This window comes from Rhipicephalus sanguineus, unplaced genomic scaffold, assembly GCF_013339695.2.
Source record: "Rhipicephalus sanguineus isolate Rsan-2018 unplaced genomic scaffold, BIME_Rsan_1.4 Seq873, whole genome shotgun sequence".
Classification (NCBI taxonomy): Eukaryota; Metazoa; Arthropoda; class Arachnida; order Ixodida; family Ixodidae; genus Rhipicephalus; species Rhipicephalus sanguineus.
The window spans coordinates 1-120,001 of NW_023616185.1; the positions used below are offsets into that span (position 1 = coordinate 1).

General features: G+C 45.4%; 2 protein-coding genes across 2 annotated transcripts; both read right to left on the minus strand.

Moving 5' to 3' along the window:
* Positions 1–28,056: 28,056 nt before the first annotated feature.
* LOC119378563 (KICSTOR complex protein SZT2) lies at positions 28,057–79,500 on the minus strand. The gene is made up of 12 exons (XM_037647650.2): positions 78,705–79,500; positions 78,112–78,247; positions 70,244–70,543; positions 68,106–68,283; positions 63,251–63,386; positions 56,630–56,935; positions 50,192–50,392; positions 44,428–44,648; positions 43,645–43,776; positions 42,281–42,391; positions 32,290–32,497; positions 28,057–28,199 (listed from the first exon to the last, which is right to left on the minus strand). Exons 1-12 carry the CDS (start codon positions 79,498–79,500, stop codon positions 28,057–28,059), a joined length of 2,868 nt encoding a protein of 955 aa, XP_037503578.2.
* Positions 79,501–82,513: 3,013 nt separating this feature from the next.
* LOC119378562 (uncharacterized) lies at positions 82,514–85,199 on the minus strand. The gene is made up of 3 exons (XM_037647649.1): positions 85,002–85,199; positions 84,132–84,258; positions 82,514–82,823 (listed from the first exon to the last, which is right to left on the minus strand). The coding sequence occupies exons 1-3, from the start codon at positions 85,194–85,196 to the stop codon at positions 82,570–82,572; spliced, it is 576 nt and encodes a 191-aa protein (XP_037503577.1). The 5' UTR covers positions 85,197–85,199; the 3' UTR covers positions 82,514–82,569.
* Between the last annotated feature and the right edge of the window lie 34,802 nt (positions 85,200–120,001).

A 120,001-nucleotide genomic window follows, 5' to 3' on the forward strand; every position in this document is an offset into this window, starting at 1 on the left:
ATTGTCTACTCGTACTAACCACCTACATTGCCACCACAGACGTGCCAGTTAGCAGCTACATGCTCTACAAAGTTAGGCAGCAAAACAACTACAAATGCCCAAGTGCAGCAAATGTACGGCATTGAGAGCATCACTTTTTCAGTGAACCATTTTCTAGAAGCGCAATGCTGCTTGCTCATATTAACAATCATCGCTGATGGTTTTCGCATGATTTGTTTTTTTCTCTGCCTTATGTCAAAAGTGAAGGAATATGAGGATTAGATGGCCTAGTTCATGGATGACACAATAACAATGAATTGACAATGACAAGGCTAGCAGCATAACAAAAAGAATGGACATTACAAATCAACTTTGGAGCTTATAACTGCTGTTGCAGTAAAACAAGACAGGAGATGCTGTCTTAAAAACATGTAAAGTGATAGACAAATGAAATGCGAACGACAAATTACAAGGTAGATAGTTTTCATGAGTGATAATTCGACAAAATTGCTGACATGGTTTAGACCTCCAATTAAGCATGCAAGCCAAAATCGTGCTGACATTAAGCATACTGTAAATTCCTTTCAGGAAAGTGTCCCTAAGCTCTCACCTTGAAGTGGTTCTCTGGTTTTGGGTCAGTGTATTTCGGTGTTGGCAGGAAAGTGTGCAGGTCCTGGCGCAAGTACTCCATCAGTGCCTGTAGATAGGGAAGCAGCTGGGCCTGAACTGTGCAATACAGTTGCGTCGTTGGCTTCCTTTGAGGCTTCTGGATGAACTGCACAGTGCACAGTGCGGGAGGGAATGCTGTAAAACTTTGTGAATTTAAGCTATAAGGGAAGTTGGACTGGAAATTTGTTCAAATAAAAAGCAGTGCCAACAAAGAGAGCTACATCTGAACAAGAATGGCTCGAACATGACAAAGAATTTGGACTTCGTTGCATTATAACATGTATTATATATTATATATATAATTGTTGGGGTTTATGTCCCAAAACCACGATACGATTATGAGAGACACCGTAGCAGAGGGCTCCGGAAATTTTGACTACCTGTGGTTCTTTAACGTGCACCTAAATATAAGTACATGGGCCTCCAGCATTTTCACCTCCACCGAAAATGCGGACGCCACGAACGGGATTCGATCCCGCGGCCTGCCGGTCGGCGCACATCATAACAATGTGCTGGCACTGAATTTGAGTGCAAAATTCAACAAGGAAAACTTGCTCTTCATTTTCTCCGCTAATGTTCAATTAATCTTTTCTTGGGAAAATGAATTTTAATTTAGTCTTGACAGAGAAATCCGTCATTCACCCGCCTGGCCGATATAGGTTTCTCAAAAGAAAATTACAGCGGGTGGAGAAAAACCCCTCGCGGACTGTGGACGAAAACCGCGGACTCGCGACCCTACAGTGTGGTTGCTCGACCATCTGAGGCAATCTTGGGGCTGGCAGACTGCAGGGTGAAGGTGAAATAATCAACAACTTGAAGCACAGTGACATTCACTATGGTAAGTCCGTATCAAGGAAGTCCACAAGATAGAGGATGGTTTGTGAACAATAAAACCGTCCTCCAGCAAGCTGTGAGCTTTCGTCTTTCAGCAATCTGCTTTTCTTTCGTAGTTGCATGCTGTAGCCAATGAATGACATTTCTTCTCCTTCACAAACCTTTCTTCACCTTGCAGGCTTACACATAACTGATTTGCAAAGCCAAGTCTTGCATAAGCACCTCACAGACTAATTCAACTCAGTGTTGCTGTGAGTTAAACAGTAAGCAGGGAAAAATAGCCTTACAGGAAATATAGGCTGCAATCCAAGTACCAGCCACAAAGTATGGCTGTTTTTGCACAAGGAAATAACGAGGGAAGGGGTCCAGGGGAGCGCGAAATACTTCTAGACAAATGGAATACTTCTAGACTACATAGACTGCAATGCCTAAAGCTTTGCTCTTCGTTTGTAGAAGATATGACAAGGATCTTTCGTTGTCTAATTTTCTTCCTCAGCTTGGTCTCACTATTCTTGCAACACGTCACCGTATTGAATGCCTAAGATTCCTTTACACATTACTCTATCTTGTCTCGCTTCTCTAGAGAACTATTTGACTGTCTCCAAACATTCATCAACAAGGAGTCACCACGCCCCAAATATCTCAACCATTCTCACCTGCTTTTTCCCATCAACAATGGAACCCTGGAATTTGTTACCAGGCAACAGATGTTAACTACCATTGAAAGAATTCATGCAAGCTTGCTTATAAATATCTGCATGTTTGTTCATCCCACTCGTGCAATTGCCTCATTGAGGCTGCAGTATATGAATGAGATTTAAAAATAAAATAAAAACCAAAATGCAACACCAGCCTGTCCCCGTGTATTTGCAAAACGTGCAGACGAGAAAGGAATTGATATTTTTACTGGGGATACAAGAGCACTTGCAACCCTCACATACCTGGACATCGTCAAGGGTGAGATTGCATGCGGGGTTTCGTGCCAAGGTGGTCGTGAGGACTTCCAAGACCGCATCGTCCAGACGATTCTGCATGACCGAAACTAGCTCCTCCTTGATGGCAAAGCCTACACAGAATATAAGCTCGGGTAAGCGATCCATTCCCACTGGCAGTTAAAACTTGCGACAACACTCGACTGTCTCTTGTCCACTGACTTTCACTTTTTCCGCATGGCATGGCTCTCAGACCTCCTGGCATTCAGCTTTCCCTCCATTGCACACGTGTAAAATAGGGGCTACAGCACAGCTGTGTAACAACAACTTGGTTAAATAATTGGTTTAACACAGTGTATGCAGCTAGCAGGGGTGCAAAAGCCGAAACAAGATTTGGAGCAATTTTTGGAGCAGCAAAATGTTGCTTTTGGAGCACAAAAATCCAAACTTAAAGCCTGCTATTTCTATAAAAGCAGTGTCTTGAGCCACCCTACGGTGCGAACAATGACTAAGTCCACATTAGCATTTGCAGAGCCTGTCAAATAATTCGACAGGCACTGCAAATGCTAATGTGGACCTGCAAACCTGGCAACCTCGAAACTCGAGATTCGTAAAGAAGGAGCAAGTGGGGGTGGAGAAAAAGAAAACTGGCGTACGCTTTTGTCTATTTGTTTCCCAAGGCCACAGAAACACCATACAGAGCAGCTCCAAATGATTGCCAATAATTTTTTAGACGTCAGCAATCAAACTAGTACTTGTAATTACACGGCACGTGCACGAATAAGTAATTAAGGAACAAAATGTGCTGTGTCCCTGACAGCTAGTACTAATAGCCCCTTCTAAATCTCAGTACGCTTTTCTGCAGGACACCAGTGTGCTGCGGCAAAAGTGGCTTAAAAAGCGTTCTGGACGCAATAAAGCAAGCATCAAGAAATTTGAGAACCACTGTTCTTTTTTACTGCAATAGCAATTATATGGACACTCTCGACGAGTTTTTCCAAAAGATAACAGTCCAAAAAGTCCAAATAGATAACATCGCCCCACGCATGGTATGTTCAACCGCGGGTAAAAGTGCACGAGTGCGGGTGGACGAACGCAGCTGAAGCAGAGATCAAACAAGCCCCCATCTCCGTCGCACGGAGGGCGCATGTGATAACACCACTCTGCTCGGGAGGCCTGCAATCGAAGCAGAGAGGAAACGACCCGCCCGTCTTGAACGAGCATGAAAAGACACGAGGGGGGGGGGGGAGTTGCTCGAGCAGCAACTTTAAACTTTGATTCTAAGGGTGCGGTTGCGATCACTGGGCGCGCGCTATCTCGGCAGCCATCAGTGGGCGGCTCATATACCCTTCCACGTGCTGTGCTCTCAATGCGAAGACTGTGCTGAAAGAGCATCGTTCCTTGGAGCGGCCGTATTCTCTTAGACCAACGTTTTGTAGAGTTACGCGAGATCGGATACAAAAGAGTTTGCTGCCAGCCTCAGTTCGTATAACATTACAATTAGTTGCTACAACATTCATTGCTTCATCCTTGCGGTGAAACTGTGACTTTTTTCTTTTCTTTCGCTGGGGGTTTAGGGTTAGGGTCCGCACATCTGTATTGAATGATGATGCCCACACTGCAAATGACCAACGCGGACTCCATTTCTTGCTAAAATTTGTCCAATTGAGAAAATTTTGGAGCTGGTCGGGCATTTTGGCACAGCGTGGCGCAAAAATAAGGAATATTATCAAATTGGCGCAATTGGTGCAGCTGTTGCACCTCTGGGCTAGAGCAGCTCTCTGACTTTTGCACTCCAGCGTGCACTGAACACAGAGCCAAATGATCTGAGACAGAGTGGTATTTGTTTTCTTTATACTCATGACAATGCACAGTGAGATGTAATTAAAACAAATTACTGCATATAATGATGTAAATATAACATTTGTACGGCAATGACACATGTACCAGCCAGTTTTGCTGTGTCTATGACAAAACAAAAAAAAATCAGGAGCAATAAGGTATACTAAAGCAAAGCAAATGTTTGTTTGCTTGAAGCTGTTTGCTCATTCCAGTTGCCAGTAGGAAAAGTGTCAAACAGTAAAGCCTTGAGCAAGAGCAACTTTAAACAGCAGTTTCCCATAGGTAATTTTAGGTTTCCCATTGGTAATAGGCATGGTTTGGAGTGGAGTGGGTACAAAGAACACTCGCACGGCAAACGTGCACGTACGCTACAGCAAGCGGCCCCACACCGCAGTGACGGCGTGAGCCGAGTAAGCGACGCGCTGCACGCAACTGGCCAGGGATGATCGGCTCCACGCGGTCGTACCGCGTTTCAATGAAACTGTGTCAGTTTTCGCTTAGTGGCAGATCGCGATGCAGACGCGTACACATGTATTGCGGAGAGCCGATACTGTCCACTCTGTCGCCATGTCAGCCGCTGTGTATCGCGGACCCTGCAACCGTTTCGAAATGCTCCTTGGCATCTCCACGCGCTATCGGACAGTCGTGCAAGAGAGCCAGAATCTTTCAGCACTTTAGCAAAAAGAAAGAAAAGTTGTTGTGGTGGGTACTTGAGGCAATATCTGCTCTGTGTTGGCGGCGATGGCGTACGTCAGGAGATGCAAATTTGTACTTGCCGGTTAATGCACACTACCGTTAGTACGTAGTTATGCAGCGTTCCCGTCAGGTAGGTATTAATGACATTCAGGTTCTTAGGGTACAATTTATCAATTTAAATCAATTTATTGTTTCACTTTAGAGTTCCTTTAAAATCATGAGGCCGCGCGCTTCCCAGTTGCAAATCGTGCTGTGCCTGACTGTACATCCTTGGGCAACACACAAGAATGTACAGGCAAGGGTGGATCTTTGGCCTTGTTGGTGCTACATATGTATAACGTTAAGCACAGTACTGAATTGACCAGGACGGGACAGGGAGTGACACACACACAAGCGCTAACTTTCAACAATTGTTGAAAGCGCTTGTGTGGGTCACTCCCTGTCCCGTCCCCGTCAATTCAGTACTGCGCTTAACATTATACAAAGAATGTACAGGGAACACTTAAATCGCAACACAAGAGGCTACAGTGGCTAAAAACACACACCATCGTAGTAGCATTTAAAGAGAGCAAATTTTGGGGGGAATGTGAGATTCGAATTCATACATCGCGCGTCACCACTGCTGAGAACAAATTCAGTATTCGCTTTAATATGTCGCACCGCTGATGCAAGACAGACCTCTGACAGCTATCGCTGTAAAAAGCTGCTCAATGCAATAGCAGCGCCAATCAACCAAACACTGCACACTCACCTGGTTGCACAATTCCATGTACGTTCATGACGACGCACTGCTGGCTTGTTGCGGCTGCCCGAGGCATGCGACGTCACGCTGACCGTATCATGAGACTGGTCCCGGTCAGAGTGGCCAGAGCTCAACCGGGGTCTGAAGTCCTGTTTGTTGGTAATTCGATGGAAATACCAGGCAGACATTATTTACAAAAGCAATCAAAGACAGACCAGGTGGACAACAAGCAGAACCTCATATGAAATGTGCACATGCTTGTGCTTGATTCGAAAAAAGTTGGGCTAGTGGCTGTTCATTCCACATGAGGCGTATATTGCAAGCATTGTGTCCTGTGCATTTCTTAATGTCATCCAATGCCTTTCTAGTGGTAGTTAGATATGCCTCAAGTCTACATTACAAAAGTAATTTAGAAGCATAAAAACATTAACTCTTCAAGGTCCAGTAATTCTACCTGTAATCACGTTATTTCAATTAAATTCCAATATTTTATGAGCCAGAACTATATGATATGATCGTGAACATGCCACGGTGGTGTACTCCGGATTAATTACGACCACCTGGGATTCTCTAACATGTACAGGATCATCCACTGTTAAAGAGAACCTGCAAGCAGATGGCCAATGCTTCACGATGTATCCCTCAGAGCAAGAGCCAAGCACTCGTGTGTTCCCTCTTAGAATGGTCGACCCTGTACATAGATCACAGTACATACATTTCTGCATTTCACCCCTATCAATACATGGCTGCCATGTCTGGGATCAAACCTGCTGCTTTGAGTTCAGATACACAACACCACAGCCGCTAAGCCATCCCAGAAGGTTGTAATCACTTGGTGAAACAGTTTACAAAAATGCACCAGCAAAAATTTCTAGAACGGTATAAGCTACTTGCAACATGACCTGCACAATGTCCTTTAATTCAGCAGTGTCACGGAAAAAAGCATAGAGAGTGAATAGGCATGCAGCAGTATGGCAGGCAATCTGTAACTAATAAATCGAAGATTCATTCTTACAAATTCCTCTTCTTGATCACAAGCAGCTTTCTTCTGAACCAAGCTGACCAGAGAGGAACTCCTTGAACCTGCAGGATTTAGAACACGATAATATATTTTTTTTAATGAGGAGGTGGACAGGATCAGATCAGTTTTGGTAAAAACACAGTACAGTACAGTAGAATCTCGTTGATACAATCCCATTTCATACGATTTCCCGGTGCCAGCGTTCACGATATGCTTATCAAGCGAAACTGCACAACGTTATAGTGAATTTGGATTGCACGTTTTCCCGGATAGCGCGTTTCATCCCACGTTTATTGATCGAAAACGTATTAGTGCGGTGCTACTGTAATGCAATGTGACAATAGGAACTGCAAAATTTCTTTCCAGGCAGTGTGCTGTAACTTACCTAGTTGATATTCACCCACTTTAATGCCGAACCATGAGAGTGAAATAACTAGAAGAATAAGGATGGGTTGGGGCTCATTCGGCAAGCATTATCAAATCATGAATGGTAATCTACCACTATCCCTCAAGAGGAAGGTATATAACAGCTGCATCTTACCGGTACTTACCTACGGAACAGAAACCTGGAGACTTACAAAGAGGGTTCAACTTAAATTGAGGACGACGCAGCGAGCGATGGAAAGGAAAATGATAGGTGTAACCTTAAGAGACAGGAAGAGAGCAGAGTGGGTCAGGGAACAAACGGGGGTTAATGACATCATAGTTGAAATCAAGAAGAAGAAATGGATATGGGCCGGGCACGTAGCACGTCGGCAGGATAACCGGTGGTCATTAAGGGTAACTGACTGGATTCCAAGAGATGGCAAACGCGTGAGGGGGAGACAGAAAATTAGGTGGGTAGATGAGATTAAGAAGTTTGCAGGTATTACGTGGCAGCAGAAAGCACAGGACCGGGTTGATTGGCGGAACATGGGAGAGGCCTTTGCCCTGCAGTGGGCGTAGACAGGATGATGATGATGATGATGATGAATTCCTTCCCATTTATGTCATAATTACTATAATACAGTTAAAACGTACAAATGATGTCCCCTACAACTTCCTCACCTTCATTATGTGTTGGTTTCATTAGGCTATGTCTAAAAAAGAAACAAGCCCTTGATCAATCTCTGTCTCCCGGCGGCTGCAGCATTTTGTAATGCAACAAGGACGCTTCATGGTTATACTGCCAGAACCAAGCTTTAAATGTGGTGCAAAATTTTCTTCTGATTGGCTTTTAACTATTGTTCTAATGGTGAAAACAGTTTGGCTGGTTAGGGCTGTGTTTCTACTGTACGTAGGTCAGTTCTCCGTCTGACTATGTTACACATTTTGTCAGGTGAGTTGCACAAATCGAGCACACTACAGGGGCACACTACACAAAAGACGTAGACTTACCCGAAAATGACACGTCATCTTCGGCACGGCCATGTCGTCCATGACAGGGCATTTCGTGAAGCCTGTAAAAAGACACAAAGAAACACGAACTTAAATTCATAGCTTGCTCATCCCATGCGTACAGAAAAAAGTAAGAAAGATGAAACGCCATAAAAGCCTTGGGCATCACAAAGACTTACCAGTGAGCAATTAGGACTGTTTAATAACAAATGCAAACGGAAATTGTTTACAAAGAGGGAATGAAGGAGCAACAACTTCAATACAAAATTCGTTTCGTTGAATAGCGAATTACCCTTTTCATCATAGCGACTACATCCTGCTTTCACTCACATAATACCAAGCCTTGTGTAAGTCCCACACACATTGTACTTGGTGATTAAGTTTTGCAGCACTCAATTAGATGGCACTCGCTCATGTTTTACTAGTGATGGTATCATCTCGATTATCATCTCTGTGGAATTGCAATGCTGCCATGCCAACTTTGGGGCTGCAACCGAACACAGGATGAACTCCACAGCACTTTGTCCAGCCTTTTGCGAAATACAATATCACCAACTTGCCCAAAGAATTAATTCTCCGCTAAGCATATAATGAGGCATCGGGCAGTGATACACTGACCAGTGATGTCCAAGTGAGAATCGAAATGAGACAAAAATGGCAGTAATGGGCACGTGCATACTTGTGCCTCAAAAACATAAGACACTACATCAACCTAGGCAATGCAGAAGTGTTCGACAAGGTTAATTAAATTATGTACATTCTGTGACAACTTGAGAGATGGTACACAGCAATATAAATAGGAGGCTGCCTTAGATTCATGCCTGTGCTGTTGCTATGAAAAGAGGAATACTTAAAGGCACTGTGAAAAAGTTTATGTGACGAAATTGCGACAGCAAGTACCGTAAAAACTGGAATATAAGTCGAACTTTTTTAAAAAAAAGAGCCCTAAAAAGTTGACCCCCGTCTTATATACCGGTCATTGGCAGAAAAACTTCGCAAGACTGGCCACTAGGGGCAACCGAAGTCAACTGCCTCCATCGCCATCGCAATCATCGGCATCGTTTTGTTTACCACCAGCCTTGTGCCATGGGCGATTTCATTTTGCGTTTTTGTCGTTGTCTTGTGAATCTATTTGGGCTCCGAGGGGCTTTCTTTTTTGTTCTCGACCGGTGGCCGATGACAGTTCACCGTAGCATTCAAGAAAACAGTGATCGAGTTTGCGTAGGAATGAAGAAATCTGGTCTGAAGTGTGTGAAAGGTGTGTTGGGATGCTAGCGCACGTGAATGAGAGCAGGAGCCGTGAGTCACAAACAATAACTGAAAGTTTATCTTTGCACGGGTGTTCTTGCTCTTCCAGTCTCACGGGATACTGTTTCTTTCTTGCTTCTTAGGATGCTGGCAGCCCTGGTTACAGCGGCACCGCACGTATGGCTATGATCAGGGGGCAGATCGAGTGCACCACAGAAGCATTCGCTGCTGGCGGATGCTGAAGGATCACATCACGACACGCAGCGATCAGAAGAAAAACTGTTTTGGTGCCAGACCGCAGCGTATCTAGATGTGGAAACGTAGGGTGCACTGCTTAAACGGGAGCCGCACTCGCGTCATGATTGCTACCGGTGACCTCAAAGTGCATCCAAATTAATGCTGTCAAGAAGGTTGTGACGTTTTACGAAGATGATGCTTGAGCCCATCGTTAGCGGGATTTCGCAGTCGCCGCTGATCTCTACAGAGTCCAAACCGATAACATAGCTTACGCATCGTCTGTTTCACGTGCGAGTAAAAGTACTGCGGAAGCTACAGAGCCAAAGTGCCTGCTGCATGCGCGCGCGCCAAGAAGTAGTACTATATTTTCTAATTCGAAAAGTTACCTAGCTCGAATAAATAAAGATTTCTTCATTATACAAATAGAACGAGTACGGGAAGCCGTTTGTGAAAAAAAGTTATTGTAAACTTCAATTTGTTTCTGTCTTTTTTATTTCTTGGACACCAACACGTTTTCCTCACGCCTGCTGTCTCAGTAAACATGGCGTCCGCGACGCCGACTGAACCGTGTGTGACCACAAACTCGCCGTCTCGTTCTCAGAAGAAGCTGTACACTAAATGTGACAGAAAGTGGCTATCAAAACAGACCAAGCAAGTTATCTGCAACGTCTACGCTGGAGTGAGGCGCCGTCAGCCCGACTTGTCTGCAAATGCAATGTGCCGGACTGTCGCTGAGTTCACCGCAGTGAGCGAGCGAACAGTTAAGCGTATCAAGGCTGAAGCTCTGCGGGCCCCACGTGCCTCCCCGAAGCGCACGCAATTGAATTCCTCGGGCCAAACTGAGAAGCGCATCACCGGCAAGACGCGGAGGCAGCGCTATGACACGTTTGCGTTGGCAGCACTGCGGCGCAAAGTGCACTGCTACTTCATGCGCAATGAAACTGAGTTGAACCTTTCTACCATCGTTAAAAAAAGAAGAAGAATCCTTTCTATTATGTGGCCAGACAACTTTGCTCACGTGGCCAGACAAAGCACTGGACGCACGGGGAAAAAACTGGATTTCCGGGAGATTTTCTTATGACCCGTACAACCGGGAGAAACGTGGAAAATCCGGGAGTCTCCCGGGTAATCCGGGAGACTTGGCAGGTATGTATTTGGCTATTCCATGTAATCTTTTTTCGATTTTCAGTAGTTAGAAGTGGGGGGTTCGACCTATATTTCAGTTTTTACGGTGTGCTTCTGATGTTGATACGAAAACATACTTTGAAGCTTCGTGCAACGAACAAGTGGCCAACAGTTTTTTTTTCCATGCTGTCAAGATTTCATCGTAAATGATGGCGTCTAGAATGTCATGCTTCTATACGCGTCAATGAGAGCTGCAGAAACCAAACTATTCCTTACCGCAGGTAGAAGACGGAGCCCGAGTTCTCCTGGTAGACAAACATGTTCTTGCGGTTGTTCACCGAAAAGCCAGTCAGGACAGCTCTCAGGGCCTGCAAACCTGGCAGATACAGAAAGAAAATTTACTAAATACGGTAGTCCCTCTGGTAAACGGAAATCTCTTAAACAGAATGCTGCTTAAATGGAACAACTGTCTCTGATATGATTGGTTTCGTACTTGAATTCCGCATCCCTGTTCATCTCTTGGTAAACGAAACTCCTGTTAAATGAAACATATTTTCCTGGTCCCTTCAGGTTCTGTTTAACGAGAGTCTACTCTACAATGTTCACAGAAGAACAAACAAACAATTGCGCGCATGTGAAACACCTTTGGCTGTAACGTATATGATGTGAAGTTCATTAAAGTAGTTAATTAAATGCTGCAAAACTAAATGAGATGCATATCAGATTTATTACAATCATAGGTCGGCAAACTCACTCATGAGTCGACTCATTCAGACTCACTCAGGCTCAGATCGAGCCGTGAGTCTGAGACTGAGTGAGTCCGGATGAACAACATGTTGTTCAGTTTGAGTCCGAGTGAGTCCAGTTGAGAAAAATTTTGCTGAGTCTGAGTTCGAGTGAGTCCGGTGGAGGAAAATATTGGTGAGTCTGAGTTCGAGTGAGCCCTTAGCGCAAAATATATTATTAAGTGAGTCTGATGAGCTCCACCTTTTATTGCCGACCTATGGTCCTATCTACTCGCTTATCAGCATTACTTTCAGCCTTATATCGGCTTACGTTTATACTCAAATCTATTCACACATACCTCAACGCACCAGCGTTCATGCTGATGGTCTAATGGTTTGCGCATCAAGTCATTATGTTGAGAGACCAAGGTTCAACCCTACCATCAGACACTTAATTCTTTTGCTTATTTTATTTTCTTCTTCTTCAGGGGTCAACATAAATTTGGAGACCCCACTGTCACATACCTGGTAATGATATCAATGAAAGAAGGAAATTTCGAGGGCTCTTTCTTTGTTTGACACAACCTTGATGAAAACCAGCCGATAATGAAGCCAAGGAATGAAGCCTTCCTTGGCTCCATTATCGGCTGGTTTCCATCAAGGTCATAATTATACTGTGGTTTTGGCACGTAAAACCACAGGATTTTTTTGCTTTGCCCAGTGAAACCACAGCCTTAGGTTGCAAGTGCACGGAAGCGGCTTGCCAGAGTGTAAGTTGCACGCGTTCAAGTGCACGTCGCACGCATTCATCACGAAACCAATGTAGTGCAGTAAAAAAAATGGCGTGTAAAAGAACTGCGCCACGTGGGCACCAGTGCCAAGAAAAACAATGCACCAACATGCTAACCCAAGTTCACTGAATATCAACGGAGCAGAAAGGTCGTATACACAAGTCCAGATAGGCCCTGCCCAAACACTGAAACGCGGAAGCCGATCGGTCGCCTTCGCAACTAAATAAATAATCCTACTCCAAAGGGAGAACGATGACGTCGGTCTAAAGTGCATAATCATTGGTGCAGGCTTGTACGTATCTGCCTTTGAGGAGGAAATGTCGCAAACTTATAAAGTTGCATCCGACTACAGCGCAATAATCTGGCCCCCATGGCGGTCTCCAGCTATTAATGATACGCCTGCAACAAAATGCAACGCACCTCGAGAGATGCCACTGCGTCCGGTTCCCGTTCCCGTGTTGAGCCGCGGGTGGAGACTGAAGTGAGTGGACCACACTATGCTGCAGTCAAAGGCACCTGGCTTGAACTTGAGAGTTGCCTCCAGGTAGTCACCGTGGCCCTCTCCTGAACCGTCGTTGTCTTTGGGAAAAAAGAAAAGAGCAAGCAAGATCAGGTGGACCCTGTTGCTGAATTTAAAGTTTATCTGGAAATTAAAGTTTATCTGAGAGCGTAAAACTTGACTACACGAAAATAATAAGCAGAAGAGAGACCCAAGAGCCATACTGATAGATGGAAACAAGTTATGAAACGAGCAGAAAAATATAAATTCAGGTTAGACAAAGAAAAGAACGAGCTAAGAGCAGCAAAAGGATAAATAAATGAATAGGCATGGGTGAATATTCGAGCATTTCGAATATTCTAATGAATATTACAGTATTCGAAGTCGATTCGACACGATATTATATTATTCAAAATTTCGAAGTATTTGAAATGAACAAATAGATGTACACTTGACCGCATGTAACCCCCCTGTAAAGGCGGTCTCACCGCAGTGGGGGGTGCTATACCGTGAAACCCCATATTCAGAAAAAATTCACGCTGCCGTGTGGTCACACTGCAAGGTAAAATATACATCTTACCATCACCTCAATTAACTGTTTTAGAAGTTTAAAAGAGTGTTATACGGGCTGACATGCGTTAAGTGTAGTAAATTTAGAGTGTAAGGTATTTCACCGCTTATAAGGCATCCTACTGTCATTCAAAGCTTGCTACTATTCAAAGCTGCTTCCACTTCACTTTGAACCAAAAAAGTGACAGTCACGCATGCCTAGTTTCAATTCTTAAATGATTTCAAATTATTCAATCGACTAAATCACCCTTTGCTTCGAATTCGCTTCAAACCTTAAACTTACTATTTGCCCAGCCTATAAATGAACAACAGAGGAAAAATATTGACTAAATATTTTGTTCCCTTTTATATTCCTCACTATAGTCTTGATTCCATAAATAACATTTTGAGACTTTTGTTTTCTAATACTGGCTCAAGTAAATGGCTGTATTCATGTGATGCAGCGTCAATCTTTAAAACAAAAATTTTTATAATCACTACACTGTCCACTACGGTGACAAAAAAAAAGAAAAAGAAAAGAAAAAATATTAGAGCTGTGCGAATAGCAAAATTTTGGGTGCGAAGCGAATTCGAATAATAAAGATTGAGTGCGAATCGAATCGAATAATTTCGAATAATTTTCGAATATTTCTAAACATTTTTCGAATAATTCGAAGTGAAATACAGAAAGAGTAGCAGAGAATCCTAAGTATGTTATGAGATAGCAACATGAAAGTGTTTCTTTTCGCTAGGTGATGAAGCGCTGGTGGGGTCATATTTAATATGTCTTTTTCTATCAGAAGGAGAGGTAGAGGCTGAATTATATTTATGTACATGATTTGGTGCAACCAAAGTGTTGCCGACAACACTTTACACGTGATAGGCAGAGATGCCATTTCCTCAGCCTCTCTTCTCTTTCAACTTCTGTGGAAGGCCAACTGATGTGGCAGACAAGGGTGTGCCCCCTTCAAGTCCGGAGTTCCGAATTTGCCTCGTAGACGTCAATATATGAGAACATCTGAAATTTTGGATGCTAAAAGCTTCGGCGTCCGATTTTTTGGACTTCCTGCCCAAATTTCAGGTCCAAAACAGCATTAATTGAGCCCCCAACTCTGCCACATCTTTCATCTCCATATTGGAACCAGCGTTTTCTTGAGTTAATACATTTGGTCGATTCCACGAAATATCGAAAAAGGGTGTATATTTGATGTTTCCGATTTTCCTGATAATTTTGTATGTGTTGTCACGTATCTCGGGAGCGCTTGCAATGTCGGAATGGAGTTGGGAGAGAGAGAGAAGAGAGACTCGGGAGAGACCGTGGTGGCACTGCAAACAAAACTTATCGCACACACCACGGCAAACAGAACTGTAACATGCACTCAAAATTTACAATAAAAATCAACAAGTGCAAACATGCTGAGTTAGTGCGCAATCACTAACACTACAAAAATTTGAGCTATGTCTAGCTCCTTCAACTCGAGCGCCTAGCCACTATGGCATCTCAGTCACTCGCGATACAATGGAGCGTTCTTACGGTTCGCGGTGTCCGCTGACTCGGTTGATGGTCCAAAGTCGACGTTCGGCCCCGTCGTCGCAGCTCCTGTCGACGTCTCGGGCCGTCGCCGTCGATCAGACGCCTCGCTGATCGTCCTCCTCGCCGATGCTTCCTTCCTTTCGGAGAACAACGGTCTCTCCAGTTAGGCATAACTGCCGGCCTCTTTCAGTGCCACTGGCTCGAACTGTCGACGTGGCTCCGTGATTGTCGGTGGGTCGCCGTCGTCTTGCGAGCTTGGTAGTGCCGCAGGTGCCATGAGAACTGCGTGATGAGGCTGCCGCAAGCCCGGGACGCCTCGCTCGGTAGACCCCGAGGTCGACGGCCACCCTCCCGGGGCATGCACAACGCTGCCTCCAGAACTCAGCCCGCTGTTCCGTCGCGGACGCGGACGCTGGCCTGCACCACCTTGCTCCTCGACGACTACACCGAACAATGCTGTTTCCTCTGGGGTTTCGCACCTCAGTTCGGGTCGCGTGGCACGCGCCTTATGCCGGCCAATGGCTTGCGTCGACGTGGCGGGGTGCACACAATCGGGTACTTTTCCATTCCCCGCACACCATCGACGCCTTGCGCTGTCCGGCACGCGCCCCGTGCCCTTTACTCATGACATTGGGCCCCCTTTTAAGAGTTTTTTCGTAAAAAACTGCTCTTGTCCTCTTTAGGGTTCCGGCCCTCTGCTCTTCCGTTGGTCTTGTAACTTATGACTTGTTCCCACCTGTCTTGCGTTCACATTTGCTTTCACTGACACAGCACCAAACACTGCACTCGACCGTTCACAATGTCCACGAGTTCATCGTTCGTAGAAATCTAGACCGCAGTCTCTACACTCGCCGAAATAACTACGCACCATTGTCTTAAAAAACTTCAAAAACTACGCACCATACGCAACACTCACCCTTCTAAAATATTCACAAATTCAATTGCTCCCCAGCTTTATCCCAAATAGCCGTACATAATATTCTCAAAACCTATTCACTGCACAGAATTTATATTTCACAGAGCCCTTTTAACACCATAGCAGCCACCAGATTACTTCCCCACGCTTAAACCTGTGCTTTTCACATTTCGTGTCTTCTTCAGTTTTTCCGCCGTCTGTTCGCGCGCCCATTGTCTCGCACGCTCGCTACAGCTGACGCCTCTGTTTCCGCCCACCAGAGCCTCTTCCGAACAGCTTTTCTTTGCTGCGTCCTACATTTATGCCCGACACTGGTTCTTGCACCACTCTCTCTGCGTGCAGATCACAAAACCCCTTTTCGCGTCTCACACCGTTTTTCTCTTTCGCCTCCCGCGCTACTGCTCACAGCTTGGGGAACACTTCTTGCGTCCTGATCATTGCAACCATTTTCCACTACTCTTGGAGCTGTCAGCGTCCCCTTCACTTTTACGCTTTTACAACCTTGCATTTGAGACGCTCCACTCATCCCACTCCTCTCGGGTGTTTTGTATCGTGATTGCGACACACTTTTACTTTGAATATGCATGCTCATCAACGAAGAGCTATACTCTGCTTCCTGCTGTCTGGAGGCGTCGCGTTCTGCACCTCCATGCCCTTTCAACAACAATGGCATGCAATTCGAACCTGTTGCTTTACTATCCCTATATGCAACATCTGAGCTCTTTATCTTCTGTTCATTCCTTAAAATACTGATCTCTCTTGCACAACTAGCGGGCTCACTGCCTCTTTCCTCAGTGGAGACAAAACTCTCAAAATCAGGCACACTGACTTCTCCCATTGAAACCTCTATGGGCCTTCTCTCATCCTGTCCAGTGCACACTGTGCCTTGTCTGGCTTGAGCCAATCGCAGTTGAAGCTCAAGTTTCTGCTTCTCTCGAGCATATGCTTCTAACACTGCGGCGTGTTTTGCCTCGCGGCGCGTTCCGCCTCGAACTCTCGTTGACGGCGTTCCCTCTCTTCTTCAATAAACTTTAGAGCTTGCTCCTTATTGAGCTTTCTCTCCGAATGACTCTTGATACCTTCCCCCATCCATCCTTGCAACCCCCAACGTACGTGACTGGGCCCAAACGCTGGAAAAATCCTGGCAGGCTCGCCACTTATTATGTCACGTATCTCGGGAGCGCTTGCAATGTCGGAATGGAGTTGGGAGGAGAAAGAGAGAAAGTCGGGACTCGGGAGAGACCGTGGTGGCACTGCAACAAAACTTTATCGCACACACCACGGCAAACAGAACTGTACATGCACTAAAATTTACAATAAAAATCAACAAGTGCAAACATGCTGAGTTAGTGCGCAATCACTAACACTACAAAACATTTGAGCTATGTCTAGCTCCTTCAACTCGAGCGCCTAGCCACTATGGCATCTCAGTCACTCGCGATACCAATGGAGCGTTCTTACGGTTCGCGGTGTCCGCTGACTCGGTTGATGGTCCAAAGTCGACGTTCGGCCCCGTCGTCGCAGCTCCTGTCGACGTCTCCGGGCCGTCGCCGTCGATCAGACGCCTCGCTGATCGTCCTCCTCGCCGATGCTTCCTTCCTTTCGGAGAACACCGGTCTCTCCCAGTTAGGCATAACTGCCGGCCTCTCTTCAGTGCCACTGGCTCGAACTGTCGACGTGGCTCCGTGATTGTCGGTGGGTCGCCGTCGTCTTGCCGAGCTGTGGTAGTGCCGCAGGTGCAGAGAACTGCGTGATGAGGCTGCCGCAAGCCGGGACGCCTCGCTCGGTAGACCCCGAGGTCGACGGCCACCCTCCCGGGGCATGCACAACGCTGCCTCCAGAACTCAGCCCTGCTGTTCCCATCGCGGACGCGACGCTGGCCTGCACCACCTTGCTCCTCGACGACTCCACCGAACAATGCCTGCTTGTTCTCTGGGGTTTCGCACCTCAGTTCGGGTCGCGTGGCACGCGCCTTATGCCGGCCAATGGCTTGCGTCGACGTGGCGGGGGTGCACACCATCGGGTACTTTTCCATTCCCCGCACACCTCGACGCCTTGCGCTGTCCGGCACGGCACGCGCCCCGTGCCCTTACTCATGACAGTTGTGCCGTATGATTGCACAGCACGAAATCGCAGTTTGTTTTCAAATAAAAATTTTTTTCAACACAGCAAAATTCGACAAGTGTCGCCGGTTGACGACGACCATTTTACGAAAAATGCGTTTTCGTAACTTCGGAACCATTGGCAGCACTCAAGCTATATATTACAAATATCTTTCTTTTTGGCGGAAGTAGAAGTAAAGAGGAAATAGCTCTTATCATTTCATGGAATTCTGAGTAAATTATGTATTTTTAAAAATTCACGAAAAACGCTGCATTTTTGAAAATCAGTCAAATTTGGGACGCTATGGCTACTTCTGTGAACATCTTAGCTTGTTCTATTGCAGTATGAATAGGCCTTTATGTGAATAATGAACCTCTGCATTTGTATTTCTCTAATAATTTTCAAAGTAGTAAATTTCATGCTCGAAAACACCAAAAAGAGAAAAGTGCTCCTCATTCAAAAATCTATAATAAAAAAAACCCAATCTCAATTTTGTTCAAAGTCCCCAAAATGTTCTCAAAGGACTGCAGAATGATATTATGAAAAAACATGTTGCATCATTTTTATTAGAAAAAAAGCAGAAAATGTCAAACATTGTGTTTCCAGAGCGTGGTGGCCACTGCGTAAAGGACATCTCTAGTAACAAGAAAATACAGTAACACGTCTTTTTTCTGCTGAGCTTCGCTAAACGCAGTAATGATCTATTGTTGGAAAGTGGGAACTGTTTGTAAAGAAAAAAAAGATCGTTCCAATTAAATGCATTTGCGACACCACTTACATTCCTCGTCGACGGGCAGCACGGACATTTTCATTCCTCTGAATAATTTTTTTTTTAGTAAATGCGCTTATATAAAAAGTAACGAAGCTAAACGCGAAATATGTAGCTGAGTCGATCATGCATTGTAAGAATGTGAGAAATCGCAAATGGCGGCAGTGGTGAACGGGAGTACCGCAGTGCAACCTAAGCACAGCAGCCACACATTGTTTGCCAGGCTTGTCGCTATGCACGAGAAAAAAAGCAGGGGTGTCGATTGCGTTGGTTACACGATACATTTTTCACCGCTCGTCGCTCTCCGCCCGGTCTCTGGATCGCACCGTGCGCATCGTGGCGGATCGAGTGGCCCGCGCTACAAGCACTCGTGTAACGGAGTAGCATGCGTTAGGCGGACAGGTGCAAAGGGCGGCGCGATGGACGCTCGCCTGAGCAGACGACAGCACGAGTACGGCTGTGCCAGTCAGCCAAACACCACCTGAGATAGAAGTTAAGCATCCAAATTGTGCTTCACTTGATGCGATCACTATCCTACGCTCTGAAGGTGGCTATGGGTAGGGGTTATAGCCATGGCCGAGATTTTGTACGGACTGCTCATGGTGCACAAAAGAAATTCCGCTGCAGCAGAATTTTCGTTACGTAGAAGATATCGGAGCGAGACTCTTTTGCGGAGGGTCATGAAGCGGGATGCGCGCTCAATTCAAGAGGGAACCAGTATCTGCCAGCACTCCTTCAAGAGAAAGAAGGATGTGTGCAAAAACAAAGCAGATGCAATGCAAACAAACGTGTTTTGTCCGTGGCCAGAACAGCTGCCACCAATCTTCACGTAATCGATTCTTTTTAAACTCTGCATTGATCACATAGGTTTGACAACGTACACATTTGGGCCAACAAAACCACACCTCTTGGCGACCGCTCTCCAGAAATTCATTTCCATTCATGAAGAGACCTTGGCTTTTATACCAATCTCTCAATTCTGGCACAGCACATCATCAGAGACGCATGGAGGAATGGTTCTTAGCACTCAAGATATGAGTTATACTCAACTGAAATAGATGAAAAGAAAAGGAGGCTACAACTGAAAGTGCATACTGTGGACTGAGGATGTCTAACACTGGCGTGAAGTCGCAAACCACGCGAATGCATTTAATTAACGGTCTTTTTCTTACGAAACAGTTCCCAATTTCCGACCTAGATCATTACTGTTGTTTAGGAAGCTCAGAAAAGAAAAAGCGTGTTACTGTATTTTCTTGTTACTAGAGATGTCCTTTGCGCAGTAGCCACCACGCTCTGGAAACACAATGTTTGACATTTTCTGCTTTTGTTCTAATAAAAATGATGCAACATGTTTTTCATAATAATTCTGCAGTCCTTTGAGAACATTTTGGGGACTTTGAACAAAATTGAGATTGGGTTTTTTTTATTATAGATTTTTGAATGGAGGAGCACTTTTCTCTTTTTGGTGTTTCGAGCATGAAAATTTACTACTTTGAAAATTATTAGAGAAATACAATGCAGAGGTTCATTATTCACATAAAGGCTATTCATACTGCAAATATGACAAGCTAAGATGTTCACAGAAGTACCATAGCGTCCCAAATTTGACTGATTTTCAAAAACGCAGCATTTTTCCGTGAATTTTAAAAATACATAATTTACTCAGAATTCCATGAAATGATAAAGCTATTTCCTCTTTACTTCTACTTCCGCCAAAATGAAAGATATTTGTAATATATAGCTTCAGTGCTGCCAGCAGATTGCGAATTTACGAAAACGCACTCTTCGTAAAATGGTCGTCGTCAACCAGCTACACTTGTCGAATTTTCCTGTGTTGAAAAAATTTTTTATTTGAAAACGAACTGCGATTTCGTGCTGTGCAGTCATATGTGCACAACATACAAAATTATCAGGAAAATCGGAAACATCAAATATACACCCTTTTTCGATCTTTCGTGGATCGACCATTTGCGACCGTAGCGCTGCTTGAAAGGCAGCTTCGCCGCAATACGGGGGTGTGATGAGGAAGCATACTGAAAATCTAGGGACCACTTTCAAACGGACGTTGACTGTCTCTTGCCTAAGTTCGACCGTAACGGAGCTTGAAAGGCAGCTTTGCCGCAATACAGGGGTGTGATGAGGTGAAGCATATTGAAAATCTAGGGACCACTTCAATCGGACTTTGTCTCTTGGCTAGTTCGACCGTAACGGAGCTTGAAAGGCAGCTTTGCCGCAATACGAGAGTGTAATGAGGTGAAGCATATTTGAAACTGAAGGGGTCACTTTCAACTGGACGTTGACTGCATTTGTCTTGGGAAGTTCGAATAGTTCGAATAGTAAAATTTCAGTGCGAATCGAATCGATAGCAAACACTATTCGAAAAATATTCGAAATTTCGAATATTCGCACACCCCTAAAAAATATACATTCCAGCCTCTAATACTCTACAAAAAACGTAAAATTAAACTGTGGGAGGTGGCATGAAGATGTGGTGTGGTGGTGGATGTTGCAGCAGGCGGGGTTAGCCTGGCCTGCATGGCCGGCAATTGTTCCGCCTGAGCATCTCCTGAATTGTAGGGGTATGTCACCAAGTGCCGAACCAACCCCTAAATTCAGGAGATGCTCAGGCGGAATTCAGGGCCGGCATGAAGACTTTATCACATTGCAAGGGTGTTTCATAACTTGTAATTTACGTGCTACATGCATGCGGCTATGCACAGTAAGCATAAGTTTTAAACAATGAGCTTCACAACGCCATTAAATTGGAATTTATGAGGGTCAGAGAGTTGCAGTCACCATGTGCAAAAGGGCTACCGAGTTAGCCATTAACACGAGCACCACTTACTCAAATCAAATGAAGGTTACATTCCTCTTCAAGCACTAAGCCACACGTACCATATTTTCTCGCGTATAACCCGCCCCTGCATATATTCGCACCTCCAACTTTAACTCTACAAAAGTAGAAAAATATGCATATACCCGCAACCCCCACTTTTTAAGCACATTTTTTCGTTTTTTTGGCGCGGGTTATATGCGAGATAAACGTATCTGAAAAAGTTGCCTATTTAATTATTCTTGCAGCCACGTTCATCCAAGGTATGGTAGGTACGTACCATACACTGATGCTATGCTGCTGTTTGGCTCATCTCAGAGTCTCGGGTTCCAGATATCCTCAGACGTTCGGGCACGAGCACCGGTGCACATGCGTGTGTTGTTGAGATGCTGAAGCAGCAGGATCTGCGAGAAACAAACGTGTGGTCGCACATTCTCGGGTGGCTTATGCGAACGCAAAGCGTTGGCCAGCCCTGCACTGAAATCCGTTCCTAATAAAGCTTCTTGACAATTCAAAGTCAACAAATAGCACGTGCTTGTGTGCCTCGTATGATGGTTCAGATGATATAGGAGACACACAAATCACTCAAACCTCATCATAACAAAGTCGCATCTGACATGAAAATACGTTTGTTATATCCAAAAATTGTTATAAACGGATATTTTAACATTGTATTATGACAAGACTATTTTCATTTACTTCGTTATAACCGATCATCTTAATCCGTGTTCGTTACATCGAGGTTTGAGTGTACACCTAACCAACAGGACACACCAGTCACATATCACAGTTTTATTCCTTATACCGTTTGTTCACACAACGTGAGAAAAAAACTTAGCCATTTTGGAGCATGCATTGCAGTTCACATAAGAAAAGCTGCACATGTATGGACGACGCCAGCAACACTGAAATATGCATCACAACTCTAAACATCAGTTCGCATGCTTGAACTCACCAAGCCAGAACTGTCGACTGAACAGCCGGGAGTATGGGAACAGGAATGACCTGATGCTTCCACTATCACCGCGTGATCACTCCAATGCATCATATCATATCAATTTTTCTGCTCTATCACAGGTCACTAAGGCCAATCTGTTTCTACGGGACAGTACAATTTTAGAACATACAGCCATTTCTAAAAACTCGACAGAAAAGGCAAAACGTTATTTGACTGTTCCTGATGTCCTGATGCACTGTTCCTGATGCCAAGCAAGACTGAAGAGTGATTCAAAGTTCACAAACTGCACTGTTCCAGCAACATGCGTGATACCCAATTTAACGTGAACTGTGGTTGTCTCTCACCTGGTTGACAATCTTGCAGGTGTCCTGAATCAGTGCCACATGCTCTCAAAGACGACCAAGCCCTGCCTGAGTTCTGTACCTCACCCTGCTCCCTGTAAAGGAAGGAGAACAAAGTCACCTTAACACTGTAAATTGATATTAAGGCAAACGCCTTTAATTGGGGTTGGAATATTCGAAATTTCGAATATTTTTCGAATAGTGTTGCTATTCGATTCGATCCGCACTGGAATTTTACTATTCGAACTATTCAACTTCCCAAAACACAAATACAGTCAACGTCCGATTGAAGTGACCCCTTCAGATTTTCAATATGCTTCACCTCATTACACTCTCGTATTGCGGCAAAGCTGCCTTTCAAGCTCTGTTACGGTCGAACTTTGCCAAGAGACAGTCAATGTCCGATCGGAAGTGGTCCCGATTTCAATATGCTTCACCTCATCGCACCCCTATTGCGGCAAAGCTGCCTTTCAAGCTCTGCTACGTCGCAATGTATACTCAAGAAAAACGCTGTTCCAACATGGGATGAAAGATGTGGCAGAGGTGCGGCTCAATTAATGCTGTTTTGGATCTGAAATTTGGACAGGAAGTCCGAAAAATCGGAAGCCGAAACTTTTTAGCATCCAAAATTTCAGATGCTCTTATATATTGACGTCTACGAGGCAGATTTGGAGCTCCGGACTTGAAGGGAGCACACCCTTGTCCGCCACATCAGTTGGGTTTCCACAGAAGTTGAAAGAGGCTGAGGAAATGGCATCTTTGCCTATCACATGTGAAGTGTTGTCGGCAACACTTTGGTTGCACCAAATCACATACATAAATACAATTCGGCCTCTACATTGCCTCATTCTTGATAAGACAACTATGAAACACCACCCCACCAGTGCTTCGTCAACCTAGCGAAAAGAAACACTTTCATGTTGCTATCTTAAAAGAATATGCTTAGTAATCCTCTCTAACTTTTTTTTCTGCAAGTTCGCTTCAAAGTATTCAAAAAGTATTAGAAAAATATTCGAGAAATATTCGAAAAATATTCAATTCGATTCGCACTCACACTTCAATATTCGAATTCGCTTCGCACCCAAAATTTTGCTATTCGCACAGCTCTACCTTTAATGTCTCACACTCGTGGCATCCGTCCGTCCGTGCCCTGGAACGGTGCCAGCTGTGGCCTCTCCCCCTCACACTCTCTCAGCAATCACGTGATGGCACAGCGGCGCATAGCAACAGTTGCGCCGCCACAGCTGTGGCCTCTCCCCTTACTCTCTCTCAGCAATCACGTGATGGCGCGCGTGCCAACACTCCTTCGTCAGACGTCCCGTTGCAGCAAACGAGTTAGTCGGGTGGCCCCAAGCGGCCCAGTGATGATTCCACGGCAAGCGGTTCGGAGAAGCGCCCCAAGAACGTGGATTCCCCCGATACCATGGCATAGTCAGGCAAACAGCCACAGGCTTTCGCCAAACACACTTTAGAATTTACGAAGCGTCCTTCAATTTTTTCTGGTTAATTTACACATTCACAACCACAACTCACCTCACGAATTTTTCCTACGTCAATTATGGATGGGCATGCTGAATCTCTGCTACTGTTAACACTGTTAGACACAACCAAATGAAAATTAGGCCACGGTAAGCATAGAAAACGTTACAGGAGTACTGACACGATTTTTAGGCACCCCAAAAGGGACATTTTTCGTTTCCATGGTGTGCGTTATCAGTGCTCTCCACACACCGGAGCCAGGCAACATGTATAAAATATTTTACTTTGATTTTAAAGTTTTCATCGCCCAGAATCTGCAAGGCAGCCCCACAGCAACGGATATTATCACGATGAGTCAACACTGTTCACTGGGTTTGCGAAGTCAGCATCCTGCATGCAGTCTAAATCACAGAAATCGCTGTCAGAGTCTCTGGACGACAATTCACTCGTCGTTGTTTATGTGAGCCATAGCCGAGTGACGGCGAACTGACAGCTGTTGCTACAGTCAAACCTCGTTAATACGTACCCGCTTTAAGCGTACTAACGGTTAAAACATAGTTGTGACGAATCCCCACCGAGTCTCATAGAGCCTAATGCATTCACTGACCGCTTAAGCCATAGTGCTTCGCCCTACGCCTACCGGTTAGTGCGTACCCTGCGTACCGCGATAACATTTTGTGCCATAAAATTTTACTGCGCCACTGAACTTCCCGACGGCACAATGTGCCGCCAAAGGTTTTCCGTCATTTCAAGAAGTGCGTAGATCGGTCGATCACTGATTCCGACTTCTGCGCGATTGCGGCGACGCCTTTGCGGGTAAGCATCGAGAAAGAACGAAAGTGAGGCGGCGGCCACCGACGAATGCGCCAGCATGACTTATAGCCGACAACCTTATCCCAATAAGTACAGTAGAACCCCGCTGATACGTTTTTGAAGGGACCGTAGGAAATAAACGTAAGAGACGGGAAACGTAAGAGCCGAAAAACAGGAAAAACGACAAAATTTTAGTGGTACAGAATTTTATTTCAATGCTTACGAGCAGCACGAAAATTGGCGCGCTCAGCCGCGATCTAGTCGATGGATAGAAGCGCGGAGCTGGGGACGGCCTCATCCACAAAATGTAATCAACGTATGTGATTTTTTTAACACCAACAGCTATAGGCATGAAAGAACTAAGCACACGCAATCACGACCAGCGCGGCGAGTCCGACCGCGAACCGCGCGCACGACCATGCGAGCTCCAACCAGCTCAAACTCCTCCCGTCCTCCGACAAATAACGATGATGATGAGTCTACACCAATGCGATGGCAGTAAATGCCAATCTCAAAGGCCTTGCTATCGCAAGCAATTACGTCATAGACGCCATGTTTGTGCAATGCAAATCTCAAAGGCTATGCTTTTGTCAATAGTAAATGCCAATCTCGAAGGCGTTGCTTTTTCGAGCAATTACGTCACAGACGCCATCTTTGCAGTACGAATCTCGAAGGCCATGCTTTTGTTTGCATCAATTGAAAGATCCTGTTGCTTGCGCCTCTCATGCGGCTAATACTACGGTCAAACCAGGCCAAGCTGCGTGAAAATGCACCATGGCCGCTCTCTTCGGTAGTCACTCGGTCCGCTCCGAGCGCACTTCGCGACGTATCATACGGGAACGGTCCGACAGTTACGACGTAACAGCGGGGTTCCCAATACATTGTATCCTATGGGAGCTATGCCGGGACCGGCGGAAAACGACGTAACAGCCGGGAAAACGCAGCAGTGAGGAACGTAACAGCGGGGTTCTACTGTATCTTCAGATATCTGCTCGGGCACGCGTGCGGCGCAGCACTGCTTTAAGCCTACTGCACGCTTTTAATAGGCGACAACCTGAACGCGCTGGGCCGCCGATCTCTGCCACCTCGTTGTGCGGGGCTGTGTTCAAGTGCGCGCCGCTTTGTAGAAACGAAAGCAGCTCGCTGTTGCGGAGTTGAGCGTTGCTAGCCGTGGGCGACGAGAAACCTCTTTGCATAGACGCTATGACGCTAAACGCACGCGTACGGTTCAGCAAGCGTAGCGCTGTTGTAACCATACTGCACGCTTTTATTGGGCGACCACCCAAACGAGCTTCCATCTGCTGCCAGGACCGCTAAAGCGTCGCGGAGTGCGTATCGCTTGCAGGAAGTTCGTCATCGCCGCGTTAACCAAGCATGCTCATCTGTGCTCATCGCCGCATCTGTGCACGGTCTGGAGCGAAGTGGGTACGAAGAACACTCCCACGACAAATGCGCGCGTGCGGTACAGGAAGCGGCCCGGCAGTGACGGCGTGAGCCGAGAAGGCGACACGCTGCACGCAACTAACCAGGAGACGATCGGCTCCACGCAGCCGTACAGCGTTTCACTGGAACTGTGTCAGTTTTCATTCAGTAGCAGATCGCGGTACAGACGCACACACATATATCGCGGAAAACCGACACTGTCCGTTCTGTCGCTACGTCGGTCACTGTGTATACCGGACCTGTAATAGTTTCAAAATGCTCCTTGGCGTCGCCACCACGTGCTATCGCACTATCAGATGGTCGTGCGAGAGTACCAGAATCTTTTCTCCAGTTTGGCAAAAAGAAAGAAAAGGCTTTGCAGCGGGTACTTTAGGCAATATTTGCTATGGCACTGTATTTATTTCTTTGCTGGCGGCGATGGCACACCGCGAGGAGATGCAAATTTTTACTTGGTGGTTAATGTGTACTGCCGTTTAGTGCGTAGTTATGCGGCGTTCTCGGCAGGTACGCATTAAGGTACGAGGTTCCACTGTAGTATGTCACAAGTTGTAGTCTTCCCGTGACGTCAGACTTGTGTTGACACGTCACTGCAAAGCCGCCCATCGATACCAAAACCAAAATTGCTGTTTCAAGGTAGCAGTATTAAAAAGATATTCTATGCATTCCCAAGCACTACGACAATCTTTTTAGGGTTCTCAACACCAGCGTTTTTATTTAGAGCAACAACCCGAAAAAATTTAAAATTCCTGTCAGAACTCCTTTAATTGTTGTCTTTAACTGTAGTGTACCAATTGTGATGCAAATGGAAATTAATTGCAGTGCACGGAAAATTACCCTTTCTGTCAGTGTGTAAGACTCGACGATATACTTGACGATCCACAACCACGTTCACTGCACACCCTTTATTCTCAGCGCCACATATCCAACATGTCCGCCCCCCCCCCCCCCCGTCTCGTACCGCATCTCCCTCCTCCCGTATTCCCGCGCGCCCCCTCTCTGTTCACCCGACACTCGCGCCATCTTGTTCCTCCGCCGTCAACCACACACAGCCTCGAGACCCGCACCCAACACACGCCGCACTCCTCACTCCTTTATCTCTCACAAGTGGGATGTCACAATTACTAGACTACAGTTAAGGACAACAATTAACATCCTCTATGCTTTCGCTGGCCTAATTTTCTGTTTGATTTATTTGGCCGTATCTAGCATATTATGAGCCCCTTGGAAAAAGGTCCCCTTCTTTGGTCCACCTTGTGTGACTCAAGTTTCCCGACCGTTCAGCTTCCCTGCATGACACTATATGGGAGTCTGTGACGTCATTGCGCAACTACGAATGACGGTGTTAGTGTTACAGCAGATAAACCAAATGCAATAGAAACTTTCTTTTGTTTTTGTTGCTGGACAGCAGCTTACACGAACTGATTATGATGGTACGCTTAGTGAAATGTCGTGTGGGCGCTTTCATTATAACTTCGTTATAACGGCTGAACTTTTCATTCCTCCTCGTGTGTCTTTTAAATACGCCTACACACTAATAATGACTACGTACTGCAGCATAGCAAGCTAATGCCCTACGAGGTCAACAAGGCGTGCAAGCAGTCTCACCGAACGTGGAAAAAGATGTCGACGTGGTCGAGAAACGGGCAGAGGATCATCCAGAAGGGAGGCAAGTGGGAACGCTGGGTCTCCAGCGCATTCATCCAGTCACGGTCGCTGTCCGATTCGCTGCTGTCACCGTCATAGCCTGCGTATGTCGGCCAATAAGAAACACGCAATGCCATTATAAATTAAAATGCAAGCAAGGTGAAAACACCTATATTTTTTACAGCAAAGCTGTGTGTGGCTAGGTTCTGGTGAATCACGTCCGAGGAAAAAAGACGCATAGAACAACAATTTTTGCAGCACCAGTTAACTCGACTAATCCAGCACTTTCGCATCGAAAAAATGGACATAGATGTGTGATTTCGCTGACATGGCAGAAGGACGTGAACAATTTTGCCTCAAAGGCAAGACCACTTGCGTAAGGAATGAACGTCATGCCATTTTTGTACTTTCAAAACAGCGCGGTTTCTTATGTGCTACAGAATTTCATTTTGAGACCAGCACTAGCCAAGGTTGATGAGATAATATGCGTCATGCACAAGAGAAACACTGGGATTTTGAGTGTGTCTCTTATTCACTAAATATAGTCAACAATCATAATATTAAATTCACTATACACCATTGTTTACAGTAGCAGGCCCACCATAATCGCAGCTTTGCTGGCATCATCTTCACAGCAGTGGAAGGGCCCTTAATTTAAAAAAAATTTTTTTCACTTTGCGGGAATGCTCAACTCTCATTTTCCCGCATGGCTCAAATTTCTTCGCATGGCTCCCCTGTCTCCTGGAATCCGGCTTCCGCTGTGGTGCTTGCCATGCTTGGATAAGCATAATTCCACAGCAGTATAAGGATGGATGCTATGAGCATCCTGTGTGACACCCACCAAGCACTACTTTTAATCTTGCCTAATGCCTTGCCCACCTGAATCAAATATATATTTTTCTGGAAGAAAAAAAAAGAACAATAAATTCATAGCTTAACTTCCTGTATTTTACAGTATAGAACCTTTGGTTTTCATACTATCTAGTTTTTCTCCTTTCCCCCTAGCTTTCCACCACCAATAACCACCTTTTATTGCAATAGCAATTAATATGCAAATAGCAATTAATATGCAATAGCAATTCATTTTCACCGTCACCGTGAGGTTCCATATAAAGTCCAAATCGATAACAATATCCTGCACATTGTATGTTCCATCTGCAAGTTAAGCAAGCCAAGGTAGCCGACGATCGCAGCCCAAGCAGAGAGGAGCTGCTCGCAGTTACCAGTCTTACCACTATCAGCTCTTTCAAATTACATGGATGTTCTGTGTTAAAACTGCATCCATGACTTTACTGAGACACTGCATAGTGGCAACTGAAATCCATTATACAGTTGAACCCCTTTATAAGAGACACTGATATAAGAGACACGTGGGGTATAAGAGACACCAGTGTGCTACATGAAAGTAAGGGTTGATAGGAAATGCATAATTTAGTACCCTGCTTATAAGAGACACTTCATATAACAGGCAAAAATTTCTCCCCCATGCGTGCCTCTTATAAAGGGGTTCAACTGTATTTAAGCTTGTTATATCAAGGTTTAACTGTATTGTATATAATCTGCATGAGTTCCCTTGCCGATAGTGATAACTTGCGTGAAGCACTCCTCACTGCAATCCTTGTTTAAACCTTGAGGGCAACAAAATCAAGCAAACGGCTTAAATAGAAAACCAGAATGGCACAGATTACACATGACCACAAAGGCACACTGCAAAGGATTAAGCAGTTATCCTCAGATCCCACGTTTCAATCCTAGGGTTTGTTCTGCATCACATTCAGAAAGCAAGCCAAAAAAAAAGTCACAGTTTCGCCGCAACGGCGAAGCAATGAATGCGAGAGCAACAAATTGGTATGTAACGCGAAGAATGGAAAGCAGCTCGAAATTACCGGCGCGTCACTCAAGCGCAAAGGACACACAGAAAGAACACACACAGGACAAGCGCAAACTATAAAGTGTCACAGCTCAACGCTTAACACGTTCACTGCAGCGTGGGTCACCGGTGGGTCACGGCCTGTGCTACTCCTATGCAGCCGCGATGTCACGAGTATGCCTCTGCTTGCGGATGCGATAACTTCACTTGTATGCAGAGGTACGATTCTTGTTGCAAGAGGTTATAAATGGCCAGAAGAATACTTTTCTGGTGTTAGATGGTGTGACCCACCGGTGACCCGCGATGCACTCAATGAAAACGTCTTCATGCTGCATGAGGTGTGACCCACCGCTGACCCACCCTCAAGAACTCTCCGTCATGGGCTGCCGTCTCAGGAGGCTTGAGAATGAAACCAGTGCATATATTTTTATTGCAATCAACGTGGGACGGCGATGTTGTTTTTAAGGAGCAGAGTGGCTGCCTATTTCTCTATTGTATTGCTCGCCACCAGTTTGCCGTGGTTTTTCAAGTATGTTTCACCCGAATAAGTGTGCACATGTTCTTCCTGCTGCACCCAAACATTTTAGCGCGACTCGTAGATCATCATGTCTTTTACGGACGCAAAAGCAAGCACAACACAGAGGAAACAAACGTGTGTTTGCGTTTTCTGGTGCCAGACACTTTATATTTCAGCTTAGCTTTACTTTCAAACAAGCACGCCAAACGTCAGCCGCAAAGGTAGCAGCGCCATCTCTTTGGAGCGAGTGAAACAGGCACAGGCGTGTGACCCACCGTTGGGTCACGGCACACCTGGAAGATATGCCGAGTGGCCCACGGGTGGGTCCCTCCACATCTAAAACGAGACCTCAAAGCATGCCACAGCGAACGTGTTAAAGCGCGCTGCTCAAACATAAAGAAGGACGCACGAAACAAACGCACAGGTATACACAGGACAAGCGCAAACTAACAACTGTCACAGATGTTACTTTCTGTTTGAACAGCATGCTCCTTTTGCAAATGCGGCCGCTGCAGTGAGCGAAGTGACCTTCGTACGCTATGTATTCAGTGCAGACATCGCGGTGAAAGCACAAGACATACAAACCACCCCCCTCGCGAGATGAGAGCACATGCAGGCGACCACGCCTGTAGGGCAAAGTGCACCTGGCAAGGCAGGAGGCGCACACACATCGCAACGAGCGGGCCTACGACCTAGGTCAAAGCGCGCCCCTCGCGACCTCTGCGCCATCTCACTGGTAAGCAAATAAACACACATGGTGTATATAAATAGCTCGCCATTAGTATGCTGAGGGACGTATGGTTTATGGCCGAGCTGTCTAACATCGCGCGCTGCGGAGCGAAGGGTCGCCAGTTTGAATCCGCGCTTCAGGAATTATTTTCTTTGTGGCTTTTATACACACACACACACACACACACCACACACACACACACACACACACACACACACACACATATATATATGAGTGTGTGTGTGTTCTGTCACCACCACTACCCCTGCCTGATGTAAATGGGGGGTGGGAACTTAGTCAAGCGGCTAGTCACTTTTTTTCTCACCCCCTCCATCAACACTGTATTGGTGGGAATAAATTATTATTATTATTATTATTATTATTATTATTATTATTATATTATATACATACATATACATATACAGGACATGACGGCAATGGCAAAAAACAGCTGAGAGTGTCCATATAATTGCTACAGCAATAAAAATCCATGGTGCACTTCTATCTAACAGCCTTTCATGCTGCACCTGAATTTGTAGTCTAGCTCTTTTTTCTGGTGGTGCGGGCACCGATTGACACTAGTGTTCTCTTCAAAGCACTTGTGGCGAGCACATACTTCAGGTTTTCCAAATATTCAGAGAAGATCTTGTAAAAAAATAAAACTAGTATGAAATCAATGGTTCTGTTTCAAGTTAAGAGTTTATTGAATACATATGATATCGGAGCATAAGTTTATTTAAGATAAGGGCCAATTAACTGTCAGGATATGTAATGAAAATTGACTGAATGAGTTCATTGAAAGAGCAGACGGTTTTCTTAAGAGTAGCTGGGATCATTGTGGCACCTGGCAGAGCAAATCCCAACCCTGAGCTTCTTTCTACGTAGCCTCCGAGATCTGTTTTGGCAGTGCAATGAAACGCAATGTTAACCCAAGGAACACACCAGGACACAAGAACGTCGACATGCAAATGCCTCTACCGGAAACCTAACTTAAAGATTAGGGTCACCTCAAATTTTCTCTTTTTTGGACCGATAAGAGACTGAATGCAGTCATCAACCGCCAAGATTCGTACCGTCCTCGGTGTTGCTGATCTGTCCGCCAACCTCACTGAGTGCATTGGGCGTGGAGCGCGTCGATTCTAGCAGGTGTTGTGGCGGTCGGAATGCCATGCCATGGCCCAGGGACGAGGCTAGGCTGTCGGTGCGATCCCGGAAACCTCCATCTTGTTGCTCCGAGGAGCCACTCTCGTCCACGAGCTCTACAGGAGCTTCAGCTGGTTCCTGTCGAGATGCGAGTGAAGAAGATCAACACACCACAAGTACTTAAAGGGGCCATGACACCCAATTTTCAATCATATTCCGTGTTGCGTGGCTTAATACTAGCGAATTTACAAGCAAGCTGGCGAAATTTTAGTGCATTTGGACAAGCACTTAACTCATAAATGAATATTTTTATAAAGATGCGAGTGGCCTGAGAGTCGGGCAACACGGGCGCACTCACGAGCCATGACGTAACAAGCTGCTTGCTGCATTCCGGCGAATGATCTTGTGCCGTGGTCAGCTGCGCATGCAATCATGCAATTTCAGCTTTTTTCAGCCTGGTATTGAAATTGAACGATTTGCAGCGGCTGAAATTTTAGTAGAGGATGACGGCTTCACTCCATGCAGCACATGATGTCACATACGCCAAGGCAAAATGGTAGTCGCCGGCGGTGGGCAGGTTTTATAGCCGGCGACTTCTAGGGCTTATTTTGCACTGAAATCTTTTTGTACGGTGCATTTTCATATATGTATAAGTACAATAGACCCTCCACTTCTATTTTTTGCTGAAAACTGCAAATTATTGGATGACCATGTCATGACTCCATTAAAGGGAGAAAAAGTGAAACACTAAATTAGCCTACAGTGGAAAATTATTCTTTGAGAACTTTATTGTCACTAATCTAGCGATCAAAAGCTTACTAGAAGAGAAAATGAAGGTCAAAGTTTCGTTCTTGACTTTTCCACAACAACCTTGGCTAGCCAGCCAAGTGAAATACTAATAGACCAGGCAGCAGGTACTGACCTCCGCACAACTAGTATTAATTAGTTTTATTTAAGGGAAGAAATATTGCTAAGCAGCCTCCTAATACCTTCTAGTGAGGCTTCCTCACTAATGCCTTCTCATTACAATAGGAAAAATGGGCAGAGCCAACTGTGACACATTTGGTGCAAATAATTATATGACCTAGCTTCTGTATGAGTGATAAGTGAATACATGCAAACATATATATACAGTCGAACCCCGCTACAACGAACGCCACTTTAACGAAATTTCCGGTACAACGAAAATTTCTCAGTACCCGTCAACAGTCCATAGGAGTCAATGCATAAGTATGCTCGCCACAACGAACACTTTTTCTGCTGCCGTTCCGCTTCAACGAAATTTGACAATGCGATTCCGGGCTCAAAAATATAATTTGCCGTGCAATAAACACAATCTCGAACATTTTGGTGCATTTTAGAACATAGAAATACGTCTACAAAGTCTAAATTGCGTGTTGGCACCACCAGAAACCGCCGCTGTTGTCTGAGCAACATTGGTTGATAGCGACGGCAATCAGACTGCCCTGTTTTTGCAACTGGCCTGAGTTACTTCTTAAGTTGCAGACAATCCGAAGCCAAAGCTCAGTTGTCCACGCTGGGGCGCAATCATGGAACGATTCCTTTTTCGATGTCTTTCCAATGCTTTTCGTGCTTTTAGTGCTTCGCCAGTGGCCAGAGCGACGGTACATCTGCGTTATCAACGCGAGCAGCCCTGGGGTGCAATCGCAGAACGACGCCTTATCCAATGCCAATGCTTTTCGTGTTTGGCCAGTGCGACCGGTGGTCGGAGCAACAATTCGTCCGTGTTATCAACGGGATCAGCCAGCCGCGAGTGGTGGATGATAAGAATAGCATAGAATAAGGCGCAAGTCATCGCTCCGCGATAGCACGCCTGCATCTCAGCATTGTCGGCGAATAGCCAGTATTAGCGTATTACTGCAACTGTGCAGTTCGTGTTGCGCGCCCATGCTTCTGTTTAGTTCATTCATGGAAGCCGTTGTTTCAGCACGCTTTTTAACCTGGCGTCGCTATGCATGTATGAGAATCGCATCATAACGCAGCTGGGGAAACAAAGGAAGCAGCGAGCACTTTTGAATTTTGGAAATAAAAGTTTCTCCGTTCTACTAGCTCAGGTCAGCTAATTTTTTTTCGATTTCGCTACAACAAATGTTCACTTCAACGAAATCTTTTCTGAGCACCATCAATTTCGTTGTATCGGGGTTTGACTGTATGTATGTACGTAGTATATAGTACTGACATATACAGTACTTTCTTGCGTGTAGCCCGCCCCTGTATGTAAAGCACATCGCCTGCTACAATCCCTAGAAAAAATTTTCGAATTCTTGCATATTGCCTCAATGAAAATGTTGGAAGTTAGCGCCCACATTGGGTGCGTTCGTCTCGTGTCCCTGTTCATTCAGCACTATTTTCGTTGACGTTTACCAACAAGCCGAAATTTCAACTGTGCTACATATTGCCGTGCGGCCAACCTCTTTGCATTTCTTTAGTGTGGGTTATAAGCGAGAAAATATGGTATGTATATCTGTGTACACATGTATATTATGCGCTCTTAGCTGACCTGCGATTTTGTTGTACCATATGTTTATTATATCGTATTGGACTGGTCAGTAGCCCCATTGCCTATCAGTCTAATATTTTAGATAAATTTTTGTGTTCTTGAAAATAAAACTTTCGTAGAATTTCGTAGAATGATCTGATTGATTCGTTCATTCGTTCAGTCATTGTTTCATTGATTGGTCGATTGATACAAAGCATCTCCTGTGTGACTGCAGCATCAATGACAGGAGGCTTGCCCTTCAGACGGTGTTAGTGCACTTAGATTACAGGCCTTTACAAAAGAAAGTACATTGAAACCGTAGCTTTGCATGTTTGTGATGTTGAATCTACTCGGGACAGCTCATCTTGGCAGTGGAGTGAAGGCTACGGAGGGGGGCTTTCGCAGATTCGTGTTACTCTGCAAGTAGTACGGCAGCTTGCGGCTGATTTCGGTTCAGGGATTTCGGCTCGCACCACTAAGCGTTCAGAAAAACATATATACACGAAAAATGCGAATGGGAGAAAGACATTTCCACTGTTCAGTGTACATTTCATGTCGTACTACGAGTATTTTTTCTTGGAGAACTAAAGAGCGAGTTTGCGGCTGCACACTGACTGACACACGTTATGGATGCCATGTTTACTTTGGAAATAGGCGTGCAGAAAATTGGCGCTCTCTAAGAAATGGAAGAAAAGGAAGACATTCGTGTAAAGTGAATAATAATTTCATTTTACCCGCTTCCCGTTAATGTTGAGTCTCATAATAAATAAATCAGTATTTATTTCAGCAAGGCAAATGAGAAAATATCAATAAACTTAGGTACTACTCTTGCGCGTTAGCAGGAATGCGTTTCGGTTCTGTAGCTTCAAAGTACTGCCAAGAAAAGTTGACTCCAAGTGTACAAAAAATTGCTGCGCTTCTTGAGATGCGCAGCCTGTGTGATGCTTGTGATACCTGGGCAATGAATACTTTTTTATGCGTGTGTCACTGGAATTCTCTCCCTATCCCTCCTCTTCTTTCAGTACCCGATCATTCCCATTGCAGTGTAGCCATATACTCCCCCAGTGCAGTGTAGCCAACCAGGCACAGCCTTGTTGACCCCTGCTGTCCTTTATGAACCACCCCCTCTCTTTCTCCACAACAATGACATTCAATTGAGAGAAGCAAGTAAGTACCTGGTTCTCTGCTGCCTTTTGCTCCTGGCGATGGTCTCCGATGACAGAGCAGCACTGTGATCGGACGTGGCGCGGCGGCTTTGGAGTTCCGGCTCAGCTGAAGCTTCCGCCTCAGGTCAGCAACTCCAGAGGACACGATGCCCCTGGAATCCGAACTTCTGGCTTTGGCTCCTCCGATGTCAACAGCGAGTCCGCGGCAGGACGACGCTCGTCCAGGCGACGCTCGGCACTCTTGTCGAGCACTTTTTCCAGTTTGCCGTCGCCTGATGAGGAATGATGTCTGTGGCACTACTCCATCCAGACTCGTCTTCATCTGAAACTGCATTTGTTTTTTATTTTTAAGGACAAATTACATTGCGTTACAAGGACAAAAAAAGAATAAAAACGCCAACGTGAAACAATGCCCCGGCTTCAAAAATATTAGTGGTTTGCCAGGAACAAGTGCATTGAATTTCACCTAATGATGCTCACAAAGCAAAGACAAAAATGGAAAACCACGAAGGTACCCGAACAGAAAATTACATTCCGAGGCTTTTAAAGGGGCACTGACACGAAAATTTCCAGTTGTCGTTTTTTGCGTCAAATGAAAGGTCAAGCCCTCAGAGCCTAGAAAAGGTAGTGCTAAGCGCGAGTGCGCGTGAAAAAGTAATTACAGTAGCTTTTAAAAGCTAGTTTCGGTCCTACTACCCTGACGTCACAACACGGTATGAGCTTCTCGTTACGTGCTCGCACAATAAATGGTGACGTTTCCACGGCTGCTCCGCACCGTGGCTACGTTGCCGACGCACAAGCGTCCTTTTTGAATGTTTTCGTGAGGCACAAGCGGCCATCTTGGAAGTTTGATACCTAACGTCATCACAACTAGCCAGACTGCTGCGTGAAGTCACCAGAATTGGTACTGTAGCCTGACGTCAAGCTAGTGTTGATGTTGGTATGTTGATGGAAAAATTACTTTAAGGGGAGACATGAGTATTGAAGAAGTTTTTTTATTACTTAGGTTAACTGAATGAAATTTAGTACACTTATTCAGTTTTTTCTGCAGATTCCAAATCATCAAGTAGATTTTTATTATCTGCATTGGAACAAAAGATATACAATTTCTGAGAGCATATTTCTTACGGTACTTTTTGGCAACTGCTTTGTCAAACACACAAACAAAGTATGTGGCAAGACTGCCAGAGCGCTCGTCTAGCCGATGACGCTAATTTTATCGTTTTCATCGAACTTCGAATGCAAAATAAATGCATGCAAATATGAGTGAAAAATTTTTGCTTCATACACTTTATGATCATTGAGAATTATCATTTGGTAAACAACCTTATAAGAAATAAATAGCATCATCGCTAGATCAGCTTTCTGGCAATCTTGCCACATTCTTTGCTTTTGTGTTTGACGAAAAGAAGTTGCCAAAAATTCCCGTAAGAAATGTGCTAGAAAACGTTGTATAAATAGCATATCTTTTGTTCTAATGTAGCTAATAAAAATCTACTCACAGATTTGGAATCTGCAGAAAAAACTGAATAAGTGTATTAAATTTCATTCTGTTCACCCAACTATTAAAACACACTTTTCAAGACCCACGTCTCCCCTTAATATCAAAATAAAATATCTTCTCAGCATTTGCAGAGCTTCACACTGGCTCATAGCGGTGTCTGCATACAGCAGATTTGTATGGCAGAGTAAGCTTGCCTTCGAAAAAAGGTGTCAGTACCCCTTCAAGATGTTGTGAAAGAAGATAACACACCAGCGAAAAAAATAGGGCAAAACATCTTCGCACCTAATCTGAAGCAATGATAACATCCGTGTTACGTCACAAATTATTCTATATTCTCATGTAACTGGGCTCCCCTCTCAGAAAATCTCCCCAAGAAGCACATAACTATTTCACTTACATTTGGTAGCAACTGCATTTTTTTTGTTATATGAAATGACTATCTTGCAATGTTCAGGTGTTGCCAGAATTCATGATGCCACAGCAAGCCGGTATTATCCTTTAAGTTAGCACTTCCATAGCACCAAGCATCCTTTCACTACAACACTAACTCTCTGTCATCTTAGAACGTGTTCGATTAAAGACATTATTTAGCATTTCTTTTTAGTGTTCTTTTAATGAACATGTGGCAACTCACACAAACCGAATGTGCACTCGTATCTCTAACGTTTACACAGAAGGTCATTGTGATTACTGCTGTAAAACACCTCATAAAATGACAAAAAAATTCTTATATAGTCTTACAGCCAATCAAGAAATCTTCCTTCATTACAAAACATCAACGCGGCAGGTTACACTTAGCAAGCACTAAAAACTGCTGCTGTTTTGCATTTGGAATAATGAAGCAACATAGTTTTACAGAGCATAACTTCAATTCTGAATCTTTACAAACATTTTAAGTTTGTGAAGAAAGCCTTTATGTAGATGTGGAAACTTGCAAAAATCATTATCAGTACATGTAGCCAGCTAAAACAGCAATGTCATCAAAAATAATTACATTAATAGATTTAAGAGCTTGCACCTTCTGTTCTAAACTGTGCCCATCTTGTTTATCTGAGCCATACAGGTGATGTCGACAAGAGTAATGAGCAATTGGCATGCAGAGTTAATTAGCCATGCCGTGAACAGAAACTTACTACACAACCTTGCATTTATCAACGGACAAATCTGTACGACAACCATTACGCCATTTACCAGCAATGCATAATTAAGGGTGTTCATTGATTATATTCTAAGCCATGCTCCTGGAACTTACCAAAAAGCTATTAGAGAGTATGAGAATTGGGAACCCAAGACGCTGGGTCCCCAAGCTGCGTTGGGCAGCCTGCTCTTGCGTTCGGAGGATCTGCAGAGTTTGAGAATTGGGCCAGACGCAGGCAGCATGGGGTCAAGCGCACGGAGCGCCACATGTGGCAGAATTAAAATTATGCGAGACGCGGGCCATACTGCGTCGTGTCCCACGCCGCGTCTGCGTCGTCTGGCTGGCGACCCACGCTATTTTTCGATTTTTCGGTCTTCGGTCAACGCGAGCACACGAGCCCAAGAGTGGCTTGGGTTCTGCACATGTGCCCTGGTGGCTCGCAAATTTCTTGGGTCCCCAAGCTCCTTGGGGCCCCAGTTCTCAAACTCTCTATTGATAGCCACCTCCAGAGAACAGTGCGCTAACCCACAACTTCACTGTAAGGTTCATATAAATACAAAAGCCCAGGTAAGTAAAATATTAAGTGGCAAATGATGTTTCTAAATATTAAGAAATAGCAACAACAAATGTTCCAAAGTCCAGATAATATGAAGTTCTCCAATAATCCTAAAGCTCCGTAAGCTATAGCAATTTGATAATACTAAATGCTGCACCAAGGGAAGCAAACTAGTACGAAGAGTTGATCAAACATTTAATGATATGATAACTAAAGAGCTCACAAGTCCCCTCTCCCCAAAATAAAAGAATGTTCACTGTATTAAGTGCATTGTAGAGTTCACAACCACTTTTTCAACCAACATACTCAACTGAGATCTCATCAGACAAAATTTCAATGGCAACTAATGACAATCACGATAACAACCATGCACCATCGTCTGCTGATCAGCATCACCGACACAAAAGCAGGCCATCACAATGCATACAGGAAAGGGTGCAACAATCAAGCAGCTTGTAAGGCGTCTCAGAGCGTACAACATGAATGACAAGCATTTCAGCGCAAGAGGCAAACCAAAACCAAATCAAGCGTTAGCGTACACACAGTTGTGAGCATCACAATTCCCCGAAGAACAGAGGTCCAAGTATGACAAGAATGAAGCACCGTTGTCGCCCCGCGAACCACTGTTTCTTATGAACAACTTCACAATTCACAGGTCAAAGCAGATGCAAGGAATAACAAAAACCGCAGCCATTCTCTGATATCGCTTTGCAAGAACATGAAAAGTGAACATCATAGTGAAACACACAGTGCGAAAATACGACGGGGACACAGGAAGGAAACACACACAGCACTGAACTTACAACAGTTTCTTAGATCAATTTCCCTAACATATACAGAAAAACAGCCGCATCAATGCGCATGTCAAAACAGATACATTTCCTATCATCTTGGAAAATCAGAACGAAGAAATGGTAACTCTTTATTCAATAACATGGTTGACGGCAAACTGACACATTCATCACCCAACCTTCGAACCTTTGATGTGGTAAGCAAACATAGAAAGAAGCATGTGCGTGAGATTATTGAAGCTGAGATGATTCAAAGTTTGGGTGAATGTGTCAGTTTGCCATCAATCATGTTATAGAATAAAGAGTTAACATTTCTTCGTTCTGATTTTCCAAGATGATAGGAAGTGTATCTGTTCTGACATGCGCATTGATGCGGCTGTTTTTCTGTATATGTTAGGAAAATTTATCTAATAAACTTTTGTAAGTTCAGCGCTATGTGTGTTTCCTTCCTGTGTCCCCATCATATTTCGCGCAGGGTTTTTCACTCTGCTACACCAACATGCCTAAGTTCGCTCTATAGTGAACATCAGTCAGCACTCAAGACTTTTTCAGCAGTCTCGAGAAGCACACACCCGCACCACTGAAAACAACTGCTCACAGGTCCACAACTGTGCGCATTCACGTCTGTCACGGGCCACGTGCATAAACCACAGCCACCAAAAAAAAACCCACCAAAGAATTTCCACAAACCAACGAGCCATTCGGCCAGTGCGTCTTAGCACCTTTCGGTCAACCCCTCTCAGACAATGGATGTGTGTGCCAGACAAACACGTCATGGACTGTAGCAACCGCTCTCTAGTCAACGTCTTGCACATGAAGCCCCACAACTTGCCTTCTTGGCAGAGTGACCAGTTGCACATATTAAAATCAGAATTGGTTTTTGCAAATTTTGCCAAACCGATCGAAATACCCTTCAGCTGCATGCTGCAGTTTTTTTGGGCTTTGCTAGTGCCTACATGGTTTCAGTTTCTAAAAATCACATTTGCGTAAATTCTGAATGACTGAATTTCGAGGCATTTCATGTTGATGTGTTCCTTTAGGCACACAACTATATGTCAGGAACTGAATAATAATGACGCAAAAGTCACGTGCACAACTGCTTAAAGGAATACTGAACAAAATTTTTTCCACCGAGATTTTCAGCCAAATTGAAAGATAGGGTGCTGAAATCGGTAGACACAACCTCCATTTCAGGCAGGAGCTAGCGGACAATAATGAGTTTAATGCATTTCCCCCAAACTGCTGTGTCTAGCAGCTGTTCCGTGTACTAAAGGAGGTGACGTTTAACGTCCCCGGAAACTGGCGTGCCAGCAATGCCAGACTTAGCCAGCCCCTCCGAACCGGCTACGCTGGCGAAGGCTACGCTGGCGAAGGCTACGTGGGCGAAGGCTACGCTGGCGTAGCGTTCTAGGAACTATGGTTCCTAGAACTGCTATGACCGGCACCGGCAGCGAACAACGCTCCGGGTGGGGTAAAGCTCCTAAAGGGTGGAGCACGCTTCAGTGCCTTTGTGGAAGGGGGAAGCGGATGTAGAGGAGAGGTGGAGAAGGGGAAGTAGATGGACAGGAGAACGTGCACCCTGCATCTGCTGCGGTGACAAGCGACATCATGGCCGTCGATGCACAGCCCCGCGCGCACTGACAATCATCGAAAAATACAGCCAACTTCTGAAAAATGTGTGAAATAAACTCTGTTTATTGGAACAGTCGCGTCTTCTGAGTAGAATTGTGATGTTTTCTTCATTTTTTCCGATTTTTGTTCAGTATCCCTTTAACTGAACATTGCATTGAAAAAGATGACATGTTCTGTGGTTTTTATTTGATGTTCATGATAAATTCAGCTATTCAAAATTTTAATGGGAAAAGCAATGTAGAGGTCCACTGCCAACTCCTTTATTTAAGGTACAGTTTTCAAATGCTTCTCTGAAAGAAGTACCCACCTGCATGTTCATAAGGAACACATTGTGTTCGTTTTGACATCAAATGAATTTGCTGTCAAGACGGATTACCTGTCATGATTTGGCAATGTCTGCCGAATGCACTCAGGCCCCTTGTTATCCTTTTTTTAACTTCCTTTTCATGAGTAGGCTCTGCTGTCAATAATTAGCCTAGGTACACATACTCCATGTGGTCTAGATTAATTTGGTCACCCTGCCTCCCGAGCAACATGATGCCACGAGCATACCCCAAGAACCACAAGCATGCCAAAATGCCTACGCTACTGACACGACATGCGGGACGGAGATCTTCTCGGGCAGCCCACTCACTTTGGCGTCTGGGCCAATGGACTTCTGGCGGGAGCCCCTCATTTCGGCAGCATCAGCACCTGCCTTTTCATGAGGCAACGCTGTCGTCATTTCCAGTGCCTTGCTTCTCAGCTGCACGACATTGTTGCACCAACCTTTCAAGCTTCAACTTCGGTTCAGCTGCGTCTTGCCTGCCGCGACACTTTCCGCACTTTCCCGATACTTACCAGCCTTTTCAATTTGATACAAAACGAAAAATTCGGGCAATACAATTGAACCGCCTTCTGTGAACCAGAACAATAGTTGAGCACAATCATAACTGGCTACAGTGAAGAGCCATCCCAAGTGGAAACACCTCTGTTACATCCAATGTGCGTTATAAGCACATATTCGGCAATCAGTGATATAGGAGATAAACACTTTAGATCTAAAACCTCCCATAAGTTATCATAAGCATGTTTACTAAACTGAGGTTCATCTGTATGATAGCCACATAAACATAATGCAACTTTTCAAATAATGTGAGGGGAGACCTCTGACAAAACGAAATAGGTTTAAAATAGCACCAAAGTTATAATGCCAACTGACAAGTACTACAGGCAAAAATCATGCACAACTTGAATTTTTTCATGCATGTTAGACTTTCATTTCTTCATAGAGTCCCTTGGTATACATGTATCCTTATTCTCACTAAGATAAATAGTTAGCGTTTCACGTATGCAAGCATATCACTGTAGTACCTAATTTTCACACAGTTTTACACATAACTGCATCCAATCAGGCACGCTAGACTGCATCAAGAGCACAAGTATGCCAAAAAGCAAAAGAAAAGGTTGAAAATAGATGACCACGTATTTTTTCATGTCCCTGCAACATTTGCACTCCCATCACTATGAAACTCACCATGAGACTTCATCACTTTGCACCTCATTACATGAAACCTCATTACTTTATACCTCATCACTATGACACCTCATTACATTAAACCTCATCAACATAACACCTCATCACTATGACACCTCATCACATGAAACCTCATCACTTTACACCTCAACACTACGACACCTCATCACTATGAAACCCCGCCACATGAAATCTCATCAGTCTGACACCTAATCACCATGACACCTGATCACTATGATAACTAGCGGAGTACACAAAGATGACGTTACGCAGAGAAAATGTCTTGTTTAACCATTTCTTATCAATATCAGAGTTGGAGATGGCGACACTTTTGCTGCAGTTTCAGTACAAGGTTCGCAAATGGTCCATAGCTGTGTATGCAATTCTTGCTACATGAGCACCTTTAGGTGTAATTAAGAGTCGCGTTTCTTCAGGCAAAGGCAGCAAAGCTCGTTAACCATTAAGAAAGGTGTGTGACTCACCCCAAGGGGAGGTACGAGCGACCCAAAGGGCCTCCGCACCACCTTGGAATCTTTGTCGTCCAAGACAATGCAGTAGTGATCTTTATCCACTTGCTCTAGCTGGTAGCCTGGCAGTGTGAGGTGCTTGAATTCCTGCATAGGGGAGCACAGAAAAAGAGACAAGTGGCAGAGTAGTACGACAGGGGCAAGTCAGTCAACCTGTCTTCCAACCAGAAAACAAAAATTTGAAAAAAGAATTTTAATGAACAGCTCTTCCCCTATTGAGAAAATGAGGACAAGCGAAGCATGGTGTGTGAGTGCCTGACCTACCATTTTTCCTTCTTTCTTTCTCACTGCGCAATGCTCCCTCCTAACTTTTCCTTCCTCCATGTCGGGAATGGGACCTTCTCCCACGTGCTCAGCAGCGCAACACTTTTGTTGCTACAGGCAACAACAATGAAATGCAACAATGTAATGTGGCGACGTGAAATGACAAGTGGCCTTGATAAAAGACCAGACAGCCATATCAGAAATGGCTGATCGCCAAGAAACCCACGATTGAGAGAGCATCAATTATTGGAAAACGGAGCATACAAATACGCATGTGAGTGGCGCACTTTTGAGAGCCGCATTTGTGTACACCCGCATTTCTGTACACTCGCCGGCGCTAGGTTTTTTTTTGATAACTATGCCACAGCCACCGAAATCTCTAACTCATAAAATCTGCACTTAATAGAAAGGAATAAAGAAAACAAAGCAAGTCAATACACATTTATGTTGCATGACATGAACACTACTACTTACCTGCAGGAACTTGCCGAAACTCTGCTCCGGCCCAAAGACAAACTGCAGCGGCACCTTCTGCACCTGACACCCGGGGCACCGGTAGTGGCGTGCAAACGCGTGGTGGTGCGTGCCTCCGCGGTGCTCCGGACGTGCTCCGCGACCATGTGCAACGCCTCCGCTGTCAGCGGGAAGCTGTTGAGGGCTGCCGAGGCCATCTCGTCCTTCAGCATCCACTTCAGCTGTGCACCACAAAGAAGTGGCCAGGGAAAGCATTGGTGAAAGTTGACAGGAGTGAGAGGGCACCATATTATCTGGGAAGAATAGTTTCGTCTGTGAGCTGGCACGGTGTAAAGTCCTGATATAAAGCCATGACGTAGTGTTCAGGTATAAAGTGATGAGGTTTCATGTGATGAGGTGTCATAGTGATGAGGTGTTATGCTGATGAGGTTTAATGTAATGAGGTGTCATAGTGATGAGGTATAAAGTAATGAGGTTTCATGTGATGAGGTGTTGAGGTGATGAGGTTTCATCACCTAAAGTTAAGCGTGATGAGAAATGTGGTTTTTCGTACCGTGCATTCGGCAGCCCTGAGGAGACATAGGTGCAAGCGCAAGGCGTAACCTGCATTTTGCCCAACTGTAATTCTGTAAAACTGACAATATAACCCCATAGTCGGTTATATGTGGCCACAAGTTGACCGTGCCATGGTGAGTGCCTCTTCAGGTGTACAACTCGTGCGCAACACTGAAAAATGCAATCCAAGCAACATATATTCTTTGAGCAGGACATGTGCTGCCCTCTCTCTGGAAAAAATAATGAACAGTAGTGAGATGCTTGTTTTCTACATGGCACCCCTAGCTTTTGCAGAAAGCAAAGTAAGGAGCGCATGGTAAGGAGCACATCCACAAACAGGCGAATATTTGGGCACGGAAACGAACTTAACATGAACTGTGCCAAACATCCCAACATAAATCTTGCGAAGATGCGAACAGTCCTGAAAGACCGTGAAATTGCACTGCAGCCCACTCAGTGTGAAGAGAAATTATATCTACAAGGAGTATCATGCTGCCTTGTGTGCAGCATCATGCTTCAAGGTCTTTCACACTGGAAAGAGCTTCTGAGGGGCATAACACCACGTAAACACGGCAATTACTTGCATGTCACTGCTATGTAAAACAAATATTTTTGTGTTTGAGTACAAAATTTCTAAAGAATTCCTCGAGGAGCGGTTGCCCGTGAGCAAACACTTTCCCAATTAAGGGGAGACGCGGGTCTTGGAACGGTCAAAAATGGTCAAAAAATCGATTTTTCGCAAAGCTTATTTTCGAGGCGTTTGTACTTCTGAGCACCTACTCTCAAATTGCTAACGCTAAATTCGGTCGGGAAACGCGATAAAATCGGCTTTCAAAGCACCCCGGCAGCACTAAAATGTCCCCAAAAGGACGAAATTTGTTCGAACTTCCCGCGCGCGCCATGAGCGTTGCAGCGGGCCGAGCGCCGCCATCTTGGGCTAGATTTGAAGCTGTTTTCTTTGTGCACATTTTGCGCCATCTCAAAATGGCGTCGCTCAAGCAGAACGGCCGCCGTCGCGGGTTTTCTGAAGGTCGTTTCCAGGCCACTGATTGGCTCTCACGCGGCGCGCTTTTCAAGCGCGCCTTTCCGAGTCTCCCATTGGCTGGCGCGACCGACACGTCATTTTTTTTTCTTTGTGTTTGGTTCTCCGCCGTGGCTGTCCGTTTGTGTGCGCCTGCTTTTGCGATCGTGCGTGTTTCTCGACGGACCGTGTCTCTACTTTGTGCCGGTAGTTTTTCCACGCGATCGAGATGCCTGGAGACTCTCGTCTGAAACCATCGACGCAACGAGCTTTTGGAAGCCGTAAAAAACGGGCTTGGAACAAGAAGGCGCCGGCTACAAGTGCACCGTCGGCAGCGGAGTTGGAGTCGCGGCCGGACCCTTTGGACCTGCCGGGAACTTCAACTGACGACACCGTGGGACCAAGTTCGACTAGCGAAACACTTCGGGTTGATGCCGCGTACTACTCAACGGCGGAGCAGGCGCAGCGAGTTGAGAGATCGGCGCAAACGAAGACCGTTCTGTCTGGAAAGTCGGCTACCCAGCGCAAGTTCGACCTTCTTGGAGTAAGCGCGGAGTGCCAGACCGGTGACGCCGGGACCGATTTTTTGCTCGTCGATATGAAAGTTTTGAATAACTTTTTTGCACAAGCGAAGTGCGACAAATGCGACGCAAAAAGTCTCAGCGTGAGGAAGGCAACGGACAAGGAGTACGGCCTTGCGGTAAAGCTTATTTTTTCTTGCAGCAGTTGTGATTTCGAGAAGAAGCAATTTTCTTCTCCGAGAGTGAGCGGAACTGCCACCATCACTCCCTTCGAAGTCAACATGAGGGCCATGAAGGGGATACAGATGATAGGCAAAGGTGTTACTGCCCTTTCGGACTTTTGTGCGTGTATGAACCTTTCGCACCGAGGCTTGCACCACAAGACGTTTCAGGGACACCTAAAAAGTTTAGTGAAAGCCTGCGAAAACACAGCGACTGAAAGTGAAGCTGCTAGTGTGGCAGTAATAAAAGAGCTGTATACAGACTTCCTGAACCCCATAGGGAACATCGATGTGTTCGACGGCTCATGGATGACGCGAGGTCGGAGCTCACACATAGGTGTGGGCTGCATCATTGAGCTCTACACTGGCCTTGTAATTGACCATGTTGTTTACTCAAACTTTTGTCTCGGCTGTGCCCTGGGACCACAGCCGCAAGACGAAGGGTACACCGACTGGCTGGCAACCCACGAGTGCCAACGAAACATCGAATGCAACTCTGGCCGCATGGAAGTAGAGGCTGCGCTGACCATGTTTCAGAGGTCCTGGGCCAAGCATGGTCTGCGCTACACGACTGTGCTCTCTGATGGAGACAGCCGCACTTTTCATGCCTTGTCCGAAGCCGAGGTGTACGGCTTTATCCAAATAGACAAAAAGGACTGCATCAACCATGTCCACAAGCGAATGGGTGCAGCTTTACGGAACCTTGTGGACAAAAAGAAGGCTCAGGGTGAGTCTCTTGGGGGTAGAGGAAAGCTCACACAAGAGAAGATCAAGAAGATCGCGAATTACTACGGATATGCCCTGAGGAGCAATATCAATGACGTGCCAGCTATGAAGAGGGCAGTCGAAGCTACACTGCTGCACATGACATCGACAGATGATGCACCAAAGCACTCAAAGTGCCCCGAGGGTGCTAGCTCTTGGTGCAAGTACAATAGAGCCTTGGCCAATGGGGAGAGTCCACCTTCACACAAGAATGCCCTGCCGGCTTGTGTTGGGGCTGCTCTGGAGCCAGTCTTTGCGAGGCTCAGTGATGAGAGCCTGCTGGCACGGTGCTGTGAAGGGAAGACCCAGAACGCGAGTGAGAGTCTTCATTCGGTCATCTGGACCCAAACTTCAAAGAATGGGAACGCTTCGCTGGAAAGTGTGAAGCGAGCTGCCGCTGAGGCTGTTGCCATCTACAACCAAGGAAGAAGGGCAACCAACGAGTCCATTGCTGCAAGTTTGGGCTATATTGCTGGGGATTGCCTTGTTCGACGAAGCCTAGAAAAAGACTCTCTGCGTTTACGCAAGGCAAATGCAACTCATCTGAAGAGCACCAACACAAAAAAGACTCTTGCAAGGAGACACAAAACGGGTGCAACTGAAGATTACAGTCCTGGACTACTTTGAAGGTATTCTCTCAAGCATAGCAACCTATTACCCAGGGTAACATGCTGCCTAACATCTAGAAGGTTCTTCCTAAAGACTGAAAAGACATGAGCAGCCAGTCGCTTGAGCCTCATACCCCATGGCTTTTCCAGAACCCCCCAGCCGCTTGTCATGGTGGGGTTTTGATCATGCTTTGCACATTGGAAAATTTTTTTAGATATGATTCCTTGGGTGGAACAAGACACTTTCTGTTTTGTTTTGAAGGGAAACAGATGGGGAACATGTGAATAAAATTTATGGTTAAAGGTTCCTTTTAGAAATTTATACAGTGCGTGTCAATCTTCAAACGCGATTTTCTCAGCTTCACATTTTTTGCCAACTTGACCAGCCTTACGGATCTTTTCATTATGTTTTTGTAAGGTAATTTTGATAAATTTTATACCGTTGAATTCGTAAGAAATAGGACTGTGGAGCTATGCTATTTTTTTGTGGCTAAGATGAACATATGAAATTTTGTGAACAATAATGTGAGCTAATTGCATTTCAAGATTACACAATGTCAATACAATTGAAAGTTCTTATATGATGATATATCTCAGTGACAATATAAATAGCATAGCTCCACATGGCAGGTCTTTGGCTACAGCTGCATCTTAAACAGAACCTAAAAATACTGAGGGAAAGTGTCTTAATGACCCGTAAGAAATTACCTAATTAGATTTCACTTATGCTCTCACAATTTGATAACTAATTGAAGTACATGAAAACTAATTATATTTTTGAAAACAGGAGGAAGAAATACATATACACACCCAATTTCATTACAATATCTCCAATAATAAAACTTTTCGTTTCGAGACCAGTGTCTCCCCTTAAGGGTTGCCCTCAATCAAATAGTGCCTCACCTTTTCAATGCACCTACTGATGACTTCATTCTGAAATTCAGGCAAGTGGTGAAGTGGATCCCTCGGAACCTCTAGCTGATAGCTGAAGAAAGAAGAAGATAAGAGCAGTGTTATTTTGCGGTCAGTATTTGCCAACACCCTTCTAACCATAATGCAGGTAGTCTACTTGCATTTGAAAGCATTTTTTATGGTTTTACCAACCAGATGGCAGTGACAAGATACCAAGGGCCTGATTAAATAATACTTGTTGCTTGGCTAGTTGGTACATTCCAGTGGGCTCGACTTGTTTTGCATAAGTGCCAAGGTAGGTTTACCATTCGCTATGACAAACCGATCACTAAGAAACTTGTTTTTGAGTAGGTCTAAGGAAACATTACGCAATGGGCTCTCTCAAGGCTGAACCCAAGGATACCATGAAAACCACTGCAGTCCAAAGAGAGTTGAGGTAGACGGAAGCAATAAACCAACAATAAACTTGGTCACACAGACAAGTCAGTTGATCAGAGGATGAGAGCATTAACCAGGCAGCATACACTACAATGCACTAGCTGCAAGATCACTTATCACACCTGTTACCCTAGCTGAGTCAAGGACTGTAAGAAAGAAAAAGCAAGAAGTGACACAGCGCGATTGTACAGTACTCACGGACTGAAATGCGGCATGAAATTTTTTAGAACATACGTAATGACTGGTATGCACAACTGCTTGAGAAAACCGAGTCATGTCACCATGAATTCAGCTGCTAAAGGTAACGTTCGCTCTAATTATGGGTATTATGGGAATGTGGCTCTGATGTAAAAGTTCAAGACAAAATTTCACCAATATAACATGAACTGAAGATGGTGACATGAGCGAACATTACTCAGTCGTAAAGTGTTTCATTTCAGTCCGTGAGCACTGTACAGTCATGACAAATATGAAAGGGAACACCAAATTCCAGTTCAATCAATGATTACTCGTGATGTACTGATATGAATGTGACGTAGTGAATTGCAAGAGATATCTTTCTGCTTGAGCATTTAGCGCTATGAACTCTTCTACACTCGCCAACTGCGTTTCAATGCTATGACCTATAAAAGGTAATTTCAGTGTTCCCTCTCATATTTCTCATAACTGTACATGCTGTCTGGCTCAACAGAAGTAACCAACAGCAGGGATCCTCCAGCTCACCCAATAGAGGCGATGCTTTCCGCGTCCTCGTCCTGGCGCTGTCGTTCGGAATCAAACATGATTGACGATGACGACAGGCGTGCATCACCGGGCGCCAGCTTCTCGACGTCCGGGGCAACGTCAAGCAGAGGAAGTCTAGACGGATCTTGATGCTTTCGAGGTCCACTTCGGGCTGAGACTCAAGACAGCTGATCACTTCCCCTGGACACATAAATGCGACACAAGACATCAGTTATGAGCTGGGCTAAAAAAAAGTTAAAAACATTTACTCTTATAAAGGATGCAATTGTGGCCTAGTGTTAAAGCATAGGGCTGTTGTAGCACTGGTTTAGTGAGCGGTAAAGACTGACACGTTGGAGTAATGGACCTGACTGTGATTAACCCTACAAGAAACCTGTCTGCCTAAACATCAGGTCTGAATTATAGACTTTATACAAAATTAACCCGCCATGGCGGTCTAGTGATGCTCAACTGCTGACCCGAACGCAGCGGGATTGAATCCCGGCCATGGTGGCCGCATTTTAATGGAGGCAAAATGCTAGAGGCCCGTGTACTTAGATTTAGGTGCCCGTTAAAGGACACCAGATGGTCGAAACTTCCGGAGCTCTCCAGTACGGCATCCCCCATAATCATATCGTGGTTTTGGGGCGTAAGGCCCCAACAATTATTTTTATATTATTACAAAATTAAAACTGGTGCCAAAGTGGATTGCCACAAAGCAATGGTATTTTTCTGCAAAGGAATGATGTGAAGTGTACCCACTAGGTGACACTTACTTATACGCACTGATGACTTGGAGTACAATGTGACAGTTTGCTAAGCATTCCACGCATAGTGTTTTTCGGAACATAGGCTGCTTGTTTAATGAAATTTATCCATGCACACATACAGTGTAAGACACTGCATAGTTGCACAGTTGCGAAATCTTCAACCGTTTACATGCTTGCACGATTAACAGTTGCTCAGAACAGCAGCACCACCCTATCATTTGGGACCCTTTTCAACTTGTGGGGATTGCAGAGACTGAGGATTGCCCGTCGCCATTGCGTGGGTTTTTCGCCTATTTCTTCCATCCACTCTGCCCTCCTCCATGGTCCTACGGCGCTGGGTGAGCAGGGGTGACGTTAACCTCCCTCACCCGGAGCTTGATCTCAACTGTGGCGCCTCACGCGTGTCTCGCGAGACGTTTCGCATGCGGCGAGAAGAGACTCCTCTCTCTGAACATCGTAGGGTAAGCACACGTTTTTCTTCCCATCCGTCGGCTCCTTTGTTCTTGGGGTTCACTCGGACGGAGTTCGCTAACGGTGCCTTGCACCAGTGGCAAGCGCTTACCTTACGTTATCCCTTCCGGATGCTTGGCCGAAGAGCAGTGCAGTGTGTTCGCGCGTGATCATACTACGCCGAGCCACACTTATCGAAAGCCAATGCAAACGGGGTTTGCCCTCCCTCAAGCGATCGGGCCCTGTGGTCGCCGATCGTGAGGGTACACAGCATGGTCCCGAGGGACTTTTTCCCTTAGCGGCGTGTCGCCGTGAGCCATTGCCCATGAAGACGTGCTAGCGGCAACCTTTGTTCTGTATTTCCGCCCGTGACGCGGTTAAGCCTCTTTGCTTTTCCCGCCACCTTTGGAGCAGGCGTAGTACGGTTTTGTGGTGTTGCCACAGGCAATAAAGTGTTGCGGATTCTCGGGAGCAGCACTGTGTACTTTCTGCGCTGCGCTCGGCGCCTTTGTTGCCCGAACGCACGTGTGCAGCGACGCGCTAGTTCACACGAGGCGACGGCAAGTGCGGCCCTGTGGCTCGCTAAGTCCGAATCCATGCTAGTGCCTGTACTCCTGTGAGATACATGCACACTACAAACTGAACTCATTCGCTTGAGATGGTACAGAATAACGCAGCACGCTTCATATTATCTAACTACCATCGCGCTAGCAGTGTCACGTCAATGAAACGCACCCTTTCCTTGCAGTCATTGAATCACGTTGCAAAGCATCTCAACTCATACTTTTTCATAAGATTTTCAATCATCCACCTTTGAAAGCTCAGTTCGTTACGACCCGATCTTATCGCTCAGTTCGTTTAGATCATCACCATAAGGTACACGTCATTAGCTGCTGCATTAACACTTTCTAACATTCCTTTGTCCCACGCACGTCCAACGACCGGAACCACCTTCCCTCCGACATCGTTTCCATTTCAGGTCATGACTTGTTTCCTTCCACTGTACACAATTACTTACTTGATGGCGCGTGAAGGTCATATTGTATATATATTTTATTTTTTCTACTTTATTTGTTCTGTATTTCTTAACGTACCTACATTTGCATTAAGTTGTATTAGCCTAACATCATATCTTCATATGTATCATAGTTGTTATTATGAGATGTTATTTTGTCTGCTTTTGTTTATAATTTGTAATTTTATGTACCCCATTCCCCTCTGTAAAGCTTTGTGCGATTAAGGGTAAAATAAATGAAACAAAATGAAATGAAATGAAATTACTGTGAAGTTGTAAAAGCACTATTGGACTCAAGTAGTCAGAGCACTTTAATAACTCGCCACCAAAATGGCAAACATAGGCACTTGGTACGGATTTCTTTCATAGCTATCTACAGCAATTCCGCCAGTCCATTTTCAAAGAAATACATCTGTACATTAGTGACTTTAGTACATTAGTACATTAGTACATTAGAAACACAGCAACTACAGTCAACGTCCAATTTTTCGGACTCCCTAGGGACCGCGAAATCGTCCGAAAAATCGGGCAGTCTGAAAAAACAAATTCATGCTTTTTGATTCCGATCAAGCGGTCAAATCACCACAGCCACGGCCGAAATACGTCCAGTACAATTATCAGGCATTTTGGTGCGCGCCCAGGCTCTCGCAAATACATTCGGTACCTGCCGCGAACCCCGCTTAACTACGTACGTGCCAACCGCCACTTTTGCATCTCGTGATGAGCGCCGCTGATAACAGCAAAGCGCGGAACAGATTACGGCTATCTCACATGAAGCGTTTGTAAACGATGACGCGGAACACAAAGACTGTGGCGGAAGAGTGGACGACTCGTCCGGCTTTCCCCGATGCGTGTGCGCATGTAAACGATGCGCACACACATCTCCGAATCGCCGCCAATACGCAGCATTTGCTGCCGTGTCAAGCCGATCGTTTCTAGTGTGTGCAGCACATCGCCAACTAAGCTGACGCTGTCACTTTACTGTTGCTGTATCGTACGCACGCATTATCATGATAGGGTTCGCGATGCGCACTTAGTTCCTGACCGCACACGGGCGCGGCAATGGCGAGCTGGTTTGGTCCGTAAAGGCAACGGGTCTATGCGGCGCACTTAGAGGTCTCGCACAAAGAGGCAGCAGGAATGGCGGCGCGGCGCATTTGGGTTCTCACCTATTAAATGCGTGCAGTACGCATGCAACTGCGCTAGGCCAGGTGCACTACCGAGCAGTTAACTGAAGATGCTTATCGTAAGGGTTGTCAGCGATTAAGCCGTACTGGCGCGTTTGCCAGCTGCCGCCATCACGCCGTGCATTTCCGCTGCTTATGCGCAACATCGCCGCATGACGCCGCGAGAGCGGCGCCTTTAATTTCTGGTCTGCTTCACCCCATAACGCTTCGGCATTGCGGCAAAGCTGACTTTCGGACTCTGCTACTGTCTCAAACAGATCGACTCGCGAAGCGCTGGTTAGAACCTACAAGATTATACCGTATTTACTCGCGTAATGATCGCACTCGCGTAATGATCGCACCCCTAAATTTTGTCGTCTAAATTCGATTTTTTTTTTCCCCCCGTAATGATCGCACCCCGAACTTGCCGCATCGATATGTCGTGTGCCAAGTCTAGCCGATGATCATCGCGTTTATCATCTGTCGAATGTTGCGTTAATAACTCTTCCAAACTCGCCAAGTGAACTGCACGCACCAAACATATTCGTAATTTTTGCCCACCATTGGCGGAAACGTGCCATTTAGGATTGCAGTAAAGGCAAATGCCGCAGTTTTCACTGAATGCCCGCCATGTGTTTTATGTCTGTGGCAGCTGAACGCGCCCATCTTTGTTTCTGTGATCTGAAAGCAGGCATCACTACGCTAATGCCGTAAATTTACTGATTTAAATGAAAGCATTCCTTATTTAGACAGAAGAGACTGTTTTGACGCGCATGACGTACTCACAACCACCGTGACTGACGAAAAGAAGAAAAAAAAATGCGGTCGCTTCGCTCTGTGGGCCGCCATGTTTTTTGCTATCCCGCACTGTTACAGCGGCGGCCGCCTGTTGGTCGACCTGTTGTCATCCCGCAGCAACAAGCTGCCGACGCATTCCCATAATTCCTGAAAAAGCCGTGTCGCCGCCATCCCAGTCGCTCGTCACGGCGTCACTCGATACCACGTTTTTTTGGCTGTGCTTTGTGATCGTCTGTTGAAGCACCGTTTCACCATGGGGCGGTAAGCGAGCTTTACTGCCGCGTTCAAGCTGAAGGCGCTTGATTACGCGCTAGAGCCCGGAAACCGCTCTGCCGGCACATTTCGGCGTCGACGAAATCCGGATCCGATAGTGGAAAAAACAGCGCGAGAAGCTCATGGCTACGAACACGCGCCGGGCTTTCCGCGGACCCAAAACGGGCAAGTTCCCTGACATCGAAAAGGCAGTCCTCGAATACGTGAGGGACATGCGCAAAGACGGTTGTGCCGTGTCGTTAGACATGGTACGGACGCAGGCGCGCACAGTTTCCCGGAGGCTGGGAATAGCCACAAAGGACTTCCGCGCCAGTTCCGGCTGGACGACACGCTTCATGCGGCGGAATGGACTGTCGCTGAGGCGGCGGACGTCGTTGTGCCAAGCGACTTCCATCCGCGTACGAAGACAAAGTGATCGATTTTACAGGTTCGTCACGAGGATACGCCAGAAGAACGGTTTCCTGCTGTCACAGATAGGCAACGCCGACCAAACGCCGTTGACGTTTGACATGCCTCGAAGCACTACTGTGAACGAGAAAGGTGCTCGAAGTGTGCTCGTGAAAACGTGTGGTGCGGAGAAGCAGCGGTGCACCGTGATGCTCGCAGTGACGGCAGACGGGTGGAAGCTGCCGCCGTACGTGATTCTGAAGCGGAAAACAATTCCGAAGGGAAACTTTCCCCGTGGCATCCACATCCGCGCTCAAGCAAAAGGTGGATGACGGCAGACCTCATGGTCGATTGGATCAAGACGGTTTGGGGGCGAAGAGCAGGAGCGCTTCTGCTTCCTTCACTTCTTGTGCTGGACAGCTTTCGGGGCCATCTCGTTGACAGTGTCCGTACCGAGCTGAAGGAGCGGCGCACGGAAATCGCAGTGATCCCTGGGGGTCTAACTTCGCTGCTACAGCCTCTGGACGTGTCACTGAACAAACCGTTCAAGAACAACGTCCGGAGGCTGTACGCAGAGTGGATGGCGGCGGGCGACCACGATTTCACGCCAAGTGGCAAAATCAGGAGAACCTCCGTGGAAGTCCTCTGCTCATGAATTCTCGAAGCGTGGAGTACCATTTCCGACGAGGTGGTCGTCAAGAGCTTTAAGAAGACTGGCATTTCCAACGCGCTCGACGGGACAGAAGATGACCGTCTGTGGGACAGTGAAGACACTGCCGATTCCGACAGGGAATCGTGCGGCGACGACACTGACGCCAGTGACGCTTCGGACTCAGAATGAACGTTAGGGGGTCAGAGAGTTCAAAAATAAAAGGGCAGTGTTCCATGCATGTAGCTCCTGCGTAATGCGTGCATTTTATTACAAAGGTAAGCCTTACTCTACTTTTATTTTTGGTTATGTTCATGATAGTTATCGTAAGAATTCAGATTAGCGACTTCTTTGCGTTTTCGGTGCTCAGAATATTGTTTCACGGAAAATTTACCCCCGTAATGATCGCACCCCGAAGTTGGCGTCAATTTTTTTGAAAAAAAAGTGCGATCATTAGCGAGTATATACGGTAGACGCGGCAGAGGTGGGGGCTTCAATTAATGCTTTTCAGACCTGCAATTTGGGCAGAAAGTCCGAAAAATCGGACGACGAAGAGTTTAAGCGTCCGAAATTTCGGACGTTCTTATACATGGACGTCTATGGGGCTGGTGACGGTGCCGCGAAAGCTTCCGAATTTTCGAGCATGTCCGGAAAATCGGGCGTCCGAAAAATCGGCAGTTGACTGTACTGTGGAGGTGCACTTGGAAGAGCCGAGGAAACCATTAAAACTGAGACTAGCAAGCACACTTCCCACTCCAGTAAAACTTCTTTTGGGCCTAGTTGGTTCATAATCCTAGAGGTACATTTACAGCGCAAAAGTAAAGACACACCACAAAGAAAGAAAACGACACACACAAGCGCTTGTGTGTGTCGTTTTCTTTCTTTGTGGTGTGTCTTTACTTTTGCGCTGTAAATGTACTTCCCACTCACCAAGGCAGGTTGGCAGTGAGGTCAGCGAGCATGACCCGCAGCCCGATTTGGTCGTCACCAAGCACGTCAGATGGGCAAACAGGGGTGGGACCATAGGCTCGGCCTCTCGAATGGTCTCCATCACTTCCTCCTCGTCCTCTTCATCCTCGTCACCGGAATCGTCCTCGCCTGGTGAAGGGGGCGATCGCGCCGACCCAGCGCAGGACTCTATGCTGGTGATCTCGGCTGCGACGGTGTGGCCTGGTTTCGGAAGGAGTGCTGCAGCTGCTCCCTTCTCATCACCCGAGTGGCCAGCGTCAGCTACAGCTGTAACCAAAAGGGTCACCGCCACAGATTAAATAATATCAGTCTAAATTCCCTGAAGGTATGTCTATAGCAGGTTACAACCTCAGACTAAATACAGGCTCCCTCCCGCCGAACTGTGGCGTGCGTGCCATTCATCTGTGCAAGAGTTGTGCTAGGTGGTTTTCATTGTACAGTGAAACCTCGTTAATACGTACCTGCCGGGAACGCGGCATAACTACGCACTAAACGGTAGTACGCATTAACCACCAAGTACAAATTTGCCTCTCCTGGCGTACGCCATCGCCGCCAGCAGAGAAATAGAGTGCCACAGCAAATATTGTCTAAAGTACCAATCGCAAAGCCTTTTCTTTCTTTGTGCCAAAGTGGAGAAAATATCCTAGCACTCTCGCACGACCGCACAATAGCGCGCGGTGGCCACGCCAAAGAGCATTTCGAAACTATTAAAGGGTCCGGGATACGCAGTGACCGACATAGCGACAAAACGAACAGTGTCTGCATTTCGCAATATATGTGTATGCGTCTGTACCGCGATCTGCTACTAAACAAAAACTGACACGCGATACGGCCACGTGGTCGATCGTCTCCTGGGTAGTTGCGTGCAGCGCATCGCCTGCTCGGCTCACGTACGCCGTCACTACCGGGCCGCTTGCTGTATCGCACGCGCGCATCAGTTGTGGGATTGTTCTTCGTGCCCACTTTGTTCCAGACCGTGCACAGATGCGGCGAGTAGCTTATTCGGTTAACGCAGCGATGTCGAGCTTCCTCCGCGACGCTGTAGCGGTCCTGGCAGCGAACGGAGGCGCGTTGGGTGGTCGCCTAATAAAATCGTGCAATATGGTTACAACAGCGCTACACTTGCTGTACCGTACGCGTGCGTTTAGCGTGATAGCGTCAATGCAGCGAGGTTTCGCGGCGTCAGCGACCCGCAATGCTCAACTCCGCAACAGCGATCTGCTTTCGTTTCTACAAAGCGGTGCGCGTTTGAACACAGCCCCGCACGAGGCGGCAGCGATCGGCGACCCAGCGCGTTGAGGTTGTCGCCAAGTGAAAGCGTGCGGTAGGCTTAAAGTAGCGCTGTGCTGCACGCGTGCCCGGGCAGATAGCTGAAGATACTTGTTGTGATAAGGTTGTCGGCGATAAGTCATGCTGGCGCGTTCGTCGGTGGCCGCCGCCTAGCCTTCGTTCTTTCCCGATGCTTACGTGCAAAGGCGTCGCCGCAATCGCGCGGAAGTCGGAATCGGTGATCGACCGATCTCCGCACTTCTAGAAAAGACGGAAAACCTTTGGCCGCACATTGTGGCGTCGAGAATTTCAGCGGTGCAGTAAAATTTTATGGCACAAAAAGTTATCTCGGGCGCAGGGTACGCACTAACCGGTAGGCATAGGGCGAACCTACGGCTTAAGGGGGGACGTGGCAATGAAAACTATCTTGGTTATTTGGAGATAAAGTGATGAAATTTGGCATGCAGATGTGATATGTTGTGCTGATATCATAACTGAAGTCGGTTTTGAGCTATCTGTTGTAGTTGTTGAGTTACAACACTTGATACTCTCTCATTGTCATCCCAAAATTAATTAATGAATTAGACATAAGTTCGTCACAATTTTTGCATAAGCATATTCACAAGGGCCCGTTCTGTGCCATAAAGCTATTGGTTTATTTTTTAGTACTCAAATAAGCACACAAAAAAATTTTTGACATTTCTTGTACTCATTGTCTTACTAACACTTTTACAAAAAGCCAATTATAAAAATCTGTATGGCGTGCAGACAAATATGGACAGCTTTACGGCACTCACCAATGTCTCAGGATCTAGGTGCAGAAAACAGAATGGTTATATCTTTATTTGTTGAGAAATGGCACAGGGATGACTGATAGCAACTGTTCAAAAAATGAAAGCTGAGAAAATGGAGCTCCAAGAAAATGGAGCTAAAAGCTAAAAAAAATGGAACTCAGAAGGAAGCTGGTTTTATTTTTCATTGGAGAAATGCAGCTTTGTGGCTATCTTGAGCTCTATCTGTCCTCTTTATGATGACGCCAATAGGATGGCATTGTGTCAAGGAAAACAGCAGATTTTCATTTTCTAAAGCCCAATTTTCTCATCGTTTTTGATAACAGCACACTAGTAAAATGTTTTTTTTTTTCAACTCCTACTGCTTATTTTGGTCTAATATTTCACCATGACGTAAAACATGGTCTGAGGATTGCAGAAAAAAATAAATTGAAAAACTGAACATTTTAACGAAATTTACCATTCCCATTGCCACGTCCCCCCTTAAGCGGTCAGCGAATGCATTGGGCTCTATGGGGCTCGGTCGGGGATTCGTCGCAACTACGTTTTAACCGTTAGTACGTTTAAAGCGGGTACGTATTAACGAGGTTTGACTGTAACCGCAAGTACATTCTCGCTGCTAAAGTAAATACTACACATAGAAATAGTTCAAAGTTCTTCGTCCATACTTAAAATATTACGTTTCACTACTTAAAATACTACATTCCACTTGCATCATGGCTACGCACAATGAAAGTGCACACAGCTGCCACTGACAGTTGGAGTGTGTGCACCTTGCATGCTTCTCAACCAAAGTACTCCGTACCAGTGTTCTTGGTTAATCACGGGTAGAGACACTAGAGACACTTTAGTGGCATTCGGCATGACTAGCACTGGGAATGTCAGCATACTGCTGGCATTTCCAATGTACTGTTATCAATGATACAGTCCTAAGCACGCTGTCATAGCAACGTGCCAAAGAGCACATGAGAGAATGCAACAATGTCACAATGTCATGTGACTACCTTGATGCTAATAGGCTCACCAGAGTAGCCTTGGTGGCGTGGCTCAGACATGGGGTAACTCAAGGCACCCCTCATGACACGCACGCTATTGACGCAAGGGTAGCCGTAACTATAGATAAGCATCGAACTGTTACACTTGAAGCAATGAGAGAAGTGAAAAGGTAGCAGGCAACAAACACAAAGTGCATCAGTGACTTGTTGGTGAAGTTAATGGACGATCAAGACACGGGTACCAAACCGACACAATGTTGCACCGCCACTTTACAGTTGTGAGCAATATGAAAGGAATCACTAAAATATTTTCAAGAAATGCAATTTGCAAGCACAAGAGTGTTAAAACACAGAGGACTCAAGCCCAAAGGTATTACGCCTTGAAACTTGATACGTCACATTCGTGTCTGTATGTCACAGGTTATTGCTGCTTAGGCACGAACTTGGTGTTCCACTTCATATTGCACACAACTGTACCGTACTACTTTAGGACTGTGTGCACACAATGCACTTACTCTGACGGAGCGCGCTGTGCACTCAGTCGTAGAAGAAGCTATGGAAGCCATAAATACTTGAGTGACACAGAAGTTTCTGTAAAAATGCAGCCCATAATTATCTCAAGGAACAGCACAGCATAAAACAGAGAAAATGCTGTAAGCAACAAAGTGTATTTGTGGATCGGTAGGGACATGGACTCAATTCTTTAATGAAGAAAATATTGCACTTATATATGCGAATGAGATTGCACACACAGCTGCACATTGCAAGAGGAACACTCCATAGCACGCAACAAATTATGCTTGAAGAGACTGCTTTGAGATGCTGAGTGATGGTGATACTCTAGAAGACACCAGAGAAGAAGAAAAACATCCAACCTTCTGGTGTGCAGTCTATTTGCTCCTATTGTGCTGTCTGTGTTTTGTAACTGTGACAAAATCAATAATATAAAATTTTTCTCAAAAGCCTGCCATCCTGACAATACTATATTTTACTGCTTATTATCATGCTGCTACAGTAGACTCTCAGTAAACGGAAATCTAAACGGAATTGCTGCTTAAATGGAACAACTGTAGGCTTGTGCGAATATTCGAGCATTTCCAATATTCGAACGAATATTACAGCATTTGAATTCGCTTCGATTCGAATTTAAATTACTGGAAATTCCGAAGTATTCGAAATGAATGAATAGGTGTAAACATATTAGTCCGCATGTAACCCCCCTGTAAAGGTGGTTTCACTGCAGTAGAGGGGTGCTATACCGTGAATACACCTTTCCAGAAAAATTCGCACTGCCGCGAAGCCCCACTTCAAGGTTAATAATAATATCTGGGGTTTAACGTCCCAAAACCACGAAATGATTATGAGAGACGCCGTAGTGGAGGGCTCCGGAAATTTCGACCACCTGGGGTTCTTTAACGTGCACCTAAAGCTAAGTACACGGGCCTCAAACATTTTCGCCTCCATCGAAAATGCAGCCGCCGCGGCCGGGATTCGATCCCGCGACCTGCGGGTCAGCAGTCGAGCGCCATAACCACTAGACCACCGTGGCGGGGCCCCACTTCAAGGTTAGATGAACATACTCTCTCACATCAATTCATCATTTTTTTAAGTTTAAAAGCTTGTTATACCGGCTTATATGCTTTAAATATTAAATCTTAAAACTTGACATATTTTACAGATTATCACTCGCATTCTACCAAAAGTCAAATGACATTTGCACCTGTCTTGTTTCAAATTTTTTTAAATATTGCGCAGGTTTGGCCATGACAAATATGCTCATTTTTCTTTATGTGATATACTATTTGTATTCGATTTGAAATTATCTGACCAAATCACTATTCGCTTCGAATTTGCTTCAAACCTAAAATTTACTAGGGTATTCGCACAGGCCTAAACAACTGCTTCTCATATGATTGGTTTCGTACTTGAATTCTGCATGCTTGTTCGTCTCTCAATAAACAGAACTCCTGTTAAATGGAACATCTATTCCTGTTCCCTTCAGTTTCTGTTTAATGAGAGCCTACTGAATTTGCTTATTTCGAGGCAAGAAGTACCGTATTTACTCGATTCTACCACGCCCTCGATTGTAACGCGCACCCGTTTTCCGCGACCAAAAAAAAAAAAAAGTAACGTCGATTGTAACGCGCACCCATTTTTCGTGAGAGAAAAGAACAAAAAAGTCCGTAGGAGTCAAACTTCGCACATTCAGAAGAACAAGTATTTGGGTTTTAAAGAACTGAAGTTTCAAAAAAGTAAAACACAAAGTCAAAAAGCGGGCCTTGCCGCTAAAACTGTCACCACTACGGTGGCGATACGAGTCGCGTAATGGATCAGTCCACGTCGCTGTCGGACAACTCCTTGTCGCTGTCAACACTCTTCGATTTCGGGAGACCGGCCCTGCTTTGGTCCACTGAAACCTTTTCGTGAAGCTTTGCTGTAAAAAATCTTCTGCTTCTGTTTGCGACAGTCTCGCACGCACGTTTCGAGAACTCCGAACTATATCCGAACGACCGCGATGCGGCCCAATTTCCGTCCGTCTCTCTGCAAATGTAATAACTTTCTTTTAAATGCGGCATCGTGGTACACTCGTCGAGTATTTGGAGTCGGCACTTCCATGCCGTCGATGCGAACGCAGAACGGGATGACAATCTCCTCGGCACACGTACGAACTGGCAGAAATGGCCAAGGCGCGTAGGAGGCGGCCATTTTGAAATGTCGATGGCAATACGATAACCGAGTTTTTTTTTTTTTTTCGGTACTCGATTCTAACGCGCATGCGATTTTTGGACTCGTTTTTCCGGAAAAAAGCGCGTTAGATTCGAGTAAATACGGTATTGCAGCAGAGCCCATCTAACAAAGATCATCACAGTCGATGTGTACAGAATCATCATTGATGAAGTGTTTCTTAATGTATGCATTCATCTGGCCCTACATTTGACCAAAGGGCAATTCAACGATACTCTATCAGCACCATGAAAACGTGCAAAGCGTCCCAATGTGCTGGCTTGCACGAAGGAAATTCTAAAGCAAGCCATCAGCGTTGTGGAAGACTGTCAAGCGTCTGAACAGGTGGTTTGCCAGAGGGAGATTCTTAAAAGTGTTCTACCGCATCTGATGAGGCAAGCACCTGTGGTTAAAGCACTGGGCTTCGGTACTAGAGGCCCCCCCAAGTTGAAATCCTGCCATGGCAACATTTCTGTTGATGTTTATCTCGCGTATGCTTTACCTGCACTGACGTCACTCGCGCTTGCAAGCGTGCATGCACTTGCGTGTGCATGTGTGATTGTTGACATCGTTCGCGGTCAGATACCTGGTTGATCTAATGGTCAGTCCAAATGGCTGGGAGATAGCTAAATAAATGCTACAAGCATTTAAAAAACTGCTTCATGACTGTTCCACAAACTGCAGCAACGAATGCCTCTAGACCCCTCGTCTTTTTTGTCTTTACCCAAATGCATTGAAGCATCAGTTCAAGTGAGTGTTTCATACAGAAGGCGCGACAGAAGGCAGGGGCATCTAGCACTTACGCTCAGCATCCATGGAGAATTCGACGTTGTGAGATCGGTCCGTGTCAGTGTCGTCCCAGTCAAGTGCTCCCTCCTCCTCGGCAATAGCGTCGGCATTGTGCGGAACAGCCCTGCTGGCTCCGTCGGTCAGTCCCCACTATGTGGAAAACGTGGTTATGGGAGAAGGTTGTGATGACTTGCTAGACTTAAACAACAGCCACGCATGCAAGCATACAAAGAAAGAGACACCGTTTGCAAATCAGTTCTGTAAACCTACAAAATGGAAGAAGTCTTATGAAACGAAAATGTTCTGATCTACCCGAGGGTGGCATAAACGTACAAAGCCATGTGATATTAGTACTTCTTGTGGGGCTAGTTTAGTTATAAAAGCTTAGTTTGGTTGTAGCTCTAAAATAAGGGGCGCAAATTAAGACAAACACAAAACAAGGGAGACGCGACGAGCGCCTGTCCTATCTCCCACAAAGTGTCAAAGGCATATATATGTATTAGAGCTGTGCAAATAGCAAAATTTAGGGTGCGAAGCAAATTCGAATAAAATTTGTGTGCGAATCGAATAATTTTAGAATATTTCTCGAACACTTTTCGAATACTTCAAAGCAAAATTACATTTAAAAAAATCACCGCCTCCCAAGTCATGATGTTAGAGGAGCTTGGTCGGAGATGATTGGGTAACCCGCGAATACTCCGTACGCATTCCTCTACATCATATATAGATGACGTGTACAATGTGTTATATAACATTAGCCCTCTTTGCTTCGGCCTCCCGGGCTCTCACCACAGGGTCTTGGCGGCGAGCCCGAGATGCTGCTGCGTTGCGAGCCCGCCGAGCTGCTGCCTTGGCTGGGGTGTTCCTGCTGCGGAGCAGCAACGAGAGTGTTCACTGAGTGAGCTCCGGCGGCTCCCGGCAAAGAGAAAGGAAGCGCGCCAAACGAGAGGCATGGCGCTCTAGCAGTCACCTATCTAACTAGCGCATACGCCGAGCGTGGTGTGCGCCGCCTTGAGCGGCGCTGCGCCATCTATGAGCATTCTTGAAATCCCCGGAGGGAGTGCAGCTGCGCCTCTGGTGGGACCAATGAGACCTAGTGTACACGCCGCCGACAACGGACAAGGCGCGAGCATAAGGAGCAAGCCCCACTAACAACGTTGCAGAGGATCCCTAAGCATACTCTTACGAGACAGGAACATGAAAGCATTTATTTGGCTATGTCGGTGAAGCACTGGGAGGTGCTGCTAAGTAACATTCCCTAGATGTCTTATACGCCTGTGCACCGCCTATAGAGGCGCCACTGATAGCACCTAGCGGGCGCCGCGACAGTACGTGTGGGAAGCCGAGCAGACGACAGCGCTTTGCATAGCTTTGTTGTGAGGAGATGGATGAAGTTCGCGGCGGCTATTTCCCCTTCGTGCGGGTGCCAGACAACTAATTCTACGCTGACAGCTGCAGGAAAGGCGCGGGCCTCTACGAAAGTGGACTTGTGCACGATGTTTGCACAAACGAGCGCTTAACTAAGCGCACATCGCCGATTTCGAACGACGGCATCGAAAGCCTGGCGCCGACGGTTCGTGCGCGACAGAGCACGTGCATCGAAAAAACAAGTATAAAAAGGCGCCGAAAGCGTGCCCCTTACCCTCTCGACAGAAGACGCCACCGACATAGACAATGCACGCAAAAGATCGGGATATTCGAGAAAGCAAAGCAGCGCCAGCAGCGCCGTCTGATTACGTAGACGAATCGGTGAGAGGATCTAGCCCTTTCCCTAGCTTTCGCTGTGCTACGCACAGACGAATCACAAGCACCTTCCCGAACCCAGGCGCGCCGATACAGGCAATGCAGCGCGCGGCGACGGAGATCAGTCAGTGAAGAGTCATGCAGCGACGAAGTTATGTCCGTTCTAGTGATATAGCATCGTTCGCTTGACCGCAGAAGACGTGTTGTTTGATGATCTAGTGCTGTGAGTAAAGTATGAAGAGATGACACCGCGGAGCAGTGACAAGTTTTGAAGAGGTCGCGAGAAGACATGTGATGACTGACTGCGGAAAAGAACGAACGTCTGCGTTGAGTGAACGTCAGGCCGGTGAATATGAAAGGGCGTCGCGCAGACCAGAGTAAAAGACCCAGCTATGAGGTGCAGCTGGTGGTGAACATCCGCTTTGTTTTGTTTACAAAGGTGACGTCTCAATCATTTCTTGCTTTCTGAAGTCAACCATTGCTGCATTTCTGTTTCTGTAAATAATAAATATAGAACTTGGCTTGTAACAGCGCGGTACATGTACCGTGCTAGTAAAGCTAAGATCATGGATGACCAACTCGCCCGAAATACAACACTTCTGACAATAGAATGTTCGAGCGAAGTGCCCTTGGGGGGCACGGCGGTCGAACCGAACCAACACATGCTCAGGCTGATAACTTTCGTCGCCTACCAGTGTCCACATGATCGAGGCATCCAGCGAGCACCGATATGGCAGAACGAAAGCATTAGAACAAGAAGCGACGTGTTAACTCGCACAATGACGAAGAAGCTCGCCTTTGCCAACGAACAGCGGCGATCCATTGCTTCTGTCGCTCTGCTCAGGAGGCTTGCGGTAAGTGAGTAAAACCGCGTTCCGGGCGCGTTTTTGTAGGTGTTTGAGCACTCCACTCACAGCAATTGTTATTCGACATCCCTTGAAGTTCGGCCACCACACGTATGTCACGTATCTCGGGAGCGCTTGTAATGTCGGAGTGGAGTTGGGAGAGAGAGAGAGATAAGAGAGACTCGGGAGACACCGTGGTGGCACTGCAAACAAACCTTATCTAACACCACGGCACACAAAAATGAACACTCAAAATTTTACAACAATATAGGTACACTAGGAAATTCTAGGCTAGTGCGCTATCGCTGACAAAACATCGAACAGCATTCTAGCTCTGCTTGGCTCCTCTAGCCTGAAAGTCTGGCCACTATGGCCTCTCAGTCACTCGCGATACCCATGGAGCGTTTCTTACGGTTCGCGGTGTCCGCTGATTCGGCTCGTGGTGCCAAGTCGACGCACGGTCCCGTTGTCGAGGCTCCTGCGGACGTCTCAGGGCCGCGTCGTTGATCGACGCCTCATGATCATCCTCCTTGCCGATGCGTCGTTCTCCGTCGAGAACACCGGTCCCTCCCAGCTAGCCTAACTGTCGGCCTTATACAGTACCACTGGCTCGAACTGTCGACGTGGCTCTCCGGTGGTTGTCGGTGGGTCGCCGTCGTCTTGCCGAGCTGTGGTAGTGCCGTAGGTGCCCTGCGAACTGCTGTGATGGGGCTGCTGCAAGCTCGGGGAGCCTCACTTGGATGGCACCAAGGTCGACGGCCACACCCTCCCGAGCCTCTCGTGCCGCTGCCCCCAGAACGGGGCCCTGCTGTTCACGTCGCGGGTGCAACGCTGGCTTGCACCACCTTGCTCCTCGACGACTCCACCGAACAATGCCTAACTCTTCTTCCGTGGTCTCCCACCTCGGCTCGGGTCGCGTGGCACGCGCCTTTCTCCGGCCAATGGCTTGCGTCGACGTGGCGGGGGTGCACACCATCGGGTACTTTTCCATTCCCGCACACCATCGACGATTGCGCTGTCCGGCACGCGCCCCGTGCCCCTTTACTCATGACAACATACGACGAACGTTGCTTATTTCACTACGGAAACGTGAACAACGCGGAAACACGTACAACGACGTAGGAAACCACGGCGACCGTCTGCTTGCTTTCCCGAGAGTAATGACCGAGTTCGCCACCTATGGCGCTTCTGTCGGCGCGCACTAGGCGTATAGAGAATTAGAAAATGCAGAGGCCGAATTGTGTTTATTTAGATCATTTGGTACAAGCAAAGTGGTGTTGGCAACACTTTACACATTGGCACCGGCGTCAATGCTGGTGGGAGGGGTCATGTGTTTTCCGCAGATGGCTTTTGCAGACACCGGATGAGTGCGCGCTTTCACAAACCTGGCCAAGTAACGCTTTCACATTAAAACGTAGTGCAAAACATGGCCAAAAAGAAAACAATTCCTTTTGCATAGCAACCCGTATTCCTGGCGGCAGCGCGCTGTTCGCTGCGTGAAAATAAAACTGTGCTGCTAGATATCGCGTAGTGGCGCGGGTGACATAATATGCACTATTGCCACGATAGATAACTTGATATTTCGCCATTTTTCAGGTGATACTTTTCGAGGGCTAGCTCCTTCATTCAGAAATAAGCGTACAAAAAGCAAACGAAGTTAATTTCAACGCCTCTGATGGGCTGCGTTCGCCATGTTGCTCCAGCACACGTCACCATTGGTCCGATCCTCACTATGGGAGAGTGTCGTCTGCTGTTTGCGCGTCGAGAGGTCACGGCTGTCGAAAATCCGTGAGGTCACGGGACGACAAGGGGGTAGGAAGCTAGGTCCGTTTGTCAGCGCGCATCATGACCTTGAGCCCTTTCTTCTTTTTTCTTCGAACATACGACTTACTTTCAGTGCGATCGTGAGCGAGCACGTGGGCACGTCGCAGTATGCCTCGGCGGCCGTGATAATCATGCAGCTCACGATGCTCCTATGGTCGTGGACTTTCGGTTATGGCACAGTCATTTGGGTTTATGGCGTCAACTGTTGAGAGAAGAGCGAGCAATTTATAGCTGACTTTGAGAAGAATTGTAAATTCCAGGCCGTTTGGCTCACATGTTCGCAGGAGCCTTGACTACTGATTGGCAGTGCTTTCTGATCATGCTGAAGAAATGTTGCAGGGCCCCCTTAAGGTGGCAGCCGAAATTCCACTGGGTTAGTTTCTGTGGCTTTCAGGAAGACTTTTTCGACAGACACAATTTATCATGTAGGACAAGATGCTCTTTCAGTAAAGCTCACCAAGGTTCGTGGTTGGCACGGTGGGCAGAAGTAGTAGTAGTCTGGGTGCGAAGGAATGCGCTGGAACACCTCCTCTAGCAGCTCCTGGAATCGCTGCTTGATGCTCAGGTGCAGCTGCTGAACAACGTCGCACGGGTGGTGGCGTTTCAGCAGGTTCACCGGGAACAGGCTGCTGACCCTGCCATTGGCAAAGAAGCCGAAGGAAGTTGAAGCGGGTTCACGCCGTCCCACCTCACCAGGCTCAGAGCTCAACAACTCGGTGATTCCACGATGCCAGCACAGTAAAACCTCATTACAAGAGACGCTCAAGGGCCCCGGTATGTGTCTCTTGTAACAGAGGTCTCTTGTAACCAAATTCTAAAACCATTGAGCAGTAGAACTAGATCACTCCACTACACATCAGTTTCAAAGTGCACTTAATTAAACACATCTACGGGAAATTGCTCAGGATGGCCTAAAGAAGTAATTCGTGGTAGTCTGTTTCTTAGTGACTGCAGACTCTATAAGCTTCCTTCCCAACCTCTGGTGGTAAAGCACTTCACTTTGTAAGCTTCCAACTGCTTGCAATATCTTTGAAGTGCTCTTCAGCCTCGACTGCCAACACTTTCTCCCCTGCGATGCCCTCATCATAATGCATAATTACAGAAAGTTCAGTGCAATTTGTAGCCAAAACAACACGAGAACATTGTGCTCCAAGCATGACGCAGACATTGCGCAGAGGGTTATTGCTGCTTAGTAGGCTTGAGCGAATATTCGAGCACTTCGAATATTCGAACGAATATTACAGTATTCAAATTCGCTTTGATTCGAATTTAAATTATTGGAAATTTTGAAGTATTCGAAATGAACGAATAGTTGTATAAGAGTCTGCTTGTAAACACCCCCCCCCCGTAAAGGCGGTTTCACTGCAGTAGCGGGGTGCTATACTGTGAATGCACCTTTCCAGAGAAAATTCACACTGCCGCGAAGGTTAAATGAACATATACCCTCACATCGATTCCTATTTTTTAAGTTTAAAAGCATTTATACCGGCTTATATGCTCCAAGTATAGTAAATTTTAAAACGTAAGATATTTTACAAGTTATCACTTGCATTCTGCCGAAAGTCAAATCCTGCTACCATTCAAAGTTGCTTCCACTTCCTTTGAACCAAAAGGAATGACATTTGCACATGCCTTGTTACAATTAAAATACAGTGCAGACGTGTTACGCCGACATCGACAGCGAGATAGCTGCGAGATCGACCGATTCGGCCTCTAATGTTGACAGCGATGACGAGCCCTCCCGAGCACCCCCTTTGGCGGATGTCATCGATGCCTTGAGTGTTGTGCGCTTCGTCGAGTGCAACGGCGGCGAGGCTGAGATGCTGCGCCTCATTGACAGGCTGGAAATATGACTTTCAGTGCTGGGAACTACCGAACGCGTCAGTCACGCATGGAGGAATTTTTCTCCAAGTAGGCTGACTTGCCACAATAAAGGTGTGACTTCCGTACATCACGTTTTCTGGCTGATTTCTTTGATTTCGCGTTGTTTCGGATAATTGGGAATCCCGCTTAATTGGGATATTTTTCTCGGTCACGAGGCCTTCGAATTAATGAGGTTTTACTGTACCTGCTAATTCTGTTAAAAACCCTTCGTTTGCGCTATAATTTATTTTCTTAATTCTTTAATGTATTATATCGCGCGTGTTAGGACTATATATTGTGCGTTATTTCAGATGTGCTCGCGAAATCTCCGCGTAATTTGCGCACCCCTTTTCGGAGCTTCAAATTCGCGAAAAAAAGTGCGCAAATTATGCGAGTAAATACGGTATGTCAAGAATGTGTGAACATCTCTCTTCCTCAATTCCTCAATGTGTCTCAATCAAAAAACTATTCCTTGCATGTGTTTTGGCTGGCTATCATTCTTGCATACAAAAGAAGCAAAAAAGTCCTTTTTCTATCTGCATGCATGGCAAACGTCGATTATTACACAAATGAGTAACATGACACATACACATGCAATGTGCAGTAACACACACACACATGACACAGACACACAATGCTAGGAGGCTGGTCTCGTCAGCTTGCTTATGGCCATCTGCCCGAGAAGGCACACACTTTTCAACAGAAAGATCAACAAGGCAGCACAGCCCTCACCCGTCACTCGAAGTGCGCCGACTTTCGTCTGCACCGATTGCGGTATCCGCTTCTTCAACGGGCAGAACCAAAACACCTTCGCAACTGGTCTCATTGCTGCTGATGCCGTCGTGTCGAGGAGCCCCTGTGCCTGCTCGGTGGGAGTGTTCCACGGTGGACTTGATGCGGAAGTCACGAGTGTGGCCGCAAATCGCTTGGATGAACTCCGTAATGTCGAGAGTGAGCGCAGTCTCCTCGCAAGCGTCCTCCACAACGGTCGAGACGTCTTGCATGTCCACGGGCAGTCCCTCACACAGGGCTCTGAAAAATAAGAATGGTTAAGAGCCAGAGATCAGAGAGAGAAAGACCAGACAAGACATTTTAACAAGCACTTGCAAAGTGGCATGCGACAGCTGCTAACCTCGGAGTACCTGCTAATTAGGCACTGTTTGAACATGGATTGGCTTCTAATCTATTGTTTCAGTCAGGAAGTAAATAATTATGAAGTTCATTATTGACACATATCAATGGTCCATAATGAGTTCATAGTTTAAATTATGATGATATTAATGAACACATGTTGCAATTAGTACACCAGTACTTCTACATGCTGCTCTCTTTCGTTGAACTTATTGTAAAGTGCTAAGAGCAAGGAGTTCATTGCACCCTCCTTAAAGGGCCCCTCACCAGGTTTGACAATTTTGAGCCGACGAGCGCAATGCATGCATTAGGCGTTCACGATTACGTCTGCCAAAATTTGCAACGCTACGCGCCGCGTAAATGGGTCAAATTTCAAGCTGAACGCTGCTTGCCCTTCCTCTCGCGGCGCGCGCTTTAGAGAATGAGGGGATGACGTACATGAGAGAATGGCCCTGCGTAGGTAGTAGTGCTGTGACGTCGCTCCTCTACATAGACGACTGTGCTCTGACGTCGCCAACAGTAGCACGTGACACTGCGATAATTATTTGACACGACGCGTAGTTTTTGTAATTTGTTGCTTGAATGGATGAATAAAACTTGAGAGCAATAATAAAACACACAAACGGAATGTGTGCGTTTTCTTTTGAATTTTACTTCGAATCGCAGCGAGATTCGAGACTAATCTACCTCCGTTTCACACGCGTTCGTGTTCTCCGCTTTGCGCATCAGACGCCACCCTTTACAACGAAACCGTCCAGCGCTCATTAGGCTCATTTAACCATGAGTTTCCTAAAATGACCTAGAGGAACTCTGGCGCTGCGATCGTTCAGCCACCATGGGATGATGGGTAGTACACGATTTGCCTAGTCTTCGTGCTTGTGGCTTCGAACGCACTTGTGGCTTTGTTTTTGCTATGTTTTGGTTTTCTTTCGAATAAAAGAATGGATCGTTGTGAACTTCGTGACCAGATTTGAATCGGTGAGCCTAAACAAGTTAAAGTGGCGAAGTGAAACTGCTGACTTTTGCTGAACTTCATTTTGCGACGAAGGGGATGCAGGCGACGCGGAGCCAAACGGAGCCGAAAGAACAAAGTTTAGACAAATCCGTGTACTACCCATGATTCCCATGCTGGCTGAAGCGCGATGCATTGCAGCTCCCACAGACACTAGCGCCAGAGTTCCCTCTAGTAAGTATTGTAGGAAACTCTATGCATTTATCCTCCCGCGTCTAACTAGATGTTCATGCGGCACACCGCTAGTCTCGCGTCCGTACAAATGTTGCAGCTTTCGCGCTCAGTGATAGGTTGAAAGCCAAGTGATCGGCGAGGGCGCATTCGGCATAACTTGCAGAGATGAAGCGCAAAGAACGCCGCCACAACGCCACTCGCGTCTCGGGGGCTCGGGCTGGTTCGGGCGTGTCATGCGCTCGTGACATTTTGTGCGCATGACGTGATCATGCGTATGCGTTATGTGATCCTTCGCTCGCGTGGCGAAAAGGGCAGGGAAGGGATTTGGCTTGCGAAGGCTACGCGGGGCGAGCGGCAAGGGTTTGCAGCTCGCCTCCTCGCATTATGGTTTCGCGCCGCTACAAATTATTGTTTTTCTCAGCTTCTAACGGACCGATTAGAAAAATTCTTGTGGCATAATGCTCTTTATTGGGCTCGCAACAACTTGCAATGTCTAACTAAAATTCGCTAGGTCACCTGGTGAGGGGCCCTTTAACTACTACAGCTATGGAAGGGTTAGCCGTATGTATCCATCTGAAGATTTCTTTTTCTCTGTTTACTCAAGAAAACAAATCTTTCTTTTTGTGTCTGCACCATTGGGGTGATGTGATTCTATCAAGCACCATCATCATCATCATCAGCCTGACTACGCCCACTGGAGGGCAAAGGCCTCTCCCATGTTCCACCAATCAACCCTGCTCTGTGCTTGCTGCTGCCACATTATAGCCACGAATTTCTTAATCTCGTTGAAAATCAGTTCTTTGAAATCCCGCAAGGTGGCGGAAGGGTTAAGAAAGGGGAAATAGACAACCACCCATTTGTAGCACGAAGCCACAACTTTTTACTTCTTAATCTCATCTGCCCACCTAACTTTCCGTCTCCCCCTCGTGTGTTTGCTTTCTCTTAAAATCCAGTCAGTTACCCTTAATGACCAACGGTTACCTTGCCTACGTGCTTTATGCCCTGCCCATGTCCATTTCTTCTTCTTCATTTCGACTAAGATGCCCTTCACGGCCGTTTGTTCCTGACCTACTCCGCTCTCTTCTTGTCCCTTAAGGTTACACCTATCATTTTAATTTCCATTGCTCGCTGCGTCGTACTCAGTTTAAGTAGAACCCTCTTTGTAAGCCTCCAAGTTTCTGCTTCGTAGGTCAGTACCGGAAAGATGTAGGTCTTGTATACCTTCTTCATGAGTGATAGTGGCAAACTACCATTCATGATTTGAGAATGCTTGCCAAATGTGCTTCATGCCATTCTTATTCTTCTAGTTACTTCAGTCTCATGGTTCGGCTCTGTGGTTACCACCTGTCCAAAGTAGACACATTCCTTTACAACTTCCAATGCCTCGTTACCTAACACAAAGCGCTGTTCTCTTCCGAGACTGTTGTACATTACTTTAGCTTTCTGCATATTAATTTTCACACCTACCGTTCTGCTTTCCTTGTCCAAATCAGTAATCATGAGTTGCAATTCCTCCCCTCAGTTACTCATCAACGCAATGTCATCAGCAAATGGCAGGTTACTGAGGTACTCTCCACTAACTCGTACCCTAACTCTTCCCAATCTAGGGCCCTGAAAACCTCCAGTAAGCATGCGGTAAATAGCAGTGGAGAGATTGCGTCTCCCTGCCTTACACCCTTCTTGGGATTTCGTCGCTTTCTTTATGGAGGACTATGGTGGCTGTGGAACCGCTGTAGATTTCTTCCAGTATGTTTATACAGTAGAATCTCGTTACAACGAACTTCACGAGACCGCCGAATTTAATTCGTTATTCTGAAATACCGTAGTCCTGAAAAATGATGTCGGTAATGTAACACAACAGCAAAAATAACGTACCTTTGCAGGAGGTGCACGTGTTGGGGCGTAAACAATGAACAAAAACACTGGGCACCGAGTGGAAACAATTTACTGCTTAAAAAGGTTGGTCATCTTCTTTTGGCGAGTAGAAAGCAGGTGCTGGTACATGTATGCCTCCACGTCCGCAACCTTCCTAAGGATGTCTTCGGGTCTTGCAGCACCCGAGGTACGATCGGGTCTTCTCAAGGAACACCACAACATCCGAGCTGGAAATAGTCTCTTCCGTTGTCCCAGACTCTGCATCTCCAGCGCCGTCTTCGTCACTGCTAGAGCAATCTTGCTCACGCACTTGACTCCCGATTTCTTCGCAGGTGAGCTTTGCGGACGTAGCCGCTGCGCAGTCACTGTCTACGTAATCCTCAAAGGTTACCGCAGCGTCTACCGGGAGCTTCCCGGTAAGCTCATTCCAAAGCTCTGGGTCGAGCTCCGCTTCGTCATCGCAGTCTCGTTGCGTAGGCTCTCAGTCTTGCGGCGTAAGCGAAGTCTCGAGAAGACCTGCCTTTCGCCAGCAGTTGCTAATGGTGCTTGCCTTGACGTTCCACCACGACCCTGTCAGCATTTCTGCGGCTTGACGGATGTTGACCTCCAAGGGCAGCTTCAGTCATATGTTAATGAGAAGGCACTGCACAAGTCGCTTCCGAAATTCGGCCTTCACACATCTTATTATGCCCTCGTCTAAAGGTTGGAGCAAAGACGTACAATTTGGGGGCAGAAATTCAAGCTGCACATTGCTCAAACGCACGTTCACCATATGTGCCAAGCAGCTATCAACGATTAGAACCTTCTTTTGTTTCTTCTTCATTGTGTTGTCGAACTGCAGCAGCCACTGCGTGAACAGTTCCCGCGTCATCCACGCCTTCTTATTTGCCTGATAGTCGCAAGGCAACGAGACAACGTTTTTCAAGCAGCGAGGCTTGGCGGACTTCCCAATAACAAGAGGCTTGAGTTTTTCCGTGCCTGTGGCGTTGCAGCAGAAGAGCACTGACACGCGAAGACGCGATTTTTTTCCGCCCTTGCATTTTTCACCTTTAAAGTTCATTGTCTTATCAGGTAACAGCTGATAAAAGCACGCCGTTTCGTCGGCGTTGAAAACGTCGTCTGGACTGAACGACTCGACGATTTCCTGAAAGTGTTCGTTCAGCCAGGCAATCGCACTTTCGGCATTGGCCGCCTTTTCTTCCCCGCACGCGACTTGCCACATGATGCCATTCCTTTGCCGGTACCGATAGAGCCATCCAGCACTTGCGTCGAAGCCGAAGGTGCCCAAAGCAACCGCGAACTGTCGCGCCTTTTCTTGAATAGGGCCTGACAAGGGCACATCGTGTTGTCTGGCATCCTTAAACCATGTGAGGACGGCGTCGTCGACGGTTTGGTAGTTGCCCAGCCTCAAGCGTTTTCTTGAGGAAGCCAACTGTGATTCTCTATGTAATTTCACGATCTTCTCCCGATCCTTCAGTGTCGTTGCCACTTTTGACGGCACGATATCACGCTCCCTGCATATGTCCACTTGCTTTTTTCCAGCATTCAGCTCCGTCAGAATGTCCACTTTTTCCTTGAGCGAAAACTGGCGTCGCTTCTTTTTAACGCTGGGGCCAGGAGAACTCACTGCCAGAAAAGCGACTGCACAACACAATCTCAACTTCGCAGCTCCAAACGACAGCAACTGGAAACGTGGTGAGAACAGCGGCAACAGCGGGACTAAGCCTATGACCGCTATGACGTTGTTTGATTTGGTTTGACCAGTTTGACCGGTTGGTGACGCTTGCGTTGATGTCGACGCTGATGGGGCTGCACCCGTTGAAGCGGGTTTCCCGGCGCATATCTGCTGTGAATGATGATAGGTGTAAGCTTCAGTGATTTCCGTACCGAAAGATTCACGGAACTTCGTAATAACGATGCATCTTGTTGATTTCGGGGTTAAATTACTTACGTTAATCTGAAATATTCGGTATTCTGAAATTTGTAGTACTGAAAGTTTTTTACATTGGCAATATAGGCATTTTGGCGGGGATTTCAAAAAAATTCGTTAATCTGAAAATTTCGTTAACCTGATGTTCGTAGTAACAAGATTTTACTGTATATGGTTCGTTGACGACCTGATTCCACAGTGCCTGCATTAATGCTGATATCTAGACCAAATAAAATGCCTTCTCGTAATCTATGAAGGCTATATATAGGGGTTGGTTATATTCCGTGCATTTCTCTATCACTTGAATGATAGTGCGAATATGGTCTATAGTCGAGTAGCCTGTATGAAATCCTGCTTGGTCCTTTGGCTGATTGAATTCTAATGTTGTCTTAATTCTATTAGCTACTATCTTTGTAAATAGCTTGTAGACAACGGACAGTAAGTTGATCGGCAAGATTCTATCAAGCACTCGCGTGTTTTCTCTTACAACCAACTTCCTCTATGTGTCTGTGCAAAGGACTAGCGTCTCTTCAAATAAACAATTATCAAACAATAAGCAACACTTTATGACACATTTACTCATTTCCAGAGTTATTAATACAGTCAACTGCCGATTTTTCGGACGCCCGATTTTCCGGACATGCTCGTGTGCGGTCAGGACCTTAGTGCGCATCACGAACCCTTTCATAATAAATGCGTGCGTACGATACAGCAACAGTAAAGTGACGGCGTCAGCTTAGTTGGCGATGTGCTGCACACAACTAGAAAGAATTGGCTTGAAACAGCAGTAAATGCTGCGTATCGGCGGCGATTCGGCGATCTGTGTGCGCATGTTTACATGCGCACATGCATCGGGGAAAGCCGGACGAGTCGTCCGCTCTTCCGCCACAGTCTTTGTGTTCCACGTCATCGTTTACAAACGCTTCATGCGAGATAGCCGTAATCTATTCCGCGCTTTGCTGTTATCAGCGGCGCTCATCAGGAGATGCAAAAGTGGCGGTTGGCACGTACGTAGCGGGGTTCGCGGCAGGTACCGAATGTACAGTAAAAGCTCGTTAATTCGACTCTAGTTAATTCGGAAAATTGGTTAATTCGGACACGTCATCTGGTCCCTGTAAATATACGCATCACTCTATGAGACTGGGCGCTCGTTATTTCGGACAGATTTGGCCGCAAATCGGATAATTCGGCGACTTTCGGGCCGCTGGCGAGGCTCGAAAACGAAAAAAGAACAATTCGGAACAAAAGTGAAGCTCAAACGCAGCATCGCCATGGACATCAATTATCGACTTGGCTTGGATTGAGACTGGTTGAACACCTTTTTTTCGCGTGTGGGTTTGTTGCTTTGTTCCCGTTGGTGTGCTGCATCGTTGATTGCCGATTTATCGAGGAAAGTTTCAGTACGGCTCCTTTAGCTTGATCGTTGCTGGTGCTTTTGTGCCGACTTCTCGTGCGACCGCACTCTCCACCGATGGCAACGCCGGCGAAGCGGCCCAAGTACGAGGCCAAGGACTTCACCACCAAAGTAGAAATTTCGCGTGCTCTGAATAACGGGCTCTCCCGACAAGAAGTGATGAAGTGTGATGAAAGGGGATCCTTCAATCGGCGGCAAGAAGCAAGGAACGAGTAACCGTACTTTTATCCCCCAACATGACGGGCCCAGAGCGCTGGCCGCTTCTCGTTATCGGAAAGGTTCAAAAGCCACGCTGCTTTAAGAACATCAACAATCTTCCCGTGGACTACCGTGCCAACCGAAAAGCGTGGATGACGGGTGAAACTTTTGCGGTACTGCAGACATCATGCGAGCTGCTGAGCACCTTGAAGGGCTCAGAAAAATTGTGTCCGCGCGAATTTCTGCTCGAAAACACAAGCATCCGCGATTACTTTGTTAAGTAAAGGTATGTTGAAAAAACTCGTGCATTTATTGTGTTTATTTCGACCATTCGATAATTCGGACATTCGGTTAATTCGGACATTTTTTCCGGTCCCTAGAAATCCGAATTAACGAGCTTTTACTGTTTTGCGAGAGCCTGGGCGTGCACCAAAATGCCTGATAATTGTACTGGGAGGCATTAAAGCTATTTCGGATGTGGCTGTGGCGATTTGACCACTTGAGCAGAATAAAAAAGCATGAACTTGTTTTTTCGGACTGCCCGATTTTCCGGACGATCTCGCGGTCCCTAGGGAGTCCGAAAAATCGGCAGTTGATTGTAGTCTCTATATACTTCCCTGTTCTTATTTTCTTTTTCACCCATCTAATAATAATAATAATACCTGGGGTTTTACATTTGGCCATCTCGTGTTCTCTAACGTGTGCTAACATCACATAGTACACAGGTCTCTAGCATTTTGCCTCCATTGAAATGCAACCGCCGCAGCTGGGACCGAACCTGCTACCTCCAGGTCAGCATCAGAGCACTGTAACCACTGTACCATCGTGGCGGATCACCTGTCTAAAAGCCATCCTATAGAACTCACCTGAACACGCCATACACAAAGCTCTTGGAGAAAGCCTTGCGTAGGCGCGAACAATGTTTTCTCGCTGGAAAGCGGTCACTTCCGAGCTCGGAGTCATCCGACTTGGGCTCTGGCGACATGGTTTTGTAAGGCGAGCCTGAAACAAGGTAAGGAAATAAGTTATGACAAGATTTTCACCTGAACGAGTAATGAAATATATTTTTCATATCGTAGAACTCTATCACCGCTTCTTCACACGTAAAAGGATTACATTTGGCACACATAAAAATTTGGAAACGATGTATTTACTTAACAAAACTTGTATCAAAATGCTCGATCTAGGGGTCATGGATATTTGCTGAGTGTTGACATCGTGCAGCGATAACGCTCGAAACAATAACGTTGTTCATAAAAAGCTAAGAATGGTCCACACAGTTTTCTTCTGCCTGAAGCCGTCACATGCAAGAGCAGTAAAGGGAAATGCATGCAACACTCCTGACAAAAAAACTTTTCTCTACAAAAGCATTCAGCATTTGATTACATTGTCTACATAGATATTAAAATGCAAGATAATTACCACGGTGCAGGCCGAGTGACGATCCTAAAGGACACACCTTCCGAGCCATCCGCTTTGTACTCCACCCAACTGGGTTCGGATCCAGCCCGCGTATTCTCTTCCGACCGTGTGGTCAAGTCAAGATACGTGTCCTTCCACTGCCTCACACCACCTTGGTACACCAACCGGCCAATCACGGCCGACACCGGTGCATCATAGACGTACACCGGAAGACTCACGGACACCATGCGCCGAGCGGGCCCTTCGGCCTCCTGCGATTTGGGAGACGTGCTGCCGTCTTCGTCCCTCGCGTCTTCTGGGCATGGTGTCGAGGTCCTGCGTCGACTCCGGCTGTTGAAGTCTGGCAAGTCGGCCGATCGTTGTCGTGGCAACGACTCGTGCTTCTCGGCTCCATGTGAAGACAGCGCCGGGTCGGAGTGCGAACTCGTCAGCTGTCGAAAAGCGCGAGATTCCGTCGCGTCGTACGAGTCGCACACTTCACCGGCGGCGGGATCCTCCGCGGCAGACGACGTGGGAGCTTCGCGGTCAAAACTGCTGGTGGCGGCTGGCTCAGACGACGACTCGGTCTGCAACACAGCATAGTCCTTGGACACACTACTGCGAGTGCCATGAGTGGGAGGAGCCTCGGGGGAAGCGACTTCGTCCTCCGGGCGCCTCATGAGGTGCTGCAGGTTTTCAAACGTGGCAGGAATGAAGGTGAGAACCACGTGAGAATTGGGAGTGGTAGAGTTGCTGCTTCCAGCAGTGCTGTTGGCACTGGAGAAAACTGGCCACAAAGCAACGCCAACTGTGGAGAGGGAGGACGTAAAGCTATCAGTCACTGATGAACACATCATCATATCAAAATAAAACAGCGCACACTCATCAAATGTCTTCCCTTGCCATCGTTCTCCATTTTTCGCTCAGCTTCATAGCAAGAAAACAATGGTAACACAACTTTGTATGTCTTGCGTAACTTTCACGACATTCAGTTTGGGCAGTGCTGGTTAGTGTAACAGAGTAGAACCTGAGGTAAAAGAAGTACAGTTGAGAGCAATGAAGGACAGTATGGTGCAATGACACTAACAAATGGGTAAGCACAGGTTAGGTTGGAGTGGCTGCCGGTAAACAGCAAGTGGCAATTTCTGGGAGAGGCCTTTGTCTTGCAGACTTTGTCTTGCTACTACTTATTCTATGAAGGAAAGGAGATTACTTTTGAGGGGCTCGTTCTTCTTTGTTAGACACAATATTAATGAGAACTAACAGACAGTAATGCCAAGGAAAGTGTAGGGGGTGGTATTTGTGGCAATTAGGACATAAATGTGAAGAAAGTAAAGCGGATGAAAAGATAACTTGCAGCTGGCAGGGACCGGTCCCTGCCAGTCCCTGCCGGCGACAAGTTACCTTTTCGTCCACTTTACTTTCTTCATATTTATGTCCTAACTGCCACAAATACCCCCCCCCCCCCTATACTTTCTTTGTCTATTAGTTCTCATTAATATTGTGTCTAACTACTACTTCTCCTCCTCCTCCTCCTCCTCCTCCTCCTCCTCCTCCTTCTTCTTCTTCTTCTTATACTACTACTACTACTACTACTACTACTACTACTACTACTACTACTACTACTACTACTACTACTACTACTACTACTACTACTACTACTACTACTACTACTACTACTACTACTACTACTACTACTACTACTACTACTCGTGGTTTTCGCAAGGCCCTCGAGTGCCTAAACAAGAGATGGCAGAAGAGAAAGCTGAAGGGATATATGGCATTCGAACATATGAACATGGACACATTAACCCTTTCCCTCCCATTGACGAGTATAGGCTTCCCAAGCAACGCTTAGCGGCGCTGCTGCTCTTGACAGGCAGCGCCATCTCTGGCAGAAAAAGAGAAACTGGGGTGTCAGTAGCGAGCGTTTTCCCTTCTCTCCACCGCGTGCCGCTCGCTACCGTGCACGTGCAGAGCTCTCGCGGTGCACTTGCGGCGTCTCACAATGTACCGCGTGCAGTGCGGCTTCAAAAGGATCTTCAAGCTTGACTGGCACTTCCGAAAAGCGAACTTGATAAAAGGAGAAAGGCTCGTCAATCACCTTAACGGTGAAGAGCAGACGATCGACGACAACGACGCCCGACTCAAAGCGAAATGCATTTCCCAAGTCGCGATTACACCGTGTAGGACGTATACCTCGAGGTAAGTCTCATTCTGTCATGTTAAAGATGAATAATGGTTCACATGCACCCCGAAAATGAAGCCGTACACGCTATCGATGTTCTGCGGTGTGAACTACGAATCATATGATTGTTGTTTTGATATGGCATGCTTTACAGTAGCAGCCGTGTACTTTCGTGAACAAACGTTTGCGGCGTGCGAAAAAAAGAAATTATACGGCCATGGCACTGTTTCCTGAGAAGGTTAGAGTCAAGTCCTCCGTGCCGCTGGAGAATCACCCGCCGATTAAGACGCGAGGCAGCTAGCTGAGCTTTAACCACTGTGAAGCAAGATGAACTGCTCGCCTCGTTTTTTCGGCTGTCGTGTCATGCTTGCAGTCTCTTTTTATGATATCGACTTGACAGGCGTATAAAACCTGCTGCGCGAACGCGGCTACAAAATCACACGAAGTCAGAAGGTGACAGAAGGTTACTTCAAGGTTGCAATTGCAAAGCATGTATTAAGTGCCAGTTGTATTTAGCGGCTTAAATATATATCACACTAATAAAGTGACAAAAACAAAGCAAACCTGCAGAACGATGTCAAAGCTTGCTGAAAATGCACGGACGTCCGTTCCGGCGTGATAAAGCAGCCTTCCCGACGCGTGAATTGCAGGCGCCGAACTTCTGACATTGTGCCGAGTTCAGTTGAATTCAACCAACCGCGCAACGCTAAAAGTATAACGCGAGTGTGAACGTTCAGCAACGACGGGTAGGTCTCACGAACACGGGGAATCAAAACACAAAGTTGTTTCATCTACAACCGTAACTGGACTTTCACAATGCGAGAAGACAGCGTGTAATCATTACTGTAGTCGCTGCGTGCATGCGCCGCGTTACTTACCGATTCAGGTAGTCGAAACGAACGAAAGCGATGAACTCAGACAACCAAAATAGAAGGGCGAGACAGCGCTGTCAGCTATCCACGCTTGCCGCCTTTATTTCTCGTGCGACACGCCCGGGAACCGATACAGTTTAACACGTGAATCGTGTGCCTTGTCTGCACTGTTGTGGCTGGCCACTAAACCGCAATACTTCGGACCACGCTTGCGCTTCCGCGGGGTCGCTTCTGCCATCGTGGAAATGCGCAGCTTCGCACAGCAAGCCTCTCGGTTCAACGTGCCGAGCTGATGGCCCCACAGTTACCCGCACCGAGAGAAGAACGCGAGCGCACGTGCGCTACCGCTACCGTGAAAGGGGCTGAGTCGGCCGCGCGAAGGTTCAGAGTTTTCTGACAGAGCCGCAGCGCGGCTGGCGCGGCGCTGTCGTCGCGCCGCTAACTTGAGCTTGGGTTCCCTATAGTCGTCATGAGATTTTGTACTAAAATGAGCGATGACATCAACAAAAATTGGTTGCACATGGAACCAATGATGACCATACTCGTCATAGTTGTGTTTCTTGACGCTAGATGACCACACTTGTCCATGTTGTGTGCCATTTGTGTCTCAGCTTTCATTTTATTGCTATCTTTCATTGTATTGCCATGCAGTGAAGCCATCTTCGAGCCATATTTTTATTCAATTAGTGAAATAAAGGAACTCCACAGGATTGAAATAATGGTACCACTTTATTCAGAAATAAAAAAAGCTCTACAAGTTGCGCTAAAACAAAAATTTCTGGTAAATTTGGTACAATTTTCTTCATTTTTCGTGGAAGGGAAAGGGTTAACAAGACACATATATGTAGAGAAAAAAAGTCTACTCACGCAACAGGAGTCGCCTGCACAGGGGGCACAGCAAATGGCACGGGATAGGCATGCTGGTCACGTGGCCGGTTGTGGATCTCGTTTGGCAGCAGTGCCTGCTCCTCAGGGCCAAGTGACACCTCACGGTCATGTATCGCTTGGAGGTTGCCCAACAGCTGCTCGTACAGAAGGTCGTTGGGCTGAGGGCGCGGACGCCCCTCACAGTCCACGGGGTGATTTTTCCCACCATCAACGTCGAGAGGCCTCAGCTCTGCAAGTGCACAACACGGTGCATGAGCCTGTCATTGAGTGCATTCCGATCCTGGCCAGCATTGTAGACAGTCTGCTTTGACAGCTAAGAAGACAGCTTCGGGCCTGAGTCGACCAAGTAACAAAACCCGTCTGGAAGACGTCTACATGACATGACACCATCTCGAGTCAACACAAGAAAGCTAAAGAAAGCACATGAATCATGTAACGTTGAAATAGTGCAAACAGAGACAGAAGTCCCTGTTCTATATAGGAATGAAGATGACATGGCACATGAAATAAGAGAGTCCTCTTCAATGAATGCTGGTGACACCTGCATCAGCTTTCCCTCAGTGACCTGATCAAGATTGCTAAGTTGTCGCAAGTGCGAAGTTGGTTTGGGTTGGCGTTCATTTACCATTTTTCTTTTAATAAACCTCTCAGTTGACAGTAAGCTATGGCTGCGTCTGTCTAACTTCTGTTCCTGTTGCTTGCGCTCCTTCAATCTTGAGTAGCACCATACCAACTAGAACAAATGTCGACATTGCCATAAAACATCGTTTTTTTTCAGTTTCCTTCGAGTTCAAACATACAAAAAGCTCAACTTAGCTTATATTAATCTCATAAGACAGCACTACTCCATCTTCCTGCAAATAGACGTTTTTCAGTAGGAAGCTTCAAAGCCTTCTTTCCAGCTGACATCTTGTTTGTCTGGACAGCAAAGTAGCCTTCACCATTTTTTACTCTGATCTGACGCTGTCTTAATGAGGCTGTCTTTTTTGCCAGCTGCATAGGATACGGGATGAGACTTAACACAGATGCTGTCTCATCAGCCATCTATTTAGCCGTCTAGAGGAGTATCAGAACAGAGCCATAGTGTGACTCTGTAGTGTGTGACTGTGCTGGCAACACAGTCACACACTACAGAGTCACAAAAAAAAGCCTCAATCAATCAATCAATCAATCAATCAATCAATCAATCAATCAATCAATCAAAATGTGCTCATTTTAGCAAAAAAAAAATTCTAGGTTTTCAAAGCACTCAATGAAAGTAAAGGCCTTTCTGAGGTCTCCAACACAGCATTTACACATGTCAAGAAATTTCAACGGCCTGAGAACCACTGCAAACCCTACATGATGAAGCTGTTTCGGCGCCTTGCAAGAATTTCTGAGCGGAAGGCGTGCCCACCGACATGATGGTACATTAGCATGAAAAAAAATAAATGTTTTTGTGGACTAGGGTTCCGTAGTTTAAAGGCTCCAGGGGTACTCACAACAACAAAATATGACAGAGAATGTTTAAAAATGTAGGGCTAGAGAGGACGTTGACCTTGGATGAAGGTGGAGAAGAGGATCTCGGTCTGCTGGCACTTGGAGAGCAGCTTCATGATGCTGAATGGAAACGGCACCACGCTCACTGCAGGCTCTGGTGCCACCGGTTGGAGCAAGGGCATGTTCTGTGAGATCGACAAAGAGACGCTATGGTAATCGGCTGGCCAAGTGTAAGTAAAAGATGAGAATCACATCGTAATCATGGTGATAAATGTCCACCATCCTACTACAGTGCACAACTAGGGGTGTGCGAATAGTGCCACAATGTGATGATGGTGAAGAACTTAACAGCCAGAGTGACTAGCGAAGACTTAACTCTTTATTGTGAACTTATCCCCAGAAAAACAAGTAAGACTCCAAACACAACAATAGCAAAGAGCATAGTGGCCACTCATCAAAACCTGATCTAAAGATGATCAGTCGGCTCTTTATACATGTGCCAGCATGCATTCCAGCATAATAACTGGTACTCTCGGTAAGTTCTATAAGTACTATACAGTAGCTAAGGTACTGTACGATACTGTACGGTAAGTTCTGTAATGTACTATATGGTGAGTAAGGTGCTGTACGGCACGGTAATGCTTGGTAATGTACAGTAAGTTCCATATTATACTATACAGCAAGTAAGGTACTGTACGGTAATGTACGTTAAGTTCTATAACGTGCCGCATGGTAAATAAGGGTATTGTGCTGTAATGTATGGTAATTTGTATCATGTGTTATGTACGCCATTATTTCCACCTGATTACAGCTGATTACATCCTGATATGGGAAGGCAAGTCTTGCGTCAGGCGATAACTTTGTAATCTTTGTTAAATAATTACAGGAGGCATTCATTGTAGGGTCGCTTGAGTGCACGTGCACACACCTGTGCCAGTGTGATGTCAGGCGTGGACCGCGACACAAATGATGGCTGAACTCCAGCCAGGGCAGGCGTGACCGGCGGCGTCGGTGGCGGTGGACACTGGGATTGTGCGCTCACCGGGTGAGCCAGCTCTGGCTTGAGGCATCTCAGGTTCAGATGCTCCAGCGTGATGAGAGACGAGAGGCACTCGAAATCCATTTCAAAGAGCTGGGCCGCAAGAAAAGCAAATTAAAGAAGGTAACACTGTGAGAGAAATACCTAATTATTGGTAGCTTGTTGACTGATTAATCTATTGACCGAACGATTGAATTGAGGGGCTGTGGGGTATGGAAAGGTGCTATAGAGTGCTTTCCAAACAGGCCAGTTTTGCATATGCTCCAAGAAGCCTGGCACTGACTATAATGAAAACTTGCCTCTGTTTTGCATTCATGTATACTTTTCTAAATGCTTGTAGCATTTCTTTAGGCACGTTCAGCTGTTTCAGTAAGAGTGACCCATATTTCTATGACAGCACAGCTTCCGCTGTGTTGCCTGCTAAGAATGAAACGAAGTGTGCGTAGTTGGAGAACAAAGCTTGCAGTGAACTATCAATTCATTCTTATCGAGGCTCCCTCTGAATGATGTCGCTGTGTTCCTAGATGAATTATCTTAGATACAAAACAAGCACAATCTCAGAATCATTCTCAAATGGCAAAGTAGTTTTTGATGTTCTTTGGGGTACAGCGTCGGCAAGAGCATAACAAAGCAATCAGCAAAGAAAAGCAGCAGAGCTGCCAAGTTAAATTTTCCGAATAATGACATTAATAAGGGTGTGGGATGAAGCACTTGGTCATGGACCTAGAAATACACAGCGAAGCATTGATTCATTTATACTACCATGCCTTAAATGGAAAAACCATTGTCCCTACTAACTACTTTGAGCAAAAGTGTAAGGGCAGAGTAGCGGAGTCAGTATATGAAAGATATTAAAGTGACTGAGAACTATCCCTATAATCCCATTTTCTGTGTCACGATACATAGCATTTTCGCAAAAAGCGTGCGATGAAAAAGAAGGTGAACTGACAGAATTTTTCGAACAGCGGTCCCTCAGTTTTTGATGCATATGACATCTGCGCTTAAGCACAAATGCTGGCGAAACAATGTGTGATAGAAACGATTCGTTGTAAATCCCGACAAATGGGAGATGGCTGATTGCTTTCGCAACAAAGAATTTATTTTTGTAAGCATGTGTGTGCAACACGTAAAGACGAGCTAGAAGCGAGCTTTCAAAATTCAAAAATTATGACGTCAGATATTTGCTGTAGACCTTATACAATTTCCACAGGAGTCATAAGACCAGAGAGGGTAATTATTAATTTCAAGAGTAACGCCAAAAACCCTGACAACAGGTCACGCCGTCATTAGCTGGCAACCGAAATAGGGCGTTGTGCCAAACAGTACAGGTGTGATAGCGTTATAGTGCAATCCTTCGCAACCCCAATCTTCTTGCAGCTTTCAAAAGCTCTCTGTTTGAGCAAGTAGAGTAACAAAATGTATAACTGGCTAGGCACTGGAACGAGTGGCATGATAGCAACCCACTGTCTTCTTGGTGTTAACAAAAGCGTGATAACATTGTACCACCACAGCACACAGCGCTATCATTTTCTTTCGATTATGAGATTACTCACTGAGTGTTTACTTACTGAATGGTTTTTTATCATGGCACATGAGATATCGGGAAGATACGCCTACGAATTCAGGAGAGCTCTAAGGCAGAGAGATTAAAAAAAGACCTGTTAAGTCTTGTGTAACACGTGAACACTGCAATATACAGCGGTGTTTGAGTGTGAACGCACGTTGCCTCTGAAATGCTTCTGTGCACGACTGCTTTGCGATTGGCATTTTCAGATTGTGTGAGCACTAGGCGAATCCATAAAAATCATGTGTGGTTTTTAAAATGTGCCCAATCATGAAAGAGCCTGGCACCAGAAAAGTATGCAGAACTACTGTCCAAAAAGGCAAATTAATCCAGATGCAGCAACACAGGGCACGAGTGGAAACTCACGGCTACGATAAAAGAGCCACCAAGTAAGGATAGTTCTGCATGTCACAGGTTCCAAAACAAAAAGGCCTGTTTTTTTATTATTTTGAGTTTTAGATTGCAAACCAAGATATGATTATGAGCCGCATCGCAGTGACAGAGTCAGACACAATAAAATTCAGCAGCTATAAAGAGCCACCAAAGATGTTTGCTTTACTTTTTATAGTGCTTTTCTCACTTTATGGGGGTTACTTTGTAACGAACAGATCCGCGCGTGCGAACCTGTCCCTCGTTTGGATCACACCGCGCACTAGAGGAGTGTAGTTACTCGCTACTAGTGCTACGCAGCAGCCCTAACAGTCAGAGCTGTGACCCCTATCCGCGGTTCGCGTTGAGTGCGGACCGCGGCGGGTTTCAGGCCAGTGGGGACAGAGACAAGTCTTTCAACTGAAGGTGTTTATTCACCCCAGATGCCAATTGCAACAATAAGTACAGCACATCAAGTTAGTTAACACCTCAGAGGCGGAGCGTCCGCACTACTGAAGGAAACAACAACAAAATAGCAAGCACACGTCGAGGGAATGATAAAGGCTCATCTCACCTCGCGTGGCTGCTTTTGCACTCCGGTCCGGGGCGGTGGTTCGCACTCCATGGCCGGAGCGCTGCAGGGGTTGATGGCGGCGGTGGTGCTCACGGCTTGGGTCCGATGTGGTCAGTCACACCTCCCAAGACCGAAGACACGGGGGGGCCCCCAAGAAAGCAGCGCTGCGTTCCCAGGGTCTGGAGAGGAGTCTCTCCAGAAAAGGGCAAGGAGGGGAAAACGGGGCATCTCGACTTCGGCCAGGGTGCAGGGCGCGAAAGGCTGCGGGAGCCGGCACAGTGCCCTCTCCACACGCAACCCCCCTTGCCACTGCGCGTACGAACGTAGCGCGAAGCCGAGGTGCGCCGCGTTGAAGACAATGGGTTGCCGTGTGCACCCCACAACTTGCACACTATTGTGTAAGGAACCCACTGATTAAATAACCTACACTACTGTATCGTCACCTTGAAAACATTGTGCTCTATTTCATACATAGTAGGAAATGTTATCAAGGCTACAGAGACTTTCCTTATTAATTGCAATAACAAAAAAAAATTTAGGTAACACACGTAAACATGTGCCATACAAATAATCTAACAATTGACCTTGACATTTATTATGTTGTAAAATTTAATGCAAACATTATATTGCGGGCATCGCAAATGTGAATACAGTTACCGTCAAACGAGCAGAGTCTCAAGTTTCTGCGACAAGCGGCCGCTACATGCAAGTCGCAGTCCCAAAGGAAACATGGTATGTAGCATACTAGAAACACAAAGTTCCGCAAATAACAGTAATTTGACATAACTTCGCATCTACAAGTCTTAGTTTCAATGTATGAAGTAGGTAACCAGAATAACGTGGCACATATCAATAAAAAGAACAGCTGCAGTGCAAAAACATGCAGAGGTAAACACCTATGGCCAGACTGCTCGCACAGTAGCCACCAAAGTGCTCGTTACATCTGGAACAAAGTGCGTACTAAAGATGAAGCATTCGGAAGAACTAGAGTTTAGCAACTTACACAATGTGTACCACAGATCGACCCACCATCACACTCCCCATGCGTGTTCGCGTCCACTCTGTGAGCACTCCACCGGCAGTCACATGCAGGTCCATTCAAAATCTCCATCACCACCTTTCGTTTGCAGCAACATTAAATGGCATTACTTCTGTTTATGCCACATCTACTCACACATTTATCGCTCACTGACACTCTATCTCGATTCTGTAAAATCAGTGTGAAACGTGTGCGAGTCAGTGCATCCAGGAGTGTGTATGCCAGCCTATGGCTGCAGCTAAAAAAAAAAAAAATTTAGCCCCTTCCTTTTCTTTATTTTCCTCATTCAATGCATGGAGAACTTAAGGCTGGCACAAGCTTTACAAATTTAACTGCTTGTAAAAGCCATCAGCTGGGAGGTATCTATGCCTATATTATCACAAGAGGGCCCAAGGAGGCTTTGTATGTAACTGCCGAGTCAAGGCGGTTTTCCTACATGTGACGATGTGGCAGTTATTTTGTGGTGCAAGGGCCTAATGGTGGACAAAGAGTGCCCCGACGATGTGCATTGATAAGTTGCTAATCACCAATAAATTACAACAAGCAGATGTATGGTGTCTGTAAAAACAAAATTTTTAAAAATGAGTTTTCAAAGCTTCAGGAGCATTGCAAGAAAATCTCTGGGGTCCCTTAACTAATGCTAAGACAACTTGAGGTGAAAGCTGCTAGGAATACATCAAAGTGTCATTGGCATTGTGTAGCCTGCAGATGTGAGCCTGTGCTTCGTGAGATCAAGATAATAGGCAGGAGTAGTGACACGTTAGTGCGAGAGTTATTGGAGGAATTTCACATTAAGAAGAGAGGCACGAGTTTTACGTCTGTTTCTCTTTTCCAAAATGAGATGCAGCTCCTTGATATGTCAGTGTGATTGCATTTTGCCGACACTGACACACACATGCGCAAATTGTTGTGTTCTGTTGGCTTCATCTTTTGAATAACAGTTGAAGTTTAGCGCCCAACCTTTCTGCTTCCTGCTACCTTTCTCGTGTCTTTCTTTCCTAGTCTGCACTAATATGTATCCCTTTCACCATTTTCAAAGTATGTTGCTGACACTGCCACTTGTTCTGCATTCTACAATGGTTTGTTAGAATGAATGTGGCAAGCCTTAGAACCCACATGCAAGTTCACAGAAGAATCAATTTTTAAATTGAACTGTTCTTCTTAAAGGCCTCCTGATGCTTCTTTATCGCCTCGGCTTCATGCTTTTGCAAAGACGAAGTGAGTGCGCAGCTCGCACACCTTGAATCACCTTTTTATTACTTAAGTCTTTTCTTGAACCACTTTTGTTGACGCTAACTGTGCTGGATTTTTCTACTCAGTGACACATATAACGCTTTTGCCTTAATAACTTCTCATCAATGTTTTTTTTTAACAGACTATCAGCATATTGGAGGTTATCCAGTCCTCTTGACAAGTAATTTGCGAAATCCATAAATATTTTTTTGCCTTTTAATGAAAAGCATGGTGCACAAGCACATCAGTCGACTTGATGTATTCTGATATTGACATGTTCAATTTGCACACTTGCTGCTCGACTTTTAATTTTTACATGTTTCACTGAACATCATTTTAAGTTTTTAGGTTTTTTCATTTTATGCTTTTCAACTTTTAGCATTGCACAAATGCACCACCACCGAGGCCTGCAGACATTAAAGTAAACAAATTATTGATGCATAGGTCGTATTGTAGTTGAGCACCAACAGCTGGTGAGTGGCTACCCACGCCATCAACGATTTCTGGCCATCGAGTATAAAAAACATGGCTGATCCCTCTGTCAAAGGAATCGGTATCCAACACGAAAGTGAAACGTGTCTTCGGAGACGTAGGTGAGCATTTGCTGTGCATTGTTTCACAACAAGGGTGAAGGAAGGAATGCTATAGCAACAAATTGTAATGTCACGCGAAGAACGGCAAGCAGCTTGAAACTTGCAACGCACTGCTCAAGCGGAAAGGACGCACGGAAAGGACATACACGGGATGAGCGCGGACTAACAACTGTCACAGCTCGACAGTTAAAGCGCGCTGCTCAAACACAAAGGAGGACGCATGAAACGAACGCACAAGTATACACAGCATGAGCGCGAACTGACTGTCACAGTTGTAACTTATTTGTGTGTGAGCAGCGCGCTCCTTTCGCAAAAGCGGCCGCTACAGTGAGCGAAGTGACTTTCGTGCTCTCTTAACTTCAACACAAACTTGCGGTAAGAGCACAAGACGTACAAACCACCGCCATCACGAGATAAGCGTGCACGCACGAGAAACCACGTCCTGTAGAGACGCGCGCTCATCGCAATGCGTGGGATGACGACCTTTAAAGTGCGCCCTTTGAGCCCTTCACGCTATCTTGCTAGTGTTAACAAAAACACACTGAAGTGCCGCCGATCTCTGAGTACTGCCACCGGCAAATGGTGTATATAAATAGCTTGCCGTTAGTAGGGGTAGAGAACATGCCACCTGTGGCTGAGTCATTTTGCGCCGCGCGCTGCGGAGCGGGGGGCCTTAAGTTCGACTCCCGGTGATGGAACGTTTTCTTCTAGATTTTCCTTTGCCATCTGTTAGTTTATATATTTTACATCATATCCGTGACGAAAATACGTCAGTGGAGCCGTGGTGGACCCCGGCATAAAACACTTTCGTGTTAAAAAGCTATGATCATGTTTTCCGCAACTGTTACAAAGGCGAAATGGTAACTTTACATTTACCTGTAGCTTTTATCAGCTGTAGTATACTGTAACCCTATTGGATTACACGTTCAGGTTACTCAAACAGCCCGGCCTACCTCAGAACACAGTCAGCACTCTCCCTCAATTGCAGCAAGTTGCCAATGCTTGAAAGTCATACAGCGAAAAAAGTGATGATAGGCATTTCGAAGAAAACCTCGTATGAGGGGTGCACAACAGCACCCAGAACACACCTGCCCGCTTCCACATGCCTATATCTCTGTAACATGAAGCAACCTAGTCTCCAAATGCAATGCTTACACGTACCAATACTTTGAGTGACCATTATAGGTTTCTTAATTGACTGTACAAGCTAAATCAGAGGCAATCGTCACTCCAGGCATGTCAGTTACTAGGAATGCCGAAGACAGCATTCGTGCCAAGATATAGATCCCCAAAATTTTACTAAGAACACCCTAGTGCTCCTGATAGTTATGTCATGAAGTATGCAACAAAAGCTTTATCGTAATGTACTATGTGTAACGCCAACGTGTTCTTTTATTACTGCAAATTCAAATTTATGGATGAACATCTCAAAGCTGAAGCAATTATCTCTCAAGTTTGTTTAGGTACAACACTCTTTTACTTGCCTGAATGCGTCCTGCCAACCCTAGAATTTAAAATGTACTTCAGTTCAAGGCATAATATTTTAGAAATTTGGGGAGAAACACTGACAACTGTGCAGTTAACAAAGATGTCAGCTGTGTATTGAAAATGTTCCACAAGACTTTGTTTTGGACACCATGAACAGACCCTCAGCTCTTCATCAAAGCAAGAATAATATGCACCACAAACGTGTATCAAGTTCATTGATAAAACATTCACAAAACGATAGGTGAAATGCCAGTTACCTATGTTTTCAAGCTGCTGTAAAGGTTAGTTTGTATAGTGGGTAGGCAGAAAATGTAACGTACACAAATTTGCCCAGTAACTATCTTAACTATTCTTTATAGAATAAAGCCTGTCCTCATACAAACAAAAATGAAAAATTGTTGATTAATTACTGTCAGCAAGACAATAGTAAACAAGCTCTAAAAATCAGGCATTTTTACAATAATGTAGTACAAGCTTGCACATATGCACGAATAAAGCTAATTGCACTGTGGCTCATTGCGCAAATTCTTTATTCTGGACAGCATGTAGTGCTATCTCCCAACACTGTGCCTTAATAAATATTTCTTGATTACTGGTGCTACGACTGTACAAGAATTTGAAACAGTGCGACAGACTGTAAAAGGACAGATGGAAAATGATAAGAGGATAGGTTCATAAAACACTGTCACTGTAAGTCTTTTATCATTTTTATCGTTCCTTCCATCTTTTGTTATAAAGTGAACAAGTATATATCACATGGCTGTGAATAAATTTTGTTGCAAGTCAGCGCTGTTGTCTGTGTCCTTTTACTAGTCTTCTGTATCTTGAGCTATTTTAGATTCTAGTATGTATGTCGTATCAACACATTAAAGCGCTCACATTAGCTACAATTGTCTTGTACACAGTAGCGTCACATTCTTAAGTGTCAGTGGCACTAAGAACTTGCATAAATTATCAACATGCAGCACCACAAGCATCTAGTTCTCAAATTTCTCAAATAAGAGCACAATTATTTTCAGTTATTTGTTCTGCATTACTACATTTTTGTTGACTCATGTGTGGCACTTATTAACATGATAGCGTTAAAGAGCTCTTTTCACAGAAATTCCGGCGTTGGCATCTTTGGTTGAGAGCGAAAAATCAACATCTTGCCCGTGACCAAAAAATCCAGAAAGATTCAAATAAAATTAATAACAAAAAATTTTGGTTCAAGTGAGAATCAAACCCGGGCCATCTGCGTGGCAAGCAGGCATTCTACCACAGAGCCATGCTATTGCTTGAAACTGCTTCGGAAAAAAAAAGCGCTCTATGAATGTCATGTAATGGAAGGAGTCTCCTTAACGCATGCAATATGGCGTGGCAGAAGTGTAGAATCGCACCAGGTGCCAAAACATGTAAATTGCACGAGTGGGCGTTTTAAAGGCCCACCCATTACAATTACAAAGCACTCACACATATTTAATCATCATCAGCTTCAAAATCATCAACAAAGTGAGCAGTTGCATAGGCTCGAGTGTTGCCTCAAAGACGCGTAGTGGGCCCTTTGCTGATTCGCAAAAGGAAGAATTATGGCATAGTGGGCACTTAACAACTGTACCTGCAGTAGGCATTCTAGGATAGTTTGAAACGGCCAATGTTACGCGCACAGTCATTCGTTTCCTTACGGCACGGTTGAGGCATGCACCGAGAACCGAAGCCAGGCTAGCATTTGAGAAGGCGATGCGCATATGGGGCCCAATTACGCTATCGCGTTCTATTCTTGAAGGCGATGCTAAAGCGTCCTCCAAGTTTTTTTCAATTGCTTGTACCTGACTAAAGCTTTAATTATTGTAGGCACATTTCTTGTATTTGATGATTTGTTTTATTAACTTCATTCATTCTGATGTCTGCCATGGCTGCGTAGTCATAATGTATTAATTACTATATTGTGAAATTGCTAACAGGAGATTCCCCCTTCCCCAACAGTTTTGCAACTCCGGGACCTGCTTTTGTACTAACGATGAATGAAGATAAAGATTCAACTCGAGAATAGATAAGAGCTGAAGCTTATGATAATCAACGAAAGATCACAGGAGGTTATCATAGCACGATTCAGAGCTTTGCTTTTAACAATTACTTAGCCTCTTAGAACATCCACTGGTCATCTTTGTTCGTTAAAAAAATAGTAATAACATGTCTATCTGCAGGGTTAGTCCTTTTCTAAGCCACCCTGTACCTTGCGTGCAGCGTTTCCTGTCGATGGTTTCCATTACAAATCTGATAGTATTACGCTTCAACCTTGAGGGGCCCGCACAAAGATGGGAGGGGAAGAGAACAAGAGGGAGAGGAAATGGAGAGATGTTGACAGCGTTGCCTCGAACATATGCTGCTCTAAAAGCTTTTCCGTCGCACGCCTTGCATCGAGTGGCTATGCCAACTCCGGTTATCAAAAGGCAAACATTGCTGAGTGACGGGAACAACAAGGCACACCCCGACAAGACAGAAAAGGAGGAGGAGGATTGGGGGGGGGGGATATTGCGGGGAAGATTATGGTTGACCTTAGCAGCAGAGCAAGTGCCTCTCGGGCAAAGTATAGCAGAGGGAAATGCTAGCAAAAAAAAAAAAAGAGGAACATGCCAAGAGCACTCAGTCGCAGCATTTTTATGTCTTTTTTTCCCAACCCCTACGACAGAGCCTGCAGTTCACGCCACTTGTAACCAAGAATTCTTCATTTTTTTCAAGACATATATGCACATTTTTTGCCAGTAGCAATCAACAAAAAAGATGTACATACCACCTGTTTCTAGATCTTCCATTCTCACATAGCTTTCCTGCCATGTCTGAGCTGCAAGTCCCAAGATAACACCCTGCCACCTGTCAGATAACACCCTTCTATTTATGATGCAAGACGACGAAAATAAAGAAAGGTTACGTTTCTGTGAGGAGATTCAAAAGGGACAAAAAAAGAAGGAACATACTTTATAGGAAACAGCACATTTCGCTGATTTATCGAAATAACTGCACAAAGCTATCAAAGTTCAGAGTCAGTAACACAGAAGGTGGAAGGGCGCATTTAGAAATTTCTGGCACAATTAAAATTCCAGTTCTCATCGACGTTATACAAAAGGTAACAAGGCTAATGCCAGAAGATTACCACTATATCCATTTTGTTCCCACGTAAAATACCGAAATATTATTCATATTACCATTCCGGATGATGTAGTAGCTGACCACAGGGTCCTGACATTAAACATCAGGCGTGGACACAAAGGCGCTCCATGTGTGAAGAAACTTCAGAACTACGCCATTTAACCTGTATCTTCCCCGTTTTTTCAATTTTCCAAGAAACGCACAAAATACTTTATAAATGTTCTATAAGAAGGAAAACAGAGGCAAGATAGAGTTGATTCAACGCACATTTATTGAAGAAAAAAAAAGGAAACAAGAGAGAATGCAAGAGCCCTTGTTTGAACTCTTCAGCATCACATGTGGTGGAATGCCACATCAAGGAGCCATGCAGTCGATTCCATGTTCAGGGAGAGAGCAGTTGCTGTAGAGCGATGCTTTTGCTGGTTCAATGAATACACAGTTATGGAGTATAATGTGCGAAGTGATTGATGCTGTGAGACATGCCACAGTAACGATCGCTGCAGGATATCTGCTAGCTTCGGCACTTTAAAACTTGTCCTTCTCATTTAAAACTTTTGTTTCTAACTTACTGAGACCATGGTCATGGTAAGAGTGGCATTTCTGGAATTTAAGAAGTAAATTCACTAATTTGTCTCAAAGTGCTGTTGTTCTACTGCTCTTGCACCCTATCTGTATGGAGGAGGATCTGATTACGAATTGTGCCACATTCAATATCACTGTGTTGTTTTATTCTCCTAGATGCACGTTGTTCCTGTAGACCCACTGCCACGCTGTGTTGAAAGGCTCTGCTAAATGTTGAATGTTTAAACACTGTGAATGTGCCAAAACATAGAAAATGTACAATAAGTACCATTAGTAGTTTCCGTTGATGAAGGGGACAGTGTTCCAATGCAGGATACATTCAGATTAACCAAACTTTAAAATAAAAATGAATAAGGAACAAATAAAAAACTGTTTAGTAAAGACACCTTATGAACAATCCCTTACTTCTGCCTAGCACACTAATAATATGGATTAAGTTTAAGCTATATAACTGCCTAACATTAAGGGTTCCTGAATAGCCTCGCTATGCATGCTGAGGCAGCATTCACTAATGTTGCGTGTTGCTGTAATCTCATTGTCCCCTCAGGTTTGCCCCGATTCTCCAATTACAGTTGCTCCAATTCCCAACCAAGCGGTCCCTTAACAGAGTCTTCTAAAGTTTTTCGAGGCAAGCTAACCGTGTCGACGGGTGAGGCCTTCAATAGAAGTGGGAGGAATAAAACTATAGCTGAAAGAAACTTTACAAGAATGATGATGCAGACATGTTCACCTAAGATTTTTATGCTTGAATGTTAAAACAAGATGTGGGCCAGCACTACACAAACACCAACTTTACGCTGCTTGAACAAGGCAAAATAAATAAAATGCAGCTTCCTAGCAAAGCTCAGGTGGTAGTTGATGCCAGTCCCATACTTCCTGTCATTGTCCGCATCCTTCCCGTGCAACTCCGCAGCCTCGAATCTGCTTGCTTAAATCTCTATGAAACAGTCACTTCCCACTGTACACGGGACATTCACAGACGTACGATCACCCCAAACAAAGAATACGAAACAGAACACAAGACATAAAGCCAGCAGAAAAGCCCAACACATCGTTGTCCCTGTGACTGCAGCAATCGGTGAGAGTCGGTGAGCGGAGAGAAGTTGGAGGAGTTGAATCTCACTTTAGTGATTCAAAGAGAGGAGACCCCTCCTCCACTTACCCCCAAAATCACCCCCAGCTGGAAGTGTCGAGTGGTCACGTTCGTGGCGCACTTCTGCGCGGCATGTGCATAGACGAGAGACACATGTACGTGTGCGTGACGAGCAAGACAAGGTGTACACCCACAGACGCGAGCAGTTCCAGCTCACTACTGCCACCACCACAGCGACACAAGACTGACAAAACCACGACAATTCCCACGGACAGCAACAAACAGAGGACAGCCTACTACCAAGCAACACTCGCCATCTTATCCAAATAGGACGCAACATGTGCAGACGTGAGGGACAATGTCATGGACTAAAGCACAGGCGTCGTCAAACAATGGAAACTGTAATGAGCACGCACAGATATGTAGGCACACCGCTTGCCCCTAAAAATAGCAGTGGATGATTGCATAGGGTGGACGACGGCACTGGCACACTCAACGAACCAAGAGACAATGCTACTCTCGACCTTGCCTATGCTGTGAAATAAACTAGCCTCACAGCGAGAGAGTTATGATACAATCTGGAATGACTGACATAAGCAGATAGAGACATCGCACCATCGAGATGTACCCGTGACAGTGAGCCAACATACAGTAATACCTGCTCCTTCAATCGCAACCCAACCTCCAGCAATATTTGTATAGTACATATTACACCAAGTGATAAGAAAAATACCACACCTGTGTCGTACAATGAGGCTGGCATTGACATTGTTTGATCTAATGAGTTAACTGTTTTTCGACTAGCTCAAGCAGATTAATCAACCTGAAGCCTAAATACCCTAAATCTGTATGGTCAAGTGTACAATATGACTTTAGCACCTACGATCTCTAGCATAAAATACAACCTGCTGGAGTTCTGAAGTATAATGTTGAACATTGAAGCAACTGAAATGAGCCTTTGCCTCTAAACCACGAAAGAATATCTCAAGGCAAATGATGTGTGCTAGTTTGGATGACAGTTTAACGAGAACATAGGCTACTTTACACTGATCGACAACAAAGAAATTTGCTTCTAGCTATTTAGGTTTCTTACAGCAGGGCAACTGAAATAACTTCAAGCCTCACTACTTAGTAGTGTGCATCACTGCAATCTGAAGTGAATCCAGAACGTGTGAGAACGTCATTGATGTCCTGTCTTTTTTACGACTGCTTTAGTACTATAATGCCAAGAAAAGCAACTAATCCCAATTTATTGATGTAACAACATCAATTCTTAAGATTCTGTTGGCTGAACGCGACCTGATGCAAGAACCTACAAGCTCCACATTAGCTAGCCCTGATTGCACTTTTAACAATGATTCCAGCCGCAAAAACTGGGAAGCATTCAAGAACCTATTAAGTACTGCTGGGAGAAGACATTTGAAACTAGACAGGTAAAGCAAACGAACATGCAGAGGACGCACGCACAATCACAGTAAGCGATGAAAGCAACACGTATGACGGCGTGTTGCTCGAACCTCACGTGAGCTGGAAGAGTTAGATCTGGCACCAGCGAAAAGTCCTCACGTGTCAGGATCCCACTTCCAACTCAGGTGGGACAGCCAGAGGAGGGAAGGCCATGACGCGCTGGCTACAATGGCCGGCACAGCGAAACAGAAACACAAGAAGCGGGTCTCGGGTCAAGCAGCGGACGAACGACGGGATGGCCTCCCGCGACTGTGCGCAACGAGGCGGTGTCCGCAGCGGATGAGGTGAAAGGCGTGGCAGAGCCAACAGGCAACCTGGCCTTTCGACAGCGATGGCTCGAGTGATCCAACAACACGGCGAAGAGGGTTTGAAACGACACTGCAGAGCACACCGTGAAAGAGGCTGAACGTTCCCGATGTCCGCCCATTTAAGTAATCAGCACCGTCGCCAAATGGAGTGAATGCACAATGGCCACCACTTCACGAGAGGAGGGGGTGGAGAGGAGGTCGAGACGAAGTAAGCGACGAAGAGGGCGAGCCGCCGAAGACGAGAACAGGAGGGAGTAGGGCGAAAAAGTCGCCGGAGCATAAGAGGAGCTGAGATAATGCGGCCAGCGCCTTGCCGCCTCCTCAAGGAGGCCTGTCGGCATGGCACCACAAAGGTATGCCTAACGGCCGTTCGTTGGGGAGGGAAACGGTTGGCTGATGCAATGGGCGTAACTTGCAGCTCTAAATTCTTTAAGAAGCAAGTAATATGAGAAAGCCAGGGACTACCTACTGTGCAAAGCCCAATGACCCCCCCACTCTAACAGAAACCAAATACCCAGTTTGTGAGGAACTCCGCATAATGAGATGACACAACAGTTACAACAGCTACTGACTGCAAACTGTTGTAGCCAACAAAGAAACATATAGTGCCTCAGGCAAAAAAATTTCAGAAGCGTGAAATGCTTGAAATGAATTACAATAAAAAACAACTATCCAGCTCAACTGTTTTTTCTATCATTTAGTAGAGTTTCATACAGCCAAATGCTACTGGGAAATGGTATAAGCAACAACAAGGCAAATCCACGTTGCACAAAGACTACATCCTAAGGCCATACAAAAAAAAATCCATCATTTAAAATCTATCAAGGCCTTGGCAATGAGGCAATAAGAAAGGGAAGTTCATAGAGGTTACCTTGAAGAAGGACCGTTGGGCAGAATAAAAAGAAACAAAATAGCTACAAGAACACCAGAGGCAGAAAAGTGACCGCTTCCTCAAGAACAGGGGGAGGGTGGTGCTGCTCTGATTTCTTGATCCTCCTTTCTATTAGACACCGTGAAGCAGCAAAAAAAGAAAGAAAAAAGAATTGGGGCTCTCATGAACCCGATAGCGCACTCAACGTAGAGAATCACCGAAGTCTTTCTTGAATGGCGATGACGGCAACGACACGGCGGCAGAGCCAACGGCGAGCACACGCAGAGGACAAGAAGACAATGAAAGAGGAGTGGAAAGGCGGGCAGAGATACTGCCGGCTCGTTCAAGACGACGAGGGTGACCGGCTCCACTCCTTCCCTTTCTCTTCTTCTCGATTATCCCGATGTGAAGCCTCCCAAGAAGCAGAAACATGGAGAGGGAAGATGCCTGCCTCTTGCAAGAGCTGCCGTCATCTCAAGTGCTACACCCCCCCCCTGCCACAAGAAGGAAGCGGTGCCAAAGGAGCAGAGGTCAGTCCCAGAGACCGCCAGCGCACATTCTTTCTGAGAGACAACGCGAAGGCGCCGCCGACGCCGCCAGCAGAACCAAGAAGAAGCAAGGTACAGGTGACTGCAAACAGCCAACGAGGCAGCTGATAACAAAATTTGTTCGGCTTGGTGCCCCTCTGGAGAGGGGCTGATAAGATAAGGCAAAGAGGGCTTTTTGCCTCCCTACCCACCTTCCCTTGCACAAGCCACTATGTGGCCAAGAACGGTCTGTACGTGCCAGAGTGGAAACGACTTTTCGGGGCAGACGCAAGAGTTTTGCAGGAATATGAGTGAAGAAGTCAAGACACGTTGCGGGCCCCGAGGTTCTTTTGTAGAGGGGTAGCAACTATGGCTGGTGGCTTTTACGATGAACTTCTGTAAAACAATGACACGTCGGCCTTCCTTTTTTTTTTCCTTCTCGGCTGCGAGAACGCCAAATCGGACGACGAGGTGAAAGCCACAAAGTGGTCAGGATAAGGGAGCTGGCCGGTTGCAATGACACATGTTAAAATGAGCACAGTCGAGAGAGGTGTAATGAGGACAGGTTATACAACTGTGGGGCTCATACTCAGTTACCAAAGAAGTACTAAATGAAAAAAAGGAAAAAAGAACGTGACCATTTCTACGAAGAAGCAACTGCAAGACAGGCAAGGTCAATCGCGTTAAGGCTATGCATAGATGCTCTTTTATGCAGAATAAATTTACAAAGCAACATTACTACAAACATAAACAAAAAGAAGCTTTGATTGACAGTAGAACGGCAGGTATTCTTGCTATGGGGCTTTCTTCATTATTGACAAGCTGCCAAGCAGGTTTGTGGTAACTTGAACGAACACTGGAAAATAAATTATAGTGCTTTTTAACATAATGTAATATTTCCTCCTTTATGTATTTTTCTACTGCAGCAAAAGCACATTTCTTTAAGGAAACAATAATAATAGTAGGACCATTTTGTATCTTCATGCTTATAAACTTCATTAAACTAACAAGAAACTTATTATAAACATCATGCTTATGAATGCTTTGTAGGAATAGAAGAAAAAAATGGACTGACTTGATGTGTTCTTTGTTTAAAACAAAATACAGATGACGAGTGGCTACTATAAACAAGAAATATAACCATGAAGCTTTCACAGATGGTAATTCGCAGAAGATACTTTGTATTGAGCCTATATAGGTATTCAGCAGAACAATATCACATGTTAGGCAAATGGAAAGAATGAATTTACTTAATACAGCAGTAAAACGACAACGTAGTGCATGACCATATTCGTCAATGGTGCAGTGAAAGATAATGCAAGCAGTATTAAATGCTATAAGCAACATTACTAAGCATCAAGAATGACCCCAGCACTAAACTTATAATTATTCAGCAGTAATTTTTTTATCATGCTTTCTTTTATAATACAGTAAGATTGTAGTTCAACAGCTACCAGTTGTGTGGTAATGCCTTATAGTACGACTACGATGATTTGCTGTAGAGCAAACATTCAAACTCTAAAGTTTCACAGTTCAATAAATTACCGAAAAATGTTTCTCAAATTTGTAGAAACTATACCACATACTCCTTAGTGTAAAGCAATTTCATAGTTTATGAATGTTAATAAGCATTTTTATTTCAATTTGACACTGAAGTATGGCAATGCAGAGGCAGACATCAACAGTATTCAACTGTCATAACACAAAAAAATTTACTGACGATGTACCGTTAAGGCTACGATGATGACAATGCTCATAAAATATAAATGAGAGTGCCAAACACGTTTCTTCAGATAGCCCTCATGTGACAGTCATGATGATAGCTGAACCAGAGCCTATATCATGATGTCAGGACTCATGACGCATCCCATTTTTGGGTACCAAGACTAGTTCACAGAAACAAGTATCATCGCAGCAAGTTATCTAGGACACTCTGGCCCTTGGCAGCATTTTTTTAAGGCTTCAAGAACTTGGATGTTAATTTAAAATTAAAAAAAATGTAAAGTCAGAAATTTCTTGTCATGACTTTTTTTTCTTGCTCTACAAACGTGCTGTCATGGTTACTACGCACTATGTTATGATGTTTTCCATCCACAAGAAGACTCGTGCTAGCTGGTTAAAACCTACAACTGAGAGTTAGCAGCGGCATGTTTCCTTCTCTCTCTTTTTGTTTGAGTTTTAATCATGCTGCATGACCGTCCCAAATGTCAACAAACATCTCCAAATGTCCCCCTTTGCGTTGTGCAATGAAAATATGCTGCTGATATCAACCCGGTAATTGTTTCCGCTAAAGAACATATGCAAATGCTCTTACGATAAGAGAAACGCAATGGGAAATTAAGGAACAAATGCTGCTTCCTGTCAGCGATGAAAGAGAGCCCGTTACATAACAATCACAGCTGACGTCACTTATTTCACTGTTTCACGAGAACAGCTAAACAAACAGCGCCTCGAGTGGAAGGACAAAACCGCAGCCCAATCAGATACACTCATCCCAGCTGTTTGCTCAACGTGACATTGTTCCTCAGCCAGTGCACGAAACAATGCAAAATGGCAACTGATATGCTGAACACCAAGTTGCAGTGAAGTGCAGCTGATAGACTAGCTGCTGCGCGACGTCAATTCAGCAAACACACGGGAAAAGAGAATGTATGGAACAGCAGCATCATCAGATGGCTTTCGCAAGTCCGGCACAGTGCATTAATTATCCAGGAACGCATGGTTGCTGTTCAGCCAACAGTATCAACAAAGCGCAAGAGAGAACAGTAACAACGTTGTCAAAGAAAAAGCAACACCGTGAGTCGATGAAACGTCATCAATGCGTTGCAGGTTCTGATACAACGGCCGATGCCGACGGGTTGTGTGCTCACGCACTTGAAAATGATTAAAGGGGTACCGACACAAAATTTCATGGCTAAGATAGCCTGGGGGATCGATTCTCATGAACTTGCGTATATCACCTACCAAATCTGAACAGCGAATGCAGCTTGGAAGGTAATTTATATGAATTTTGAAGTTTGCATGCCCAATCCAGCGCTATATGCCGCGCCTCGCGACATCATACAAAGTGACACGAAGGAAAGCCCAAACTTCCGCGGCATCATCACTGTGGCTGAGCTCCGAAATGCCCAGCTAAATCACGATGTCATAGTCACCATTGCGCTTGCACCGGCAGGCTACTATTCGGCGGCTGCTTGAGAGACCGTGCCCGCGGCAAACATGTGGAAGCCTCAAGAAAGTCCACCGGGTGACGACGACGACGACGACGATGATGATGACGACGACATCGCGCTACACATGCCACATGCGACAGAACGCGAACAAGCGACGCGGACAGCGTGGATGTGCATCACAGTTCCACGTGCCGTTTCACACGTTAGATGGCGTTTAGTTGCACACGGCGGCTTGTCATTCTAGAAGCTCTCGTAAACCAAAACTGAGAGTGGTCGGTAATAAAAAGACTGTAATTAATTATCTGTCGTGCGCTGCAGCCAGCGATGTGCCATGTTATGATTATTAGGCCTCCAGCAACATACTGCAGCAAAAAAATGCCACACCAAAATTTTTGTGTCAGTACCCCTTTAAACGGAATCCTCAATTACAAGTACTGCTGATTTTTCACAGTGCAGCCTAGTTTACATAAGAAATACGGCTACAATTGCTGGAAATCAAATCTATGAGCTAGTTCTCAGCAATGAAAGATCATAACGGAACAGACGTACGGCAGTGGGCCCCATCGCTCCATCTGACTACATCAAATTTCAGTTGTAGCAGCAGAACCTGTCAAGGATGTGGGATGAAGAAACTTAAATCCCAGTTCACACATGCAAAGTTTGCAAATTGTTGGCGCAAGGCAGCCGTTACAATAAGCTAGGCCACTTTGGCATTTCCCTAAATCGATATAAACTCCTCTGTGAAAAGGCACAAAAAGAGATGAAGTAGCAGTGCTAGTGACTACAAGATGGTGTGAGCGGAGCAGTCTGATATAAAGTCTCGGTCCTTGTCAGACCAAAAGTGCACTGGTCAAACATCCACTAAAGCTGACAGCAGTCATTTCTAGAATTTACAGGCGTCCCGGTAAGGAAGAAAAAAACATCTGTAATAGGAGCCACCTATTGTATACAGCATTGTACACATACAACCTACATCATACATGATTTGAACACATCTTTAAACACATTTCTGCTTCTCCTGCGAAGGGTGCTTGAAATATCTGATAGATGAGACATGAATGTCCTATATTTAATGAGCATTTCCTTAAAGTTGTCAATGTTTATTGATAATATAGTATGACGTCTCGGTTGGAACAACGTTTATTTGGTCGCGAACTTGGTAGCAAACAAGTGCCACAGACACGATGATGAAGAGCACACCCCAAGAGGATGATGATGATGGATAGACAAACGGGTGGTGATGATTACAATGACGCACAGACGAGGACACAAAGGGGGCAGTACATTGCAATTTCAGGGCGTCTACCAAACTAATGTCTCCAAATTCCTCGAGTTTTCCTGGTCTTCCCTCAAGTCCTTTTTGTAAAATTCCTAGAGTAACATGGAACTTTCATTATCTCAAAAAAGGCAGACAATGACGCCTGATGCTTTCACTCTCTAGTAAGCAGGATAGAGTATAAAATATAAGAAAGGGAAAATAGACAACCACCGGGTGGTTGTCTATTTTCCCTTTCTTAACCCTTCCGCCACCTTGCGGGTTTCCGCAGAACTGACTTGCAGTATAAAATATACCTTTGTAGGCGCACGAATATCAAAATTATTTGTGCAGACGTAATTCATATATGAAATGGTGGTGTCAAATCCACAGAAAAAATTATATGGATGGGTTTGTTGAATTTTGCCGCATTCATCCTACAAGAGGAAGAAGATGACGAGCTTTGTGCCGGAGAGCTTGTGAGCGTGTCCGAAGAGACTGGTAGCCATTTTTTTACGTTCAGGGCTCGTGCGGACGCCAATAAAAGTCTGTACGAGTTCATAAGTTCATGCTGGCTGTTGTTTGCCACATAGTTTATAAAGTTAGTAAAACCCTATGTGAATCAAACACCTTTAAAAAAGCGTAACAGTCATTACAAATTATAATTTGACAGTTAAGATGTTGAATTTTGGAAGCTTAGCTTTTTTTTCTTTAACATGTTATGCCGATAACACGTGACAATTGCTTGCTCGGTTCCCAGTATCAGCTTGCTCACCATCAGTGGAATGCAGGATGTCTGCTCATAGTGTCACCATCCTTAGAGAAAAGCATACAGCTAAAATGCGTTGGTGACATAAATCTCCTTGTTCTAGTGAAAAAAAGAAAAGCACAGGAAATATCATATGAGAGGCAAAGCTTTCACAGCGATTGCAAGGTTCCATGTTGCACTTGGTCTCCTTGGACTGCGTGCGAACTGCGCGCAAGCACACAATTTCCGCGTGACATAGCACGCAGCGGCCCTCATGCTGCGTAGAAAGAACAGCACCGTGGCAGCTACAAAACGTCTCACAACACTGGTGTGACCAGGAGTAAGGCTAATGGCAGTGCAAACATCGCACCTTGATAGTGCATGTGATTAGACCAATGGGAAATCGTCAGCATTGTGAAAATGCGGTGGCTTGTGCATCGAAAATTCTCAACAGTGTTCCATGCCTCCCTCTGAGGCATGTGTCTATGGTATAATCATTGGTTAGAGCAGGCACACTGAAGGTACTGTGAAGGTACTGTGAAGGTACTGTGAAGGTAATGAGCAGGCTTCCGCACTGAAGCTGCTGTGTCCAAACCTTGTCATCAAAAATTTTCGTTTAGGTTCGTTCATTAAATTACACACAGAGATGTAACTTGATAAAATGCTTTGTTGGGCGTGCTGGTTCATTCTGTAATAGAGTGAATGCAAACAGACGTGACACAAGAAGACAAGACGACTACACAAGCACTCATGTAGTCGTCGTGTCTTCTTGTGTCTCGTTTGTTTGTGCTCAATTTATTACATACACACAGAGATATGTATATATTCAAAGAATCACAGTGGTATGCACAAACGAGCTTACTTGAGACAGATGACTTGAGTTGTCTAGCCCTAGATGAACATGTACTTGACAACTGTCACATGTGCATGTCATATCACAAAAAATTGCACCTGCAGCATCATTACAGTTACTAGGTCGACTAAAAATGGCATAACCAGTGCTGCTAAAGTCACTGTGCAGTTTGTTACATTACAGATATAATCCAGTGTTTGCAGGCCTCAGTGGGGTGCAACTGCAGCATGCACCTTTTTAGCGGCATAAATGGATGCTTCCATCACGGCGCAGCACAGGACCAGTTTATCAGTTACTCGTACGGAAAGAGTTGTAACTTTTTATGACGCATGCCAAAGCTTCCAAATGGGAAAACAGTGAAAGCAATGGTAAGGCTGGCACTACGTAATCGAGGAACTCGCGCTTACCCAATGATGCGTGTTCTCAGCACTGTACAAGTGACAGAAACAATGCGACACTTTTTGGCAGTTTTTTGGAACAGCAAAGTAAGTCTAGAGAAGGCTAGCAATGGCAAGGAGCCTCGTGTGCAGACAGTATGAACTCTGTTATACTCCGACTTCCGTATCGAGTGCGCAAGGACATTGCGTTTCGTCACGCCGAGCTGGCGACGCTACGCCAGGCACAAATCAGTCTCCATACAGTCGAGCCAGCTCCAACGCGATGGTGCGATCGCATCTCGAGGAGCGCATGCACAGTAAAGCGAAGAACGTGCCGTGCCACCAGTCGGGAACCGTCGAAACAGCCCGCGAAGCAGGTTCCTGTACATGCGAGTTCGGCACAGCCGGCGTGAAAAGAAGCAGAATCTATTCGCAGCCGAGCAACGCCCGAGCATGCCAGCAGCCGCCGGCCGCGTCGGCGGTCAGCCGACGCCGGACTATAGAGGGCTATTTTTTGCTGACGTAACGTCGCCGTGACGCGCGCAAGCATTTCGACGTTACGCTGGAGTATATCAGAGCCTTATCAAAAGCACATTCTCTTTGTGCCTTGCATGTGGAGGTGCTGACTGCCACACAAACACAGAGAAAAAAATACAGTTTCAGCAGTATGGCAAAACAATTAATGCAATAGCAACACACTGGAATACTATACAAAGTAAGACTAGAAGTTTCAGGGGTGACGTGCTTCTGATTTGTGCTCCTGAGCTGTGCGATCCTATTGACAAGCCTCTGGCACTGAGATGCAGCACGTCTCGTGCACAGCTACACAATGTTCCTGCTTGCGGATATGCCTGCGTGCACACTTTTCTTTGGCGCTGAAGCTCAGTGCCCAGCGTTGCAACAACACGCAAGACGTGCAAAACGAAGCATGTGATCAATGTGCTGATACGCTGGAGAAATGTCAGCACGAACTCACTGGTAATAACGCTGCGCCATCTCATGGGCAATGTGTACTAAATTTTCTGTGGCACTGACACAGCTCAGGGACGCTGGGATGACCTTGGCTAAGCTTGGAGGTCATATTTATGGAACCAGGCATTTTCTGGGTTTGTGCCTGGAGTAGTACAGCTATCGCTCTAATATTAATCAGAACCTGCCCAAATGAGGACTGTCCAAGATAAGCATAATGCTAGATGGTGGTCAGCATGGTGTGTGCACTGTAGTCGAGATATAATTAAAGGGACACTAAAGGCAAATAAATATTTATGTCAGAGTGAAAGGTCAATGTGTGAGAACGTGTAGAACGTCAATATTATCAATAGCAGTGCTCTGGTAATCGAGAAATTAAGGTAAATGTGGGACACTATATGCGCCACCAGTGGGACATTTTGGAATGAGCCAGATGACATCAAGAGTCCTGAGTACAAATTGTCCCTAGTATTCAAGCTACTTATGATAAAAAAAAGAACATTCGGAGCATTGCAAGACGTAATAAAATGCTGCTAGTGCATTTCTGTTTGATTCATGAAAAAAAGAATTGACGCTACAGTGAAGAACAGCATGGGTTGTGCAAAAGTTCCGTTTTTGCAGGGCTGCGCTCCGCTCGCACGGTCGCGTGTCAGTGGTAGCATCGTTATCGCATACTGCTGGGTGTGCCTTGCACGCTCATGAAAGTTGCTCTAATGGAAAGTTCGACAAAATGACATGTCCATGTTATGTTGTGTAATGTGCCCTACAGAGCAGAAACGATAGCGACGGCAGCCGGGAAGTAAAGGCGGGCAACGTTGGGCAAGGTAAATGCTACGTCAGCAGGCCTTTCAGGCCCGCCATTTGAAGTGCGCTAACGCTGTGTGGACCACTAATACGTGACTTTCATTCAAAATAAGCATTCCCTTGGCACGAAGCAAGCACTACGGGGTGTGTGGAACGCTATTTCAACAATCAACGTCGACTTACCATTTGCCTTTAGTGTCCCTTTAAGGACAACACACGCATACATACATTCACATGTATTGTCTCATACATACACGAATTTTCTTCTAATTCTTTCCTTCTTATGTATACCATGTGTTGCATGTTAACTAGTTCCTCTTGTACAGACGGGTCCACTGTTAAAGGGAACACCTGCGTGCAGAGCATCTTTGGATTTCGCTGTCTTGCAAAAACACAGTGGCTTCGATTTGCTTAAAACAACTGGTGGTTGACAGTTCTGCCTCTTTTAGACAGACTCGTGCAGTTCATGAATAATGTTTCTCTGTCCACTTGCTGTTAGAGGGCCGGCAAAATGAAAGGTGCTCATCGGAGTGTTCCCTTCAACAGTGGACCGTACTGTACATGTTGGGCCCAAATTGGGTCCAAAGGAATTTTTTGAGCATCACACGGAATTTTTTCGCTGACTTACCATATAATGTTACAGATTAAAAATGATGCACTCAAGCTAGTGTCCAAACTTTCATTCTCTTTAAATAAGATTACAGACAAACTTGGTATACACTGAATCTGAACAGGATAAAAGTATAGCTTGTTTTGTCGATAATTTGAGATATGCGAGATCTAGAATGCAGGGGGTATGTCTCACTGCACAGCACTGTTTCTTTACAATATTAATGTGCATCGCCGCATTGCACTACTCTGCTTCAGTGAAGCTAACTAAAGCTAATCGGTCATTATGGAGAGCAGACATGGCACTTGCCGGCACGAACCATTCAGATATTGCGTCGCGCACCTTGCCGATTTCTTTCTCCATGGCACATATGCCATTCCCTTCAGACCTAATGCTTTGTTTCACAGAAAGCACAAAAACAATGTCACTTCGTCATCTTGAATATTCACAACGAAGCGAGAAGTGGTTGCAGCATCATTAGGAGTAGCACAGCACCGCATTCAACATACTGTGCTGTGCTACATTCAACGGTAACTAACTTTCAATACAAAAGCCAACATTTTCTAAGTATTCCTTCAGTTTCTCCTGGCTTTTCGAATTCCCTGAGAGTTGCTGGTTTTCCCAGTAGGTAGACGCCCTGGGTTTCAACATGCAAGTCAAACAATGCACAATTTCTTTTGCCAGCTTAAACAAAAAAAAAAAGAACTAAAAGACGGTGTGTCCAGGTAAGATCGAACACGAGGTCCCGGTCACCATTCCCCATTTTGACGAAATTTACTGTAGGCCTAGGCATTAGACACAGAACAATGGTTTCGAAGTTAGTTTTGTGAAAAAAAACTTTGCTCGCCTGAAAAAAAAATATATATACTTTTGGCCGCAAAAAACACTTTCCCGTCAATTTCACAATTTCTGAAATTTGAGCGCACCTAGGGAAAAAACAGTACACTTCTTGGTACAATATTTATTACCCTCAAAGAACAAGTGAAATAAAATCTTATGAGTCTATTATTTCTCTTACCTGCTGAAGCACTTTTCAAGAAAAAAAATCACAAACATGGCAAATCGCACAAAATACCTGTACTTCAGGAATTTATTGCTGCAAACAAGTTATACTGAGGATAATAAAAGTTGGTACATATTAACTTTGATATTTGCGCTCTCTTTAAAAATAATTTTCGTAGTTTTATCGCACTCCGTTTTACTCCATAGTTGTGTGCAAATGTAAGTGATTTACCAAAAACGCCGAAGTTTAAAAATAGCTTTCTCAAAAAGGCCATTATTAATTTTTTTAAAAATCGCTCTTATTGAAGTCAAGGACGTCGTCTACCATTCTGCATAAAAAAATGTTGCATTATTTTGGTTGCTAACAAGTTATCAGGCGTCAAATGTGACCAAGTCAGCCTAGCGGCCGCGCCATTCGTATTGTGCTGAAAATCATATATAAGTAGTTTAAAATATTTGTACGCGACATAATCACAAAGCAGCAGCTCCACAACAACAAATTCGGAGCAAGGTGTCGTGGTTCAGCAAGCTCTGTCTTGAGATCAGCCGCTTGACAAACCTGCAGCAGCGGCCGCTCCATGCTGCTGACCCTCACATTACATGAGTGCCACTTCGACTGAGGACAAGCTCCGCTTGCGCGCCAAACTATGCTCAAGGACGAACGAGATAATGAATGCATCCCTGCTAAAATCTCTTCTAATGCCCTAAAAATAAATTTGGTTCACTCTATCAGCAGTATGACACAAAAGCAAGCCATTGACAACTTAAGAAAGTTGTCATACTTGTTTACGATGGTTGCACAACTCAAACTACAGTTGTTCTCCATCTCGTGCCAGAACACTTGTGCAGCCAGCTGTGAGCAGAATTAAGTGTGTCCAAGTCCTTTGCTTTAATAAAGTACCGCTTTTATAATAGTGTATTCTAGTGCGTCCGGAGGTATAATATTCAACGCAAGCCACGCGTTAATCACGATATTTTGCAGCTTCGGCCACGACACCTGGGAAAAAAAATACATGCGTGCTGTACTGAAGGCACTCACTGCACAATTGCCGGCAGTGTTTTTGTTGTATAAATATGGCTTCTGTTGATGCTTAACAGCCTTTCACTTTCACAGTGATGCATTCCTTATCTCGTTCGCCCTCTGAGCGTAGTTTGGCGCGCAAGCGGAGCTCGCCCGCAGTCAAAGCGGCCCTCACGTAATGTGAACGCCTGCAGCATTGAGCAGCTGCTGCCGCGGGTTTGCCAAGCGGCTGATCTCAAGACAGAGCTTGCTGAACCATGACACCTGGCTCCGAATTTGTAGCTACGGAGCTGCTGCTTTGTGATTACGTTGTGTACACTTATTTTGAACTACTTATATACAATTTTCAGCACAACACGAATGGTGCGGCTGCTAGGCTGACTTGGTCACATGTGAAGCATCATAACTTGTTAGCAACCTAAATAATGCAATGTTTTTTTTGCACAAGATGGTGGATGACGTCCTTGACTTCAATCAGAATGATTTTGAAAAAAATCAGAAATGGCCTTTTTGAGAAAACTATTTTCAAACTTCGGCATTTTTGGTAAATCCCTTATGTTTGAGCACAACTATGGAGTAAAATGGAGTGCGATAAAACTACGAAAATTATTTTTAAAGAGAGCGCAAATATGAAAGTTAATATGTACCAATTTTTATTATCCTCAGTATAACTTGTTTGCAGCAATAAATTCCTGAAGTACAGGTATTTTGTGCGATTTGCCATGTTTGTGATTTTTTTTCTTGAAAAGTGCTTCAGCAGGTAAGAGAAATAATACACTCATAAGATTTTATTTCACTTGTTCTTTGAGGGTAATAAATATTGTGACCAAGAAGAGAAGTGTACTGTTTTTTCCCTAGGTGCGCTCAAATTTCAGAAATTGTGAAATTGACGGGAAAGTGTTTTTTTGCGGCCAAAAGTTATATATATTTTTTTCCGGCGAGCAAAGTTTTTTTTCACAAAACTAACTTCGAAACAACTGTTCTGGTTCTAATGCCTAGGCCTACAGTAAATTTCATCAAAATCGTGAATGGTGACCTGGACCTCGTGTTCGATCTTCTCTGGACACACCCAAGTGCTATAGGCATGTTTGGTATCACATTTCATTGATATAAATGGCAAAACAAATGTAGGAAAGAAGTGTTAATTTCAAGGGCTCGTTTTCTTTGTTATACACAATATTAATGAGAACTAACAGACAATAACAGTAGTCAATAACAAATGTAGTCATTTCACAGGTTAAGTTGCTACACCCGCTTTCATCCTTGTTCAAATAGAGTCAGGCAATAGCTGTGCAACGCTGCTAGACTGTAGGCACAGTACAACATAGCATTAGATAAGGCCATAAAAAAAGGTTAACAAACAAAAAGGGAAAGACGTTGGAATATACAGGTGGCTGAATCACGCCGATAGATAAGGCCTCTTGATGCTAGACCGCAATTTCACCCCACCCCCCGCTCCCAATATTTTACGGTGAACTACAGTCATTGCCTCACGCAGTGGTCATCCAAACCACACCTCTGTATCTCAAGGGCTCTTGCTCCTTACATTGCTTTACGGCTTTTGACAGCTTCGGTCTCGAGAGTTAGGCTAAAAAAAAAATACTGTACCGTGCTTGTTTCTTAGCACCACGGTGCAAGTTGGCTGCTGCAGCGTGGGAATGACATGAAGGTAAAATCAAGCCTTTAAAGAAGTATTGGAACCAAACATATTTCTGAATTTCTCGAAACTTTACAGCACCCTTCAAGGGGTCCTGCAACGCTTTTCCAGCATGGTCAGCAAACACTGCTGATCAGTTGTCGAGGCTCCTGAGAACATGTGTGCCAAACGTTATAGTGTAGCAAGCGGCCTGGAATTGAAAGGTAATTTCCAAAGTCAACCGGAAACTGCTCGCTCTTCTCTCGACAAATGGTGCCATGATCCAAAAATTACCGCGTCGTAAGCCCAAAGTCAATGACCACTGGCTGATTCGAGCATCGTGAGCTGCACAATTACCGCAGCCGCTGTGGGATGCTGTGACGCGCCCACGCTGCACTCTGTAGTGCTAAGATACCACACGGTGCAGAAGTATACCAGCGCACTCGCGATCACACTGATGAAAGTGAGCTACATGTTCAAAGAACATGTAGCTCACTTTCAAGAGGGCTAAAAGCTGCTGACGTAGCTTTTAGTCCTCTTGTCATCCATCCCCCCCCCCCCCCGTGTAGCTTTCAGTGCGCCCTCTGGGACAAAAGGAGAGAGAAAGCGCTTAAAGCATGCGAGAAACCCCTTAACTCCACTCGTATTTGACGGATTGGGAGCTCACAGAACAAAATCCAAAACGACTGAGCGGCTTTTGCAACTGAGCTGAGCATACATAATAAAGGCAAAATTTGGTTGTGTTTCTAGTGCAACGAGTGTAGCAAGAACTTAAGGATCCCAGCTGTGCCCCTACCCTCTGGAAGAACAACTTCAAAGCCGGTGTGGTACAGCAACGAGAGAACTTGCAAATTCGACACTTATCCGAATAAGAGAACTTAAGCTTAAAGCATCATAAATGATGACTCCAAAAACAACTTTATCATCCCAACGAAAGAAGAGAGGAAATCGGCGCATCAGCTAGAATGTCTCTCTCTCTTTTTTTAAGTGATATCTTTCTTAACCTACTTCGCCCACTTTGGACAAACGACGGCCAATCTCGCCCAATAAAGACTGGGAGGAGAGAGTCAATTTGAGCAAACAGGTGCGTGTTGGCTGCAGTCTTGCAGGGCAGCCAACTTGGGTGACCGAGTATGTGTGAACAAACAACTTCAGTGCTGTGCATGTGATAATGCTACGGGACCCTTCTTGGCCAATCCCTCAGAAGTGATTAAATTACACTCTGGAGTTTCAATAATAATATCTGGGGTTTAACGTCCCAAAACCTCAATATGATTATGAGAGACGCCGCAGTGGAGGGCTCCGGAAATTTCGACCACCTGGGGTTCCTTAACGTGCATCTAAATCTAGCTACACGGGCCTCAAACATTTTCGCCTCCATCGAAAATACAGCCGTCGTGGCTGGGATTCGATCCCACGACATTCGGGTAAGCAGTCGAGCGCCATAACCACTAGACCACCGTGGCGGGGCATTTTGCAGTTTCGTGCGCCAAGACAACAACTTGATCATGAGGCAATTTTGACTACTCGGGGGTTCTTCACCATTGACCTGATTCTGAGCATGTGAATGTATATGCGATCTGGCAAATTGCGTCACTACGTTGAGCATCCCGCTTGGAGTGGATGTGCAGAGATGACAGGGGGAATACTTAGGCTTAAATAGCCACTTCACCCACTTTGGATGGACGTCGGCCGATCTTGCATAAATAGAGCTGGGAGGCGAGCAGAGGACAGAGCAAGAGAGAAAGGGCAGGTACGAAGGAGGAAGAGAGCGAAGAATCCGATTGGCCGCGGCACGCGAGCGATGTCACACACTAGAGAAGGTGGACGCAAGGATGACGCAAGCCAGTGGCAAGAGCCTCATTCGCGACAGTCACATTTGCGTCAAGCGTAGCCACTTGATAGATAGCTGCTGCAATGAAGACGCAGCCAGGATATCAGGGATAGCAGGGGTCCCCAAAAAGTTTCAACAGGGGCGCTATGCTTAGAAGATATACCACTCTAAGGTGTCATTTGGTGTTGCAGTTGGCAGCAAGATTGCCACTTCATGTCTCTGCTGATGGGTCCATGAGGTTTCATGACTCATGGACAGTGTAAAGACGTACAGCAGCTCGCATAGAAAAGCTAAAGCTGACTTTGACAATTCTACTCAATGGTTTCTGACAAGTTACTGTTGCCCCTTTGCTATCTGCTTATAGCAACTAACCTACCCTCTTTTTTTCAAACAGTACCAGATAAATATGTGTAATGTATAAATATTTGCAATAAGTAATACTACATAAGTAAAATAAAGAAAGCTACAGCCGCCTTTAGGTTAAAAGTCTGTCTCTCAAAAATCTCCAGTTCAAACGAAGACCACAGATGGCTGGAGTACACAAATTTGTTTTGGACACATGAGTAAGACGCTCACATTGAAACCCCATGACTCGGCATCAATATTCATCCCTTACGCCACTATCTTGAATGAAGTGCTAAAGTGCTTTCAATGCTCTGTGATGCCCCGATTTTGATGGCCCAACATTTCTGCTAGTGGTAAAACGCAACGTGTGTCGGGTAAACGCAGTCCAGGTTCGTCATGCTACCTATGCGCAGTCACTGAATGGGTCACAGTAGACAATACAACCCCTTGAAAAAAAAATGGCTAAAATACTATGCAATGTGTAAAGAGAGTACTGTGTACATCTACTGCCTGTCGCTTCTCACATTCCTACCTAGGCAGCCTTCCAAGAAGAAGCAAGGGTAACTGAAGTTGTGTCAGGGGCACCTGATATGCAAATGTACAACAATAGTACCTGCCTTCAAGGTGAATGTCAATGCAAGAGCTGCTCCTCTCTTCTCGTATCTCGTTCTTTTGTTTCTCGTTATCCCTTGTTACAAAGCCACGAGGGGAGAACAATAAGTCTGCGTCCTATCTATGAACTTTCACCTTGAGCCGGTGATCTCTTGTGAGTACCGTCTCGTTCGCTTGCACAGAAATCTGTGCGGCCGCCGTTCACGCTGGTAGCCGGGCACAGTTTCTCAGTGTGAACCACGGTCTCATGCTAAAATTACTACATGGACTTACTACATAAAATTCCTACATAGATGCAAGGAATTATAGGTAGTGCTTCGTTTAACACCAAAATTATCGTCATACATGAACTTGTCTAATATTTTCATTACAAACTCAAACAACCTTTCAGTTGCTCATTGTAGCCGAATACACTCACTTCAATTTACTGTGTGGTAATCGTAGGTGTGCGCAGTGGGGGGGCAAGGGGTCGGCCGCCCGCCTAATCACCTAAGAGGGAGGCACAAAGTCTGCCCCATACATTAAGTTAATAGGGGGGGGGGGCGCTGCGATGAACCTTTGCTCACCTTCGACCCCCCTGAAGGGGAACCCTGCGTACGCCTATGGTGGTAATGATTAGCCGCTTTTATTCTCTTATTGATACCATCGCGCTGTTTCGAAACATTAGAATAAAACAAATAACCTTGTAGGGTATGTAAAATGCCTAGATGCCCCCATTGTGAATCACTGGCCTGACACTGTCCAAATAAGGTGGCATGTACACACTTACGCAGCGACAAAGTCTGCATGTGCAACATACACCTAAGTAGTTGTCAACACGTAACACTCCACTGCTCTAAAGAAATGCTGTGCAACTAACATGCAACAGATGGATCACTCAGAACAACGATCAGATGTGTTGTTTAATGGAACAAGGGCCAGAAATGGCCAAACAGTGCCATGAACATCACAAAGAATTACGAGGGGAAGCAAGGAGCTCATTTTATTGATGAAGCCAGGCTGAATCGTATAAATATACCAGTACTACACATTATTACCACCATGGCCACAAAACTGCTATTTCACGCTGCCTTCTCGTAATTTTGTCATAAAATTGTTCAGCTTGCACATCATTTCGTATATGACAATTTTTTTATTGCATTAGTTTCACGTACGGCATCAAAACACGTTGCACATGATAGTGCAGTTCAGTTCCCTGCATCAAGTGCAGGAGAGACCTGTGGTGTGGGCCACAGATCTATATTTTTGTAATACGGCAATCCTAAATGTGTGGAAGCGCACGAAGCTGCTTTTGCGAGCGGGCAAGTTTCTGTGCTTCCCAGCCTTTTCAGGTCCCTGTCAGCCATGCAATGCTGTGAAGCGGTTGTGTCCCGACAGTCTCAGAAGCGCTAAACAATGGACTGCACCACTACACACAAGAGTGCTGCTTTGCTTTTTCAAACATCCGGCCTTGCATAATGAGAGGTGCAAGTGACCCTTTGACAGCCAGTAATGAAATTCTGTGCACATCCCTAGAGAAGCAGTTTTAACATTTATGACGGCATAGTTTCCATGATCACAGCTCTGACAAAAACAAAAAAACAAGAAACTACATTAAACTGCTAGAACAGCACTTCGAAGCCTTGTTTCCAGGCAGTGAATTTAAGACTTCAGGAGTGTGCAAATTTAAGACGGCGCTAATTTGGGCAAATTGCCGCTGGTTTGCATAGTTTCCCATTGGTTTGATGGCCACATTGTTGCAATGTTCAGCACACGGTTAATGGTTTCATTTCCAATGGGGATGAATCACAATAACAGTTTTTCCTTAATCCATTAATGCAGAGTGCAGAATCTCAGTTTTTCTATGCTGACTTGGAGAACTCCCCTGTAAAATTTATAAAGAGGCCACATGCAGCTTTGAAATGCAAAGCAGTATCGATCATTTATTAACTTCTTCATCACCAGCTCAATAAGCAAGATGATATAATATCATATATCATATCATATCGCATCGCATCATATCAACAGAGCCCCAATAGCAATGCTGATGAGCGAACGCTGCAATGACAGGCACAAGCAATTTCGAAATCTTTCAGTTGTCTTGCACTCTATTTTCATTACCTTTGTACCTGCCAATAAAATATTTCTATTAATGCACAAGAAAACCTACATTAACCATTCGTATGAAATATCTATTAATCAGTTAATTTGTACATATGTCAAACTGCAGTGCATAATTAATATCCCTGCACTTTTGTTGCAAGACAGCTACAATGCCTGCAAAACTACTGCTAAATTCTTCTACTCATCAAGAGCCCTGACATTGCAATTGTTTGCACTGCATCTGATACATTCATATACATACAACCGCCTACATGAAGTTTACAAATTAATTCTAAAGTTTGTTCACGACTGCAGTGTTGTACCTTGAAGAGCGGGAATATTAAAAAATTCATTGAAATGAAAACCATCCAGACGTACAAGAAGATGACACAAATCTCAGCGTCTCATTTCTTTCAACGTACAACTTAGGCATTGCATTGAGAGTCTACCTTGAGCACCACTTCAACCCTACCGTGAAACGGATCTGGGTGCAAAGGTACCTGAACCTCAAAAGGATCTCTCGTGCAAAGTGTGTGACGTCCGAGAGATCAGGAATAGGCGAGTGCCGTTTTCTTGGCGCGAGCCGCCCCGGAGCAGCGTCGTCGCACAAGAACAATTTCGAGATAAGGGAGCCGTTCCCGAGCGCACAATCTATCGGCGACCGCTGCACAAGTGTTTTCCCAGAACAACTTGAGCGATGTTGCACACGAAGCATGGGGCGGTCCTTGATAAAACGGGGCATGCCACGAGTATCAGTTTGGCCTAGCGGCACCGAGCACGTGGTCAAGAAACGCAAAAGAGGGCAATATTCAAGCAGCACACGAAAAAAAGGAAAATCGTCTACACCGTCGGACCTGAATGTTGAGAGTGGATCCTATTGAAGGGCACAACTTGCATCTTTCAACATTGTTTCAATGTGGGTCATCTAAAATATGCTTCTAGAAAAATGTTTCAGGCAAACGGAGGTGAATTTTACCACCGCAAACTCAACAGAGCTGAGTCCGTTGCTTGGAGGCGATTACAGACAGAAACCTATCCGAATCTTGCGCAATTAAACACTTTTTACCCTGAGATATACATGAGCGATACATGCAAGCTATGCCAGTCGGCTAGAGCCACCCTACAACACATGTTGTGGGGATGTCCAAAATATCAAGATCACATGGCAGTCTCCCCGAAGGATCTACGGGCGTGGTGGTCGGCCGCACTGCTCAGTTCAGAACTGACGTAACAACTTTGGGCCATCCAGCGAGCCGTGGAGGCAGCGCAGGAGCAACAGCTCCAAGCGGCCATCTAGGCGGCCCCAGGCCTGGGCCTTCCATTTGCCAAATCTTAAAGTTATTTCACTCACTCACAAACCCAGGTTGGTACCTGTGCATATACAACAGCATCAGTGGATTACACTGAATGAAGACACTGTTACTGTTGCCAAATTGGAAAGCCTACATTTACGAACAATCGTGAACACTAGCAATCATTCAGCCAACATTAGTGCCTTTTAGTCAACAATAGCCGTAATTTAGCCAACAGGAGTCAGTTAACCAGTGCTAAAAGCATATGAGTAAATACAGTATACTGCTGCTAATATGAAACTGAGTACGGCGGGGTGAGCGCACCTGCCAGTGGTCAATGTATATCGTCCACTGCTTCAAAGAAATCGCAGCAGGGTACGCTAAGTTATGCTCTCGCATATAAAATCAAATCAGGCATCCCGAAACAACAGACAGGTTGAGTGGGATGTTGTAATTGGGTGCTCCGAGATAATTTCAACCCCTTGGTGTTCTTCGACATAAACTTGACCTGAGAATGCAAGTGCTGTCAGCAACCACCGTCAGAATGCAATCTTGTGTTTGGATTCTGACAGTGGTCGTTGATTGTATATTGTAGTCACAAAGGCCCTACAGCTACAGTCGCAGCAAGAATGGTTTTTCTGATGGCACGGCTGGTTCTTGTATCAATTTAGCCGGAAAGTGCAGCACTGAGTGAAAAGCAAACCACACCGTGGTGTGGTTTGCTTTTCGGGAGGATACCTACTGGAGGATACCTACTAATTTCATTCCTGAAGAATGTACATTTCCAATAAAACGGAAAAAAAAAACAACGTCATAAATTAAGCCAACACCAATACCCTACAGAGGAGCCAGATTTGACGTAGACTGATAGAAGAAGTTAGGGGGCAAAAGTCCAGTCTCTTCATGTTATCAGCTGTGACAAGTGGAACCAATGATCTCTGACCAAGTATTCTCGTTGAATAGACCTTATAATTTCCATGTAGAAAACTATGATACATTTTCTGTGAGAATTCTGCTAAAAGATTATCTCAGACAGTTTCCCCACGAGTAGAATGTTACAGCATCATTCATAACAAGTGGTAAAATTTCCTGTGGGAATCATTTTCTATCAAACATTGCAGGATCGACAGGAGATCGACAAACTAAAGATTCAAGTACTACGTACTGGATGGAAAGCTTGAAATCATGTGATCTCTTTTAATTTAGGGGCCTTTTCACGTCCTTCACAATCTACTGCCATCGCTTCTTCCAAATGATGCATCTTTGATGCCCTAGTGGCTTCCAAGCAATCGGAACATTGCAAATGGATTTTTACAGCCTGACGCCTGCACAGACTTCAGCCTGATAACGCCATCTTTTCACCATGGAAACGATCACTTCCTCTTCAGACATAACTGCCCTGTTGCAAAAGTGACATCCTTGGCAACGTGACTTGGAAA

Coding starts and splice junctions, on each gene's coding strand:
- LOC119378562 (XM_037647649.1), bottom strand. CDS start 85,196: ATGGATTTCGAGTGCCTCTCGTCTCTCATCACGCTGGAGCATCTGAAC. Junction 84,259..85,001: donor CTGACATCACACTGGCACAG/GTGTGTGCACGT, acceptor TCGATCTCACAG/AACATGCCCTTGCTCCAACC. Junction 82,824..84,131: donor CTTCTCCACCTTCATCCAAG/GTCAACGTCCTC, acceptor GTGCACTTGCAG/AGCTGAGGCCTCTCGACGTT.
- LOC119378563 (XM_037647650.2), bottom strand. CDS start 79,500: ATGTGTTCATCAGTGACTGATAGCTTTACGTCCTCCCTCTCCACAGTT. Junction 63,387..68,105: donor CGTGCCAACCACGAACCTTG/GTGAGCTTTACT, acceptor TTTTCCACATAG/TGGGGACTGACCGACGGAGC. Junction 32,498..42,280: donor CCATTGGCCCAGACGCCAAA/GTGAGTGGGCTG, acceptor GCATCTCGACAG/GAACCAGCTGAAGCTCCTGT.